This window comes from Alosa sapidissima, chromosome 18 (genome assembly GCF_018492685.1).
Source record: "Alosa sapidissima isolate fAloSap1 chromosome 18, fAloSap1.pri, whole genome shotgun sequence".
NCBI lineage: Eukaryota > Metazoa > Chordata > Actinopteri > Clupeiformes > Clupeidae > Alosa > Alosa sapidissima.
The window spans coordinates 7,627,702-7,771,880 of NC_055974.1; the positions used below are offsets into that span (position 1 = coordinate 7,627,702).

The 144,179-nt window shown below is 41.1% G+C and overlaps 6 protein-coding genes, 1 long non-coding RNA gene and 1 pseudogene across 8 annotated transcripts in view; 4 read left to right on the forward strand and 4 right to left on the reverse strand.

The window, feature by feature from the left end:
* Window positions 1-7,373: 7,373 nt before the first annotated feature.
* On the forward strand, window positions 7,374-8,445 carry LOC121689337. The gene is made up of 3 exons (XR_006024757.1): window positions 7,374-7,414; window positions 8,211-8,300; window positions 8,407-8,445. It is a non-coding gene; the product is annotated as an uncharacterized LOC121689337 (long non-coding RNA).
* Window positions 8,446-21,542: 13,097 nt separating this feature from the next.
* On the forward strand, window positions 21,543-23,946 carry LOC121689334 (selenoprotein Pa-like). Its single transcript, XM_042069060.1, has 4 exons — window positions 21,543-21,791; window positions 22,492-22,707; window positions 22,972-23,089; window positions 23,201-23,946. The coding sequence occupies exons 1-4, from the start codon at window positions 21,586-21,588 to the stop codon at window positions 23,642-23,644; spliced, it is 984 nt and encodes a 327-aa protein (XP_041924994.1). The 5' UTR covers window positions 21,543-21,585; the 3' UTR covers window positions 23,645-23,946.
* Window positions 23,947-40,250: 16,304 nt separating this feature from the next.
* On the forward strand, window positions 40,251-43,510 carry LOC121689336 (annotated as a pseudogene).
* Window positions 43,511-46,913: 3,403 nt separating this feature from the next.
* Window positions 46,914-82,362, reverse strand: ghra (growth hormone receptor a). The gene is made up of 9 exons (XM_042069797.1): window positions 82,053-82,362; window positions 73,894-74,025; window positions 62,447-62,582; window positions 60,836-61,008; window positions 56,877-57,055; window positions 53,752-53,902; window positions 53,179-53,269; window positions 51,295-51,364; window positions 46,914-50,846 (listed from the first exon to the last, which is right to left on the reverse strand). The coding sequence occupies exons 2-9, from the start codon at window positions 74,003-74,005 to the stop codon at window positions 49,713-49,715; spliced, it is 2,046 nt and encodes a 681-aa protein (XP_041925731.1). The 5' UTR covers window positions 74,006-74,025; window positions 82,053-82,362; the 3' UTR covers window positions 46,914-49,712.
* Window positions 82,363-108,659: 26,297 nt separating this feature from the next.
* Window positions 108,660-113,965, reverse strand: fbxo4 (F-box protein 4). Of its 2 annotated transcripts, none has more exons than XM_042069853.1 (8): window positions 113,688-113,965; window positions 113,311-113,546; window positions 112,805-113,025; window positions 111,070-111,145; window positions 110,679-110,851; window positions 110,147-110,334; window positions 109,709-109,797; window positions 108,660-109,165 (listed from the first exon to the last, which is right to left on the reverse strand). In XM_042069853.1, the coding sequence occupies exons 1-7, from the start codon at window positions 113,844-113,846 to the stop codon at window positions 109,714-109,716; spliced, it is 1,137 nt and encodes a 378-aa protein (XP_041925787.1). In that variant the 5' UTR covers window positions 113,847-113,965; the 3' UTR covers window positions 108,660-109,165; window positions 109,709-109,713. The 2 variants fall into 2 exon arrangements, with proteins under 2 accessions (XP_041925787.1, XP_041925788.1); XM_042069854.1 differs by having other exon boundaries at window positions 108,660-109,186.
* Window positions 113,966-118,704: 4,739 nt separating this feature from the next.
* c18h5orf51 (chromosome 18 C5orf51 homolog) lies at window positions 118,705-124,948 on the reverse strand. Its single transcript, XM_042070828.1, has 6 exons — window positions 124,793-124,948; window positions 123,759-123,868; window positions 121,257-121,403; window positions 120,644-120,775; window positions 120,246-120,360; window positions 118,705-119,577 (listed from the first exon to the last, which is right to left on the reverse strand). The coding sequence occupies exons 1-6, from the start codon at window positions 124,884-124,886 to the stop codon at window positions 119,342-119,344; spliced, it is 834 nt and encodes a 277-aa protein (XP_041926762.1). The 5' UTR covers window positions 124,887-124,948; the 3' UTR covers window positions 118,705-119,341.
* Window positions 124,949-128,410: 3,462 nt separating this feature from the next.
* Window positions 128,411-144,179, forward strand: part of oxct1a (3-oxoacid CoA transferase 1a) — a 39,541-nt gene continuing 23,772 nt past the window's right edge. The window contains exons 1-7 of the mRNA XM_042070327.1: window positions 128,411-128,623; window positions 129,623-129,731; window positions 129,840-129,930; window positions 132,562-132,697; window positions 132,962-133,111; window positions 134,296-134,402; window positions 138,224-138,284. Of these exons, the coding sequence (XP_041926261.1) occupies window positions 128,519-128,623; window positions 129,623-129,731; window positions 129,840-129,930; window positions 132,562-132,697; window positions 132,962-133,111; window positions 134,296-134,402; window positions 138,224-138,284 (759 nt within the window). The 5' untranslated portion in view covers window positions 128,411-128,518. The remainder of the gene's footprint in view (window positions 128,624-129,622; window positions 129,732-129,839; window positions 129,931-132,561; window positions 132,698-132,961; window positions 133,112-134,295; window positions 134,403-138,223; window positions 138,285-144,179) is intronic.
* Window positions 135,626-136,583, reverse strand: LOC121690024. Its single transcript, XM_042070329.1, has 2 exons — window positions 135,989-136,583; window positions 135,626-135,841 (listed from the first exon to the last, which is right to left on the reverse strand). The coding sequence occupies exons 1-2, from the start codon at window positions 136,503-136,505 to the stop codon at window positions 135,666-135,668; spliced, it is 693 nt and encodes a 230-aa protein (XP_041926263.1). The 5' UTR covers window positions 136,506-136,583; the 3' UTR covers window positions 135,626-135,665.

The following is a 144,179-nucleotide window of genomic DNA, read 5'->3' on the forward strand; positions in this document are numbered from 1 at the left end:
CAGAAATGACAGTGAAAATAATATAAATGCTGGGTTGTATAAGATAGCCTACCCAACAATTATGTAGGTTTAACCTAACAGTTTTGTTACGATAACCCAATGTTTGGGTTAGACTATCAACCCAACTCATTGGGTTGACCGAACAACCCAATTTTCGGGGCTATTATAACTCAGTGCTGGGCTCGACCACTATTTACCCAGTGGTTGGGTTGAAATTGGGTTGTTTTTAACCCAATGTTTTTTAGAGTGTATGGGGAGTTTTCATAGGGCATTTTACCAAATGCATGAACATACCTTGGCAAATAATGGTCTAAAGTACTCATGTTGTCATTCTATATTGATCTACTTTTGCACACAGCATGACAAGACCTAATGCTAGGACTCAAGTCATATCAAGTCAAGACCTAGAGGGCTGAAATGTGGTCAGTTCAAAGATGCTTGTTATCCGGTAGAAAAATAAAAGAATAATTTAGCCTTTGTAACTTTATGACAGTACATCACACAGTTATTCTAATTGTTTTCCAACAGTGTCTCAGCTTTCCAAAAGAGAGCAGACGTTTGATTATTGGCTAAAGTATGTAGGAGCAATGCCCTCCTAAGTCAAAATGGGGCAAAAGCATAATTTATAATTGCTCAGATTTGCAAAAGAAATGATTTGACAAATGGCACTGACAATTCAATAATGGGCCTTTTCACCACCTCTGAGCATCCACTAACCTGGACCTTTTAGGGGGCTTTCCTCTCAGGGTGAATGAGAGGATGCTTAATTGCTTTTTACCCGACATTTTTGAATACAGATGCAATGATTAATGCATCCATGGCCAGGATATAATTATATAATATGACGTGATTTTAAAAGTGACCTATAACAATAGGCTATGCAATACACTTTAATTTGTTTAGTGCGGTAGAGTTCCGGTATGAGCGGTGCCTAGTGAGGTCGCACTTTCTTGAGCTCCTCGTCAGAACTGTACATTTTGTATATATTAGCTATATTAAGATGAATCAATATTAACTACGGTATACCATCTCATTCTACAATACGTCTATCTCGGTTACACCACGGTATTTCCACTTTTTTGCGTCAGATACATATACTTTTTCCTCTAACGATGGCTTCATCCCAGCAAAAACGGTCTGCTGCGCTAAGTGCTAAGGCTAGAAATGGCGCCAATGCTAACAACGACCAGGAGATCAGCAGCAGCGACTCATCAAACGCCACTATTCTACAGGCGATTCAGTGTCTTAAGGACGATTTGCTTAAGAAAATGGATGAGAACACTAAGATGCAGTCCTTGGAGCTGAAGCGGGAAATTACCCTGCTGCGAGAGGAGCTAAAAGGTAGCATTGAACAAGTTAGCAGTCGGACCAGGGCACTGGAGGACGCAGTGGAGAGTATGCACACAGCGTGCAATAACCACTCCGAAGCCATCTGTAAACTACATGACGAGGTTCAGCAGTTGAAACGGGACATTAAAACACTGACGGATAAAAACGAAGATCTGGAGGCTAGGTCAAGGAGGTGCAATCTCCGCATCACCGGGGTGAAGGAGAAGCGGGAGTCGGGGAAAGCACCGTCGGAGTTCATGGCAGGGTTACTACGTGACACGCTGGGTCTAGAGAACTGCCCAACGCTTGACAGGTCTCATCGGACTTTGCGTGAGCGCCCTGGAGATGACCAACCACCTCGAGCGTTTGTGATTAAATGCCACTACTACCAGGAAAAGGAGGCTATCCTACGCAGAGCAGCCAAGGCTAAGGAGGATGGTTTCTCTCAAATTTTCCATTCTAAATTTCAGGCTAAATGTAGAGGGGCCGCTATATTGATACGCAGACAGGTGCAGTTTGTTCAGTCTAATATTATTGCTGATCCATGTGGGAGATATGTCGTTGTGCAGGGCCTTTTATACAATATACCAGTGGTGTTGGCATGTGTCTATGCCCCTAATTGGGACGATGCTGATTTTAAAAAAAAATTCTTTGCGGTACTGCCCGACTTAAATTCCCACCGTTTAATCTTGTCAGGGGATTGGAACTGTGTTCTGCATAGCTCTCTTGATCGTTCGGCTGCCCCCTCTAGGTCACTGTCAAACTCTGCCAGAGTTATCAACTCTTTCATAGAGAATTATGGGATCGTGGACCCATGGCGATTTAAAAACCCTACAACTAAACAGTTTTCTTTTTTCTCCTCTGCGCATCAATCTTACTCTAGAATAGATTACTTTCTGCTCGACAAAAATCTACTCTCTATCTTGAAATCCACTGTATATGAGAGTATAGTAATTTCAGACCACAGTCCAGTGGTGTTGCAGCTTTGCTTTCATGACCATGTACCCCCGAACAGAGCTTGGCGGTTTAACCAGCGTTTTCTATCTGACGAAAATTTTATTCACTTAGTCTCGACAAACATTGATGTTTTCCTGAAAACTAACATGCCGTCTGAGACAAGCGTAGGGACCGTATGGGAGGCTATGAAAGCTTACCTGCGAGGCCAAATTATATCATACACTGCCAGTGCCAACAGGGATAGAGCAAAACGCATGACTGAACTAGCAAACTCTATTTGTGATATCGATCAGAGAAATGCAGCTGTGCCATCTGCTGACCTCTACAAGGAGCGTATCACGCTACAGACAGAATTTGATTCTTTAGCATCTGCACACATTCAGGATCTTTATCAGAGGTCGCGTATGACCCATTATGAGCATGGCGAACGTGCCAGTAAGCTACTCTGCCACCAATTGCGGCAATCTGCAGCAGATAGCCTAATAGCTGAAATCACCACATCAAATGGGAACACCACTTCTGACCAGATAGCTATTAACAACCAATTTCAGAAATTTTATGAAGATTTATACTCTTCAGAAACCCCCAATGATTCTTGCACGACTAGTTTCTTTCAGTCTCTCGAACTTCCAACACTGAGCTCAACAGAGGCGTCGTCTTTAGATGGGGACATATCTGAGATTGAAATCAATCAGGCAATCATGTTGATGAAAAGTGGCAAGGCCCCTGGGCCTGACGGCTTCCCTATAGAATTTTATAAAAAATTCTCAAAACAACTTTCACCAATACTATGCAAGGTTTTTGCTGAGGCCCTTCAGCGAGGCTCGTTGCCCCCCACTATGTCTCAGGCGGTAATATCGGTCCTCTTGAAAAATGGTAGGGATGCTACTATGTGTGACTCATATAGGCCTGTCAGCTTGGTATGCTGCGACAACAAAATTCTTGCTAAGGTTCTAGCTTCGCGTCTAGAGGTTGTACTCCATAAAATTATTCACCCTGATCAAACAGGTTTTATAAGAGGGAGACAATCTTTTGGAAATCTTCGCAGCCTTTATAACATCATCTATTCAAACTCGGGGCCCACACCGGAGGTTGTTGTTTCACTTGATGCACACAAAGCATTTGACCGTATTGAATTTGATTATCTATTCACTGCGCTTAGTGAATTTGGCTTCAGCCCTGGCTTTGTCTCCTGGATAAAGGTCCTCTACTCCGCACCACAAGCAGCAGTCCGTACTAACGGCATTATCTCTAAATATTTTCCCTTGCAGAGGGGCACAAGACAAGGTTGTCCTTTATCCCCCCTCTTGTTTGATTTAGCCATAGAACCGCTGGCGGTAGCTCTCCGAGAAAGGGGTGATCTTGTAGGTATTGAGCGTGGAGGTATTGTTCACAAACTGTCCCTGTATGCGGACGATATGATTTTGTACTGTTCAGATCCCCTCACTTCTATCCCTGTGGCTCTGGATATAATTAATTCATTTGGCAGGGTGTCTGGCTATAAAATTAATTTAACCAAAAGCTTACTCTTCCCAATTAATACTAGTGCCACCAGGCTCACTCTCACACAACTGCCTTTCAAAGTGGCTACTGACTCTTTTACGTATCTAGGTGTGTGTGTGACGAGAGAGTATGCAGACTTATTTAAAAAGAATTTCAGACCAGCCCTGGAGAGGTCTAAAGACGATCTTAAGCGCTGGGAATCTCTCCCTATATCATTGGCAGGAAGAATTAACTCCATAAAGATGGTTATCATGCCAAGGCTATTATATTATTTTAACACAATCCCTACTTTTATACCAAAGTCTTTTTTTAAGGAATTAGATAAACATATTAGCACATTTATCTGGAACAAGAAAATTCCACGTATCCGTAGATCATTCCTAGAAAAATCTAAATCAGAAGGGGGTCTTGCATTACCTAATTTTCTGCATTACTACTGGGCTGCCAATATCCATAAAGTCGCATTCTGGATGTCCTCCTTCGGAGATGGAGTTGGGCCTGACTGGTGTGATATGGAACGACAAGCATGTGGGCCAGTAGATCCCACTGCACTACTCTGCTCTCCAATGCCACTCAGTAGGAAATGGTATTCAAACAATCCGGTCGTCAGCAACTCCCTTCGAATATGGACACAGTTTAGAGTTCATTTTGGCTACAAGCATACCATCTCATTAATCCCTATAGCCCGTAACCCTCCTTTCAAACCTGCCCCTTCTTGATTCTGCATTTAACCTCTGGTCTCAGAAACGGCTGAAATGCATCGCCGACCTTTTCCATGATGGAGTATTTGCCTCCTTTGTCTACCTAGTTAGAGAATATGGCATACCAAACACACACTAGTTAGAGAATATGGCATACCAAACACACACTTTTTTAGATACTTGCAAATTCGTGACTTTGCGCGAAAACATTTTCCATCCTTCCCTTCAGCGCCACCAAGTGGCCCTGCACATAACTGCATCTCTCTCAATCCTTTTCTACCAGGGTGTGTCTCCAAACTATATTCTATAATTCAAGGTATTCATGCCCCCCCCTCTTAATCATGTTAAGAATGCATGGGAAGCAGAACTACAGTCAGACATCTCAGATGAAACATGGCAGAAAGCAATCTTCAATCTGTGTGAGACATGGCTTACTTCAATTCAAAGTTTTACACCGTTTACATTTCTGCGGAAGCAAACTCGCCAGGATATACCCGGGCACAGACCCCACCTGCCAAAGATGCTTCAACGCCCCTGCCACTTTATCCCATATGTTTTTCTTATGCCAATCAATTGCCCCCTTTTGGTCTTCAATATTTAATACATTGTCCCAGATGTGTGGCCAGGACATGTCACCAAATCCTATGGCCGCCATTTTTGGTGTTGTCCCGGAAGAGTTACAGTCCCTTCCTCCCCTCCTCCCTCCTCCCTTCCTCCCTTCTTCCCCTCCTCCCTTCCTCCCCTCCTCCCTTCCTCCCCTCCTCCCTTCCCAAACAGCCAGTCACAAGCTGTGGCCTTTGCATTGCTTCTTGCCCTCCGGCTCCTCCTTCTGAAGTGGAAGGACAGAATCCCACATGGCCAGTGGGTTAGGGATGTCATGGCACACCTTAAACTAGAGGAGCTCAGATGCAGTATTAGAGGCTCTTCTCAGAAATACTACAGGCTATGGCAGCCCTTCTTAGACTACTTCCATAACTCCTTCCCCTCAGTCAGTCTCATGAATTAAAAGCCTTCCTCTCCCCTCCCCTCCTTCCCATCAACCTATTTGTTTTATTTTTGTATTATTATTATTTTTGTATTTTTTATTTAATTCTGTGTGTCTCTCTGTCTCTCTCTCCTCTTCCATTCTCATTTCTTCATTATTATTATAATTTATTTTATTTTTGGTGGTTCTCTACATGTCTGTATTGTCACTTTGTCTTATTTCATGTGTGTGTAAGTTTGTGGCATTTCTGATACATTGATTTTGCTGGAATGTATTTTCATTCATGTTTACGCTTTTACTATGTCAATGTATATGCAATTGATTGTGTGAAACTCAATAAAAATAATTAAATATAATTTGTTTAGTGCTAATAAAATGATTAAAGGAAAATTCCGGTTTTTAGCACTTTAAGGCCCTTTTCTGGTTTGTTTTGGATGAACTAGAGTGGTGGACACTGACATTTTGTTACTTTTCTTACTAGTTTTGAATCGCCTTTGACTTCTCAGGGTGGCTGGCAATGGGCATACTGTAGTAGGCTACTCAAACATGTCCTAAAACAATCCTTAAAAATTAAATTGCGCACAGGGGTGAATCGAGATCGCGATTTTATAACGATTTATCGTGCAGGCCCCTACGAACTCTGCAACTGGAAGGACTGGATGAAACGTGTTTAAAACGTGTTTTGTAAATACCCCTCTGAAATTGAAAACATAGCTGGTGTTGTTGTTGGTAGTGTTGTTGTTGTTGTGAGTGTTGTTGAGAATTAGGGCAGATGCACATTGTTGTTGTTGTGAGTGTTGTTGTTGTTGTGAGTGTTGAGAATTGGGGCAGATGCACATTGTTGTTGTTGTTGTGTTGTGAGTGTTGCTGTTGTTAGTGGTGGTGTTGTAAGTGGTGTTGTTGGTGTTGTTGTGAGTGTTCAGAATTGGGGCAGATGCACATTGCATTTTGTGAGTGTTGTTGTGAGTGTTGTTGTGAGTGGTTGTGTTGTTGTTGTGAGTGGTGTGGATGTGAGTGTTGTTGTTGTGAGTGTTGTTGTTTTGGCAGTTATTTTGAATTTAGGACAGGGTCTGTGCAATCCTAAGTTAGAATTCCTAAGTAAGGAAATTCTTGAGTTGGTTCTATAATGGGCAAATTCCTATCTTCAGTTAAGATAGGATTTTTTCCCTATATGCAGTGAGGGAACATGTTTCTGTAATGCCTGAGATAATATATTTCAGAGTTAGGAAGTAATGAGGCCCCAGGACCAGATGTACAGCACCTCAGGCAACCTGAGGAAATGGTCCGCCAACTGCTACCTGTTTGTTCTCTCTCTTCTCTTCTCTCTCTCTCTCTCTCTCTCTGTGCTTGTGACAGGTACCTGGGGCCTGTACTACGAAGGGAGCTTAACCTACCCAGATGTAACCCAGGGTTATTTTGTTAAACCGGGGTTGACAAAACCTGGTTATCTTAAGTGGTGTTAATCGGTACTATGACGCTGATTATGAAGTTGATTTGTTGAGCAGGGGTTAACCTCATTGGAGTTTGTGCGCGTTCACATAAAAGGGGTGGGCAGGGCCGGCCCGAGGCATAAGCGAACTAAGCGGCTGCTTGGGGCCCCCTGGCCAATCGAGTTTCTTTCTCTTTTTTTACATAATAAATAACACAAACAAGTGACATCAATGAATGAATAAACGAAACAATTAATAATTCAAAACAAGACAATTCTGATTTCATGATCAATATGCCTGCCTACCTCTACTGTGTCTGCCAGCCTTTGAGTCACGCGCATAAACTAGACACCTCGGGTGCATAGACAATTCGTGCAGACACTGCATCAAGTTCAAAAATCGGAAGAGATGGTAATGTTAAGAAAAGTCACAAAAAAGGACGTATCCCTCTGGTGCCGAAAACAGAAAGAAGAAAATGACAGAGGAGGAGAAAAACGAGCAAGATACAGGTATGTTTGCATGATTATTTACAGTATGTTTTGTGCTTGAGGTAGCTAGCTAGCTGACATGATCTAATATAAGCCATCACCAGAGCTAAATCCCTGCCATCAACAGAGAAATGTCTCCCATTAATATATATTTATCTAGGTGTATTTCAGATGTCAAGGATATTGGGATTGTTTTGGATGTTCAATCAAGCATGTACCCTAGCCATAGGTGGGCTTATGTTGTAAATTAAAGTTAGCTAGCTGACTGAAGTGGACATTAGCACTACAGTAGCTACATGAAAACGGAGCTGAAGGCAAATTTACCAGAGGGATTGTTTCTGATTTCGCACCTGAAAGTGTTGATAGTTTATTACTGTTCTATAATATGTGACATAGTGGTAAGTCTGATAGCAACAGCCCTGGAAGCCCAGGCTCCCAGTCCCAACCCACTGACTAGCGCGACTCTGGGCATCGGTAACGTTCCAGCTTCATAGGCAAAGATGGAACAGTACGTGCGCTCTGCTCTAAGATCTTTGGTGAGAGATGGTAGTGTTTGAGAAAATATACCATGTTGGGTGGGGAGACTTCTGTGATGGAAATAAACTTACATTTGATTAAGATAGTGGCAAGTGACGTAGCGGTGCTACCCTAATATTTAGGCTGCAGTAGATCACCATGTTAAGCGTTACTTTTGATTATGCCTCATTTGCCAATAGAATATGAATTGTTACATGTGGAATTGCTTGTTGATGAGTGTAAGTAATGATAGCAAAATAAACTCATTCTGCTCGATCAAATATGCACTTTTTTTTTTCAGAGACACTGTTGAAGTACTTTGGAGCACATCTCTACCACTACTTAACTCTACCTCATCAAGTGTCTGCCTCCATGGCTGATGACACAGAAGGTGAGGTTTTCTTGATGGCAAATGGTTACATAGCCTGTTAATATGACATGACACATTTAACATAGTTTTTGTTTTATTTATTTATGTATTTATTTAATCATTGCAGGTTCATCCACTGCAGAGCTGCAGATACCTGAAAGCCAGGAACGAAGTAGGAATAAGTATCTATTCTTTGGGACATTTTATTTTTGTCATTATTATTAATGTTTGTCTATTTTGGTTTTATTTTGTAGTTGAAGATTGATCATTTAATGCACATTTGCGGATTTGTTCTGCAAATCTGTTGAAAAACAAGTCATTAAACGGATGTACTTGTTTACAACAAATACAAATGCTGTTGTATTTTGTTATTTGTCAATTCAACTTCAGTAAACCACCCTTAGTGCTTCACTTTGAATATGAATGTTTCAAATAAATCTGTGATTTTAGTACCCTCTAAGATTAAAAGGTGACAGGGTTGGTGTAAATAACAACTAATACATTGGTTTACCAAGCACATGGGGCCAGAAGTGTAGAGCGGAGCCCCAAAACATTTTTGGCATGTCAGCAAGGATGGATTACTGAATGAGCCTACCGAGTCCTTATGCATCTGTGTCCAGGGGGACAGTAGTTCATAATCAGTCACTGTATTAATACATAACCTCACTGTATTAATTTATAATATGACATTATAGTGTGAAGTTGTCAATTATCGCCAAGCACAGGTGACTCTGCGTTGTGGGAGGGGGCCCCCAAATCAAATTCTGCTTAGGGCCCCCAAAAGGCTCGGGCCGGCACTGAGTGTGCGTGTGGGTAGGTGGGGGCAGTGTGCTGTAAGTATGTAGAGGATGTGTGTTGGAGAAGATCCTGAAGACAATGTGCTGTGTATGTAGGGAGGGGGGGGGGGGGGGCAGTATGCAGCAAGTAGAGGAGGCTTACTGTAGCAAGCAGTGTGCTGTATGTATGTGAGGTGATGACAGTGATGATGTAAGTGTGTGTGTTTTTTGTGTGTGTGTTGGGGATGGGGGTGGGGGGGGGGGGCAGAAAGGCTAGGCAATCAAGGACATGGGTAGATGGAGGAGAAATCAAAAATAATAAATAAAAAGTTCTATGGAGATGTGCAAAAGTTGGAGAAAGTCAGATATGTGTGTGTGTGTGTGTGTGTGTGTTTTGACGTGTGATGAAATAAGAAAATAATAAAAGGTCTAGCATAGGGTGAGGGATGTAAAAGTGCTAAAAGTCTTGTAGGTGTGTGTGTGTGTGTGGGGGGGGGGTCATGAGTGCTGAGGAGTGAATGAGTGCAAAGTCAATATAGTGTGAGTTCAGAGTTGGGAAATGTTTGAGAGTGCTGAAGAGTGAATGTGTGCAAAGTCAGTATAGTGTGAGTTCAGAGTTCGGATGGCCTGGGGATAAAAACTTCTCCTGAGTCTCTCAGTTCTGGCTTTGTGACTACATAGGCGTCTTCTTGATTTCAGCGGTAGGAATAATCCATTGTTAGGATGAGAAGAGTCCTTCAGAATCTTTTGGGCTCTTAGGAGTACTCTTCTGGAATAGATATCTTGTAGAGCAGGGAGTTGAGTTCTTATAGTACGTTCAGCTGAGCGCACTACTCTCTGCAGAGTACTACAATCTCTAACTGTGGAGTTCCCATACCAGGTGATGATGCTACCAATTAGAACACTCTCAACCGCTGAAGTGTAGAAGGCCTTCATGATGGATGTAGAAACTTTGAATTTCCTTAGCTGACGAAGGAAGTAGAGTCGTTGTCTGGACATCTTCAGAACATATTGAGTGTTAACAGTCCATGTTAGGTCTTCAGTAATGTGGACACCAAGGTATTTAAAACTTGTGACTCTCTCTACAGGTTGCCCGCTGATCATTAGTGGGGTGTAACTGTAGTTCTGCTGCTGCCTTCTGTAATCCACTACCATTTCCTTGGTTTTATTGATATTCAGTGTCAAGCTGTTAGATTGACACCACTGTGCCACCTCATCAACCTGATCCAAGCATATGATGCGTTATAAGCTCCAACTCGAAGGCAAAGCACCTAAGTAAACCATATATTTTCTGAGAGCATATCACTTGTAGATGTAAGGTAACATGCATTAGGACATATCCCACCTTCCTGCAAACTTTGGCGGACATAAATCTATACATGGTTCTATTTTGTATATTGGCGAACGAAAGGCCCATATGATGTGGTTTAAGCTCCAACTCAAGGGCAAAGCAATTTCACCTAAGTAAACCATATATTTTCTGAGAGCATATTACTTGTAGATGTAAGTCAACATACATTAGGACATATCCCACCTTCCTGCAAACTTAGGCGGACATAAATCTGTACATGGTTCTATTTTGTATATTGGCGAACGAAAGGCCCCTATGATGTGGTTTAAGCTCCAACTCGAGGGCAAAGCAATTTCACCTAAGTAAACCATATATTTTCTGAGAGCATATCACTTGTAGATGTAAGTCAACATACATTAGGACATATCCCACCTTCCTGCAAACTTAGGCGGACATAAATCTGTACATGGTTCTATTTTGTATATTGGCGAACGAAAGGCCCATATGATGTGTTTTAAGCTTCAACTCGAGGGCAAAGCAATTTCACCTAAGTAAACCATATATTTTCTGAGAGTATGTCACTTGTAGATGTAAGTCAACATACATTAGGACATATCCCACCTTCCTGCAAACTTAGGCGGACATAAATCTGTACATGGTTCTGATCAACACGCATCTCAAGATGGCAGATGGAGACAGCAGCAGAGTGGCGGAATTCAAATCTTAAGTGCGCAATTTGTTGGGTAAACGGATGAAGGTAATCTATGGTCATTAATTAATTAAACTCTTAATTGACATCTCATTTGAGCTATATATATTAACAGATTATGGGGTGAATAACTTATCACTGACACATTGTCACAGTGTAAGTATAAGTATATATACTCTTTTGATCCCGTGAGGGAAATTTGGTCTCTGCATTTATCCCAATCCGTGAATTAGTGAAACACACTCAGCACACAGTGAACACACAGTGAGGTGGAGCACACACTAATCCCGACGCAAGGTGCCTTGCTCAAGGGCACTTCAGGTGTTCCTACTGGTCGGGGTTCAAACCGGCAACCCTCCGGTTACAAGTCCGAAGTGCTAACCAGTAGGCCACGGCTGCCCCAGAAGGACATGTTTCTGAAGGATCCCTTACCACTCCTTGATTCCAGTCCCACAGAATGGTGGAAAGTCAATGAAGGAAGATTTCTGAGGCTGGTAAATGTGGCACAACGATATCTGTGCATACCGGGCACGTCTGTCCCATCTGAACGTGTATTCTCAGCAGCTGGCCTCACTGTAAACAGGCTGTGCACACGACTTACTCCTGACCATGTTAATATGCTTATTTTCTTGAACAAAAATATAGGAGTCTAGGTCAGGAGCCTATTCAAAACACATTGTGACAGGAATGTTTTTGTTTCAGGAGAGGTAGCCTATACAGTATCTTCATTTGACTGTTCTAAGGGACACCTTTTAATTTTACTGTCACCTCAGGGATGATTTAAGTTGGGTTCAGTTCTATATTTGAAGTTTCCAGGGCTAGTAATCTTACTGTTACCTTTCTCAGACCAAGGGGGATTATAAGTGTTGCTGCTAATGTTTCAAGTTTTTCATATAAGTAGTTTACCAGATTATTATATGTAGGCTTAATATAGTGTAGTCTAAGCCTACCCATTTGTTTATTTTCTATTTAAAATTCATTTTATGCTGCTTAATGTTTTACATGCAACAGGTGAGCCAGTGCACAATTATTTTTTTTAGGTATTTTAATTTTCTGTGCATAATTTATTTTGTTAAAATACTAATGCCATTATCTGTACCATATCCCAACTGGTACAATAAAACATCAATTGAGCAATATAACATGCATTTTTATTCAGTAGGCTATATTAGTTAAATATAAGTTAAGTATAATGTTAAAGACACTATTGATACCGTGAGAAATTTACATTCTCAGGGGAAAAGCCACTAATCAGTTAATTGTTAATCGATCGATAAGGTCAATCAATGAATGATTAATGAATTAATCAATATTTTGCATCCCTAATTACAACATATTCCACCTTCCTGCAAACTTTGGAGGGCATACATCTATACATGGTTCTATTTTGTATGTAAATCTAGGCCTAATATGAAAATATGAGGATAGATAATCTTAAAAAGCCTAAATGATATATTTTTGGAATTCTTGTAGTGTGTTTAAGATGTAATAAGTTATATTCCACCTTTCTGTGTGCTTGAGAATATCATATGCCATGAGATTTGGAGATTACTATTCAAATGGGCTACAACCCAATATGTGTCCCTGGCATTGTTCATTGTGTTGTACAATCTAAACTCACTGAAATCACCTAATTACCAGGTTTTTCACCAGGTACTTCGCAGGTTTTTAGTGCATTGTTATAGACTACTAATGGTCCCCATGTAGGATAGGCTATGCAGTAAATAAATAGACACATATATGAAACAAATAAATTGCCTATTAAGCAATTGAGAAAAATGACCCCTTTTAGTAGGCCCTCTGAGAATCAAAATTCTCAAGGTTCATGCTCATCTCATAATAATTAAATGCTTGTATTTGTATGACAACAGTAGCCTATAACGTTAGTCCTTATCATTATTAGCCTGTGGAGTCGCTGACTTTAGTTGTCGTTTTGTTTTGTTTGGCGATGCCAGTGTTGGTGTATACGATTCATAAACGCCTCTTCAGGAGATTCAGTCTCTCGTCTTTAGGGGTTACAGAGTTAAACAAAAGTATTAAATTAATATAAATCATAGCAAAACCCCGACTGTTACCTGTATTCTCCGCCATCTTTAACCTGTGTAAACAAGCGTAAGGGACAGCAATAGTTTCCGGATTGCCAGCCAATGGGAGCAACCAGTGCTAACGACCAATCATATACATTTGGGGTTCTATCCCGTAGCTTCGGCATGTTTCTTTTCTCACTAATTAGCTATCTGGTTGAAACATTTCATCGATCTCTTTTTTTACACCCATTGGCCTGTAGATGGTGGTGTTGAGCAGAGAGTTGCTGGTTCGAGCCCAACTCCTCTTGACCCTGTCGAAGTGTTCTTGAACAAGAGTACATGTAGAGTTTTCAGGAGTAGGGGATTTTGAGAAATTTTGAATTTCTTTTTTTTTCTTAGAGAGAAAAGGCTCTGACACACACACACACACACACATATAAATACCCACACACACAAAGATTCAAATTCTTTGCAAGTTCAAACTTGAAATTTGATATAGTGCTAGTGAATAGTTTTTTCAATTTTATAATAAGTACAACCCCAAATCAGAAAAAGTCTTGTTAACCCATATTTAGCAGCAAAAAGGACACAGACAACATATCAAATGTTGACTATTTCATGGAAACTATATGATCATTTTGGATTTCATGCCAGCAACATGTTTCAAAAAAAGTTGGGACAGGGAATGTTTACCACTGTGCTGTGTCACCTCTTCATTTAACAAAATTCTGTAAATGTTTAGGAACTGAGAAAACCATTTGCTAGAGTTTTGAGAATGAAATGTTGTCCCATTCCTATAGGATTTCAGTTGCTCAACGGTATGAGGTATTCTTAATCATGTTTTTCATTCCATAATGACACCATATTCTCAGCATTGTGGAGAAACCACCAAAGCATTTTGGAGAGAATGAATCTCAAGACAAATTTGACACAGTAAAAATGTGGGACAGCAGTTCATCTCATCTCAGCAGTTCATGTGATGATGTGGGGTTATTTTAATTCCAAAGGCCGAGGGAACTATACCCTGGACCCATGAAATAACTGGCCTTTAAAAATAAAAATCTGCCTGCTTCTATGGGAATTTAACGTAGGGGTTATGCTCCCTGTATTCTAAGGAAGGAACATTTATTTATTTGCGATACATTATTCATAGAAAATCGGTGTCCTTAAAGGCTGGATATTTCCTCATTTTCTTTACTTAAGACATTAAGATCAATTTCCAAAAGAGGATTTTTTTTATTCCTCTTTTTAGTCAACTTTAGCATGGGTTCATAAACTTATGAGCTCAACTGCAGCTGTAGATTGGGTTAGAATCGAGTGCCATGGTAACCCCTTATGGCCGTCACATTTGACAGGTTTGGCTAACTTGTTATCTGTGCAGCCAGCCTTGCTGCAACAGCTACTGCCGTTTTGTTTTACAGATGGAGAAAGGAGACAGCAGAGATCGCAACCAGGGGCGTTTCTAGACTTTCAGGACAACCTGGGCTTAGCCCGGCTGGACCGGATGTAAATGTAAAGATTTTTTTATATATACAGTACATAAAAGGTGTTATTATAGTAGACAACAGACTACATTAGACTGCCCAAATTATTTATTATGGAATTACTAGGTACATACACGTTTAAGTGTGAGGTTGCATGTACAGTAATGTATCATTAAGCAAATGTTCTGCACCTCCTTCTGTTGATCTCCCTTCTCTCCATCATCTAACTGCTCTTTTGTTGTTTGATCTATGCCAGAGACCTATCAAAAAGACAGTAAAATGTTTGATGTTAAAATGGGATTGCGCACACACACACACACACACACACACAGAGAGAGAGAGAGAGAGAGAGAGAGAGAGAGAGAGAGAAAACAGCTACCCTCTACAAAATCATGGAATCAGATCAGTGTGTGGCAAACCAACAAAAACATACTATACTACATTGCAGGATACAAAGAACTTTTGAGATTGCAATGTTCAGCTCTAATTACAAATGCTTTGCTTATGCATAGGGCATTTGCATACATTTCAGTGGATATTTAAACACATTCCCATTGAACATGTTCATTCCCATGAAACTTTTAATGCTGTTTTATGTTTATGTCATCAGCTTTGTAATCACTTTGATGGTTAAATGGCTCATTACAGGTGAATGAAAGCTGTCTCAGCCCCCTCTAGATATTTAATGGTTTATAGTTTGTCACTGTTAAAACATCTCCCTTACAAAAAAATCCTACATTTCAGGCCTACTGTCTATCAAAACTGCAATGTTTTGCTATAGTGTTAGAGAGTGTAACACCCTCGTCTGCTCCTCAAAACATCAGTACAAATGTTCAACAACGGGGGGGAAAGCATTTAGCCCTTCTGGCTAAATTTAGTTATTTAGAGCTGAGTGTAATAAATCCGCACTTTTTTTGTACACATCTGACTTCCGCTACAACACTGAGTCATGCCACATGCAGAAGTTTTCTGACGACACTGCAATTGTGGGGTGTATCAGGAACGGGCAGGAGGAGGAGTACAGGAGCCTGGTGGAGGACCTTGTGCAATGGTGCAAACTCAATCATCTCCAACTAAACACTTCAAAGACCAAGGGGATGGTGGTGGATTTCCGCAGGTCTAAGCCCACTCTGCTACCAGTCTCCATTGATGGGGTCAATGTCGAGGTGGTAAGCACCTACAAGTACCTGGGTCTCCACCTTGACAATAAACTGGACTGGTCCTGACGCACTTTACAAGAAAGGGCAGAGCAGGCTGTACTTCCTGAGGAGGCTGCGCTCCTTCAATGTGTGCAGCAAGCTCCTCAGGATGTTCTACCAGTCTGTTGTCCTCAGTGAGTCAGTGTCCTCTTGTCCTCTTTCTCAGTGAGAAAGCATCTCCGAGATGTTAGCCCACTTCCTGTTTTGCAGCTTCATCACCATATTTGATTGGCAGTCATGGGCCAATAAAGTAGAATTAGAAAAATCTGACAAGTATCGTTTGTGCGGCTCGGTCTGAAGATCATCTCCAACAAGTTCTGTGAAAATTGGATGAAATTTGTTTCCAGAGTTCTGGGAATTGGTGAGAGTGATGATGGGACAGTGTTGAATCAATGTGCCAAATTTCATAACTTTAGACCCAGCGGTTCAATTTTCGGCCAGATTTTGACCTGTTGGTGGCGCTAGATGGCTGGGTTTAGAGGTCCGTAAATGAGTGTGAGTGGTCAGTGGAGTGTCCCGAAACTTTCTGCCAAAAAATCGGCACTTTTTAGCCAGGCGTTCTATGGGCTGCCATAGACTCCAATGGCAGAAGTGTAAAAATAGGAAAAGCTAGTAACTCAATGGGTGCCTTCGCTGCTTGGCCCCCAAAAACAGTATCCACATAGTGGGTGAATAATCAATCAGGTGCCCTTGCAATGACTGAAGCAGGGACTGGCCAAAAAGATTCATCTAAGTTTAGAGATTAATATTATGAAAGAATTTTGAGTCTAGGTCAATCTGGTAAGGAGAAATTAGCATAATTAACTTTTTTTTCCAATAGCGCCACCTTTGGGTGCAGTACCCCAAATTTTGGGTTATGGGTAGAGGGGGGTACTGGTAACCATGCCTGAAAATTTGAAGAGTTTTGGAGTTACGGTTTAGGCTGCAGTATGACTTTTACAGAATTTTGGCCAAAAATTAACGGTACAGAAACAATAGGGGTCCTGTAGCTACGCTGCTCGGACCCCTAATAAACAAAAACGATAAACTATCTTATGGGCAAAAAGAGTATAGCACCATTTAGATTTGAACAGCTTATTCCAGAATCCAGTGCCACTGCTGGCCATGTCGGTGCCCTCAGCCAGTTGCTTTTTCAGATGATTATGATGTCGCACAGTTTGTGATGCGCATGGTGTGAGCATTAGAAACTTTCCTTCTTTCTTTATATATATATGTATATTTATTATCGTATTTTTTTATTTTTTTATTAGGCTATTGATGGAATTGGCATTGTTGTTTATTATTGCTATTCTCCTTAATGTAGTCTTACCAACTTTTTAATTAGTTTACTGTTAAATGTAACTTTGTATTGTTGTTATTTTTTCACACTGTGAAATTCCAGGTCATGGCCGTCGTTGCCCCTTTTGTTGGCCGTGATGCCCCTTTGAAAATCGAAGGTTCACAGGCCACTGTGGCCTTGGTGCCCCCTTCTTTCAATATTCTGCTTTGCGTCAGACTAATAGCGTCTTTTATTTAGCTTATGGCCTATCAAAATAATCTTAGCATTCACAGGCAAATGAATTTAGTATTTTATGCAGTGGAGAAAATGACAGCACACGCCCAGCTAACAATTTATGGTTCCCATATGGTTTTAGTTAAGTCTTTGGTTGCAGAACGTTCCTGAATGTTCCCTGAAGGTTAGGGTGCGTCCAAATTCACCCATTCTTCTCTGTTGAACTACTCGCAAAGTAGCCTACTCATCACACAGGCATCACATCACACGAAAGAGCTTTTTCTCAGCTTTTAAACAATGTTAGCAGCTAGTTGTTGTGGTACATGGTTGGTGAGAAAAGTAATTTTAAATGTAATCATATTATTCTACATACAGTTCTGTGTGAATCTCCCTACCCATTCACCTCGGTGGAATACTTCATGAACACTTCACTCAACACATGACAAACCACATAAACAGCAGACCTTACCGAATACAAAGGTGTAAAGCAGTCCCCTGTACAATTAGCCATTTCAGAGTAATCCGGTTTCGACATGCATGTCTCCAACTTTGGGCTTTAAGTTTCACAATTGTTATGTTCAATACATAATTTCATAACAGGCCAAATACAAAATAAATGTTAAAAATATTGCCTAGATATCTGTAAATATTAAAATCAGAGAACAGCTGACTAAGAGTTTGTCAATGCAGCCTTAATGATCACAAAATGCTAAGCATGCATGTAGACTATTTCAGTTTCTTAAAGCTGCTGTGCTTAAATGGTTCAATACATGATTTCATAACAGGCCAAATAGAAAATAATTTATAAAATAATGTTAAATATAAATCTGTAAATATTAAAATCAGATGATTTACAGTTCTATGTAATATGTCGTATTTCATGTTTTTGTAATGTTTCATACAGTGATGCAGGTCTACTGCTGTTAATAGGCTATAAACAACTTTGATCATTTTTATATAGCCTATAGTTAACTTTGGCCTTGGTGCCCTGACGTGTGGCCTTTGTGCCCCACGCGAAATATGCTCATCTGAAGTCCAAGTGGCCTTGCCCCTAAAATTATGAAAATCAAAGCCTGGACCATAACCATAACCATAAAGGACAATAAAATACTAAGCAACAACGCCTTTACAGTTTATGACTGTATCTCTATATATGGCTGCATTTGGGAAATAAAGCCGATGTGTAAGCAACTCTAACTATAGCCCAAACTGGTGCTAGTGTAATCCAGGCCTGGGAACTTCTTCTTTTGATTATCAGTTTCCCATCCAAAGAGCATCTCAAACATACAGCTTTGACTCAAGAAAACGCTCCTCTTCAAACTTTTTGTGGTACTCTGGAATTCATTCTCTTCCTTCAGTTTAGTTTTTTGACTGTCAAATCAAAGTTTCAAGTTTGTGTTTACTCGTCAATGTGTGTGTGTGTGTGTGTGTGTGTGCGTGTGTGTGTTTGTGCCTTTTCTCTCATCAATTGAATAAAAACTATTCTAAAGACGAACTATTCTATTTGCGTGTGTGTGTGTGTGTGTGTGTGTGTGTGAGAGAGAGAGAGAGAGAGAGAGAGAGAGAGAGAGAGAGAGAGAGAGAGAGAGAGAGAGAGAGAGCGTGCGGCAGGCTTGTGTCTGCATGTATGTGCAAGTATGTGTGGGCCATTGCAAAATGAGGAGAGGTAAACTCACAATATAATAATCAGCAAGTTTGTAGGTTTTGCTGATCGGGGCCCAGGTATATACATTCCAAAGAGTCAGTTACAGCGTCCTCTACAGGAACGGAATTTCATAAAATGTGTTGTGTATCCAGAGAATGTGGCCGTGATGCAGTATGCCAAGTTTGAAGCTCCACGACCACATCACAAGATACTGGCACAGACATATCTTGAAATAAGGAAATGTGTTTATTGAGTTCGTTTTGTGCTCTATATGCAAAAAACACACACTAAAAGGTGACAAGAGGCTATGGTGTGCGTGGTGTGATTTATTTAACCCCTGATAATGTCATAGACAGCACACATGGACAAACCTCTGCACACTACAGTAAAGCAACATGTTTTATATGATATAATTCTGTATGGGCATGCAGGACACATAAAGGGCATCTAAATTCAGCTCTGTTCCCAACAGCCACTGAGTGGTTTGCTCATTATTTTTCGAAATCACTTCTTCTTGTCCAACTAACATGAACTGACATTCAGTCTTCCTCTTACTATGCAGTTGGCACCATGCCTGATATATTAGTGTAAGCTGGTTGGCTGAGTTTATTAGTGCAACAAACAAAAAAAATAGAAAAACAATTACTCAGCTCTGAAAATAAAACAATAACTCAGCTCTGAACAGAATCGCTGAGAAAAGAATCTTTCTTTTTTGTTTGGATATGCACTGTCTATCGGCACAGTCACTGGCAAATATCCACATCCTTTTGCAAGTAATTACTCAGTCATAGTGAGTGATTCTGGCGAAATGTTGTGGATATTTGATTGTAACAGCCAATCAGCTCAACTGCTAGGACTGTGTACATACTGTATATAGGCCTAGCAAATACACAAGGGAAAGCTTTGCTGTGAGGAACAATTTTATGCATTTGACAAGTAGAGTAGAATTGTCATTGCTCAACTAGGACTATGGTATTCTCTTCCCCCAACAGAAACCAGTGTTCTCTAGTGAAATATTAACTCTTGCTCAATTTACAGCACGTAACACAAATCAGGCCAGACTGCATGACATGGCATGTTCCTCTGAGCAAAGGCACTAACTGTAAAAACTGACGGGACTCTTCCTTGTTGCAATATAATAGTTAAGTGTTCCCACTGTTATTGTGCTGATGTCAATCAATTTATGGTATGAGCTATCTGTAACTGTCGGTCACTGTGTCTTTGGAGGTCAAATGCAGTCTAATCAGGTTAGAACATCACCCTGTTAAATTAGATGGGGATCATTTGGTCATGCGTTTTTGTAATAAATTCATTTTATGCCTGAAATTAGAGGGTTAAATGTATAGCCAATTTCTCATATTTGCTTAATCATAATTTCGGCAAAATGCTTAAAATGGGACTTAATATTTCTACATATTTCTGAATGTTGCTGTTAACATCAGCAATTGTAACTTTCCCTGCTGTTTGAGAAAATGCTGCAAAGAAAGAGACTGCAAAGAAAGAAGTGCTGATGCAGGAGAAAATCTCAGGAGATAGCCTACCCATCTCCCTGCATGACTTTCTTATCAGTACAGGCTCTTACAAACAGCTGATCCTTGTGTGGTTTTCTCTGTGGTGTGTCTGCATGTAAACAAATAAATATGTATCACAGGTTGCAACTTTTTTTTCTGGCAAACTTTTTCCTGTTTTAATATTCTGTCATCTGATACAGTTCAGAATGAATTCAGCCATAAAAAAAAAAAAGCAAGAAAATGACTCCACGTTGACCTTTGTCCCCGTTTCAGAGGAGAAAAACAACTTGAGTATAAATAGGGGGTGCTGCAGGGGAGTGGAATGTTTTTGAGGAGTTGTGTGCGAGAGATCAGGACTGGAGACCTGACTGTTGGACACAGTAAGTCAGTACAGCGTTCTTGTGTTCTGCTTTTCCTGTCCTTTTTGCTAGTCACAGTTCAGCACAGATGTTAGCATGAAGAAGATTAGATTAACTGTGACAAATGCTGGATTGACGGGGAAAAAACGACATAATTTAGTTTTAAGACTTGGATTTTGTTTGATCTGTCTGCATGTGTGCATGCCTGAGAAATATTATTTGGGTGTTTTCAGGAAGTTTGCTCATCGAAAGAAGCTGTGTACATCTAACAACAATAAATAAAAGAGTTTATTTTTTCCAACATTTTTTTTTATTTTATGGTTTTCCCTAAATAAGTAGATAGATAGATATAGATTATGGCAAAAATTATTATCATTCTGACCAATTTTGTGTATCGGAGCAGTTTTGTGCACATCTAAAGTCTGATTAGAATGATGACTGTTGAATGATGCCTGTGCCAAGACAAACTACGCACTTATCTATGTGCATGTTCCTGCATGCCATTATGTTGCACAATCCCTTTCCTAAATCAAAACCATTTCATTTGTTGTTTACAAATTTTAGCACATTCAAATGCCAAACTGTTTCACCATTTCTAGTTCGTAGAGATGTGTTTGTAGAGATCAAGTATTGTTTTGCCTTCCTGCATGCTAAAATTATGCTGCAACCCTGCCCTAATCCCCACCACCCCCTCCCCACCTTCCTGTCTGTTTTTGTGTGTGTGTATGTGTGTGTGTGTGTGTGTGTGTGTGTGTGTGTGTGTGTGTGTGTGTGTGTGTCCATCCAGGAGCACGACCAGAGAGAGCGGAGGCCATGTGGAAGGGGCTGGTCCTGGCACTGTCTCTCTGCCTGCTCCCTGGGAGCGGCGGAGAGACAGGCAGCTCAGGGGGCACCCGCTGCAAGCCGGCGCCTCGCTGGACGATCGGGGAGCTGGAGCCCATGAAGGAGTCCATGGGCAGGGTGACGGTGGTGGCGCTCTTTCAGGCCAGCTGATCTTTCTGCCTTGTGCAGGCGTCCAAGTATGTACTCATCAATTCACTCTACACAGTGGGCCCTAATTTGAAAGGTGGCAAAAGTGCAACGTCTTAAGTCTAACTAAAAGCTAATCTAATAGCTAAGCAAAATCTATTTGCTAATTTAAGACCACAGGCAAAATCTATTTGCTAATTTAAGACCACAGGCAAAATCTAATGAGTCAGCTCAGTGTTCTCACATGCCACATCATGAAAGCTATGTTTACTGCACGAGGACTTTGCCTTGTTTTAAATAATGGCGCAGTATGTGTAAAAGCCAACCGTGTGGGTATTTGGTCTTAATGCCCCATGTGTAAAAGCCAACCGTGCGGGTATTTGGTCTTAAAGCTGCAGTTGGCAAGATTTTTTTGATCATATTCACTGAAACCGACACTATACTCTGACAGAACAACATAAATCAGCCGGTTTTAGAAAAAAACCCGCACTTCCACCTCCACCTAGAGCCTGTTATTTGTTTTGCAAAAATCTACAACTCCCGGTTCTTCGAGTCCAATCAGAGCAGGGCTGTGTGAGATCTGACTGTCAATCACAGTCTGGTGCAGTCTGGTGCGCACTGACGAGCACAAACTCGATGAGAGGGTGCTCGGTGGTTGTGGGGGAGGGGCATGAGAGTTATTCAAAAGTCCCCTCAATCTGTCAGATTTGCCAACTGCAGCTTTAATGCCCCATGTGTTTGCTTGGGCAGATTGGACGGGCTGCGCCTGAAGCTGGAGGAGCAGGGCCTGAGGAACATCTCCTACATGGTGGTGAATGACAAGGCAGAGCATGCACGCAGACTGCACAACAAGCTGGCGGAGCAGCTACCGGAACACATCCCCCTTTATGGCCAAAGTCCGTACGACCGGCAAGACGTTTGGAAGCTCCTAAATGGGGAAAAGGATGACTTCTTGATCTATGACAGGTTAGAACCATTTTGTTTTCAGATGTGCTTTTCATTGTGTGTGTGTGTGTGTGTGTGTGTGTGTGTGTGTGCGTGTGCGTGTGTGTGTATGTTTGTTGCTGTTTATTGCACACGGTGAGAATCAATGGGTAGTCAATTGCCAGATATACCTGTAAACTATTAATGGAAAGTACACTACAATATCTTACAATATCTAATGTTAACTTGAGTCTTTGCATGCAATATTTCATGTAATACTAATTTTGTTGTCTATTCTTCCTACAGATGTGGACTTCTTACACACCACGTATCCCTTCCATATTCTATACTGTCAACACCATACATTGAGCACGCAATAAGACAGACATACTGCAATTCGACCTGTGGAAAATGTTATTTGGAGGTAGATCCTGATGGTCGATTTTCAATTAATCTGTTAAATTGTTTATTAAATGGCTTCCAAGAATCAACAAACAAATATGTCATGCTTATAGGTTATTTCTCGTCTTTGCAGAGTGAAGCAACACTAGACGAATGTGACCCTAGTTACAACCACAGTGTACCCAACAATGATCATGGCGCAGACCATGGCAGCCATCATGGTCACGGTCACAACCATGGCATAGACCACGGCAGCCATCATGGTCACAGTCACAACCATGGCGCAGACCACGGCAGCCATCAAGGCCAAGGTCACACTCACGGTGAGCGTGGTGTAGCCCAGCGGCAGGAGCAGGTGCACCAGCACGACACCGTGGGCCAGCGGCGGCAACAGCACGTGCACCAGCTCCTCCAGCAGCGGGTGCAGCAGCACCAGCACCAGCACCCCCACCTCCTCCAGCAGGGTCAGGCTCAGGCTCAGGTCCCCATGGATCTGGGCCTGGAACAGGGGTTGGGTCAGGCTCAGGTCAGGCATGTTAGGGAGGTCAGGCAGGAGGAGGACCACAGACAGCCGTGAGCACAGAAGGTGCCCCGCTGAAAGTCCAAGCACAGCTGAGAGTGGTCCAACGCTCTGCAGGGCCCCTCCAGCTGATGCTGACACTGACGGCAGCTGCTGGACGCCGGCAACGGCGAGGGCCGCTGACACTGAAAAGAGGCTCTCCCGGCCTCCTGACAGTGACAGCTCGGCCTGGGGGCAGTGGGCGACCACCAGGCGGTCAAGGAGAACTGACAGTGACGCCGGGCGCCCCCCGCTGCCTGACAGCAGCAGCCCAGGTGAGCCTGAACCGAGACGGGCCCCTCCACCACCACCTGATTGTGACAGGGGGAGATCTAAGCAGACCGCCACACGGCTCTGTGACTGTCTCTCACTGGCGCTCAGTTTTAACATCTTTTGGAGGTGCTCCTCACGGCAGGTTCAGAAGGCTGGTACTATCTTACCAGGTAGTATTACCCAGACTATGAGGCCAACATCAGACCATATTGTGTCCTTTAAATGAAGGTTTTAAACCAATTCGGCAGTAACATAGCTTCCCTGTAATTTAGTTAAGATATAACTAGTGATTATTTCTTATATGTGGAAATATGGAAATTGGAATATGGATATGGTATATGGAAATTGGAATTCCCTATAAAGTACAATCAGGATATGGTCACATGCCATTTACATTTAAAAGGAAGTGGTAGCTAGCGACTTCATTTTAATGTAAGACTCAAAACCACCATCAAGCATTTAAAGATAAGCAGCCTTTGTTGCATTTAACCTCACAAGTAGTATAAATACAGAACTACATTTTTGAGTACACAAGGGTCTGGTGTTTCCCTCAGTCCTGGCTTTACAGAGGTATTATGTAGATATCATTTCACCCCCAAAATGCCCTTTGTTGCCATTATGAAGTCAGGTGCAGAAACTATGCTCTAGTGGTGCCTGTCCGATGCTATGCAATATAGAGTGGGGGAGAGGCGAGATCTCACATAAGACCTTCAGATCCAACTAAATAAAAGAGATGTGTTCAAATTAAAGTTAGTTGAATTCAGTTATCGGTGAGATGGAGATTAAATTTCGTGTTTTGATTGTAGGCTGAAGGGATGGGTTTTTTGCTAGTGCAAATGACTTACACTGATGGACCAAAGGAACAGCTATGTAGTAGCAATATCTAACAAGGCGAATAATTCATTATTATGTAGAACTTCACTTAAAAAGCACTATGTTAAATGCTACATTGCACATACAAATTTCACAAATGTCACATTTTTATCCTTTTTCGAGTGATACAGTATATATGCAGACAATTGCTCACAGAAAGCACAACATTTTACAAACATGTAAAACTACAAAAAATACCCCAGTTTAAGTTTATAAGTAAGATGGAAAATGAGAGATGAAAAGGTTACCTGAAATGCAGGACAGGATCTTGTTCAGATGGACACATGTTGCATACTCTATGATGGTCTCCAGAAAAGACTTCTCTGGAGTACCTGATGCCTTGTATGGAAAATGTGAGAATGATGAATGTGGGAGTGTGACTGAAATGATGAAATGATGGACTGTGAAATAAAAACTTGACAGCAGAAATAAAATGAACTGGAATCAACTGACTCTTTGTCTTTTGTAAGAATACCCTTACAAAAAAACAACTCCATGTCCAAAATATTGAATTTCTGCAGTAAATTGCAGTCAAATGCAGTACTATACTTCAATGTAGTTTTTTCATGTCCAAATATTACATTTCCTGCATATGAACTACAAATAATTCCTCCAAAACTACAGTTTTGATACTTGAAGTAGTACAGATTGTTAGGCAAGGCTTTTGGCTACATGAAATATGAGACAGACCTCACATGCACTGAATTTGTAGGGTGGGTGAATGACATAGTCCCATGGGCGTAGATTTAGGGTGGGACGCTAAGGACTAGTCCTAATCAATATTTTAAGATGACAGAAAAGTCAAAGTCAAAGTCAAAGTCAGCTTTATTGTCAATTTCTTCACATGTTCCAGACATACAAAGAGATCGAAATTACGTTTCTCACTATCCCACGGTGAAGACAAGACATATTTTACCAATTTAAGTCCACAGACAAACATAACATTCAAGTAAACAAAAAAGTAAGTAAATAAGAGGGCACATATAATAATGAAAAAAAAATAAGAGCAGCAAAATTTGGTTGAAATTGTGCATAGACAGTCAATAAAATACTAGTGCAAAGTCAGGCCAATAAAAGGCTTGTGTAGTTCTGTTTGACCTAAGTAAGAAAGAAAGTGACATAGTGGTGCAAGTTATGTAAGAGCAGCAGATGTGTTGTGTTTTCAGGACAACAACAACAAGTTGTAAAGTGTACAAGTGTGCAAGTGTGCAAGTGGAGTAGTGCACGCGGCCATTGTGGGTCCAATGTCCAGGATGTTATGTAGCTGAGGGTGGAGGGGGGAGAGGAGGGAGAGAGTTCAGCATCCTTACAGCTTGGTGTATGAAGCTGTTGGTGAGTCTGGTAGTGCGGGAGCGCAGGCTTCTGTACCTCTTCCCAGAGGGCAGTAGATCGAACAGATTGTGAGCGGGGTGACTTGCATCACTCACAATTTTGGTCGCCTTGCGGGTGAGGTGGGTGGTGTAAATGTCCTTCAGGGAGGGGAGTGAAGCACCAATAATCCTTCCAGCTGTGTTCACTATGCGCTGCAGGGCTTTCCTGTTGTATTCAGTGCAGCTTCCGCCCCACACAGCGATACAGCTGGAGAGGATGCTCTCAATGGTGCCTCGGTAGAATGTGGTCATGATGGCTGGTGGAGCACTTGCTCGCCTGAGTTTCCGCAGGAAGTACAGGCGGCGCTGAGCTCTCTTCGCCAGTGATGCAGTGTTGGTGGTCCAGGAGAGGTCTTCGCTGATGTGCACCCCCAGGAATTTGGTGCTGCTCGCTCTCTCCACCACAGCACCGTCGATGGTCAGTGGCAGGTGTTGGGTGTGACCTCTCCGGAAGTCAACAACAATCTCTTTGGTCTTGCTGACGTTCAGCAGGAGGTTGTTGTCCCTGCACCACGTGGTCAGATGGTCGACCTCCAACCTGTATTGGGTCTCGTCGCCCTTGGTGATGAGACCCACCAGAGTTGTGTCGTCAGCAAATTTCACTATGTGATTGTTGCTGTAGGTTGCAGTGCAGTCATGCGTCAGCAGGGTGAAGAGCAGCGGACTGAGCACGCAGCCTTGGGGGGCCCCTGTGCTCAGTGTGATGCTGCTTGAGGTATTGTTGCCAACACGTACTACTTGAGGCCTCTGACAGAGGAAGTCCAGTAGCCAGTTGCAGAGGTAGGTGCTGAGTCCCAGTTTGTCAAGTTTGCTGATGAGTTGTTGTGGTATTATGGTGTTGAATGCAGAACTGAAGTCTATAAACAGCAATCTCACATATGAGTCTCTTTTTTCCAGGTGGGTGAGGGCTGGGTGGAGGGCAGAGCAGATTGCATCCTCTGTAGACCGCTTGTCTCGGTATGCAAACTGGAAGGGGTCCAGGGTGGGGGGGAGAATGGATTTGATATGTGACATGACAAGCCGCTCAAAGCACTTCATGATGATGGGTGTCAGTGCCACAGGGCGGTAGTCATTGAAGCAGGATGGAGCAGTTTTCTTCGGCACAGGTATGATGGTGGCAGCTTTGAAACATGATGGGACGATGGCTTGCTTCAGGGAAGTGTTAAAAATGTCTGTGAAGACATCCTTAAGCTCCCCTGCGCAGTCCTTCAGCGCACGACCTGGAATGTTGTCTGGACCTGTTGCCTTACGGGTGTTGATAGCAGCAAGTGTCCTCTGCAGCAAGAACTGTCCCCACCAATATTTTAGCGAACTTATTTGTGCTGCTGATCATTCCGACAGCCAGCACAACAGTACAAAAAACGTTGTCATATGATTTGCTGAAAAACAGAGGGGGAGGGGGAAGGGTTATCTGACATGCACGCTACAGTAGGCCTACACGCACGGAAAGTGTCAAAAGGCTATTGTACTTGTTTGCACCGGCAGTCAAGCGAGCGGGTGTGTTAATGACAACGGTAAGTTAGGGCTGTCTGCCAATACATAGCCTATCCCAAAAAAGGCCAGAGTAAAACATTGTGATATTCCCTTTGCCCTTCAGCATGTACATCTTTGCCCCTTTTTGTGGTTTGTAGATCAGCTTTGCCACCCCAAAATAGGAAGCTTTTTCATTGCAGTTTAGGCAAAATAATTAGCCATACAAACTGGCAACTGGTGACCAGGCTTTCAAATGCGTATTTTACTGTGTAAAATAGCATTAGCTGTTAGGATATTACCCATGATATTGTCACAGCTAAGCTAGCTTCTGTAATCTTTCAACCATGTCATGTTGAATAAGGGTGTGCCGCACGGACAGTCACATAAGTCACCATCACTGACTGTTGGACTGTTGCAAACAATGGATCCGAGACATTTTCCTGTTCCTATATTCTGTTTATGTAGGCTAATGTATTTGTGAATGTAGCCTGCACAATGCAAAGAAATAAAAGATAAACTGGTGCATTTCCATACTCATAAATGAGCATTGCGAGACACTTATCTCTTCTATGATCTCATCCCAGAAAGATTTCCTTTGACTTGTTAGTTTTTTTAACATTTATTTTATCTAATGACATAGCAAACATGCTGAATTGAATCCACATATCCCTAACTATTTTTCAGCATTCACGTTCCTCTTAAAGTGACAGGCACTCAATTAGATTTACACACCAAATGTGATGATATAGACAAGTGTAGTCTAATAATTTAAATATCAATATGATGTAATCAAATTACTAAATATGTTTAGCTATTAGTAATCATGTAGATCATAAAATACTATAAATAATTATCAATATAAATTTATAGTTTATATGAATTCCAAAATATGAAAAAGAAACCTATGACAACCATCACTTTCTATGTGTGTGTGTGTGTGTGTGGAGGGTCAATCAAATTCTATGATTACCACTGATGTGAATGATCTCACAAATCACACAAATCAAATTTTAATCTTTAATCTTCACTTGCTATTGGTATTGAAACAATAATGTTGGTATCGTGATAACAGGAGTTGTGGATGTGTCCCTACCAAAGCTGAGACCAAACCTACGCCCTTGGGTTTGACTTCATGCTTATTCAGAGCATTTGAGCATTTAGTGCTCTCCCCAATCCCAGACGTTCACATTGCATGTTTGTTTGTAATGGATGCAAAACAGCCTATAATGCTAAATGTCTATGGGGGGACGATTGAAACACCTATTTCATTTGTACCGACCAGGCAGTAAACCCCATTTATTATGACCGCCGTGCAGCGAAGCGGCGGTCATATAGGTTTAGTCAGATTTTTTTTTTCTTTTTTTTCTTTTTCGCATGCCCAAATTTCCGTCAATGATTCCCGGGACACTGAAAGACCGGGGTACACGGAACTTGGTGGGCATGTAACCCCACATGGATAGCATGGAACCATCGTTTTTCGTTTTGATCTGTAGCCCCCCCGCTGGACTGGACCCCCGAAAGGAGGGTAGGGCAGACACAGTTTTCTGTGAATATCTCGAAAACCGTAGGGTTTAGGAGGACCATTTTTTTTTTCGTATGTTGATCTCAAGGGGCCATGTCAACCCATTCCATAACCACTCATTTCATGTATAGCGCCACCTAGTTAAACACAAAAAAGTAAAAATGAGGTGTTGTAATTGAAGGTATCTGTGACCTAACATAGTCAAAACTGCACGAAATTGGAATTGTAGGATCATTATGACACCCTCTGTATGCACGCCAAGTTTTGTGGAATTACGTTCATGGGGGGCCACACAATAAATTAATTTATGTTACTATACACCAACTGGCCTGTAGGTGGCCGGAGACAGTTTTCTGTGAATATCTCAATAACCGTAGGGCCTAGGAGGTCCACCTTTTTTATGTATGTTGGTCTTAAGGGGGCATGTCAACCCATCCCATTACCACTTATTTCATGTATAGCGCCACCTAGTTAAAAATTAAAAAGCAAAAAATTAGGTGTTTTCATCACAATATCTCTGGCTGACAAGGTCAAAACTGCACGAAATTAAAAGTGTAGGATCATTATGACACCCTCCGAATGCATGCCAAGTTTTGTGTACTTTCGTTCATGGGGGGCCTTACAATAAAATCATTTATGTGTACATTTAGTGACGTACACCAACAAGGATTCCCGGGACACTGAAAGACCGGGGTACACAAAACTTGGTGGGCATGTACCCCCACATGGATAGCATGGAACCATCATTCTTCGTTTTGATCTGTAGCCCCCCCGCTGGACTGGACCCCCGAAAGGAGGGTAGGGCAGACACAGTTCTCTGTGAATATCTTGAGAACTGTAGGGCCTAGGATGACCAATTTTTTCCGTATGTTTGCCTCCAGGGGTCATGTTAACCCATTCCATGTGCACACATGTGCATAAACAGATACACACGCACACACATACATTTACAGTAATCATACGTATGACACATACTCACACAGTAGACATATGTACGCATGCATGCACATGCACAAACACACATACGCAGGCAAACACACAAGCACGCACATACACACACACACACACACACCCACACACATAAACATAAATTTGTACACGCACACATGCACATAATTCAAGAATTTTTCCCGTCATCTACTCCCTGAATTTTTGGTCATTGATACCCGGGACACCGAACCACCGGGGTACATGAAATTTGGTGGGTATGTAGCCCCACTAGACTTTTACGGAAAAATTTCATTTCGTCCCCGGGGACCACCACCAACCCCCCCCGAACCGCAAAAAAAAAAATCAGTTTTTTCTAAATAACTACCTGAACCGTGGCACTGAGGATGAAGAATCTTTTATGGTATGTTGGTCTCAAGGGCCCACATCAACCTGGCTCATAATCACTCATTTGTGATTTGCACCCCCACCCCCCGGTAAAAAATGAAAATGCAATATTATTCTGCTTTAATTGCCCCTATCTTCAGTTAAGATGTTCAGAACTGCACCAAATTTTATGTGTATGATTGACCTGGCATTCTCTGGGGATATGCCAAGTTTCGTAGAATTTCATCCATGGGGGGTCTAAAAAAATTAGGTTATGTGTACATTTAGTGACTGTACACTCATTGGCCTGTAAATGGCGGTGCACACATATACACATGCACACACACAGGCACCCACATACTATCGGTATTAGAACGGCCGATACATAATTACAAATTCAGTAGGATTAAAAGAAAGCCAAAATAAATATTCATCATCATCATCATGGCTGCATTTTCAGTATTGGCGATAAGTAGTCGTTTGTCCACTAGATGGCGCATCGTTGCAGTGAGACGTAATTTTGTTGAAAGTTAAAAGTGGGTTGGAAAAAACAATGGACGCTTCCTACAAGGACTGTAATTTACCGCAGCGGACATCTAATAAGGATAGGACGATGTTCACATGAAGTGTAATTCCCATTTCTTCTTGAAGCCGAAATAAATCTGAGGATGTTTATCGGACATGCTTGGTTTTTACTGCAGGTACGTTAATCTTGTAATATCAATAAGGACCTAGGTAATGTTACCATTAGCATTAGTTGAGTGATGGAGGCATTTGATTGATTGCATTTGTAGAAAACTATAAATGCGGTTATACCAAGCAAATTGATAGCAGCACTGTTTGTATCTTTCGACTGTCATTTATTGCACGTGCTACGAAATCATTCTGTGCAATGGAAGATTTACTAACGTTACACCGGTCTGATACAGTTTTGCCTATACATGCGTGAGACTGAGACGCCTGTTTATTTTGTTTTAAGTGCATGCAGGGTGTGAGAGGGGAATCGATGTGCTTTGATTACAGCTTGGTAGTTGTAGTCTTGTGAAATTAAAAAGCACGTGTGGGTGAAGTATCCAAACAATGACACCTTCATTTCATTATGGCTGCTTTAGCAACACACCTTAAGCTACTGTGTAGTGGGTCCCATCTAGAAGTGGCTACTTCATTCGCGCTTTCCTTGACTCATGGAGCTGCTTGAATGTTATTACAATTTTTCGCCACGATATGGCAGTTTAAGTCCGCTTGATACTGTAAGGCGTAAGCCATTGGTTTCCCAAGGATATTTTATTTGTGTCGCCAGCATAGCCTATTGACAATTTATGTTGTAAATAGGCCTACCTTATAATCCTACCTGTAGCTTAGGGAAGCTAACAGCTTTCTATTAGGATCTAGTTTGTTAGTTACCGTTTTGTCATAACTCCCTGATGCATTTTTGCATTTAGAATAGCCAGAGCGTGTATATCTCAATCGGAAAATTAAACAATATCGGGTGCCTATGGACTAGGCTGGGTGAACCCAGCCTGATCTGCCCGCTATTTATTTTTTGATTTCTTAAAAGATTGAGCTTGGTCTGATGAAAGCCAGACTAGCCATGGACCTCAGTTACACAATGCAAGGGAACATGAATCAGCCTATATTTGCACGAACAATAACAGACAAAAGCTCTTCAACTTTGGCCCGTTAAAATGTGTATGAACAGTCTAGCGACGCATTTCATCAAGGCCCATTTGGACATGTCAGTTATTTGCACCACTGGTTAGATGTAAAACAGCATTTCGTTTCAGACTAGGCTACTGTTACTTAATTTGTGCATTAACAATAACGTTTCAGACTACTGTTACTTAATTTGTGCATTGACAATAAAGTATTACATGAACTAAAGATGACTAAAATCTTATGTAGAAGAAGAAACATTCACAAAAAATCCATCCATCCAAAAATGACCTTTGTTTTTGATAGCTGTTGAAAACGGCATGGAACTGACAGAGATGTTTTTGTTTATAAATACACAAACAATAAATAAATAAATAAATAACATTATGCTGATACCTTTTGCTTTTCCCAAATACAATGTAGCCTACAGGTGTAAGTGACCTTTCATCAATCCAGTTGCAATGGATGAACTGTGATTAACTGCCCTACTTGTGATTGTTTAGAGATTTTAAAGGTTTTATAACAATGCTACATCTTCTTTGGCTATTCTACAATCTATTCACCTTTTCAGCACCAGTAGGCTACTTTCTGTGCAGCCGCACACACACACTCAGGCATGCCAAACAAGCATACACAAAAGTTTCAAGAGTGGGGGATGGAGTAAAATATGGAGACAAATTGAAGTGTGATTTATTTTCGCGGAACGGATGTACAGGACTGAGCGGCGGTCATATTTTGTACCGCTATGCGGTACATCTAGTTATATAAGTCAATGCACACGTATCTGTGTTTATACTATATTTTATGCAGGCGAGACATGGAAAAGCAGTTTTAGAAAGATTGGAGACTGACGGCCTGTGGGTCATGAAGGGCACTTATTTGGATGTGTGGTGGCTTTAACCACATAAAAACAGAGTGAAATAACATTTTGTACTATAGAAACATTATATAATTCGAAACATGCATTATTCTAGCTATATTAATGGCATAGTGCTATTTCCATAACCGCGAAATACGCGCATCACCATGACGGCAATGAGTTGTTAACAGACATGAACCAAGACATATAGCCCAGCAGAAATCTATCTAAAATAACACATACTTGAAGTACCATTCATGGTATGTTGTCAAATATTGAAGTTGTGGGAAGTTTACATAATTTAAGCTGCATGTTTCATTCGTCCCCCATGCTGTTTCATTCGTCCCAGCCAGGAGGGAAGAATGAAACATAACGCACGTTCGACTTCTCCTTAAATAACTCTTGAACGATTTTGTTCAGAGCTGTAAATGCAACTGTATTTGACAGAGGACAGATGTAGGTTGCTAGTGACAAAATATTAACTTTCAGTGTTTTACAATGTCTTTGTAAATTACGTTTCATTAAAAAGTGTTTCATTTGTCCCGGTTCTCCATCAGCCTCGGCGTTGCTCCTGACCGTCCATCTATCTCGGCACAGGTCCTCGGGTCAGCGCACCTCTGCGACGCGACATTTTACAAAAGATAGAAGCAGAGAGGGTTAAAGCGGATCTTTAATAGAAGTGCCCGAGATATGATTTTATCAGCGCGCGGCATATGCAAATAATAACAAAGAAATGGAACAGTGATGGGTGTGTGGGTAGAAGGCATGAGGGGGGGGGGGGGGGGGGGGGGGGAATTGCTATTTCGTGGCCACAACTTATTATTATTTAATTTTTTTTCCCCATGACATATCCGGGGCTCCGTACTTCTATGACTTTCTTTGACTTGTTAGTTTTTTTAACATTTATTTTATCTAATGACATAGCAAACATGCTGAATTGAATCCACATATCCTTGCACTTGCGAAACTATTTTTCAGCATTCACGTTCCTCTTAAAGTGACAGGCACTCAATTAGATTTAGACACCAAATGTGATGATATAGACAAGTGTAGCCTAATAATTTAAATATCAATATGATGTAATCAAATTACTAAATATGTTTAGCTATTAGTAATCATGTAGATCATAAAATAATATAAATAACTATCAGTATTTTACTTCGCCCTTGTCTACAAACCACAAAAAGGGGCAAAGATGTACATGCTGAAGGGCAAAGGGAATATCACAATGTTTTACTCTGGTTCAGCTTCAGTCATTGCAAGCGCACCTGATTGATTATTCACCCACTATGTGGATACTGTTTTTTAGAATTGATTTGATTAAGTTTTATTTAGTATAATTTGTATTTTGTATATTTAGTATATTCTTTATCTTCTACAGTCCTTATTGCTTAGTTGTGTTTTTTTATATTATATACTTTTAATTACTTCTTTTGCTGTTATTGAATGTGTGTGGGTGTTGTCTGTATGCTACTGTGACCTTGAATTGATCAATAAAGTATATCTATCTATCTATCTTTTTTATGGCTGTGTCAAGGTTGTAACAAAGGTACATGTCGCTGTTAAGTTAAATTATTGACAAACTATAACATATTTTTTAAATTCTGTTTCAACTTTCATGGAGTAGGCATGTACGACTCTGTTCTGGTCAAATTTCACATCTCTCAAGTCTATCGTCTTTGTGTAAATCGAGTTTGAATTGGAAAAATAAAAAAGTGTTACAATTGTGCCGGTTCTCCCCCCTATAATGCTTGCTTAGCCTACTAGCAAGGCTCAAAATTGCACCACACAAAATTGGAAATATTGAAGTTGGTAGAGTTCAGGCAGAAAATACGGATTACCTATTGAATGGTGGGTGAATTTCGCCACTTCATTTGTCAGTGAATGGTAGATATTCACATTTCAAAAAGTTAATTTTGACTCCTGCTTAGTGTTTACTAATGATAGCTTGCTAGCCAGCTAGCGATCAGATAACAACACTAATAGCTGGCCTTTATGGAGTTGGTCGGACAGGACTAAGCTTATATTTCAGTTTGCAAACATGAATTCTTACCCTTTGCCTTTTGTTTGAAAAAGCCGAACAGTTTCAATTGTTTTTTTGCTGGCCATGTCACGTCTGCTTTCTCAACGTACTGCAACCTATGACGCTAAACCACCCAGTGAGTTGACAGCAGTAACGTTACTTGAGAGCACAGATCCACTGATCTCAGACCAGACCGCGAAGCAAAGCGACCCTCTGCCGCTCTCCACCCACCCCCAGCCCAGCCCCGCCCCGCCCCGCCCGTTCTGCTTCTCCTTGTCAGAGTTTAGTGTTTGGGATTTCTTGTTCTAACACGCTACGAGGGATAGAATGCACGACGAAATAAAAAAGTTATATAAAAAAATGTTGGCTACTCGGGCTGAGCTCAATTTACCCCGGGCTGAAGCTAGTGACTAAAAGCTACTAGCTACTAAAATCGGCTGGCAACGCCCCTGATCGTAACACAGATGGAATGGAGGTGGCCACTCAGGCTGGATAGGACCCAGCAGAGCGGGGGATTCCAGGTAGTTTGGGAAACGGCCATAACCCGGATGGAAGAGGGCGAGGTCATCCCTATGTTCCCAATATTCAGGCAGGGCCCTATGTTCCCAAGGCCCTATGTTCAGGCAGGGCCCTATGTTCCCAAGGTCCTATGTTCAGGCAGAGCCCTATGTTCCCAAGGTCCTATGTTCAGGCAGGGCCCTATGTTCCCAAGGCCCTATGTTCAGGCAGGGCCCTATGTTCCCCAGATTTACATGTTGGATAATGGGGACATGAAAAAGGCTCCTATGTTCCCAGTGTCTCTCAACAGAGCCAATGCCAGGGTTTACTTAGCTCTTCAGCCAACAACATTATGAATGTTAGTAATTCCCTTGGGTCTGCATAAATGCTGACTTATGGAAAGGACACAGAAAGGGTGCGAGTGAGCGCTCATGCTCTTCACAGTTTCACTGTGCTAAGCCCTCACAAAGTTAGTGGGAACGCGCATCAGCATAGGACCCTGGGAACATAAGACCCCGGGAACATAGGACCCTGGGAACATAGGACCTCAGGAACATACAGTAGGACCTTGGGAACATAGGACCCTGGGAACATAGGACCTTGGGAACATAGGACCCTGGGAACATAGGACACTTGGAACGTAGGAATGCTCCCGGAGAGGGCTGAGGCCAGGATCCCGTTGGGGTGGTTAACGGCTGAGGCTGAAACCCAGGCTCAATGCAGACAAATGAATCTGGCATCCAGCTGCATATGCAGTATTTTAGACATGAACAAAATGCATTGCAAATATATTGCACTATATAATGCACTATTTTGGACATGAAACTGCATGTCTGCATTGTACTTCAGAAAAAATGTGGTGTAACTGCAGTTTTTTGTCCAATAACTGTAGTGAGAAAGTGCCCAAACAACATCCACCTGTCATTTTGCCTATGCATCATTGCTCAGAAAGTAGCTCTGTGTTTCACCCCCTTAAGAGTTGTGACTTCAAGTCACATCCTGAGCTGCTCCACTCTCCCAGGACTGCACTGTTGATAAAGGTGTCAAAAATGAAACATATTGTGTGTGTAAGATAAATGAGGTGTGTTCAAGATAACTGAGGAAAGAGTAATCTCAAAAACAATAAACAAAAACAATAATCTTATGGGCAAAAAGAGTATAGCACCATTTAGATTTTAACTGCTTATTCCAGAATCCAATGCCACTGCTGGCCATGTCGGTGCCCTCAGCCAGTTGCTTTTTCAGATGATTATGATGTCGCACAGTTTGTGATGCGCATGGTGTGAGCATTAGACACTTTCCTTCTTTCTTTATATATATATATATATATATATATATATATATATATATATATATATATATATATATATATATATATATATATATATATATATATATATATATATATTTACTATAGTATTTATTTATTTTCATTAGGCTATTGATGGAATTGGCATTGTTGTTTATTATTGCTATTCTCTTAATGTAGTCTTACGAACTTTTATGCAGTGGAGAAAATGACAGCGCACGCCCAGCTAACAATTTATGATTCCCATATGGTTTTAGTTAAGTCTTTGGTTGCGGAACGTTCCTGAACGTTCCCTGAAGGTTAGGGTGCGTCCAAATTCACCCATTCTTCTCTGTTGAACTACTCGCAAAGTAGCCTACTCATCACACAGGCATCACATCACACAAAAGAGCTTTTTCTCAGCTTTTAAACAATGTCAGCAGCTAGTTGTTGTGGTACATGGTTGGTGAGAAAAGTAATTTTAAATTTAATCATATTATTCTACATACAGTTCTGTGTGAATCTCCCTACCCATTCACCTCGGTGGAATACTTCATGAACACTTCACTCAACACATGACAAACCACATAAACAGCAGACCTTACCGAATACAAAGGTGTAAAGCAGTCCCCTGTACAATTAGCCATTTCAGAGTAATCCAGTTTTGACATGCATGTCTCCAACTTTGGGCTTTAAGTTTCACAATTGTTATGTTCAATACATAATTTCATAACAGGCCAAATACAAAATAAATGTTACAAATATTGCCTAGATATCTGTAAATATTAAAATCAGAGAACAGCTGACTAAGAGTTTGTCAATGCAGCCTTAATGATCACAAAATGCTAAGCATGCATGTAGACTATTTCAGTTTCTTAAAGCTGCTGTGCTTAAATGGTTCAATACATGATTTCATAACAGGCCAAATAGAAAATAAATGTTAAATATAAATCTGTAAATATTAAAATCAGATGATTTACAGTTCTATGTAATATGTCGTGTTTCATGTTTTTGTAATGTTTCATACAGTGATGCAGGTCTACTGCTGTTAATAGGCTATAAACAACTTTGATCATTTTTATATAGCCTACTGTATAGTTAACTTTGGCTTCCAAGTCCAAGTGGCCTTGCCCCTAAAATTATGAAAATCAAAGCCTGGACCATAACCATAACCATAAAGGACAATAAAATACTAAGGAACAACACCTTTACAGTTTACTGTATCTCTATATATGGCTGCATTTGGGGAATAAAGCTGATGTGTAAGCAACTCTAACTATAGCCCAAACTGGTGCTAGTGTAATCCAGGCCTGGGAACTTCTTCTTTTGATTATCAGTTTCCCATCCAAAGAGCATCTCAAACCAGCTCAAACATACAGCTTTGACTCAAGAAAGCGCTCCTCTTCAAACTTTTTGTGGTGATACTCTGGAATTCATTCTCTTCCTTCAGTTTATTTTTTTGACTGTCAAATCAAAGTTTCAAGTTTGTGTTTACTCGTCAATGTGTGTGTGTGTGTGTGTGTGTGTGTGTGTGTGTGTGTGTGTGTGTGTGCGTGTGTGTGTGAGAGAGAGAGAGAGAGTGAGAGAGAGAAAGAGAGAGAGCGTGCGGCAGGCTTGTGTCTGCATGTATGTGCAAGTATGTCTGGGCCATTGCAAAATGAGGAGAGGTAAACTCACAATATAATAATCAGCAAGTTTGTAAGTTTTGCTGATCGGGCCCAGGTATATACATTCCAAAGAGTCAGTTACAGCGTCCTCTACAGGAACGGAATTTCATAAAATGTGTTGTGTATCCAGAGAATGTGGCCGTGATGCAGTATGCCAAGTTTGAAGCTCCACGACCACATCACAAGATACTGGCACAGACATATCTTGAAATAAGGAAATGTGTTTATTGAGTTCGTTTTGTGCTCTATATGCAAAAAACACACACTAAAAGGTGACAAGAGGCTATGGTGTGCGTGGTGTGATTTATTTAACCCCTGATAATGTCATAGACAGCACACATGGACAAACCTCTGCACACTACAGTAAAGCAACATGTTTTATATGATATAATTCTGTATGGGCATGCAGGACACATAAAGGGCATCTAAATTCAGCTCTGTTCCCAACAGCCACTGAGTGGTTTGCTCATTATTTTTCCAAATCACTTCTTCTTGTCCAACTAACATGAACTGACATTCAGTCTTCCTCTTACTATGCAGTTGGCACCATGCCTGATATATTAGTGTAAGCTGGTGGCTGAGTTTATTAGTGCAACAAATGTTGTGGATATTTGATTGTAACAGCCAATCAGCTCAACTGCTAGGACTGTGTACATACTGTATATAGGCCCAGCAAATACACAAGGGAAAGCTTTGCTGTGAGGAACAATTTTATGCATTTGACAAGTAGAGTAGAATTGTCATTTGACTTTTTTAAAACAGAATCGTCTTGCTCAACTAGGACTATGGTATTCTCTTCCCCCAACAGAACCCAGTGTTCTCTAGTGAAATATTAACTCTTGCTCAATTTACAGCATGTAACACAAATTAGGTCAGACTGCATGACATGGCATGTTCCTCTGAGCAAAGGCACTAACTGTTAAAACTGATGGGACTCTTCCTTGTTGCTATATAATAGTTAAGTGTTCCCACTGTTATTGTGCTGATGTCAATCAATTTATGGTATGAGCTATCTGTAACTGTCGGTCACTGTGTCCTTGGAGGTCAAATGCAGTCTAATCAGGTTAGAACATCACCCTGTTAAATTAGATGGGGATCATTTGGTCATGCGTTTTTGTAATAAATTCATTTAATGCCTGAAATTAGAGGGTTAAATGTATAGCCAATTTCTCATATTTGCTTAATCATAATTTCGGCAAAATGCTTAAAATGGGACTTAATATTTCTACATATTTCTGAATGTTGCTGTTAACATCAGCAATTGTAACTTTCCCTGCTGTTTGAGAAAATGCTGAGACTGCAAAGAAAGAAGTGCTGATGCAGGAGAAAATCTCAGGAGATAGCCTACCCATCTCCCTGCATGACTTTCTTATCAGTACAGGCTCTTACAAACAGCTGATCCTTGTGTGGTTTTCTCTGTGGTGTGTGTGACTTTGTATGACTGCAAAAGTGAACTCTTACATGCATGGAAGGCACCCATCTCTAATCAAATCCCATGAACAAACAGGATCGGAATACAATGTCTGCATGTGATGTCTGCACAGATTAGCACAGGGAAATTAAACGGAAAAGAGACAGAAAGTTGGTTTGTCTTACAATTGGGAATGAAATTACAAATAAATATGTATCACAGGTTGCAACTTTTTTTTCTGGCAAACTTTTTCCTGTTTTAATATTCTGTCATCTGTTACAGTTCAGGATGAATTCAGCCGTAAAAAAAAAAAAAAAGCAAGAAAATGTCTCCAGGTTGACCTTTGTCCCCGTTTCAGAGGAGAAAAACAACTGGAGTATAAATAGGGGGTGCTGCAGGGGAGTGGAATGTTTTTGAGGAGTTGTGTGGGAGAGATCAGGACTGGAGACCTGACTGTTTGACACAGTAAGTCAGTACAGCGTTCTTGTGTTCTGCTTTTCCTGTCCTTTTTGCTGGTCACAGTTCAGCACAGATGTTAGCATGAAGAAGATTAGATTAGGACAAATGCTGGATTGAGGGGGAAAAAACGACATAATTTAGTTTTAAGACTTGGATTTTGTTTGATCTGTCTGCATGTGTGCATGCCTGAGAAATATTATTTGGGTGTTTTCAGGAAGTTTGCTCATCGAAAGAAGCTGTGTACATCTAACAGCAATAAATAAAAGAGTTTATTTTTTCCAAATATTTTTTTTTTATTTTATGGTTTTACCTAAAAAATAAGTAGATAGATAGATATAGATTATGGCAAAAATTATTATCATTCTGACCAATTTTGTGTATCAGAGCAGTTTTGTGCACATCTAAAGTCTGATTAGAATGATGACTGTTGAATGATGCCTGTGCCAAGACAAACTACGCACTTATCTATGTGCATGTTCCTGCATGCCATTATGTTGCACAATCCCTTTCCTAAATCAAAACCATTTCATTTGTTGTTTACAAATTTTAGCACATTCAAATGCCAAACTGTTTCACCATTTCTAGTTCGTAGAGATGTGTTTGTAGAGATCAAGTATTGTTTTGCCTTCCTGCATGCTAAAATTATGCTGCAACCCTGCCCTAATCCCCACCACCCCCTCCCCACCTTCCTGTCTGTGTGTGTGTGTGTGTGTGTGTGTGTGTGTGTGTGTGTGTGTGTGTGTGTGTGTGTCCATCCAGGAGCACGACCAGAGAGAGTGGAGGCCATGTGGAAGGGGCTGGTCCTGGCACTGTCTCTCTGCCTGCTCCCTGGAAGCGGCGGAGAGACAGGCAGCTCAGGGGGCACCCGCTGCAAGCCGGCGCCTCGCTGGACGATCGGGGAGCTGGAGCCCATGAAGGAGTCCATGGGCAGGGTGACGGTGGTGGCGCTCTTTCAGGCCAGCTGATCTTTCTGCCTTGTGCAGGCGTCCAAGTATGTACTCATCAACTCACTCTACACAGTGGGCCCTAATTTGAAAGGTGGCAAAAGTGCAACGTCTTAAGTCTAACTAAAAGCTAATCTAATAGCTAAGCAAAATCTATTTGCTAATTTAAGACCACAGGCAAAATCTATTTACTAATTTAAGACCACAGGCAAAATCTAATGAGTCAGCTCAGTGCTCTCACATGCCACATCATGAAAGCTATGTTTACTGCACGAGGACTTTGCCTTGTTTTAAATAATGGCGCAGTATGTGTAAAAGCCAACCGTGTGGGTATTTGGTCTTAATGCCCCATGTGTAAAAGCCAACCGTGCGGGTATTTGGTCTTAAAGCTGCAGTTGGCAAGATTTTTTTGATCATATTCACTGAAACCGACACTATACTCTGACAGAACAACATAAATCAGCCGGTTTTAGAAAAAAACCTGCACTTCCACCTCCACCTAGAGCCTGTTATTTGTTTTGCAAAAATCTACAACTCCCGGTTCTTCGAGTCCAATCAGAGCAGGGCTGTGTGAGATCTGACTGTCAATCACAGTCTGGTGCAGTCTGGTGCGCACTGACGAGCACGAACTCGATGAGAGGGTGCTCGGTGGTAGTGGGGGAGGGGCATGAGAGTTATTCAAAAGTCCCCTCAATCTGTCAGATTTGCCAACTGCAGCTTTAATGCCCCATGTGTTTGCTTGGGCAGATTGGACGGGCTGCGCCTGAAGCTGGAGGAGCAGGGCCTGAGGAACATCTCCTACATGGTGGTGAATGACAAGGCAGAGCATGCACGCAGACTGCACAACAAGCTGGCGGAGCAGCTACCGGAACACATCCCCCTTTATGGCCAAAGTCCGTACGACCGGCAAGACGTTTGGAAGCTCCTAAATGGGGAAAAGGATGACTTCTTGATCTATGACAGGTTAGAACCACTTTGTTTTCAGATGTGCTTTTCATTGTGTGTGTGTGTGTGTGTGTGTGTGTGTGTGTGCGTGTGCGTGTGTGTGTATGTTTGTTGCTGTTTATTGCACACGGTGAGAATCAATGGGTAGTCAATTGCCAGATATACCTGTAAACTATTAATGGAAAGTACACTACAATATCTTACAATATCTAATGTTAACTTGAGTCTTTGCATGCAATATTTCATGTAATACTAATTTTGTTGTCTATTCTTCCTACAGATGTGGACTTCTTACACACCACGTATCCCTTCCATATTCTATACTGTCAACACCATACATTGAGCACGCAATAAGACAGACATACTGCAATTCGACCTGTGGAAAATGTTATTTGGAGGTAGATCCTGATGGTCGATTTTCAATTAATCTGTTAAATTGTTTATTAAATGGCTTCCAAGAATCAAGAAACAAATATGTCATGCTTATAGGTTATTTCTCGTCTTTGCAGAGTGAAGCAACACTAGACGAATGTGACCCTAGTTACAACCACAGTGTACCCAACAATGATCATGGCGCAGACCACGGCAGCCATCATGGTCACGGTCACAACCATGGCGTAGACCACGGCAGCCATCATGGTCACAGTCACAACCATGGCGCAGACCACGGCAGCCATCAAGGCCAAGGTCACACTCACGGTGAGCGTGGTGTAGCCCACGGGCATGACCACTCCCGCTGCCACGACCACGGTAAGCAGCAACAACAGCAGCAGCAGCGGCAGGAGCAGGTGCACCAGCACGACACCGTGGGCCAGCGGCGGCAACAGCACGTGCACCAGCTCTTCCAGCAGCGGGTGCAGCAGCACCAGCACCAGCACCCCCACCTCCTCCAGCAGGGTCAGGCTCAGGCTCAGGTCCCCATGGATCTGGGCCTGGAACAGGGGTTGGGTCAGGCTCAGGTCAGGCATGTTAGGGAGGTCAGGCAGGAGGAGGACCACAGACAGCCGTGAGCACAGAAGGTGCCCCGCTGAAAGTCCAAGCACAGCTGAGAGTGGTCCAACGCTCTGCAGGGCCCCTCCAGCTGATGCTGACACTGACGGCAGCTGCTGGACGCCGGCAACGGCGAGGGCCGCTGACACTGAAAAGAGGCTCTCCCGGCCTCCTGACAGTGACAGCTCGGCCTGGGGGCAGTGGGCGACCACCAGGCGGTCAAGGAGAACTGACAGTGACGCCGGGCGCCCCCCGCTGCCTGACAGCAGCAGCCCAGGTGAGCCTGAACCGAGACGGGCCCCTCCACCACCACCTGATTGTGACAGGGGGAGATCTAAGCAGACCGCCACACGGCTCTGTGACTGTCTCTCACTGGCGCTCAGTTTTAACATCTTTTGGAGGTGCTCCTCACGGCAGGTTCAGAAGGCTGGTACTATCTTACCAGGTAGTATTACCCAGACTATGAGGCCAACATCAGACCATATTGTGTCCTTTAAATGAAGGTTTTAAACCAATTCGGCAGTAACATAGCTTCCCTGTAATTTAGTTAAGATATAACTAGTGATTATTTCTTATATGTGGAAATATGGAAATTGGAATATGGATATGGTATATGGAAATTGGAATTCCCTATAAAGTACAATCAGGATATGGTCACATGCCATTTACATTTAAAAGGAAGTGGTAGCTAGCGACTTCATTTTAATGTAAGACTCAAAACCACCATCAAGCATTTAAAGATAAGCAGCCTTTGTTGCATTTAACCTCACAAGTAGTATAAATACAGAACTACATTTTTGAGTACACAAGGGTCTGGTGTTTCCCTCAGTCCTGGCTTTACAGAGGTATTATGTAGATATCATTTCACCCCCAAAATGCCCTTTGTTGCCATTATGAAGTCAGGTGCAGAAACTATGCTCTAGTGGTGCCTGTCCGATGCTATGCAATATAGAGTGGGGGAGAGGCGAGATCTCACATAAGACCTTCAGATCCAACTAAATAAAAGAGATGTGTTCAAATTAAAGTTAGTTGAATTCAGTTATCGGTGAGATGGAGATTAAATTTCGTGTTTTGATTGTAGGCTGAAGGGATGGGTTTTTTGCTAGTGCAAATGACTTACACTGATGGACCAAAGGAACAGCTATGTAGTAGCAATATCTAACAATAAGCAATATCTAAGGCGAATAATTCATTATTATGTAGAACATCACTTAAAAAGCACTATGTTAAATACTACATTGCACATACAAATTTCACAAATGTCACATTTTTATCCTTTTTCGAGTGATACAGTATATATGCAGACAATTGCTCACAGAAAGCACAACATTTTACAAACATGTAAAACTACAAAAAATACCCCAGTTTAAGTTTATAAGTAAGATGGAAAATGAGAGATGAAAAGGTTACCTGAAATGCAGGACAGGATCTTGTTCAGATGGACACATGTTGCATACTCTATGATGGTCTCCAGAAAAGACTTCTCTGGAGTACCTGATGCCTTGTATGGAAAATGTGAGAATGATGAATGTGGGAGTGTGACTGAAATGATTAAATGATGGACTGTGAAATAAAAACTTGACAGCAGAAATAAAATGAACTGGAATCAACTGACTCTTTGTCTTTTGTAAGAATACCCTTACAAAACAACTCCATGTCCAAAATATTGAATTTTCTGAAGTAAATTGCAGTCAAATGCAGTCAAATGCAGTATACTTCAATGTAGTTATTTCATGTCCAAATATTACATTTCCTGCATATGAACTACAAATAATTCCTCCAAAACTACAGTTTTGATACTTGATGTAGTAAAGATTGTTAGGCAAGGCTATTGGCTACATGAAATATGAGACAGACTTCACATGCACTGAATTTGTAGGGTGGGTGAATGACATAGTCCATACAAACTAGCACCTCTTAGTTCACACTGTAACTGTGACTTAGATAAGGTGGCTAAAAAGAGAATCCAGAATAATGAAAATCCAGTCAGAAAAAAACAGGGTAAGATATAGAAAATGCAGCTATAGGTCGCTTGATAGTATAGACTACAGTAAAACTTTTCACAGAGTGATACAGTCAGGTAGGCTTGATACAGTCAAGTAGGCTGATTTCCTGCATAATTGCTCTGGTTTACTGCATATGGACAACACACACACAAACAAAATCTAGATTAGGCCTAAGTAGCCAGGTGAGCATATATTGTTAAGTGCAAGATAGACTAAATGCTCAGACCATCTTGATGTGCCTGAGAGATGGGTGAAATGCTTTGAGGATAAACAACTACACATTGTGCTACTGGATCAGATGGAGATTATTAGGGTTGTTTTGATCATCCTCAGGTCCATACATGTGAGCTGGAATTATGTGTTATTGTCTTTCTGCCCTCCTAACACACAGTAGGCTACACTTATTTGGTAAAACTATCGTAAATCGTTACCGTTTGAGGCCTTGGCGGTGTTCTGAGAGGATGTCCGAGTAGGAACTGGCAATAAAATAGATGCTGAAAAAGCAAATAGTGTAGCCTACCGTATGAGAAGAAATGCTGTAGTTGCTGATGTACAGCAGCAGGTGGCGCTCAAAGGCTGCCTAATAATCTCCAACTTCCCCAATCAGTGCCCCTTAAATTGTTCCCAGGCGTTAGTTTATGTGTGAGCTAACATGGTCCCACAGGCTAGATAAAAGACAGCAAAACATTTCTGCCTTTAGTCTACAAAGACAGAAAATCCAGTTGATTTAAATAATAGGAATCTTCAAATGTGGACCTGTCATTATCATGCTTTAATTTAAAACAAAAGCCATGGCAATTATTTGGGCAAAAATAATAACCACTGGCAGGGGGAAAACAGTATGTACAGAAAGACCTTACACAATGATTGCATCATGAAAACTCCAAACCTTTGCTTTTTATCAAGTATCCAAAGCAACAAAAACATATCTGAATCATCATTTAGTTCACATGGGGGAAAAGGTCAACAAGCAAACCCGAGGCAATAAAAGGTGGTCAGGGTGGGCGGCTTGATGGGGAGTAATTGGCCCAAAGATTCAATACAGGCCAGCAGTGACTTATGGCCAATTACCTGCAATGTCCTTCCAGCACATCTGTGAGAGGCTGCCCCTCAGATTCAATCAACCCCACGCAGTGTTGCTAAGTACACAGGGTCTCCTAATTGCCCGATCTGCTTTCCGAGCCAGAGGGTCCTCCAAACGCCTCTGTACCCACTTAGCGAAAGCCCACAGATAACAGTCTGGCTGTGCTGCACACTTTATGGATCTGACACACTCTCAGCCCACTGACATCCCTGGGCTTATTTTTACTTGTTTAATGCACCACTCCCTACAAAACATCATGCCTTTTAAAGGCACACTTCACAATCACATGGCTGAACACTAAATAGACTGAGATGGACACTAGATGAGACTACCAATGGAAAACATATGCCTATTTCTTTTCTATTCATAAAGTACACGTATTTGAATATTAGCAATACAATGAAGTGTTAGTAGCGAACACCACTACCAAATGTTGCTTATCTATATTTTAAGATATGGCATAGATAAGATATGCTTATCAATATTTAAAAATATGACATATGGCTTTACCTGACAAAGTAAGCTGAAAGGATGTAAAATCCAACGTTTTTTTATTTTATTTTATTTAGTATGAAGGATTCGTGACTTACAAACATCTTACAAAACCTAAGCAGAAAGAAGAAGTGATGACCATGGAGGGTTATTCTAAACATGTTTATTCCAGACCATTTGCTGATGTAAAATATATTCATTATATAACTACATTTTTCATTGGCACATTCTTCCTTCAATATGACAGGTGACATATCACAGACGCTGGTACTCTTGCATCAAAAAGAGGAGTAAAACACTGAAGATAGGAAAGCTACAAATATATATTTTGTTTCAGGCTTTAAAAGCTGCTCCTGCGTCACAGTCTTTAAAGGTAAATGGCACGTAAATGACAAATGACTCAGGACTCTCCAAAATGCTGTTTAGAAAATATCGTAGTGTACTCTTATACATGACTGCAGTGGTCGGATGTTTACACTATATGGATACAATCACTATATTCCCATGTGTCCCTTCCACATGGCCAGTAAATCTGATCCTCTTCTAACATGTAAACAAGACTTAATTCTAAATGTTATTATTTCCTCTAGACATTTAGATATATATATATATATATATATATATTTTTTTTTTTTTTTCCTTCATATATTTTATGTACAGTAAAGGCATCTACACAACAGAGACGATAAACACAGGCAAGAGTGATATGAGCAGAAGTGCAGAAGTATACAGAAAGACACATCAAACGCACAGCCAGGCAAATAGTGCTCGGCTACGCATGAAATAATGATTCATTAAGACATCTGTTTTGACATTGACATGCTGGTTTGATCAGCAGTAAAAGCAGCAGTTCGTTTCAGGCTTGAAGTACACCAGTAAGGCAAGTTTGTTTAGCATGTAGTACATAGCATGGCACATTGCTCATCATGCTTGTGTTGTATATTTACAGCCATAAAATAATTCTACATGTACTGCCTATATTTGAATACAGGAGATAATAGAATGTAAACCCACAAACATTGTACCTAACCTTACTTCACTTACTTCCAATACTGTTATACTCTTGCTAGCTTATTTTTTGTGTGTACAAACTTCATATCTACAAACAACCTCTTCATTTTCAGCTATCTGCTAGCAGTTTTCCTTTTAGAAGAAAGTTTCACTTTTAGACTATAACCTAAACTCCATTTTTAGTTTGCATGTACAAATACACCACTAAACACAGTGCTGCATGTAACTGTGATCGGATCATATGTATAGCATTTGTATCTTTCCATTTATTGCATGCATTGGGTCTTTGTATTTGTGCACATATTGTAGCTTTATGTCAGATGCAACAGCACAGTTTTATCACGCACATCCAAGAATAATCCAGGTGCAGGATCGAAGATACGGTTACAAGACAAAGTGTCAGATGCAAGACACATTAAAAGAGCTCTCTCTCTCTCTCTCTCTCTCTCTCTCTTAGCATGGCGGGAAAAATATAATATTCATAAAACACAGGTAGAAAATAAATGTCAAACAAATCATATAAAACATAACACATTGGCACAACTTCCAGTTAGATCTTCCTTACAAGTATAGTGTAGGTTTATGCTAAACTTCCCATTTAAAAAACATTTCAGGACATGCTAATAATCATAGCTGTGTAATTGGAATAAGTATGTGTATGTTCACAGATAAACTGGCTTTGTATGCTACAAAAGGGGGCAAAGCAGATACAGTTGCATTTTTTTATATATATATAAAAATGTCACTCTTACCATTTTAGTTTTACAGTCCTAAAATCTGACCAAAGGGCAACTCTACTAATCGCTCTTTTGTATTTTCAAACACTAACTACTGCCATTTGCTCAAAAGTGCATCCACACAAATGATGTTTGTGCTTGCTCTGTGACAAAGTCCCAAATGTCAGTTTGCACAAAGGCCATAGCATTACCATGACATTCTCTTCCGATTAAGACACTAAGTTTCGGTATATAAAAACAATCATTTATGCATTATATGGTAATACTGAACATGAACATTTTTCACATGTTGAAAAATATGATTTGGATTTTCAATCCTCATAGCACATTAGTGTAACAAGGAACAGACATTCAATAGCAATGTAGCCATCAATTTCTTGCCAGACCATTAGCTTAATTAAGAAAACATGTTCATTTTGGCTTCCTCTTTGCAAACTCCATAGCTGTATTCCTTTATTTCTGAGAGGAACACCAATGTGCAATCGGCACTTGATGTATTTATGCATAAGGTCCTGTGTGGGGCATGTTTTTTGTTTGTATGTTCTCTATTGTGAAGTCCAGTTTCACAGATCCATCCCATAATGATGGGCGTAACTAGTGTTGTCAGATTCTCCATGTTGTTACCAGGCAGACTGAAACTCTGCTATCTATTACTATTGATGGACTGGATATGTGAATGAAATCCTCATTTATCTTCTAATTTTCATTGAGAGGCTGTGTCACCATCTCTTTGAATGACAAACCATCGATGCCCTTTGTGTCTACTAAAGGACACTTTGGCAATTTGTACGTTTGCCGTCCGTCTGGACTTTGCCATGTGTACCTGTGTTGGTGTGTACACTGTGTCTGCACGCACACTTTGCACTTTCTGGATTTAGTGGAACTGGGGTGTCGATTTTCCCAGGCATCAAATTTGACAGTCAAATATGTTTACCGACATGAGCCATGACTTGAGCACCACCATATCCCATTCAGCCAGACAAAACATCTACCTCTCTCTCTCTCTCTCTCTATCCCGTACTTTCCTCCAGCACTCGCTCCAAAATGACATTCCCGCAACTCTCCGAGACCTTTCATGTCACTGTCCCACCGATCTTTTGCGACTTTGGTTTGAAGCAATATTAAGGTAGATTGAGACTGCCTGCGGCCCAGTGTGTGGCTTCCTCCCCTCCCTTTCCCACGCACACCAGGAGCTCAGGGCATGAGGTTACCCAGCAGGTCTGGACTCAGGTAGCCCATGGGCATGACCGGCATGGCGGGGAGGTGTTTGCCGGAGTTCGGCGCGGGCTGTGGTTCGGAGGCGTTGAGCAGCAGGCTGTGTTGGGAGTCCACGTCCTGGACCACCGTGTAGTCGGACAAGGGGGCCATGGTCAGCACTGCTGGGTTGGTGTCGGGGAGCAGGTAGGGGCTCTGGTAGTCCCCGGGGGTGGATGGAGAGGCCGGACACGTGGTCGGGTCCCTCTGAGGCCCTCCGGCCGGTTCCTTGTCCAGAGGAGCAGGGGGTGGTGGAGGGTGTGGTGTGACCGTGTAGGAGCCAGGCGTCATCCCTGGCGGGGCTTCACCACTGACCTGCCAGGCGACGCACTCTGTGGCGTAACCGCCCTCTGGGTTGACCACCAGCAGCTGGAACTTGAGCACGTCCTCCTCGTCCTTCCTCTTCTTGGTCATCGTTTTCTCCTTGCCCTCTTCGATCCTCTCCCCGGCCTGCCCTTTCTCATTGGCCTTCTCGTCCTGGCTATTCTTCTTCTCCTCCTCCTTCTCTGACGTCGTGCTCTGCGTCAGGAGCGAGCCCGGTGAGAGCACCACGCCGCCCGCAGGGGTCACGTCGCTGACCTGGGCGTAGAAGTCCATGGTGGCCCAGTTCGGCCCGCAGCTGACCTGGGACTGCTGGTGGGTCTGCTGGGAGCCGGCTAAACTGCCCATGGCTGGGGTACCTGGGCCGGACGTGACGCCGGGGGTGGGGGAACCCGAACTGGTCATCACCTGAACCGGATCGTCTCCTCCACCGCAGCTACCCTCCCTGGCCTTGGTCGGGTCAGTTCGGGGGAGCAGGGCGGCCATCAGCACGGCCTCGGCGTCCATGGGCAGCTCAGGGTCGTAGCAGCTGGCTCGGCCCGAGTCGTCGTCCTTGAGGCTGAGCGTGTGCGACGAGCCCAGGCAGCCGCCGTGGCCAGCGTGACCGCCCAGCAGGTGCTGCGTGTCCGAGTTGCTGGCCTTGTCGTTGGGCTCGTCCACGTCCAGCTCGATGAACTCCACCCACGGCTCGTCGTAGAACTTGTACATGTGCTGGCTGCTCATGATGGAGTTGAGGTCGTCCAGTTTGCCTTTCTGCAGCAAGACGTGTCCATGATGGACGGCAGAAAGTGGACGTGGAGGTTTGTGAAAAGGGTTGGAATGAAAAGAGGGATGAGAGACAGAGAGAGGGAGAGAGAGAGAGAGAGAAAGGTCAATGGGAGAGAAGCATTCATTCCTTTATTCATTTCTGCTCCCAAATGCTGGTTCAGAGTGTCATTTTACTACAACTTCACTGCATAATTTCCATCTTAATACAGATATACGAACACAAACTGAACAGAAACATTCATTTTCAAATCACAGTCCACATTTGAAGAACTGGCTGTACCTTTTCTGCTCTATGTGTTTTATTTAGAAGCTAATTGATACAGTATGTGTAGATAATGGGTGCATAACTGACAGAGTTACCTCATCCAAACACATATCTACAATAGAGCCTGCAGACAAAAGATAGAGAAATAAGAGAAATAAGCTAATGTACCTTCAAAAGGTCAGAGTCAAGGCCTTTAATTTTAGGTGCTGGAACAGGAGGTAGCAAGATCACCATTAACCTGAGACACAGAAAAAAGGTGAGGTGAGTTTTCTTCAGACCCCGCAGGCATACAATCACACAGACATATTGTATGTCCAGTCTAAGGTAGCACAGACATACTATATGTCTAGTCTAAGGTAGCACAGACATACTGTATGTCCAGTCAAAAGTAGCACAGTCAAAGGTAGCACAGACATACTGTATGTCCAGTCAAAGGTAGCACAGTCAAAGGTAGCACAGACATACTGTATGTCCAGTCAAAGGTAGACTTTTAATCCATGATTTGGAAAACTGTTATTTGTATTTGAGTTCAAAAGCCAAACAAATGACACCCTGTAACTCACTATGGACCCTTTCAAGAGAGTTCCATTATCAGCATCATAGTTGACCCCACAAGACTTCCTTTTTAACATTCCATATGTTATCTTAATGCAGAGGAAGTAGATTGGGGCCCAAATAGAACGTTCAAGCATTGTTTTTGTTTTTATTGTTGAAAGGGTCTATATTAACAGTGAACAATAGGGGGGGGGGGGTTAAGTGTTATGTACATATAGCCAATAGTTCCTTTACTGGATGGGTGGAATACAAATAAATCTGGACTCAACCTCTGTTTTTGGTATCAGTCTCATCAACTTATAACCTGGGAATACCCATATGAACCATTAGCAAATTTGGGATTCGCTCTGCAAGTCCGCTTGGCCAAGAGGCCATTGACGGCCATTTCTAATGTCTCTAAAACACGGGCGCGCAAATACAATCGCTAATCTGGCATGGACGTGTATTTATTTGGAATTGAGTAAACAACTGCATTTAAAACCTTTGTTTACAAGATTGCTGCACTTCTGAAACAATTTGGTAAGAGTTTAATGCACTAATTTAAGTTTAATTTCACTACTAGTTACTCCCCTGCTGGAATGTGTCCATGAGTCCATGAGCCTTATCCAGACCCACTCTCATTCCAATTAAGAAGGTCTGCTTTCTAACCAGGCCCATCAATTTAGGTTATTACCAAAGATTCAAGAGTACCCTAAGGTCTTTGGTTATTACCAACTAATTAGTTTTGACCTGAGGGCAGCTTGTTTTGATTTCTTTCATTTGTCTTTCCAACCAATGCAAACTGTCACTCTGCAGTCAAATTGACACAAATGGCTAATTTGCACATTCCCTCTACTCCATTTGCTACTTCTCCTCACTCAAAAGAGTCAAATGCTCATTTAAAAAAAATGCTGCCTCCCATTCTGCTCTCTCTCTCTCCTCCATGTCAAGAATGAAGTGTGTTGTAAAACTCAACAGATAAAGCAGGTGTGAACATGTGAACGCAATGAAGATCCTAAGTGGGGCTCTGACAGAATATCCACACTCGTGGAATGCCTCTTGTCCAATCAGAAATGAAATTAAATGAAAGGATTTTACTGTTGTATAAAATTATATACTGCTGCATATCATTTTCAGCCAAGAGGAGGAAACAAGACAGGGCCATCTAGACAGATAACACAGAGTCAATTAAAATTAAGTGGAGGCATTATTGTTTGATGTCAAAGAGCACAACAGACTGTTGCATATGTTTGCATATAACACTGTTCCGATGTCTGTGAGAGCTCTTAGGCTCTAGAGTCCTAGCTACTCATTTACTTCACTTGAGTAGCAGTTAATTAACACAGAGGAGTGTACTGAGGATGGGAACACTGTTAGAGCAAGTGCTGTTTCAATACACCTTTCTGTATTAAAATGGTGAAACTATTTTTTTTTCCGAGAAGAAATATATTTCTCTACGCTATGATGTGCCGAGCCTTTTTTTCCACGACCCTCAGCACCCCTCTCCTGTGCTGTTACCTTTGCTGCTGAGTGAAGACGATGAGCATGAGCAGGATCACCATGCCGACCACGCCGAACACCATCACCAGTGTCATGGGGAAGGATGCATCTGCAGAGAACACACAGTACAGCATCGCCTCACTTAAAGCACTTCAGACAAACCAGTACCCCTTTTAATGCACACAACCCGACAAACAGGCACATCCCCCCTGCTCTCTCTCTCCCTCCCTCCCTCTCTCTCTCTCTCTCTCTCTCTCTCTCTCTCTCTCTCTCTCACTCTCTCTCTCTCTCTCTCTCTCTCTCTCTCTCTCTTACACACACACACACACACACACACACACACACACACACACACACGCAGACCAAAATGTACTGACATATACAGCTATTTTTAGTCTAATTGTACCACCCTGCTAGTAACTAACCTTGCTGACCACAGTTAAATGTTTGAGCTGTTTGAGTGGCTAATATAAAGATTATATTAAAAAACATCTTGCAAACAGCATATGACAAACAAATACAAATGCAAAAAGCAGTGTGTTAGCTTGCTCTAAGGGCAATAGTGATGGCACAGGTGACTCCAGCCTTTACCTTTACTAGGTATCTCATCGACGTGCACCGTTATGGTGTCACTGTACTCCCCGAATGCATAGGTCCGCATTTTGCAGCGCACGCGCACTTCATATGTCTTGTCGGTTTGTAAGGCGTAGATAGTCTGGTGGGTGCCACTCTCCTGGTCGAGCTGAGTGGACACAACACAAGACAAGACAAGACAAGACAAGATGTAAGCACACAAGTAAGACATTAACAATAAACAAAGACAAAGCCCATTTACAATCGCTTATTTGTCACAATTGCAACAGCTACAGGCATAGTCAGTGGTTCCAGCAGAACATTCATATTTGGCCTCAATGGCCAATCACATCACACCTGTCCCTTCTATACTACTCAAGCAACGTGTTGATTTACTGGTAATTGTTAGAGTTATGTGACTCATAGTCAGGAGGACCGTCTATGAATGAAGGATTATACCTTTTAACTGATTTAATCAACGATACTCCTATAACTAGATGTATACTATGTGTCAAAAAGCTGACTGGTCAAAGCCAATGAATGGGTATTTATACAGAAAACAAACAAGTCATTGAATTTATGCAGATATTAGAATGCTATTTTAAAGCCTAAAAAACACAGCACATACTAAATACATTTCCATTGGAACCGCTGTGCGCTGCTGTGACTTGCTGAACAAGATTTATTTATTGCCACGAGAAAGGTCAAGGTATCATCTGACCCCAGTAAACATCTTGAGACATGCTGATGTGTCATCCAGGGGAGCAGCTACCCATTTTTTGAAGGGTATGCAACAACAAATTGGTGTACCAGTGAGAATTGAGTGTGGATAATGCAATTTAGTGAGACAGTTAGAATCATATAGGCCTTTTAGCGTGATTTATTTTTGGGGGAAAAATGTGCTGGACTGGGCGGCGGTCATATTGGCGGTCATATTTTGTACCGTTCTGCGGTACATCTAGTTTAACTACTGTCGCATCCCTTGACATGCCATCTCATTTCCCCTTCCTTTTTCTATTTTTAGCCCCCGACAGCTTTTTTGCTTTATCCATCTTTTTCCACAGTTGAAAACTCACTAATCGAATCTTATGAGATAGGGCGCCTACTCTAGCCTGTTAGTGCTCTAAAATGTTATTTAACATTGAGGAAATGCAGAAATGATTTAGAAACATACAACAGTAGCTACATATAGAATATATCAAATATATTATTATTATTATTTTTACCATCGATTTGTCGCCCCGATGGTGCTGCGCCCCTATGTGCCACGTATAGCGCATACCCACTTTTTGCGCCACTGGTGTCATCGATGGTCATGGCACAAAAAACACAGCTAAGATACTGAGTGGGGTTTGCATATTGCACAAACTTTACAGCCTTGATGTGAAGGCAGAAGGCAGAAGGCAGATCTAGGCTGCTCAGATTGGGGGGGCAAATAGAAATTTGGGGTGGGCACAATGAATACCTGCCCCCCACACATATAGATACCCCCCCCCCCCCCCACACACACACACAACATTTACACTACGCAACAAAACCGCTCAGTTTCTACAAATGTCTTACTTTTTACCTTAAACCCCTTATTTAATAGCAAACATGACATATTACATAACTGTTAATCATATAACTGATTTTAATATTTACAGATATAGGCTATATTTAACATTTATTTTCTATGTGGCCTGTTATGAAATCATGTACAATTTAAGCACATTTCAGCTTTAAGAAACTCGAATAGTCTACATGCATGCTTAGCATTTTGTGATCATTAAGGCTACTTTGACAAACTCTTAGTCAGCTGATTTTAATATTTACAGATATCTAGGCGATATTTGTAACATTTATTTTGTATTTGCCCTGTTATGAAATTATGTATTGAACAATTTAAACACACTGTGAAACCTGAAGCCCAAAGTTGGAGACATGCATTTAGACATTGCTGCAAATGTAAAACCGGATTACTCTGGAATGGCTAACTTTACAGGGGAATGCTTTACACCTTTGTATTCGGTAAGGTCTGCTGTTTCTTCTGATATATAGTTTGTCATGTGTTCGGGAAAAATGTGTGAAGTTCCACCGAGACCGACGGCTGAATAGCCATAGGAGATGGGCGCAGAATGTAACATGAATAAATTAAAGTTACTTTTCTCGCGAACCGTTTACCACAACAACTTGCGGCTAACATCGTTTAAAAGCTGAGAAAAAGCTCTTTCGTGTGATGTGATGCATGTAATATCTGTGTGAAGAGTAGGCTATCGGGAGTAGGCTAGTTCAGCAAAGGGTGGATTTGGACGCACTTTCTTTCTTGCCGTGCACTGTCACATTCTCCACTGCGTATAGGCTAAATTAATTTGCGTTGTGAATGCTAAGCTTAATTTGACAGGCCATAGGCTAAATAAAAATCGCTAGTCGGATGCAAGACAGAATATAGAAAGAAAGGGACACCAAGGCCTCAGTGGCCTGTGAACCTCCGATTTTCAAAGGGACGCGGCCAACGCAAGGGGCAACGACGTGGCCACCGTAAAATTCCCACCGTGCTTATAACACAGTTAAGGAATGATGTTAACAAACTAACTGGCTAGATCACCTTAGAAAGCTAACGTGCATATTAGCTAAAAAGCAAGCCATATACAAAACGAGAATAATACAAACACTAACACTACAGTTAAAGGTTTTTATTTAAACCAGCAATAATCTATATTAAATCTAGTAGCCTATAACCTTTATGGAAATATAGCTAAGCCCTCTTTACTGAGGTATGAAACAGCAAGTGATGTACACAGTGTGGAATGGTAGGGAACGCTGCTGCTCCGATGTTTATACTATCCAACCAGCAAATCAGCACCCTCGAAATTCAGACGGGACAAATTAGAAAGGTGTGATTGGCAGATTCAACAGCTGTCAATTAAAATTGACCAATTAGGTGGGGCAGAAGAAATATTTGGGGGGGCATTGCCCCTCCCAGCCCTATTTTAGATCCGGCCATGTGTGAAGGACAATGAATAAGGAAAAAAAAACTCTTTTAGGTTGCTGAGCCCACGCTCCTCAAAAAAAAAAAAAAAAAGCCTTGTGTGTAGGTTCCTTTTTCTTGTCAAAGCGTGGGTGTAGCCTAGACAGTGGAGGTGTCTGAATTGCAGACTCACCGTTTCCCAGTGCGATGCGTTGACCTGACGGTACTGGACCTGGTAGACCAGGGTCATCCAGCCCACATCGATGGCCGCCGAGGGTGGCGGCTCCCAATGCACCATGATGTCAAAGTGGAGCCCTGAGCGACTGACGTTTAGCAGGGTCCAGTTCAGATGGACAGGGGCGTCCGGTTTCACTGGAGGAAAGGAGGAAAGGGAGAGAGACTGACTGAGAGAGAGAGATAATAGTAGCACTTTACAAATTGCTAATAAGTGAGGATTATCATGGCTTAATTGGTTGTACTGTAAATAGTTTTTAAACAAGAATCTACCATTTAATATGGTTAATATTAAGTCTGCAATAGATCTGCAAAAGAGCTGCCATATTCCTAAATTGGAGCCAGATTCAGTACAGTAAAATGCAGTAAAGAAAGTGTGTAAAAGTCTAGTGGGGCTACATGCCCACCAAGTTTCATAGCGGTGGTCATAACAATCGGCTCTACCTAGCTTGAGTTGCTGCAGCCAACAGCTAGAGCTGCCTGGTAGCTACAGTGAATACTGATACTGAATGTCATGGTGTTAGCAATGAAGCACTTGTTAATAAGCTTTATTTGCATAGCACCTTTCATACACAGAATGCAGCTCAAAGTGCCGTACATTTGGAACATGTAACACAATAATAGAGAAGAATCAGTCATTCCTCTTCGTTGCTGTGGCCGTTTATGGTCCAATCAGCAACGTATCAGAAATATAGAAAAGAACATGTAACACAAATATAGAAGAGTCAGTCATTCCTCTTCGTTGCTGTGAGAAGCTAAGGCCAACCCGCTCACCCTTGAATTAGGGTGGCCTCTGGGGCAACACCCTTTCAGCCTGACCATGAAATTAAAGAGCCACCTTTGTTGACATGGTTTTAAGATCTTAATCTCAACCATAGTTATGATACTCCTTCACAAACATTTATAATCAATTTAGACTCCTAAAACACACTTAAAAGCCCAAACACAAGTGCTCTTTGCAATGTCTTCGGAAAAGTTGGTCTTAATGATTACAGTGGCTTAACTTCACAGAGCTGAACAACTGCTACATTCATTCCACACGTTAAGTGGTTCAATGAGGTTAATGTGAGGAAATGAAATCGTTCAGGCTCGTCAATCGGGCCCTGGGTATCTCATGTCATTAGCCAAAATGTCTTTAGGAGCTATCAGCTAACACTGACAAAGCCTTTCAGGATGTACAAATGCATTATAAATGCAATGTCTTATTCACTCACTACTGTGTGTGTGTGTGTGTGTGTGTGTGTGTGTGCCTGTAGTGTTACGGTTTGAAACAAAAGAACTTCTGTCCTACAGTAATTGACAGTAATGCACATTCGTCAAGCCTTTTGGGATCTTTTTATCTGTTCATCACCCAAACAGACAATGTACTCTTTAGCTCTAAAATACCAATGAAAGCTGCTCCCACTCTCACTCCACTACCCCCCCCCCCCCCCCCCCCACCCCATTTTGATCTCCTACGCAAGGCTGTCATTGTTCATCTCTGTGAAATTTGACTGCACTGCCATTACCAATTGTCCATAGCTGATAATTCTATAGACACATTGGTACCTGTCTCATACTTCTCTTAGCATGTTACATAACACCATTAGGCCTACGACGATTACAGTTTTTTTCAGTCGCTAACAAGCGTTTGTCCAACCAGTTGTCACATTTTCAAAACTCTCGTTTGCACACGATATGCAGTCAGTGAACACATTTCCACAATGCTTACATTTTCTTAACAGACAAGCTATACCTCCCAACAAAACTATGGATTGTTTTTGCAGTATTTACGAATGTTAACACACAACATCCCACAATAGTAAAAACAATATTCCAAACCTTAGATACAGTATAAAAACCTCTGCTTCTGCAATGATATCAGTTCAAAAACAATATATCTCAGCTGATAATAAACAAACAATTCAATAATTTACACACAACTGATTTATGTTGGGTAAATTGGGCAAACCACAGCTGATTCCAGTCTGGCTTAGACTCAGTGGCAGGGGTTATTTTCTTCTATTACACTGACACAGTAAAATGAGGACTTTGAGGAGTAATGTTTTTAGAAACAGAAACAGAAACAGAAAAAGACAAACACTGTAATGTCTGGACAAGGAAGAATAAGAGCAAGGGACCCAGGGAGAAGAGCAGGCCCAGTAAGAGATGCAGTGAGAGGTGCAGGAGCAGTGAGAGGAGCAGGCCCAAGGCGAGGGCAAGGTAAAGGTGTAAGAATGCGTGGTGGTGGCATTCCATTTGGCTGCAAGAACTGTTGTCAGTGATGAAATTTGTGCCACTATCATTGACCATGTAATCAATGCGATGTTGATGGCCTATTATAACCCTGAAGAATGCAGAGATTTTTTTTGTCCCCTTTTTATCTGGGCTTTTTGCTGTTGTTTTTTTGTTCAGAATGCTTGTGTGTTTCATGGATATTTTGTTCACCGTAAGCATTGCAATACTGCAAAACTGTTTCTGTTCTATCATACTGTAAACAGTATTTCTACTGTAGTAAACAGTAAAGGGAAAAAAACTGATTTGCTTTTTACTGGAATGCTTTTGAATATGAACATAACATGTGGACATACAGTTCCCAACCATGACATTTAGTGTAAAAATTGCATGCAAATACCTGTAAAATTGCATGCAAATACCTGTAAAATGCCCAACCAAGACATTTAGTGTAAAAATTGCATGCAAATACCTGTAAAACTGAAACATAAAAGTCGATGCAGTTTTTGTAATGTCAACAATAGCCAGTATTTTGAAACCTGTTGTACTTTGATTGACTGCATGTACCTTGTGAAGTGAAGTTCTGTCTTTGACAGAATAATTTCATTTTGAGTCAGATTTCCAGTGTTTTGGTAAAGTTAGTGTGTGCAGAGAAAGATGTGTTAGTAGTATATTTAACAAAATGTGTTTTTGAGAAGAAAATTATCCATTTGGCCAGTTGTGTTTTGTAGGTGTGAGTCTGTGTTAAGAGTTTAGAAAAAGTATCTGAAGTATGGGTAAGCGCTTGTTAGCGATTGAAAAAAACTGTAAACTTTATGTGCACCAGTGAACCACATCTGCTGCTACCTGCGACCTCAGCACATGGAAGCTACAGTACTTCAGCAGAGATAGCTTTTAGTTTTTCCATTTCATCACCCAAGACTGAACAAGGTCTATCTGACTTTGAGAAAAATTTGACTGAAAATCCAGAATGAAATAACCATCGTTCTATGAAATAAATTGTCACATTATTTAACATGACACTATTTTATCAATTATATAATATTACCAGTATGCCCAAAATTATATTATCTAACATATTTTTACATATCTATGGACATGTAAGATAGATGTTACTAATTCTGATCCAATTACAGAACCACCATTGAAAGTGTTATCACTGGCAGTATAACAGCTTGGTATGGAAATAGCACTGAGCTAGACCGTAAAGCTCTGAAGAGAGTAGTAAGATCAGCTGAACGTACCACCAGAAGTGCCCTACCCAACCTACAGGAAATTTACCTAAGGAGATGTCAGTCGAGAACAAGGAAAATTATCAGGGATCCCAGTCACCCCAACAACTGCCTCTTCACTATCCTACGGTCTGGGAAACGTTACCGCTGCCTGAAGTCCAACACGGAGAGAATGCGGAAAAGTTTTTACCCCCAGGCTATCAGGATTCTAAATGAGGATTGTAGCAGGAGCACCATTACAGGAGCCTAAACACTTTGCACTTTGGACTTTCTCTCTTTATTCTTCTTCCTTTTCTATACATATATCCTTTGCACAGTCTTGGAGTCAGTGGAACAAGCATTTCACTGCATTTATAGGCTACCTGTATAATGTATGTGACAAATAAACATTTGATTTGATTTGATTTCTCAGGTGATAAAAATGTGTTGATTTGACAAAAACATAGAGTGGACAGTTAGTAGTCAGACCTACCGATGGTTTCGACCGTGAAGTGTATTTGGTCGTAGGTGATGTTCTGCTCCACGGAGCGCAGCTCCACGTAGTAGGCCACCCAGATATGGGTGTAGTTCTTGGGGAAGAGGCACTCATTCGGCCGGGTGGAAGAATACTGCGGACACTCCCTCCACTCAGGCTCTTTAGACGACCTGGGAACATGGATATAGACCCTTTCAACAATAAAAACAAAAACAATGCTTAAACGTTCTATTTGGGCCCCAATCTACTGTACTTCCTCTGCATTAAGATAACATATGGAATGTTAAAAAGGAAGTCTTGTGGGGCCAACTATGATGCTGATAATGGAACTCTCTTGAAAGGGTCCATACTGTAATCATTGTGGTTCTCAGTCAGCTTAGGCGTATATGGAATCAATTTAGCTGTAAGCTCTGTGTATCCCGAACACTACATCCAAATCCTGCAACACTATTTCGAAATCAAAAGTCTTAAGGCCAAACACTACATCAGAATGCTGTGCAGAGAGAGACAGAGAGGCAGAAAGTAGGGCTGCACAATGCATTGATGTTTAACAAAAATCGCATTTTGAACTAATACAATTAGCTATTAACTGCAATTAATCGTGCAGCTTGCAACTCTGCCCCAATGGTTTATCTTGTTACATGGTTTTTATATTCATGTCATCCTCAATGGTTGGCATACAGTGATGTCCACATAACTGACGTGCTGTGCTTCTTATGCACCAATCAGAAATGGCTCAAGTTAAAGTGAAATTTGGAATATTGAACTGAAGCTTGACTTTCAAAAATTATATCACAAGTCAAATCTCAATCGCAATATCTGTCTTAAAAATCACAATTAAATATTTACTCTAAATCGTGCAGAGAGAAAGAGAGAGAAAGAGAGGAGAGGGCAAGCACACTATATAAATTAGCAAAAAGGGATCTGTCCAAGGCACAGGCCAAACCCAAGACTGACCACCGCCCACTAAATGTATGCAATCTCTTTACTGCAGATTTACTATACAGGTATTGTACATTACAAGACGTGATTCCTATGTTTTTCCATATGGGCATTTACAGACTCGACTTAAAAGCGATTTACTAGTACTAAAACCAGGTTATCGACGAAGCTAGCAAAACCTGACACTACGCTTCACCCCCACTGTTGGTTAATAGCTGAGTAAATGTACACAGTGGTGTTTTTCCACACTGTGTGATATCCGAGGCTGGTAATTAGATTTCCTCCCGGGTGTGGAGAAGGACAGGGAGCATAAGCTCAGCTTATTAAGCAGCGAGAGGAGAGCCAGCACATCTGTCCAGGGGCTCCTTAAGCACTAGAGCCCCCCAGTTGTTGGCAATTATGAGCAGAGCAGGACAGACCTTACTCCTCCGCCCACATCTCAACGTGCCATCAGCACTGTTGACCACCGAATGCCTAATGCTTCATATAGTGGTGGCATAAAAAAAAAAACAGACTGCAAAACAAAAAAAAAAGAGACTTGTTTGTTTCAAAATGGCAGATGTTAAAACTCTCCTACTCTGTGCCGTTTCTTGTCCTGCTTTTTGACAGATTCTTCCGGCTTTCTATTAGTGTCTTTACAGATGTTGTGTTTTTTTGTTTTCTTACTGCTTTGGCATGGCGTAGAAGAGCCTGAGGGCGCCAGGCTCTGTGAGGTTCTGGAAGCTTCCGGCCGACCACCAGCACTTGAAAGTCTCCTGCTCCCGGGATAGACAGTCAGTTATATGGGGTCCATGCTTGGAGGCTATGAGAAACAGAGAGAGACAGGCAGAGAAAGAAACAGTCAGAGAGATAAAGAGATAGAACAATATGAATATGAATATCTCAGCCTCTTAAAGCTAAAGTAAGAACGTTTTAGATAGGATATGATAATGTGTAAACAGTGGCAATAGATTTGCTATAGCAACCACAGAACAGGAAATTGATTGGCCTCAATGAACAAAACCCAAACACAGCCACAAACAATTACGTCGAGACTGTGAGAAGTTGAAGCACTGATCAAGGGCAACCAAGTATGCCATTCCGCTAAGGCTTGCTTTGTACCAAGACAGAGACCGTCAAGGATTTCTGATTTTTTTTCTGAGCAGAATATACAGCCTTGAGAATTGCTTTACAGTCACACAGCCTCGGTCTCCTCATACGAGGCTCCAAAAGTTTATAGAAGAACAGTTGCAGGAGGATTTTTATTTTTTGCGGAGTCGAAAGGTCGAAAGGGTTTAGCTGAATTTATAGGTATTTGCGGCAGTTCATCTCTCCCGTGGCAGAGCGGATGCCTCTCCCTCTCCCTCCCGCTCTGCTTCTCCCGCACCCTCCCTCACCCTCACCCTGCCGACGCTCTGGGCCGGCCCACAAACATTTCCCAAGCACTTGGCTTTTTGCGCAACCATAAATAAGAGCCCGAGTGCGATTGATTCTGCCCCCCCCCGCCCCCCCAACCTCCAAACCCCCTTCTCCTTCATCCTCCTGCCTCCACCGCTCTCTTGCTGGCTAGGGGATAAATCACAAACACCCACCACCATCACCACCACAGCCAGCTCCAAACTCCTGCTGCAGCCTGCACAGATTTCACAGAGGAAGAGGTGCGCTACGCATTGGGATCTTTTATTTTTTTTACACACACACACACACACACACACACACACGCACGCACACACACACACACACACAGACACACACACACACACACACACACACACACACAAACACACACACACACACACAAACTCACTCACTCACTCACTCACTCACTCACTCACTCACTCACTCACTCTCACACACACACACACACACACACACACACACACACAAACACACACACACGCACACACACACACAAAAACACAAACACACACAAGCACCCCTCGAATTGATTGCTGACGTTCCACATATACTCCAGCCTAGTGGAGAGGATCGTAAAAAATATATACACATCCAATTAGCCTTTAAACGGAGTGTCTGCAGCAGTGGAAAAGCTATGCTCGCCTCTGCTCCGTGACAGAAAGATGGATTCACTCTCGACTGCTGAGCTGCAGAGCCCGGAACAATCTGTGACAAAAGAGTATGGGGAGCAGGTGAAGGCCTGTCATCTCCCACACAGCGTTTCCACGTGCACACACACACACACACACACACACACACACACACACACACACAGACACTCTCTCTCACACACACACACACAAACTCATACCACACACACACACCACACACACACATCCACACACACACACACACATACACACACTCAACACACACACACACACACACACACACACACACACACACACACACACACACACACACACACACACACACGCATACACACTCACAAAAACACACATGCATACACAAACACACACATACTGTATAGATGCTGTTTGACTGTAAGTTATGCACAAAGGCACACAAACACACACTCACACTCAGACGCACAGACTTTGCAAGGTCATCTACAAACTCCAGGGAAAGACCTACGCAGACACACAGACTTAACTCATTACCTGTTCTCACTTGAATGTTTTCATAACTACTCTCCCACACCTCCACAACCCCAAGGAATGTTTGAAATCCTTCTCGACATGCTCAGCGTTGGCTTCATGACCCCCTTCTGATTAAGCCATTTTTTTTACTTAATCTGATATATCACATGGCCATAAAACAATACTCAGGGCCACTTGGGAAGGATGGGAAAATAGGCTTGAACACATCTGTATCTGGTCTATTAAAAATACCCCACCAGTGCTACAGCAAAAGGAAAAGTCCTGACAGAAATAAAAACCCTGATAGAGGCATTTAAAACATTATTTACGAAATATGTTTGGAATAAGATGTAATAAGACGTAAGATTACTAAGGTGATGCTATCCATCCCCTGAATGTTTTGATGTAAATAAGCGCATTCCAACTACCGGTACTTTTCATGATAAGAGCTGTGAAGTCAAGAGGGTGGGCAAAAACACACTAAAGAAACGCATGATTGAAATAGTTTTGAAAGCACAGAGTGTTTCTGAAGTCATTAGTATTGAAGCCATACCATGTGCACAACAGAGGAGGCAATCCAGCTACACTGTGCTGACAGCACACTGCAGCTGTTCCCTGTTTATGTCTCGCTGGACACACCCACAGACAGACACAGCCTCCAATGGCTGACCGCCCTGCGGGCGCCAACAGATGTGCAGATGCAGGTCGTCACGTGAGACATTTGGGAGCTTGGCCACATGGTCAGTGCTGGCCGGTGACTCAGAAGTGAATGCTCCTTTCTCAAACCCACTGTCTAGGCACATTTCTAATGCAAACGCAGTCCCATAACATGTACACACTTTCAGCAAAACCCACAGACTCAGTCGGGGATTGTTTCTGTTCAGTCCAAGTTGCCGTAGAGAGAGAGAGAGGTAGAGAGAGAGAGAGAGAGAGGGAGAGAGACCCATTTATCATCTTGTTGCTTGGCAGCAGGGAGGAATAATGATGCTGCACTGGCACTTGATGTATTGGATCAATAGGGACCTGCAGTTTCGCCTTGCCAGGGTATATCCATAATACACAGGCTGACTTTAACAAGTGATTATTAGAGTGGACAATCTGAGATCCGTCCTGTCTAAACTCCTCCGCTGTGTCAGCGAGCTTAAGAGAGGGGTTGGTTATCAAGAGTGCAGCTGTATATTCATGAGTTTAGCCAGATCTAAGCATGAATTTAGCAGTCTACCACTTTCTGGTATTTTATAGTTGAGCTCATTAGTTACAGGTGAACTGAAAATGAACTGAGAAGTAATCAAGGGATATGCCAAAAAGCTGTTTTTTTCTGGGGTTGTTTACTTGCACAGACTGCACAGATTTCTTTCCCAAGGGCAAGCATCTATTAAATCTTACTAATGGTGATTCAGGTATTATTTATATTGCTGAAGCATCAACAAAAAAACTCAAACTCTCTTGCTCTCCGGAGAGCATAGCACAGTGGGCACTCTACCTCCCTTGGGTGTTTATCTCACTGCACAAATAAAAGCTAGTTAAGAGAAAGAGTTTGTAAAGGCAAGCCCACTCCCTGTATAGCAACACTGGCCATTAAAACATGGTAGTGGAAAACTGTCACTGGTGAATTGTCTTGGCATTGAACAGATCGGAGCAACTTAAAGGCCAGAGTAAACATCATTACAGCTCATTAGCTAATGACTTTCATTGCAGGGATAACCGAGTAGCCTGTTAACACAGACCCAAATGTCAACATCTCTGCCATCACTTTAGCATCACTCCCGCTAAAAAACATACTTGCAAACGTACACACATATATCTAAATCCACACTTGCTTTTCACTGATTGGCTTTTGCTTCATATACATTCTAACTCCATTGCTCAAGACTACTTTACATGACTGCATGCGCCCACACTCGGCATGGATCTGCATGGCTCTTCCAAGTCTTCCAACCTTTTCCAGCCAACCTCTTACTTGTGTAATCTTTTACATTTCTTAAAAACTGTAGCCATACGGCAGAGCACAGCCTGATCTGGCAAGAATTCCACCGAGACATCGTCCATCAGGGGACTTCATGAACTCACATTGCTTGACGATTACTCCACACAAACTCTAGTGCTCACCCAGACTCGTACATCACCCTCACGAGTTTGAGTTTTCATCATTAAGACTCACAGACATCTACATTATACTCCGAAACAAGAAGGCACTCTCTGTATTAAACATAGTTTTAAAAGTCTTTATTTTCATGGCTTGGCCATTTTAAACCTTTTAAAACGCTCTGACGCATTTCAGCATCAAGCTTTCATCAGGGAGTCAAAAACAAACAGCATACTGCATAGCCCAAGGAGTTGTGTGTTTTTTGTGTGTGTGTGTGTGTGTGTGTGTCTGTGTGTGTGAGTGAGTTACAGTTAAGATCGGAGATGTCAGGCGTTCTGCGAGCAGGTTTGAGGTGGTCACCCCCACTGGTGGGAGGTTGTGCGAAGGGTGTTTGGAGTGCATTACCCAGCTGGACGGGACAGTGTGTACAACCACGCCTGCCTGTCCGCCTGCGGGGACACAAGGCTCAGACGTCCAGCCTTTTTTCATTAACCCGCCAATTCCACTAAGAGAGCGAGCGAGGAGACAGAGAGGCACAACCCGTATGCATGCTGTTCGGATACACATGCATGTTGTGTTCCTTTTGTCAAGGCAGATTGTACATAATAACTTTAATAACATGAAATGCTTATAAATGCTCCACAGACATGTGTCTACAATGTTGAATGTAGAAAGCAGTGTTTGTCAAACCATTTCAGACCAAGGACCAATACAAAATAAAAACTCACAGATAACATAACTCCTTCTATATCACGAAAAAAATAAACAATAGGCCAATTTCAACAGTATGCTACACCAGGGGTTCCCAAACTTTTCCACGACAAGGCCCCCCAAATACCACTAGGTTCTGGCCAAGGACCCCCTTGATGTGTTATTAAACCCATCGACAATACTATGGCAAATGTAAAAATACATTAAGCTAATCCTAATAATTATTTTAGCCACAAGCACTTTGCGATGGAGCATACAGTGTGTAAATACTGTATTTGGAGCTTTCTGCTATATGAGAGCTATCACTTTTTCAAATGTATTTATTTGTTGCTTTTATTTTTCACTTCAACTTGCTGAGGCCCCCTAGGCACCCCCTCGCCGGACCCCACTATGAAAACCACTGAGCTACACAATACTCGCTGAACCATTTCCATCAAGCCTTTCCACCTTGCTTGTTGTGTTAGATGCTTCCTTTGAATTTATTTTAACTAACCCTGTCTTGACAGTTTGATGCTAGTTATGTTACTACTAAGCTAATCATATTCCATATTCTTTTTCAGTGTCACAAAACTGGACAATTAAATAGACAATTCAAATAATACTGTTTGGATTTGCATACACAACTCAAATACACACTCAAACCCTAGCTCTGGAGTTGTGCATAGGCAGTATAAGAAGCACCAATTTAAAATGATATTTTCCCACATCTGCGCGCGGACCACTAAGGATAGTTTGTGGACCAGACCACACTTAATCACACGTAATATTGTTGTAGAGAATGTGTTTAGAGAATGTGCCATATTGCGTTTACCAATTCTACTAACAATTAATCAATATAAAGACATCAACTTTTGTTTTCTGTCATTAATTTTGTTTTTTGTAACGTCACATGCTAAATTGAACAGTCACCCTTCTTCATTTTCTCAACAATGACCAAATGTGATGTTATGAAATCACTGTTCTGTTGTTTTGAATTAATGGGATGTTCACATTGGAGTATTACTGGAAGGGAAGAGTCCAAGGTCAAATGTCCTGGAATATCCCCACTGCATCTCTTGTCCAATCAGAAATGAATTAACAGAACATAACTGTTGTATAATGGGTTATATTCACAGAAGCCATAAACATTTGCCTTGAAACAAATTAACTTCTGTCCTACAGTAATTGACAGTAATGCACATTCGTCAAGCCTTTTGGGATCTTTTTATTTGTTCATCACCCAAACAGACAAAATACTCTTTAGCTCTAAAATACCAATGAAAGCTGCTCCCACTCTCACTCCACTACCCCCCCACCCCATTTTGATCTCCTACGCAAGGCTGTCATTGTTCATCTCTGTGAAATTTGACTGCACTGCCATTACCAATTGTCCATAGCTGATAATTCTATAGACACATTGGTACCTGTCTCATACTTCTCTTAGCATGTTACATAAGACCATTAGGCTTACGACGATTAAACTTTATGTGTACCAGTGAACCACATCTGCTGCAGATGAATACTAATGGCCCCAAGATCGACCCCTGGGGAACACCACAGGTCAAAGACGTTGGTGTTGAGGTACAGTTTCCAACTGGCAACAAAAGAAGCTCCTTTCTTGTAGATATGATTTTATTATTTAACTATGCCTGTAAATCCAACCCAGTGTTCTAGTCTGTGTAGTAAATATTGATCAACAGTGTCAAATGTGTTAGGTGTATTGTTGCTCCAATAGTTCATAGAAACCTCTCAGCTGTATTTGGATTCTGAATCAGATTTTCAATACTTATATGCAACCACAAACCTATTACTCCAGGGTGATGATTTCAGTTTTAGGGAAGTTAAGACAGGACAACATTATGGAGAGAAAGAAAAGGTGTTACACTCAGGTTTGTTGATCGCCGTTTGATAATTCCTCTGTGAAAACAACTCACTTGCCTGGCATTAGACCCAGGGCCAGGTCAAAACAATGTACACACACACACACACACACACACACACACACACACACACACACACACACACACACACACACACACACACACACACATCGAACCTGTAATGAGTTCAACAGCCGTTCCAGACCTCCTAGCAGGCTCTATTTTATGTTCCGACAAGAAGGAAATTAGAGATCATACACAGGCTTGTACATTGGCCAGTGACACTCAAATATAGAGTTACTCTATCTGGTCTCTCAATCAACAAAAACAACACGGTCCCCTCATACTCTATGAGTGCTAAGATATTCTGATGCCTCTCCACAGGACAGCACAAAAGCAAAATGTCTACTGAGCAGGACTCCAGTGACCAGAGTGGCTGTGTGAACATGGTTACTGGCCAGTGAGGTATGAAAATGATTTGAGCGCTGGCTGTTGATAGGTGAGGTAGTTGTTCATGTGAATCCAATCCACTTTCCAGGCACAGCACAGGGGGATTGTTGAAGGCACGAGGGGTGACTGGGTCAGGAACACTCGTTGAATTCTCAGAAACCTGGGGTGTTGAACGCACAAGTTGGCAAGTGACAGCAGCAGGTAAAAACGCGCCACCCTTGGAGCGCCACCCACCCCACTGCACCCCCGCCCCCCACCCCTGCTAACGCGCGCGGGCGCGAGGTATTTGGAGCATGACACTATGCCACAGGCCGGCGCCAGGACAGCTTGCCAGGTAACGCGCCTCACTGACATTTGGACCAGTGGAGTCAGAGCTCTGTCCCACTCTGTCCAGTTGCTGCTGCATGGGCGCACTGGGCTCACAGCTTGTGGATCTGGTCTAAGTGGGAGCGAACTGGGGCCAGGAGACACAGGCTGAATACAGACTGTGGGATTGTGGTGAAGGAGTCTGCGAGGGCTGTGTGTGGATTGGAAGCAGTTGAGCTGTTCCTGCACTACACAACGACCGGCCGACCAGGCACTTTCAACAGAATGTAAACAGGTGTTAAAAATAACTGCCTAACAAGCACACACATACACACATAGACACTTAAACACACACACACACACACACACACATACACTCAAACACTCAAACACTCAAGACACAAACATGCAGTTATACATACACACACACACACACACACACACACACACACACACACACACACACACACACACACACACACACACACTCAAACACTCAAACACTCAAACACTCAAGACACAAACATGCAGTTATACACACACACACACACACACACACACACATACATATACAAACAAATACACAAACACACAAGACACAAACACACACCCACACACACACAAATAAATACACACACACACACACACACACACACACACACACACACACACACACACACACACATACACACACACACACAAACAAACACACAAACACAAACAAATACATACACAGACACACACACATACACACACACACACACACAAACAAATACACAGTCATGCGGACATGTGCATACAGATAAATGGGTGCAACAATCTTAGCACATACATAATGTACAACATGTACTACACATGCTCAAAACACTTCAAAGCACACACACACACACACACACACACACACACAAACACACACACACACACACACAGAATGAAACCAAACACCAAGCCGGCCAAGTTGGCTCACGCTTATGAGCTAATACACACTCTCCCAGCAACCACTGTGCCCAAACTCGCAGGAGAGCCCCCCCCCCCCCCCCCCCCAGTAGACAACCCCCACTAAAGACAGTCCATCTTTGTCATTAACCAAAGCAGTGTCCACTGTTAATGACCGGCACAGCGAAGCCAGTCCTATTGGCTGCCATGGCTTACAATAGCACCAGTGGCTCCACAAGTGCAGAGAGAGGCATCCTCCTTAGCCTGAGGGGAGGCAACAAAACCTGCGCCCAATTTCACATAAGCCCATTACACTCAAAACCTCTTTGAAGTGCCACGGGTTGGACTGGCTAGATGGGCATCAACTAGAATTACAGTAAATGAGCTTTATGCATTCTTGAGCCTGTCCTAATGGTTATAATCTGGCGTAATCCCTTCATTATTCCAGTATTATTTGCGTTGTGTTCTATCGGTGCTAATGTGGGGCTAATTCCCAGGTTATCCCCTTCGAGGGGGCTCGGCCGCTGGGCATGGACTGGACTGAGGCGAGGCAGCGCGGGTGTCTTCCCTTTTGTTGGGGTGTATCGCTTTCAGAGAAGAGTGCTTAAATGAGAGGGAAGTGGTTCACGTTTTTTTTCCCTGTACTCTGCAGAGATTCAGGATGCGGCCTTGCCTGGAATTCCCACTAGTCAGACAAGTCATCACGCACAATGGTCCTAGAAACCATGCTGCCCCTGCTGTTGGTAAAGTCCAGAGAAAAGTACACTGCATGGCATTTAGCTACAACAACACCAAAAAAAAAGAAACATATGTCAACAAGCAACATTTCACATTACAAAATGTGACAAAATGTGGCTCCCCATCGAAAGAGGCCCTCCCATCTCCATCTGGAAATTTCAACTGGGTCGCAACTTACATAACACAGCCTGGACCTCTAAACTTATCTTGGGAGGCAAGAACCCTCCCACACCTCCCGCCTTGTGGGGGAATGGAGGGCAAAGCAGAGGGGAGGGGGTGCGGAGGCGCAGGCTGCCTCCATGTCGGCCTCTCCCTAATTTCGCCGAGGCCGCAGAGCATAAATAAACTCGGCTTGGGCTTTTTGAAGGGCTCCGCCTGTTGCTGCAAAGAGAGACGGGCCCGAGAGTGCAGCAGCGAAGCTCACAGAGAAAGACACTCCAGACATACGCCAGCGAGGGTCTGGGAAAGACGAGGTGGAGTGCAGATGGCCAAATGTTCCTGCCATGATCGCTGGATTTAAAACACAAACAATGCTCTCCGAGATAAACCGTGACAACGGTGAGAAAAAGTTCCATTCTTAAAGAGCTCTCCATTTAACAAAAGAGTTAAAATGTTACAAATGCAAAAATACATTAAAGAATGACCACATGTTTGGGGTCAGAGCAAATTTCAGCGTGCAAAAAAAATAGCTTTTAGAAAAAAAAAGCCAGCATGTTTGCTCAACTTATCAGCAGCTGTTCTTTGTGTACAGATGTTTCACGCTTGCTGCTCCTGGGTCAGTTCTCACATCAAGAAGGCACACACTGGCCTCTACTACTCAGCCAAGTGAGGCTTTAACAACCGTACATTACGCTTGATAATGGGAGAGTCAGGACCTGGAGACGCCGATGTGTCTAGATATCATGTTTACCCTGAATTATAGACAGGAAACGGTTTCACCTTGATTTTGGCATGGGATAAAGAAAGTTTTGTGTGTCTTTGAAGTGGCTATGTCATTTGTAGCCGCTACACGTAGTATGCATAAAGCCAAATCACTTAACAGCACCACTTAGTGCCCAGAGTAGCAGTCTAAATGAACTCTCTAGCTTGACAAAAATGTTGCCTTTCTAAATGTATTTGAAATAACCAATGCTATCGCATTTTCCTCTCTGTCTGGTAGAACTGTCAATCACAGCGCCCCTTTTAAGTCCACTTAAATCGTCATGGAATGTGTTTGATGAGTTATCCAGCAAATTACTTTTTATAGCATTTTTATGCGAATTAGGGTTTTGTGTTACTTTCGTGTTTCATGTCGATAGGGTTTTGTGTACCACATTCACTTAAGACTGATAGCACCATAGCTTCCAAGCCATCAATGACTTTTGTATGTGCTCAGTGTGATTGTGGTTCAGAGGTTAATGGGTATTCCCAGTAGTGCTTAACAACCAAAAACACAAATCGCTTCCACTGTGAAACTCCAACAATTTCCTCAAAAGTAAAGAGAACTGTTTGCTTTGAGTGCTGTCAACGACGCATCCATGTGAATGAACCAGTGGATCTTAGCCCCGGACTTTGCTTTATCAGTAAGCAAATTATTTACCGTTCGTATTATTATTGATTCGGACATTATTTGACCAGACAAAAGCAACATGGTCAGTTTGCATAGTGAGTTGACCTTCCTACTGAATGCCCTATGAACCACCTTTGACTTGAGCTCATTTTGCAACACTTCCATTAACATGGTTTCCTAAGAATTATGACATCCTCATTATGCGAACATGCATGGTGACATCACCACTGTATCAAAAGCGGTATAAAAAGAAAGAGCCCAATGTACAATAAGACATATAGTTATAATATATGTGCAATGTAATAAAGTGTATGTGTACAGAAAAGATACATACAGTATATCCATATTCTACCTATGTTGTTATTTCTCACAAAACTTTTCACTTCACTCACAATTACTCAACAATAGTGGTGGGACTATTGTATTCTAAGAAAAGTATTTAAAAAGATTTTGAGGTTGTCTTCAATAACATACTTCATCTATGAAGTATGTTATTGAAGACAACCTCAAAATCTTTTTAAATACTTTTCTTAGAATACAATAAAATATATATATATATATATATATATATACTGTATGTGTGTGTGTGTGTGTGTGTGTGTGTGTGTGTGTGTGTGTGTGTGTGTGTGTGTGTGTGTGTGTGTGTGTGTATGTGTGTAGCCTTAGCTCATGAAGCTTGAATATATTGTATTTGTTTACAATATCATTATTTATTGTTCAACATATATTACTATTTATTGTCTTACATTCTGTGTCAATAGAGATGTCTACAATGGAAATGATAACCTCCTCCAATGCTTGACTTTTGTAACCTACATTCATCCCATATGTAGAGCAAGTCTTTGGATGGACGACATTCTTGAGACATACAGTATGGCTGCTGTGTGTGGTATGTCTGCCAGCCTAGGAAGAAGAGTCACACAGAGGAGACGTCACAGTACCTTTGGTGGGGGAGTCAGAAGTCAGCGTCCTTCCCCAGCTGGGCGCCGCCGCCGAGGGACCAAGGCGGAGGAGGCTGAGCAGCAGGAGGAGCATCACGGAGGGGGCGTCCATGGTGTCAGGCCTCCCCGGATCTGAGGAGCACAGGAGCAGGATTCATTAGGAGAGAGAATGCTGGCCCATGTGACGTGACATTTCTCTGTGAAATACTGAGCCCATATACCCAACGCCAACCCCTCTGGAGGACACATACATGAGCCCCCACCCCTAAAACACACACACACACACACACACACACACACACACACACACACACACACCCTTCTCCACATAAGCCCCCCACCCCCACCAAAACTTTATCTGTGTGCACAAACTGTGACTGCCATTTATTTTCAGCAGTCCAGAGTGACACCCTATACAAGACTGTCCACAACTAACACCAAGACTCTTTGCTTACAATTCTACCGTCCGCGGCAGGCATGGAAATATCTACAACTTATGCCATTATAATTTTAAGAATATTTAAGGATATGATCACGTCCATATATTTATATTTTTCAAGCATATTGTTGTAATTATACCTAGTAATAGTAGATTATGAATGGAACCGAAATTCAAAACCCTATTTCCAAGAAAACTCACCGGCTAGTACCAACACAACACTTACAAAAAAGGCCATTCATAAGGACATTTTCTTCATTTGTACAGTATGTAGGTCACAACAACCAACATATCCCTGAACATTCTTTCAAAGCTGTCATGTGATGGTTAAATGCATACTTGACAAGCACAAGCAGTAGCACTTTCTTAGGAACACTTTCTTTGGTTCAAGTCTTGTCTTTGCTATTTCCTGGTCTTAATTTCCTATTTCCTGTCTCTCCATGGTCCCATCTGAAGAAATGCATTTAAACCCCTACAATAAATAAAAAAAATGAACCTATTAAATTGCCTACGCAGAGCTTTCTGTGTATGAAAATAGATTCAAAGAAATATGTCAGTCCCTCTAGCTTAAACTGAAGTTGTACTTTGCTCTACAAACAGTACGGAGAGCACTAACTAAGAATGTGCTGGTGTTTAAATACACTCCTGGAGCTGCAGGTCTAAGGATAGACCATATTTTGGATGCTTGGATGGATCCAGCGTACCTGTCCGTGTGCCTTTTCCATGCATCCTGTCTGCCCCTCCAACACCAGCTGCAACAATGGGGACACTGAAACACGGTGGCAGTCCATCGCCACAAAACGTGAGACCCCAAACAAGCACCTGCTATATCTAGCAAGGACAAACACTAAATATATCCTGTCTATCTTTAGACATTCTCAACCGGCACTAAGAGCTGTACTTTAGGTTTTGAAAAAGGCGCCATTATACAGAAAGGGATTCAGAAATCAAAGCTTAAGCGAGAAAAAAAGAAAACCTGTAAGATGACTCAGTTTTAAGTTTTGAGTTCCTTTTGTAGCCTACTGTTCCACATGATTGTGACATGAAAAGAGTAGGTAGTACAATAACAAGGGATACAAGTGGCAGACATGGGCAGTATTTCAATTATATGTATTTAAAATACGTATTTAATTACTTTAGCATATTTTGTAATTTGTATTTTGCAGGATTGGAAAAACTCAAACATAGTTTGTAACAAAATACTTTGAGGGATTGTATTTCAACTACTTAAATACTTCTCAAATAAGCCAAAATGTCATCACTCAATTAAATATACTACCCACTATAACCATGACAATAGGCAATGCTTATCATAAAGCCAAAGGCCAGAATCTTGGTGAATCTGGTTTTAAGAATAGGCTGGTGCCTGGAGATATCCTCTGGGCAATTCCCTATATTCAACTGTAAAGTTGACCTAAACATTTCATTACCTTTTTGGAAGAAAAGCATGAAATGTTTACCCATTATCCATTTTTCTTGCTGTGGTATGCCACATTGTGACCAACTTAAACGTGTTAGATCCAACTTTCTTCTATTACGATCCCCTCTGAACATGTGTAAAGTTGAAAAAAGTGAAAAGAAAAGTCAACTGTGGGAGCCAAAATGGTCAACTTTATCTCCCTTCTGTAAGGACAACATGGGGTGTAAACCCAATTTGTTTGTTTATGTCAATTTTTGTCACCCTGTAGACAACTTAAAGCCCATTAGAACCCCTTAGAACATGTCAGGAAGTTGAAAGAAATTAAAAAAGTAACTAGGAGCTTGAATTGTCAGGTGTGTTAAGTGCTACAAGACTAAAATTTGAAAACGATACAGATAAAATACTAAGGGAGAATATTAGGACCACGGCCTTTGACCCCATGACCTTGAGTACCTAATAGCTTATGTTCATTCTTACTGCAGGACAGTATTAAAAACTTGGATTTGACATGAGGATTTATGTAAGGAGTAACATCTGCTGAAGTGTCCTGATATGCAGAAATAACGGAGGAGACGGAGACTAAGACCTCCCGGAGTGGAATTCTCTCCCAAGTTAATTAATTCCGTATATTGGAACACCTTATAGGTTGTTATTCTGTTTATCCCCCATGTTGCCAGTAGGCATGCATTTATAGCACAACAAGGGAAATGTAGTTCAGTTTAAAAAGAGGCCGACCTGTTCAATTTGTTGTACTACTTTCATTGGTTACGGAAAATGATGGTGGGTAGTTTGCTTTGTTACAGTTGATTCCACTGTTGTGAAGCCTGCTTGTCAGTTCAATCATTGTTTACATTGATATGGTATGGTGATTACATTTTTTACCATCTACTTCATAGGTGCCCCAATGTACAGAATTAATAACCCCCTGCCAGCCAATCAAAAATACTATTTCTTGTCTCTTGGGGATACATTTTCAATAATATGCCTTGTTAGTATACCATGATTATTGTGTGGGTATTTCCAAATTACTAATTACTTGTATTTTAATTAAATACATTTTTCACATCAGTATTTTGTATTTTATTTTGTTACATTTCATGAGCCAGTATTTGTAATTTGTAACAAAATAGTTTTTGATGTATTTGTGCCCACCTCTGACAAGTGGCTATCAGGAATGTAAAAAGTTTAAAAAACTAAAATACAGATATGAATGTCCTTCTCTGGTGTCTTCCTATGGACCCTTTCAAGAGAGTTCCATTACCAGCATCATAGTTGGCCCCACAAGACTTCCTTTTTAACATTCCATATGTTATCTTAATGCAGAGGAAGTAGATTGGGGCCCAAATAAAACGTTCAAGCATTGTTTTTGTTTTTATTGTTGAAAGGGTCCATACAATGGCTTTCAGGGGTACAAAGATCCTCAATGTTCAACCAATGCCAAGGCCCTGTAAATGGAACTTGAAAATCCTTTGTTCTCTTCCACAATCCCTTAATGTTCTCCACCTGTCCAGTACAATCTACAAGGCTAACCTACAGAGCCCCTGTATTGATTGAGCCCTGACTCAATACCTGAATCTGTTTAAGGTCTCCTAAGCGGCAGTGGCTCAACCCTGTCAGTGTGTCCTTGAGCAAGACACTTAACCCAAGTGCTCCCGATGAACAGGTTGGCACCTTGCGTGGCAGCCTCCGCCATCAGTGTTTGAATGGGTGAACGTAAGGCAAGAGGCATGACAATGTAAAAGCACTTTGGGTGCTCGCAGGAGTCGAAAAAAATCGCTATAAACAGTAAATGCAGTCCATTTACCATTAACATTTCAAAAATGTCTCAACCAAAATCCGTTTGCACTGCCTGTAGGCTAGTGGTGAACTTGACAGTCTTGGCAGGCTAAACGGTAACATTTTTTGACCATTTTTCATTTTCTTTGCCTACCAGTTAGACTAACACTACATAAATGAAATTAACAGATTGAGAAATGACCATCACAATTTTGGTTTCAAAACAGTAGCACAGCATAGTCCTTATAAAGCGGCAATTAAGGTTTTTATTTGAAGCAGATCTTATCTTTGCAAAGCTACCAATGTGTGTGTGTGTGTGTGTTTGTGTGTGTGTGTGTGTTTTCAAAAACTACTCATTATCTGTACTGTTTGTATCCTCTTTAGTTTCCCCCTTCATGTCTATGGAATAGGTTCAATCTTGCAAAGCTACCACAAAAGGTAGCCTGTGTGGGTGTACATTTTCAAACATTCTGCTATCTAGCCTATGTTAACTCTAGCTATAGGCTACAGCATAAGGCCTTGTGGTTTCCTCCACCATGTCTGTGGGTGAGCAGGTTCAACAGCTGTCACAAACCAGACGTGAGCCCACTTAATCCCCTCTCTGTTCTCCTCACCGTGCACTTGACCCCACTCCGTTAGCCAGCAAAGCAGCCAGCAACATCTCCAGAATGCTCTGGCCATTCCTTACCACGCTATGACTTTATCAAGGAGACTTCACACCTAGGTGGTTATGCAAAGTTGTGTAACACAATAGACTAAGATCCATGAGAATGCATAATCAACTTTTTTTTTTGGTTAAGGTGTTGCTGGGCAGTGATCTTAAATCTGGTGAAGTAAGGGCTGTTTTGCCCCTTTGGACTACAGTGACGTTCATGAAGTAAATAACGCATAAGTGCATAATCAATTATGGTCGATGTCTTGGATCTAAGTCCCAAGTCCAAAACCAAGCATAATGGACAGGCTATTATCATTAATTCATAGGCCTGTCAAGCACTTTATTTGTAAATACTAAATTGTGTACAAGTGTAAAGACTGGGAAATTAAGTCGTGGAGTGATAACAGAATAGAGAGGCCATTTCTCAGCATAGCTAGTCTTAAAACAACATATTTTTTAAAAGTGACTAAACCTACTGCTCAAATAAATGACATATAGTGAATGAATGCTATGGTGAATAAATTATAGTGAATGAATGAATGCTATAAACAAATAAATGGCAACTGGAATTTCACTCTCCTTTCCTTTCATGTTTGATGACCAGAGGGTGAGATTCACCTTGTGCCAACTACCAGCTCTTTCATTTCCAGTTGTCCTTTCCTGTGCAGTTTTAAATGAGCATTAACAACCAGAAGAAGAAAAAAACTGCACAGCTGGGGGAGTTATCCTTACAAGTAACTCAGCCTTTTTGTTCACCATGTCTCACACTGCTCGATAAAAAAAAACCTCAAAGAAAGGAGGAGGAGGCTCCATGGTCCTTCCAACCAAGGGCCTCTCATTAGGGCAATTTGGCTGTTGTCATCAGGCCTGGGTCTGGAAATGGGGTGTCCCACGTGCAACCCTGCCAGCCGCCTCCCTCCCCCCTCTTCCTGTCGCATTAGGCTGACGCTGTTCAGAGCCTGTTCAGCCCCGTCCACCCCTGAGAGGGAGGCCAAAAGAAGGGGGCAGCAGCATGGCTAAAACATCCACACACACAGGGCATGTTTGTTTAAACTCCTCATTTTTTGAGGAGGGGGGGTTGGAGGTGGGGGGTGTGGAAACTCCCCTAGCCTCTGATTGGTCGACGGAAGATTTCCCGCTTTCGCTCCCTGGAAGGACAGAGGCTCTTTCTGCCCAGTTGTGCTGTTTGCAACAGTGGGAGAGAGAGAGGGAGAGAGAGAGAGAGAGAGCTGCAGACTTGCACAAGCCCTTTACGTTTCAAACAAACCATGTTGAAATGTCTTACTTCCACACTCCACTTCCACAATTCCATATAATACCACTGCTGCAGATTTCCAACTTGCCATCAGCAACACAGACATGACCTGACAGGTGATTTAAAGCACAAAATGCTGACTTTGCACACAAAGGCTGTGCAGAAAAAGTAAGTGTATTAGATGGAAAAATATATGCTGAAAATTTGTAAGGTGCCAACATGACACTACAAGACAAATGCAGAAACAAATGTGCTTGTAAAGTTTCTCTGTTTTCAGCATATGTTTTTCACTCTAATACACCTACTGTTTACCAAAAGCCAATGTGTTTACACATCACCCTAAACGACATACACACAAGCAACCTAAGAATAAGGTACTGGCGGCCATTTTATCCACCCTGGCCGCCTCCAGAAACAGCAACCAGAGCTGGCAGCGTTACCAAGACAGCTATCATCCACCTGGAACAGTCTATCAGCCTCCGTTGGCCTTGGAGGAATGGGCTGGGCCTTTCTGCTGGCTCGGGTGGCAGCCGGTGCCAGAAACTGAACTGGGGGGAGTGCGTGAGTGTGAGCATGAGCATTAGCATGAGCGGAGCTGCAGCCATCCCCTTTCCCAGAGACGCGTGCCAGAAGGAGTAGCTTGCTCTCCAACAGCACAGCCAGCATGGAGCCTGACAGCCCAGGCCAGCGTTGCACTGCATTGCATGGCTTTCACCCCCTTCCACGCGGGGTGTCTCTGAGGCGTTTTGTCAATTATACCGTCATTATTACCCTCACTGTTGCACCAGGCTGATAATTTTACACTGTCTCTGGGCAGTCCTGCTCTGACCTGCTCTGTCCTGTCCAGCACTGACGTGGGACGAGAACTGAAGTGACCACAGGGGAGTCACAGGGGGTTGCAACATGGACAGGGCGCAGCAGAGTGTGGACAGCAGTGCGAACATCAGAGACAAGACAGAAAGTTGTTATTGAGCTTATATCTTGTACAGAACTAAAAGAGGCACTGCAGGTGCTTTAGTCAGACATACTGTGACGAAGTCAGTCAGCCATGGAATGACAGGTAAATGGGGAAGAAAGAGCCATATTTAAAGATAATGATGCATGATTAGCTTAGTTCAATATGATATGATTCAAGGGTTGGAACATGATAAACTTGACTGGTCTGCCACTGGCAAAAAGAACTTTCTTGAGGGAGATTGCCAGGAGGAAGAAAGATGGAGAGAGAGCGAGAGAGAGATGATTGCTGAATCCTGTGAGCTTCATTGCTTTGTGATGGCACACTATCCCAGCCCCCGATCACCTCTCCTGCTCGCATTTCACTGGCAGAGTGGAAAACTCAGCTCAGCAAAACGGCCCTCAGAAAGCAGAAAGAAGATCTGGCCAAACTTCCACAAGCTTCTGCAGCACAAAGACTAACTCCTCCTTATGTGTGTGTGTGTGTGTGTGTGTGTATGTGTATGTGTGTGTGTGTGTGTGTGTGTGTGTGTGTGTGTGTGTGTGTGTGTTCTTTAGTGAAGGAGTGAGTGAGAAAAAGAGTGACACGTTGTGAAAGGGGGGATAAAAGAGAGGAGACTTGGAAGTGAATGGAAACAGATACCGTAAAAAAGAGAGAGAGAGAGATCAAACTGCTCTACTTATCCGCCTCTACTCTCCATGGAAAATTTCACAGTATCAAAGAGTGGAGAATCTTTTTTGTCAGATGATTATTTACTTTTTATGGTACAGATATGACATGGGTACAAGTAGATAACATCCATGGTGTAGGTTATTCCGAGGTTTCTCACATGTTCTGAGAAGCTGATAGCTTCTTACAGATGCTGGGCCAAATGCAAAATGAAAGACTGTTTTCTCAACAATGTGTGAAATGCCTTAAGCGATGGCCAATAATAACAATAATAATAACCTAATAATACCAATACACTTCTTCCAGCATTTAGTTAAAATATTTCTCTTTCAAATGTTATGGAATAGCAAAGTTCAAAATGGGATGCATATTAAGACACCCCACAACTCAATATCTCTCTACTATTGCTAAACTGTTTCAAAGTACTAGACCATCACTGCTATTCCCCGTTGGCTCATTCCAGTCGCCGGACACTGAAATTGCACAAGCGTCATGCATGTTGGGTGGAGGATGACCTTAGATGATAACATACGATTCAATGTCGTGAAATATATTCTAGGCTACATGTTGAGATTTTATTATTTTGCTGTCTCTCAAACTACCAACACTGAAAAGTAGGATAACCCAGGATATGATCTACTACACGGCCAAGCTCTAATGCAAATGTGAACTGAACACTTTGTTTTCAGAAACAAAAGTTCAACAAAAATATATTACAATAGGCAATGAACATAGTCTGCAGGGATTAGGCTACTACAGGAAAACAGACAGGCCTACACATATGTATTGAAACTATATATTTACATATAGATATAGCATTACAACTATATTTTGTAGTCAAACAAACATTGGGCCCCCTCAAAATGGTTGAAAAATGGGGGTACGCAAATCTAATTCTTCAGCACAGTGCCACGGAGCAAAAGCAGAAATGGTACATTTCCCGATAAAATAAGAATTTACACCGCATCCAACAATTTATGCCACACTCACCTTTCGCAGAGATATCAGCTACGAAGTAATCACTTTGTCACAGTTTCTACATCTGTCACTGGAGTCGGACTCAACACACGGACTGTGTTGCGGGGTCAGTCCTAGGAGATCCTTGTTTTAAAACGCAAAATGCTGCAGAATCAAGACTAACAGATGCTCACCGAAACATCGCCGTCTACACCTTGGCTTAACATTAGAAGGCGATTGTTAAAAAGAACTTCGACTGGCGTAAGCTACAGCTGTTTAGGCTTTGCGACTTTGAGGACGCTAGACCGCTAGATTTTCAGATTGTCTCTGCGTGTATAGGAGTTCACTTCTTTCACTGCATATGGGATTCAACGTGGCAGCGCCCTCCACTGATAGCAATCCGCAAATCTTTTCCAAAAATGTGTTGACACTCCTTGCCAAACTTAAAATGTGGTTTTCATTTAACATTTGGTCTGAAGTTGGGTGATACAGGCCTGTGCAAATGGCCTTCTGGTTGCATTTAGTTTCATATAAGGGATAGGCTATATCAAACGGCCAACCCATTTCTAATTTTCACACTTGGTTCACACTTGGTGTGAAAGGGCCTAACCTTCTTTCCGAATGTAGTCCTGCATATTACAGTAATAAGGGCTAAAATTCATAGGCTATAACAAATGCACAGATATGAGACTTATAAATATGGGCAATCAACCTAATAAAGGATCTCTTGAAAGCCTTTTAACATTTATGTAAGGGGTCTATACTAGTTGCTTATTTAAAAAAAAATCATAGCCTACCAATTATTTTTTAGGCTTTAAAAAGACTCACTGATGACTGAAGACAAAGTACAAAATCATTCATATCTACGTTGTGTTCGTTTCTGACTTTCAGCCCAGCACACACAGCTCCAAGGGTCAAATGGCGATGGTCAGGGAAAACTCGACAGTGGAGCCTGGGCTTCTGCAGATAACATTTGTCACATTGAGGCACTGCAAACTCTGAGATAATAGGGGGCCAATTCTGAAAAGGGCTTCCGTTAAGACTTTTGCTGACATGTTTTGGTACAAGCTGTCATCCTGTTAGTTAGAAGACACCCATAAGTATAGATATTAGGATGGTCAAGCTGATTTTTTTGTGTGTGACTTGTACAAGCAATTCAGGCCATTTTTTTTGCCAAAATTGCTTGTACAAGTCACACACACAACCACCCTAATATCTTACCTATGGGTGTCTTAACTAAAAACACACAAAACATGTCCGCAAAAGTCTTAATGGAAGCCCTTTTCAGAATTGGCCCCCTGACTATTAATCTGTTGTGTGATTATGTGATTCACTCCTTTATAAAGTTTTGTTCAGACTGTTGACACCTGCTGTGATCATCTTCTCTGGATCTGCTGCCTCATGCCAAATCACTCTGTGCTGACACAACAGTGCCCTTTGTGGTGTGATACTCTTGTGGTATTTATTGATGATTATTTTTTAATGATCATGCTTGTTGGATTATATTGCACATTTGCCCAAAATTACAGTAGGTAACATGGAAGAAAATGGAAGCACTTTGGGGAAAAAATCCGCTTTTACCACTTAGTGTTAAAATGGACAAAAAACATTTTCTAAGCTCACAACCTGGCTAGAACACATGTTGAAGGGTTAAATGTTAAAGGTATACTATGCAGGTTTGGGTATTGTAGGAGTGTACAGCTCCCTCTAGAGTCGGGATGTATTTATATGTTACTCTGCTATTGTAAATAGCAAACTTCTCGCGACTTATCCCCCCTGTACACAATGCAAATGCTTTTGTTGTGGAGGTGAAGGATTAACAGGCAAAAGATTAACTATCTCCAAAGAGCTATACAGTATCTACTGACAAGGTAATGTTTCACGATTCTCGCGAGGTTTGGCGGGGCGCCGCTCTTGAAAGTTGGCTTGGCTGCATGTTGCATGGCTTGTTTTCTCGGTAGAGACTCGTTACGTCTATGCTGTATAGCTATGCTAGGTGAACGATTACAAGTTCGTTTACCATCAAATTGGCTTCATAAAGGTGAAAATCTTGCATATTGTGCCTTTAATACTGGATAGGTTGTATGCTTGTACCAAAAAGTGTCCGACAAAGTTTTATTATCAGTTTTGGCCTCCTGACTATAAACTTAATTGCTCTTTAAAGGGACACCAGGCAAGCCTGATGCTTTTTCTCTACGAAGCTCCCCCTAGCGTCCGTACGTGTCGATACGTGTGCGAGCCCTCGCTCGGTCTGAAGCTCTTTTCCTTTTCTTTGCATCTTCTGTCAAGGATTTTCGCTGCTTCTTTGCTGGCTCTGCCATTATACACACGTTTGCAACAATCGCTAGCGTTTCGTTAGCCTGCCTCTGTGCTGGGGATGCAGGATGTAAACTGATCCTGCTTCTCGCAATGTCTGAGACTTTGTGAGACTGAAGGTCGGCGGGTCGGATACACCGAACTTGCAAGCGGGATATTCTTCCTACAGGCAGTAGGGGCGGGCGAGAGAGTCTTCATTCACCCTGTAATGAGTCATTTAACCATATACCGACATACGAAGATGATTAATTAACACAAAAACGTTGCCTGGTGTCCCTTTAAATCCATGACAAATGTAATGCACACACTGGACATCGGGGTCCGCTATTTTTCTTTCTGTATTCTGTATAACTGTACTAGAAATGTAGCCTGGAAAATCCAGACCCTGATAATCTAGAAAGATTAAGGGTCTGGCAAATAGCAATGTAATGGCCCAACTCGAGGGGCGGCAACAAGCATGCATTGAAAAATCTCACTGCACGCAATTGGATAACGCTAGACCATGTTTACTTTGAATGATTTCGGACTTCGACGCAATGGGATAACACTACGACCAATGTGTACTGTCCTCCAACGTTGCAGCGCTGTCTTCATCAGTTTAGCTGGTTCCCAGGAATGTTGGGGAAAAAGTAACGTGCATCATTGCTCTTTGCCAGAGTGTCTTGTAGAGACAATTCCATTGTGCTCTCGCGAGAACTCTGGATTTCCAGGGTACTAGAAATGTAGCTATGATGTTTTTCAATTCCATTGTAAATCTGTGTTTTAAATCACTGCAGTATGCTAATATCTTGGAAATAAGGTGACCTGTGTCCACTCCTACTGCTTCTACTCCATTACATCTATTTTCACTGATGGATGCTGCTGCAATCTTTCCACCTGACCTGGTGGGCAAACTGCGGCCCGTGTTGTGCGGCCACATGGAAAGTCGGAAAGAGTTTCAAAACCCAATGTGGCCCTTGTTTGCCCAGTCCTTACTTAAAGAAACCCTTGCTTGCTTACAATTGCTCATTCAACGGTTACTTACAATTTTAACTCTGCATGTTGAAGAATGAACCTAATGGACCTTGTGAACCAGCTGAAATAAAAATGAATGCCAGCAGAGTTTCCTGCGTCATTGCTCTGCTTATACCTGCATATAACCTTGAGCACTGAATTATGTGTTGTATGAATGCTTATGATGTCTGTGTGAATGAACCTGTTTGCTTCTGAATCTCTTCTCCTTTGGTGTCTGTCTGCCCCTCGTCCTCTCCTGTTCTAGCTAGGTCACCCTTCAGGGCTCACCACCTTCACATCAGCTACAGGTAGTGAGCAGCACACAGACACATGATACAGGTTCAGTCTGAAAAGTTACCACTTTATTCAATGAGCAACAGTTCAAGTATTGAGAGAAAGTGGAATAGAACATTATGTCCAATATTCCAATATGTGGTTTAATGTTCTGCATTATGTCCAATATTTCAATATGTGGTTTAATGTTCTGCATTTCTGCATTAGTGGGTCACTTTGATACTAAAAGTATGATTCCATGTAATGACTGTACGATATCTGTACTGTCCCTGTGTATATCTGTGTGTGACTTTATTTAGAGATAAGCGGGAATATTATGACTTTGCAGTGTTTTACTGTTCTGCATGGCTGCGTCAGTATCTGCTCCGGATTGCCAGGATGCCACTAATCAGGGTCTGATTCAGTGTAGTCCATGAGAGATGGGATGACCAACGCCATCTCCCGTCAGCCTGGAAGGATACTTAAACCCTAACTATTTCCTTGTCTATAGAGCAGCTGATGGATCTTTAGGTGAAGTCATGCTGTCTCTCCCTTGATGTGCATCATTGTAAATAAACTCTGTTCCTGATTTTTCATACTATTGGTCTGACTGGGTCTGTATTAAATCTATGGTATCAAAATTACCATCAGTTTATGGAGGTTCTACCGAGATATATAAGGCTTATATTGATCTATTCAATTAAGGATTGTTCTTTTTACCAAACTTACTGTGTGTGATCCCTCAGCCCGCTGGAAAGACGCGCTATCGGTAAGTAGTATGTTTTGTTCCTTTAAAGTGCTACAGTCCCTGGCTGGACAACAAGGGAGATTCAGTTGAGCAAGATTACTGTCCACGTTGGGTGGTACGCTACAGCAATGCTGGTCGGTCAGCTGTAAGCTATCAAGGCCCTTGACAGAATTGGGCATTTTGCCCCTGAAACAAGGAACAGATTGTGTGCGCACACGAAACCGGTCTAAGTCAACGAATCTCCTGAGAGTTACAGATGATTTGAGTACGGGTCTGGGCGAGAGATCACATTCACTGGGTTTGCTTAATTGGACAATCTGTCAAATTTTGAGACCAGTCACTTTAAGATAACCAATCAGGAACATGAGTCAGTTTTTGTCTCAACATGACAGTATGTCTATGTATATTTCTGACCTATGGGTTATATGTATGTGTTGCTTTGCAATTGTCTGCTAAAGGTACTCTCTGATACTAACATGTCTGAGTGTCAACCTGTCCCTGCTTGAACTACTATTTGGCATAGTTTGTTCGGAGCTGCAAAGCTATTTGAATCTAAGAAAACTTCCGCCTCATCTGCGCTGTTAAGGGAAAGTTAATTTACTTGGCAGCTTTGTCTGTCTATGGCAGCCACATATGGTCAGCAGCATTAGTTGGGCCAAATTAAGATAAAGGTGGGGACGCCTATTCAAAACATCCCAGTGCTGCTAACATTGTGTGTCAGCCAATCAAATATACCACAAAATAATTAGGAGAAAGAATGTGTCTAAAACTATAGGCTACATGTTATGTGTTGTATATGTTGCAACTAAAGACTGAGTCCATTTTGTCTTTGTCTTCTCTCCTGTCAGTCAACATGAGGCCTGAGTGAGAGTGTGTGTGTGTGTGTGTGTGTGTGTGTTGGCCAGCTGATATGCATGAAGGTCACATATCTGAAAGTGCTCATTGGTAGGGGAAGTTATTTGTGATGATCTAAAGTGTATATTTACACGGTTAGCCTCAAATTACATTGATTTAATCAATGAGTAAAATGTCAGAGTAGCAACCTCCTACATCATCCTCCAGTGTTTTATATACATTTTGATATCTGATATTTCCACCTAGGAATATCTGTTTTAACTAAATTTATTGAAGCTTTGCAGAGAAAATGAAATGCTGTGTGCTGTGCTATAAAGAGTGTTGGATGCCTGGACCAAAGCATCAAGGCCATCCTTGCTCTCCCCAATCCTCTACAAGTCACAGGAGCACATATGCGAGATGATGGGTATGTTAATTACTGTATATCAGATTACATATTCCAGTTTTGGTTTAGATTTTCCAGTTGTAAATTTAATGAAGGCCCCATAGAAAGTATGACCATTTTGCTTAAATACAGGCTAATTGTTTCTCCAAGCTTCCTGCTCCCCATGTTAATAGAACCTGACCCAAGTCATCCTGTTCCACGTGTAGGCCGCAAACACTGGAAGTCATGCGGACGCTATGTTCCTGCTTCAAGGTAGACACAGATGTGTTTTGACTGTTGATTGGCTAGGTGTGTAGGCCTTGAGCCCTGCCAGGTCCTGCTTTGAGTGAGGCCACCATACACTATGGTGAGCGACTGGCTGAATGGGCGACAGTGGAAGACATACAGGTTCTGAGGGCAGAGAAGGTTCTGGATAAATGAGGGGCACAAGTGGCAGAACTTGTAGCTTGGACATTATGTATTAAGCATTGCTCCACAATCTCATGCTTCTGGCAGTGACAACACTGACAAGAGTTGAATCATATCGGTTAAATTCATACATGGGGGCCAGTTTAGCAAAGTTGTAATCTTACCAACAGCAGTGAATTTATCAAATTGTTGATATTCTGACGCACTTAGCTCTAGGACACAGTGTTATAGGCGACAACATTTTAGCTAAGGGAATAATCTTGCAGCCTTGCTGCAGATCATAAGGGGGAGTCTGATTAAGAGTAGTCCGATAACATAGACAGCTAGCTCTTGCAGTGTATCAAGTTATGATTAAAAATAGCTTTTTCTTTCATGGAGGATGAGAGGTTGTTGATGTTGACTTCACTACACTGAACTAATAGGTTCATATGTTTATTAACAACACCACTGCAGTTGTTATATTGGTATTATTATTTTTTTCTCTTCATTGACAGGGAAAAGGTTTTACAACTGTTTTACAGCTATGCAAACCAGTGTCAAGATGATAATGTGGTATGATGACATACATACTCAACCATATTGTTTACAATTATTTTGTATACAGCAATGCAATAAAATAAAATAAAATACAACTTTCATTTGTTTCAGATGTTCAGAATAAAGTGCTAACCAAATTCTTTAAAACATTCCTTTAGGCCTGCTTTAAACAATGTGGAAAAAGGTTAAGATAATTTAGCTTTGCTGTATGATAAACAATTCTTGATATGAGGCACACACAAAAAAAAAGTATCCATGAAGATCATGATCATGTGAATTTATATTTCATTGCTAATTACTAATTTGGTGACTGATCATAGCAGTATTGCAATTGAAATCATTTTAATAATGTTAGCTGAAACTTAGGAAGTACTACTGGGGCCTTGGGCCCAGATATGTATATCTCTGTGTTTTGTTTCAGGTGCAATCAGTGATTAAAAAGGGGGAGCCTTACAGACTCTACTTTTTTCCCCCTTTGTCTATTGTTTCTTTTTCCCCTTGAACTGTTTGGTTATTGTTGTTATCACTGGTACTCTGTGGTCTGTAAACTTTTCTTCACACCTTGTGAGAAATCAAGACAGTCAGGGCCACTTTTATACATGTAACCATGTTGTGTCATTTGATTCATTTCCTTTATTGGGTTCTATTTGAGAATTGTTGAGAGACATTTTTTATGTGTTTTGGTTTATATTCAGCTTTGCCTAAGTATTATAAGTATTATACACATGGTAAAGAGACACAATTATTGCAATACTTTCAGTTAATTATAGGCTCATCCTGATTCAATCAGAATGTGTGCTATTGTTTGGTGTCAAAGACTTTAAGTCTTTTAAAGGGGGACTTGAGAGTATTGGATTCAGACCTTATTATTTTTATATACATGTGATTTATGTCCTGATGCCTCTAAATTGGTTGATAATCTGAAAAGGTGGTACACCAATGGGATTAACCTAACCTGATATAGAAATTATATAGAGTTTCTGGATAGTTTAGGGGGATAGACCAAATATATTCTTTTTGGATCACTAGCTCTTGTTGTGATTATTGTTACAATTTCCCTTTTAGATTTATTTGGTTGTTATTGTACACCAATCATGTGTATCTATTTTTCATGACTTATGAAGAAATCAGTTAAATCTAGTCATGTACCTGCTTATTTGGATCTGACTAACTTTAATGAAACAAGTGTATAATCATTTATATTTTGTGCATTTTTCAGTGGCAGTATTTGATGAAATGTTCCAGCCATAAAGGCTGAAAAAGGGGGACTGAGAGAAAGTGGAATAGAACATTATGTCCAATATTCCAATATGTGGTTTAATGTTCTGCATTATGTCCAATATTTCAATATGTGGTTTAATGTTCTGCATTTCTCATTAGTGGGTCACTTTGATACTAAAAGTATGATTCTATGTAATGACTGTATGATATCTGTACTGTCCCTGTGTATATCTGTGTGTGACTTTATTTAGAGATAAGCGGGAATATTATGACTTTGCAGTGTTTTACTGTTCTGCATGGCTGCGTCAGTATCTGCTCCGGATTGCCAGGATGCCACTAATCAGGGTCTGATTCAGTGTAGTCCATGTGAGATGGGATGACCAACGCCATCTCCCGTCAGCCTGGAAGGATACTTAAACCCTAACTATTTCCTTGTCTATAGAGCAGCTGATGGATCTTTAGGTGAAGTCATGCTGTCTCTCCCTTGATGTGCATCATTGTAAATAAACTCTGTTCCTGATTTTTCATACTATTGGTCTGACTGGGTCTCTATTAAATCTATGGTATCAAAATTACGATCAGTATGCTTCATTGACTCTGCCAAAGTCAGAAAAAACAGATTCAATTTAACACTTAGAATAATCCAAATAGACCCCCAAGTCCCAGGCTTAAACATCTCTACTAACCTGTCAATTTATTTTAGTCCAATCAAGTCCATACCTATTATGAGGAGCTTTTTACATATTTCAGTGATTTTTTATAAAAAAATAAAAAAAAAACTTCCAATTTTCAAAATGGCATCATCACAACATGACAATATAAGAAAACACCTTACAAGCTTCAACAGAAAGTAATATGTTTGCAAGAACTGAAAACATTTGAAACCACTTCACACTCTGAATTCACTCGAGATAAAAACAAACCACGTGTTATGTCATCAGAACGACACCACTTTTTGAATATAAATAGCCCATTACCGTTCCTCATTGCACCTGTCAGTAGTGATATGAATATGAGCTACTTCAGTTCATCTTATTAATGCCACAGAACACATGAACACTGACCTGTAGGAAAAATGTAGATCTACTGAGAGGATGGGGAGGTTCACACACTCGAAGACAATAATTAGAGATACCCACAGACAACAATGTTTTTGTTTGCAGAAGGGTATCCGGTACCATTTGGTCGTGGAGGCATGGACTCATGTTTTGACGGGTCAGTGGATATAGTGACAGAAAGGAAAAACATCCAATGTGTCTCTAATGTCTCTCTGAACGGGGACCGGTAGGTAGACAAAGCAAGGGCAACATCAAACTAATTGGACGCAACAAACAGTGCAGCCGTAGTCAACGGCGTACATCCACACATTATATAACTGTCAGTTTTACTGATGTGTATTGTCCCTCAGAACAGTCTGCATAAGTAGCACGTTGGCCCACAATTCAGAAAAAGTTGGGACATTGTGTAGAATGTGAATAAAAACAGAATGTAATAATCTGCAAATTTCTTAAACTCATATTTAGTTGCAAAACAGACACAGACAACATATCAAATATTCATGGAACAATTTCATGGAAAATATATGTTAATTTTGAATTTGATACCAGCAACATGTTTCAAAAAAAGTTGGGACGGGGTTAACAAAATGCTGGAAAAGTTGTATAATGATGAAGAAAACAAAAGGAGGAATGTTTCACAACTAATTAGGGTAAGTGGCAACACAATTTGGTATGAAAAAGAGCATCCCAGAGAGGCAGGGTCTCTTAGAAGTAAAGGGGTATTCATTACTGATGAAACATTTGATAATGTAATTTTACTGCTTCTTAACATGAAATAATGAAGTATTTGGGGAGTTCATCATCTACAGGACATAATATTATTAAGACATTCAGAGAATCCAGAAAAATCTTTGCAAACAAGGGAAAGAGCTGAAAAACCAAATTGGATGGCTGTGGTCTTTTGGACCTCAGATGGCACTGCATCAAAACCAGACCTGTTTCCAGATCTGTCATTGTATGGGCTCAGGAAAACCTCTGATAACCATTGTCTACTCTGTGTGCACAGTTTGATACTCTATTCAAAATTTTATTAAGACATGATACAGAAAATACTGGGTCTGAGCTTGTTTAAAATGAACTCAGGCACCATGGAAAAATGGCCTGTGGTTAAACCTGTGGTTATGTCTTTTCCAGAGAAAATCTTCAATATATCAGGAAAACCATACCAAAATGAATTCTGCACATATTTAAACAATATTTCTCCATAGATCAAGAGTCCAGGTGCTAAAATGGCCTGTCTGCAGTCCAGATTTGTCAAATTATGTGCATCATGGAATGAAAAACATTACTAAGGCTATATTTAGACGGAAACGATCTGAAGAGAAAATGCAAAAGTAGCAGACTTTTGCGATTTTACCTTTTAGACGGTAACACAACAGTGGAGCGTTTTTAAGATTTCCACTCTGGAGGGTGGTTTCTCTTTTTTGCGTTTTTAAGTCCCAAAAACGCTGTCGGCGTCTAAACAAAACAAATCTGATAAAATATTTTGTTGTTTTCACCCATGTTGTTGTGTAAACAGGGCATAAGAATACCCCATACTGTTGAGCAACTGAAATCATATATCGGGGAGTAATGGGACAACATTTCATTCTCAAAACTCTAGCAACTGGTCTCCTCGGTTCCTAAACATTTACAGAATTTTCTTAAATGAAGAGGTGAAACAGCACAGTGGTAAAAAATCCCTGTCCCAACTTTATTTCAAACATGTTGCTGGCATTAAATTAAAAATGAACATGTATTTTCCATGAAATAGTACAAATTTGATATGTAGTCCTTTTTTGCTGCTAAATATGGGTTTACGAGACTTGTACATTATCACATTCTGTTTTTATTTGCATTTTACACAACGTCCCAACTTTTTCTGATTTGGAGTTGTAGATTGCATTTGTAGCGTACTCCTTTTCTGTGTTATGAAAGGGATAGTAATTTTGTATGTTAAATCACTGTAACGATCACATTACTACTTATACAAATATGAATTTTACAGACTGTGGATAATGCATGGGTTACATTGACAATCTGTATGCTTATAAACAGTTTTTAAACCACAACACATTTGTTTCACAGTCCCTTGAGCCAAGTAGCAACAGAACAAAAGTTATATTTTTTTATAACGTTGTACATTTTGCTCTGGTGCGTAGGCAAACAATGGCCAACTTCGTCAGAGAACCGATCTATTCATGCACCTGAGTCTGCCATGTGCCCTTCAACTTAGATGAGTTAAAGGAGTTAAAAATTTAGTGAATCCTGTAGAGAAACTTTTGGCATTGATGCAAAGCATGCCCAGTCTAAAATCTATTCAGTGTGGTCCTTGAAGCTTCTTAAAGCTGCGTAATTCATTTGGAGTTTATGCCTCCTGTTTGGAGAGTAGCAGCCAGATGCAATTGAATTAAGGCCACAGCACAGACAAACTCACACACAATGCAGACGCTGTAATCAGTTTTTATACACCCCTCAAGCTGCCTGATAATGATTGTATAAGTCACCATTTAATCCCCATTGAAGACAGGGCTATGAAGGTGGCAACAAAGACTGGGTCTGTTGGGCCTTCATGCTGAAAGCAACCACAAATAAACAGTCAGAAATACTTTCAGAAATGATAAGCACTTTCTACAGACATAAAGTTAAATGCAAATGCTTTTGTTGTGGAGGTGAAGGATTAAGAACAGGCAAAAACTATCTCCAAAGAGCTATATCTACTGACAAGGTAATGTTTTAGATTCTTGTGAGTTTTGGCGGGGCGCCACTCTTGGAAGTTGCATGGCTGATTTTCTCGGTAGGGACTCGCTACATCTATGCTGTATAGCTATGCTAGGTGAACGATTTGAAGTTTGTTTACCATCAAATTGGCTTCATAAAGGTGAAAATCTTGCATAGTGTGCCTTTAAAGATGCAGTCTATGTTCTGGACAAAGATTGTTGATATCGTTGATATGTGCGTTGGATCAGATTCACGGACCCCATCTTTACCAATAAATGTCTGTGTCCCTCTCAGACAAGAGACAATGCCGGGCTTCATATATTCAATTTTAATTCAATTTCTATTGTGCCATTAACAATAAACATGGCCTCAAGAGCTACAGCGGGGGAAATAAGTATTGAAAGTGTCAAAAATCTGTGCAAATTAATATTAGTTAGTACATATTGATGAGCTAAAGGTTTTTTGTGACAAAGGTGTCATATAAGAAACATTTCATGATGGGTAAAAGCAAAGAGCGCTCCCATTATTGTTGCAAAACATATTAATTGTATTGGTTACAGATGCATTTCAATAAGCAGCATTGGGGCCATTATTTGCAAGTGGAAGAAACATCACTCCATCATCAATCGGCCATGCACAGGATCTCCTCGCAAGATTTCTGACCAGGGAGACAGAAGGATTGTCAGAAGAGTAGCCCAAGAGCCAAGAACCACTTGGAGAAAGCTCCAGAAAGACTTGGAGGCAGCAGGTACAATTGTTACAGAGAAAATCATAGGTCACTCCACCGCCATGGCCTCTATGCACGCTCACCCTGCATGGTATTGGCAGACTTCATACAGTTGAAGGAATGATGAATGGAGTAATTTTTTTCCGGGAGAATCTTGCCATTCACCAGGATGATGAGGATGAGACGAAGCTAGACCTTCCAGCAGGACAATGATCCAAAGCATACAGCAAAGGAAACTCTCAATTGGTTTCAGAAAGAAGAAATCAAGGCCCTGACTTAAATCCAATTGAGCAGTTCTGGAAGTTACATAAAGATCAGGATTCACAAGAGGGACCCCTGGAATCTTCAAGATTTAAAGACTATCTGTTTAAAAGAGTGGGCCAAAATCACACCTGAATACGGCGGGTGATTAGTTTTATCATATAAGAAATGTCTTGAAGCTGTCATTACAAATAAAGGCTTTTTCCACAAAGTATTTAAGAAATTTCAGTAGGTGCTCAATACTTTTTTCCTGTGTCATTCCACTTTATTACACATAAATCTTTTTTTTTAAATGGGTGGATTACCTGAGTTAATACTAATATCTGGTGAAAACGTCACTGGAAGTATACTTACTGAAGAAAAATGTTGACGCGTTCAATACTCCCACGCTGTATATCCCCTAGAGGAAGCACAGGAGACCTCTCCTTTCACCTAAATATGTATTTTTTTTTAAACTGTTAGAAGACTGCCTTGTGCAACTACTCACATGCACTCACCTTTTACTTGTCATTTTACGTGTAATTTTGTTGTTGGGTATGTCTACAGTATGTCTTGTGTATCTATGTGTCCTGATCAAAGGGAAGATTTTAACAGACATTGGTACAGACCATCAATCACCCCTCTAAGTTGGTTTAGCCCGAGTCCTGATTGGATAATTGGCTGGCCTACTTAGACAGGCTCATTTCACACACAAGAGCGTCTTGTGAGAGAGTCTAAGGAGAGGTGCTGTGTGAGAAGTCTGGACAATACAGAGTTTAGAACTGTGACTGCTATTGCTTAAGAAACCGGTTGGTTAATTTTGTTTTGTTTTGTCGTCAAGCCTTTTTGTTTGCACCGTTTTCACACTGTAAATAAATCTGCACTCTCCACCAAAATCCACGTTTGCTTGCTGTGTCTTCACCCAATCATCACTTCACCTCAGTGAGTCCTAGCCGCTCATCCTGCGTGTGGGTACGGACCGCAAGGACCGTATTTTTCACAGATCCCTTTTCAACAAGAAGAAACCTTGAGCAGAACCCAACTCCGAGCCAGAGAGTCCAGCCTGCTAGAGGGTGAGCAAAAGAGATGGAGGCGGAGATAAGGGAAGGAAGTGAGAAAGAAAAGCAACAGGAAGACGACTCAATTCCTAACAAGCAAGTGCCTCAGACAGATGGCATATTGGCACGCATGGGGTAGTTACGCAGGCGTACTGCACTTTTTAATTTGGCAGACACTTTTATCCAAAGTGACTTCCACTTATCACAAGGGCCAGTCTCCTCAGACAAACTCAGGGGTTAGGTGCTTTGCTCAAGGGCACTGTGGTGGTGGTTGGAAACTGAGCCCACAATTGTTTGCCTACTGCATGCTAGCCCAGCTCTTCAGCCACTATGCTACCACATGCAACAGGCTAAAGGCCCGTACACACCGAGTCCCATTTTTCGGACGAAATATTCGCACGAAATTACGCAGCCTATTCGGTCTGTACACACCGAGGACGAAATTCATTGCGATTAAAAACATTTTTGCACTGTTATTTCGTATCGTATCTGGTGTGTACGGGCCTTTACACACAGACTGCAGAGTTTCCCAGTATGGGGTCTCAACAGTGGGCTTTTGACAGAATGTCCAGAACACCTACTGTATGCTCTGTGTTGCCCAGATATCTGCTAAAGTTAGCATGCAAAACAGCTAGCACCATCTCAGCCATCTCTCTCTTCATGCCACTGGGCACCATACTGCATGTGGTAATCTCATATATATATATATATATATATATATAGCAAGTGGATTGAAGAGTGCCTTGTGACTGAGTTTAAGAAAACTCAATGCAGAACTACAGAACTCCACACAGACTCCACTGAGGCCAGAGCAGGGTCCTCATCCCTCCCCATTAAAAAGACATATCTCACCACAAATCCTCTGGCCTCTTCTTGAGCGGTCAGGGCGGGGGGGGGGCTGCAGTCCTGTCATCATAAGCTTGCCCCAGGGTCTTCTCGGTGGCGGTGGTGCTGTAGTGTGGTTGTATCAGCATGGGAGTGGGGAGGAAGATCCAGGACCGACGTACTGCAATTGAGAACCCTGTAAAATACAAAGGTCTTAAATAGAGCAATCATTCTGATTTGATGAATGAGCTATGATTTAGAAATTCACACTGTGGTTCACAATTTAATTGGTCAGTAAGCACATGTTTATGTAATATTATGTCAACGTTACTTATGATACAAGATGCCCTTTCACGGTGGACACCATTCTGTCTGTCTGAGGAGGCCATGTTGAGGGTAAAGGAGGTTACGGTGTGTGAGTGTGGACAGGATGAGATGGAGCCTGATGCAATGATTATCACACAGGACTTGTGAAGCAAAAACAAATTAATGTTCACCATGGCAACGGATTAACACTCCAAGCAGTTAATTCAATTTTCAATTATCCACAAAAATAGACAAATGCATTGCTTCACCTAGAGCTTTCTCTAGCAGTAGTTACAACAGTTCAAGCTTAAACAGTAGTGGTACAGTAACTTCAAATGAAATTATTTAAAAAGTAAACAAGGAGGCAATCCTGTGTGAAAAATGAAAAAGCCTTTATTAAACACATTTTTTATTCCTTTTCTTTACACTTACAAAGGTGAAACACTTAGGTGTCTCCAAGATCAACCACAACAGATCCCTAGGTTGTTGTTAGACTGGAGTTTCCTTTTAAGAGACGTGTTAGGAACAGATGCTAGTACACATGGGTTTCTGCTCCCTTGCTAGCACACGCACCCCCTATACCGAGGTGCTGCAAGTAGGGAGTTCGAGCCCAGGAAGATGTAAGACTGGGCCACACCGTTTGTCCAACCAGTTGTCACATTTTCAAAACTATACAGTTAGCACAGCATCGGTCTTTTGTGGCCATACCATTCACACATTTCATGTCGTTTTTTTACACGATATGCAGTCAGTGAAAACATTTCCACAATGCTTACATTTTCTTAACAGACAAGCTATACCTCCCAACAAAATTATGGATTGTTTTTGCAGTATTTAATGTTAACACACAACATCCCACAATAGCAAAAACAATATTCCAAATAGATACAGTATAAAAACCTCTGCTTCTGAAATTATATCAGTTCAAAAACAATATATCTCAGCTGATAATAAACAAACAATTGAATAATTGACACACAATTGATTTATGTTGGGTAAATTGGGCCAACCACAGCTGATTCCAGTCTGGCTTAGACTCAGTGGCAGGGGTTATTTTTGTTCTATTACATTGACACGTATACAGTAAAAGGAGGACTTTGAGGAGTGATGTTTTTAGAAACAGAAACAGATAAAAAGGTAAAAAAGGTGCTAGATTAACAAGTAACTCAATAAAAAGTAAAGAAAAATTCACACACTCAAGTCTTTGCAAACAAGTTTTTTTACTCTATGTGCAAGCTTTCGGTCAGATGCCCTTCTTCAGGCAGAGTAAAAACACATTAAGTGAAACAGTGCATGAGGTTACATATAATCATTGATTCATGACACCTGTGTAAGTTTCAGTGCATTCTAGGAATTGTAGTCTTTTACAGAATCATGACATCCAAAAAAGCATCATGGGAAATGCAGTCCATAGATAGATGATGAAGCTTATCTAAAAACAGGAAACAAGAAACAAATCAATGCAATGTGCACATCAGACTTCAGCCGTCATAAAAACAAAGCATAAAAATCATTTCAAAGTATGGATCCAAAAAAGCTCTCGTTGGCAGAGCTTTCTGTCAACATCACCCCCTCTATGTAAAAATACTTGCTCTATACCTTGGAATCTAAGGGAGGAAATAGGATGTGAACAATCATTAAAATGGCAAGCGACTGGATAATTTTCATCTCTCCGTCTAATTGAACTTTTGTGTTCACTTATTCTTTGTTTAAGTGGACGGGTAGTTTTACCAATGTACATTTTATCGCATGGACATTTTAACAAATAAATTACATTTTTTGTATTACATGTAATAACTCCCTTGATTTTAAATGTCTTTCCAGTTAGAGGATGTTTAAATGAATTTGTTTTCTCTGAATTATGACATTGGGCTCAATTCCCGCAGGGATAGTTTCCAGGTTTGACTGGGGCTAGTAGTGCCTGTTTAGGGGGAGGCAAAATAGAGGCTTTAACAAGTTTGTTGCGTAGGTTAGGGCCTCTTTTATGAACAAAAAGAGGTGGATCCTGAAAGTTTTTGGACAGGGCTGGATCTGTGGCTAAAATGTGCTAATGTTTTTGAATGTTTTTTTTAATGATGTGAGCCTGAGGAGTATAGGTAGTGATACAAGAAACTGAAAAGTGCCTTTCCTTTTTGATACTTTTTTTCAAAAGGTCAGCTCTAGACTTAGAGAGTGCAACATCATACTGTACGCTTCATCAACACACTGAGCTGTATAGCCTCTTTCTAGGAAGCGCTGTTTCATTTCTACTGCTTTCTCTTTAAAATCTTCATCAGAGTAGCATAGTCGGCGCAACCTGTAAAATTTACTTTTTGGTAGGCCATTTTTTAAGGCTCTGGGGTGGGCACTCGTAGCTAAAAGTAAGGTATTGCGGTCAGTTTCTTTTTTATACAGTGTAGTAGTAAGGCTACCATTACTTAGCTCAATCCACATGTCTAGAAAAGAAACTCTTAATGAGTCATATTCCAAAGTAAACTTCAAATCAGAATTACAACCATTCAAAAATGAAACAAATGCCCCTAATTCTTCGCTTGTACTTTGAAATAGGCAAAAAACATCATCTAGGTATCTGTACCATTTGAGGATTTTTTCACTATAAGGGTTGATATCTGGATTATAGACAAATTTCTGCTCGAAAAATCCAACATACAGATTTGCATAGTCTGGGGCAAATGTAGAGCCCATAGATGTTCTCTTCAGTTGTAGGTAGAATTCCCCTATGAATGAAAAATATTTTAACTGAAGGACTAGGGAGGCCAATTCAATAATAAATGAACTTGGAGGGAGGTCTGTACGATCTTGAAGATAAAAACCCAAGGCATCTAGTCCCCTTTCATGGGATATATTTGTATATAGGCTTTCCACATCCAATGTTACTAATAAGATGTCTGCAGGTAACTCCTAATAATCATGATGAACATTGCTTTTTGAATTGTAAACACCCTGTGACCCCTATGTTTTACATGCTTCCAAAAATTCATAAAAGCCTGGTTAATCCAAAGGGAAGACCTATTGTGGCTAGCAATGACTCTCTGTTAGAACCCGTGTCCAATTTTGTTGATTATTACATCAAGCCATATGTCAGCAAACTTCCTTCTTATGTTAAGGATTCTACTGGTGTTATCAATAAAATCTCAGAAATAAGTGAGTTACCTGCAGACATCATGAACATGAACATGAGAATACATGCCTAATAGCTAACGCTACGTTTTTGTAGCTATCATTGCAAAGTTATTAACCACTATTCTGAGTGTTTGATTCATGGGCTTCGCATGAATTCTGTCTCAAAGTGTTAGGACAAGGAGAGTTTCATTCAGATAAATTGGTTACATTTTCTACTCTATTCACTCAAGCTTAATACGATTTAAAAAATAATAATAAATGGTTTTACAGTTGCCAGACGACATGCTGAATACAAGCATGGATTTTGTGAAACATGTTTGTGTTTCACCTACAGACTGGGATGGCGCAGGAGCTGGTGACTTCAACCCACAGTCTTCAGAACCACCAGTCACCAAGCATAGCTGCTCCTAATGGTATGATGCTATTTCCTATTGCCACTATAGTGAGCATATTTTGTCATTCATTTTAGAAACGCCAGGTTGACAGTGGGTTATGAAAGTTAATAACAATTAAGTTACTCAAACTTGTTTCATTTTGTTCTCTCCAGTCATTTCCCATTCTAGAGCAGATGGTTCTGTGCAACCTCTCCTAAACTGGTATTCCGCAAGATGCAGCACGGAAATAGGAAGAGGCCACTCAATGACTTCTGATACAAAGACTTCAAATGGTAGGAATATTCCATCTTTAGTGTTTTGCTACCCCTTCCGTAGTTTTTTCGCTTTCAAATGACCCATCGTCAGTCTTCAAAGCAGAATCAGGCTTTTCTAACTGGAAGCAAGACGGTGGCTTCAAAGACCATTCCAAATCAGACCATTGTAAAAATAGTTGTTGAAAAAATTGTGTAAATATTATGTAGTTGTTGCTCACATGCTGTGTGTGTGTGTACTGTGCATGTGTGTGTGTTTGTTTTAATGTACACAAACTGGCAGTGAAAGTGGTTTCTCTTTTCAACAAAAGGGGAAAGACTTGTTTTAAAACTTGTTTTAAAACTTGAAAAGACAAAAAAGTCCAGGGTGCTCAGGAAGTTCCAATCAGAAATTTAAAGGTGCTCTTTGGGTTCGGGAATCCAATAGTAAATAGAAAAAAGGGGGTCCAAGGCACTCTTCTTCAAAAATATAAAAAGCTTTATTTAACTAGCTAATTCATCATAGAAAGTTTAAAAACATAAGGAGAAGCAACCCACGCGTAGCGGCACAAGCTGCCTTCTTCAGGGTGTGTTTCACAGACAAACAATTTCCCCTTTTGTAGGCTAATTGGAAACACCTGAGTGATATGGTGAATTACCACATGAAACATGCCAGAACAGTCCACTAGGTGGCTGGCTATAAATGTTCACATACAAAAAAGACAAAAAAAACAATCCAATTGACAACACAAAAGAGAGCTTGAAAGAACTGTTGCTCAGAGCTAAGGACATTGGGTGGATTTCAAAACAGGACATAGTTTCCTTTTATGTCAACATCCGAGAATACCCACCTTCTATATGCTCCCTAAGGTTCATAAGTCCCTTGTATCTCCTCCTGGCAGACCTATCATATCATCCAATGGATCTCTTACAGAGCCAGCTTCGCAATTCATAGACTTTCACATTAAGCCGCTGACTCAACAGCTTCCTTCCTTCATACAAGATACTACTCATGTGTTGAAGGTTTTAAGTGATTTGAATGTCCCAGACAACTGTTTTTTAGTCACGTTAGATGTGGAGTCTCTTTACACTAATATTGCTCATGACGATGGACTGAAAGCCCTACAGCATTTTCTGAAGAATAGGCCTACAGACTCTTTGCCTCCCTCTGAATTTATTATCCAGCTCACCGAATGGACATTAAAAAACAATGTTTTCCTTTTCCAAGACCTTTTGTACATTCAGGTTCGGGGTACAGCAATGGGTGCGTGCTTTGCCCCTAACTATGCTAACCTGTTTTTAGGTTTATGGGAGAGGGATTTTGTCTATTCAAACGAATACAGTGACAAGATAAAATGGTGGGGGAGGTATATTGATGATATTTTTTTGATATGGGGTGGTTCTTATGAAGAACTGTTGCTGTTTTATGATCATCTGAACAACAATAACAGGAATGTAAAATTGTGCATGGAATATTCCAAAACTACTATCAATTTTTTAGATTTAACCATTTCTAGTGGTAATGATGGTAAGCTCCATACTACTGTACATGTATATCGTAAAACTACAGATAGGAACACCACGTTGAAAGCAGATAGCTTCCATCCAAATTGGCTTAAAAATAATATACCTTTTGGCCAGTTCCAACGTCTTAGACGAATTTGTGATACTGATAACGAATATGAAGTGCAAGCTAAGATAATGTCTAACCGATTTTCACAAAGGGGCTACCACACAGAAACTATACAAAATGCCTATAGGAAAGCTCAGTCCATTCCTAGATCAGAGCTACTCCAGAAAAGGCGGTCCTCTGAAGAAAATACAGCTCTTTAGCTAATCCTATAAAAAGGATAATACACTCAAATTGGAATCTCATCGAGAGTGACCTGGTACTCAGAGAAGTGTTTTCTGCACCACCAGTAATCAGCTTTAGGAGGGCTCCCACACTACGTGATAGGCTAGTACCAAGTCATTTCCCTGCTAAAAAACAGGTTACTTGGCTTCATAGACAGTTAAAAGGTACCTACAGATGTGGATCTTGCAATCATTGTTCCAACATTAAAGAATGCAAACAATTCTGTGATTTCAAGACAAACAAGACGCATAATATAAAAACATTCATTAATTGCAATACTACGTTTGTGGTATATAGGCTATCATGCAAATGTGGATGCTTTTACATTGGTCGAACCAAGAGATGCCTTAAAGACAGAGTATGTGAGCACAAAAACGCCATTAGAAAAGCTCATTTGGATTACCCTATGGCAAAACACTTCCAAAATGTGCACAACTGCAACCCAGAAGGCCTTATGGTAGAGGGTTTAGAAACTATTAAAAAGAACATTCGGGGTGGTGACCGATTAAAATTACTTTTATAAAGAGAAACATTCTACATATACAATCTACAGGCCACAGTTTACCCTGGGTTGAATGAAGAAATAGATTTCAGTCCTTTTTTGTGATCATCTTTTCTCTGTATGTATTTGCTTAGGCTTAACTGGTAATAGTCTTTCTCTATACCTTGTACTCTCTCTGGAGGCTTATATTTACGATGTATAGCCACCTAGTGGATTATTTTTTGTCTTTTTTGTATGTGAACATTTATAGCCAGCCACCTAGTGGACTGTTCTGGCATGTTTCATGTGGTAATTCACCATATAACTCAGGTGTTTCCAATTAGCCTACAAAAGGGGAAATTGTTTGTCTGTGAAGCACACCCTGAAGAAGGCAGCTTGTGCCGTTACGCGTGGGTTGCTTCTCCTTATGTTTTTAAACTTTCTATGATGAATTAGCCAGTTAAATGAAGCTTTTTATATTTTTGAAGAAGAGTGCCTTGGACCCCCCTTTTTTCTATTGTTTTAAAACTTGTTTAATTGAACGAAAAATGTGTGTATTATGATGTATGATTTCTGTTTAAAATATCAATGTATTTCCACTGAAGTGTCTGTTATATTTTCAGATTTATATTGTGTTTTCAATGCACACTATAAATAAATGGGGAGATTGTTAAGAATTGTATTGGCTTTTTTGTTTTTTAGCATTTAGCATTCAAGTATTTGAACAAGGTAACACTGGTGAAATGTATGCACCTTACTGCTGTGGTGTAGTCTAGTTAGCTGTAGTGGGTATACTGTGATCAACCCCAAATATTAATACCTATCCTTGTCTGTTTTAAGTGGGTATACTGAGATGGTGATGCTTTTTAAGTGGGTATACCAGAGACTTCTAATGAGGAGACACAGCACTCAAAAAATCCTCCATAGAAATGCATAGGGGCTAGTTTGTAACGCTGTCTACACATATCCCACCCCTTCCTCGGCAAAACATCGACATGTGAATACATTGAGCCAATCATGTGGTGTGATGTGAATACATTGAGACAATCATATGGTGTGTTGTGAACTTGCCGCTGGAGCAAGATTGGTGTCGTGAAGCCTTGCGCACGCACATTTCTGCAGAATAGGATGCCCGATGAGTGCCCAAAAAGCGTTTCAATATGGCCGTTGAGTGGAGGGACTTGCCTAAAAGGACTTTGGGTATACTGCGTATAGTCCTGCATATCACGTAGACTACGTGCCTCTGCCTTACTGAACAAGGGATGTTCTGTGTATGGATGTTGACCGGTTCTTGGCCCCTCAGTGTATGATGTGGCCCCTTTGTGGCCCCTGTCTCAGAAAAATCCTAGAACCGCCACTGGCCACAGATCCAGCCCTGTCCAAAAACTTTCAGTATCCACCTCTTTTTGTTCATAAAAGAGGCCCTAACCTACGCAACAAACTTGTTAAAGCCTCTATTTTGCCTCCCCCTAAACAGGCACTACTAGCCCCAGTCAAACCTAGGAACTATCCCTGCGGGAATTGTGCCCAATGTCATAATTCAGAGAAAACTAATTAATTTAAACATCCTCTAACTGGAAAGACATTTAAAATCAAGGGAGTTATTACATGTAATACAAAAAATTTAATTTATTTGTTAAAATGTACATTGGTAAAACTACCCGTCCACTTAAACAAAGAATAAGTGAACACAAAAGTTCAATTAGACGGAGAGATGAAAATTATCCAGTCGCTTGCCATTTTAATGATTGTTCACATCCTATTTCATCCCTTAGATTCCAAGGTATAGAGCAAGTATTTTTACATAGAGGGGGTGATGTTGACAGAAAGCTCTGCCAACGAGAGCTTTTTTGGATCCATACTTTGGAGACATTACAACCTTTGGGTCTAAATGAGGATTTTGATATGAGTGTATTCCTATAAACAATGAAATGTTTTTTATGCTTTGTTTTTATGACGGCTGAAGTCTGATGTGCACATTGCATTGATTTGTTTCTTGTTTCCTGTTTTTAGATAAGCTTCATCGTCTATCTATGGACTGCATTTCCCATGATGCTTTTTTGGATGTCATGACTCTGTAAAAGACTACAATTCCGAGAATGCACTGAAACTTACACAGGTGTCATGAATCAATGATTATATGTAACCTCATGCACTGTTTCACTTAATGTGTTTTTACTCTGCCTGAAGAAGGTCATCTGACCGAAAGCTTGCACATAGAGTAAAAAAACTTGTTTGCAAAGACTTGAGTGTGCGGATTTTTCTTTACTTTTCATTGAGAAACAGAAACAGAAAAAGACAAACACTGTAATGTCTGGATGAGGAAGAGTAAGAGCAAGGGGCCCAGGGAGAAGAGCAGGCCCAGTGAGAGATGCAGTGAGAGATGCAGGAGCAGTGAGAGGTGCAGGGCCAGGGAAAAGAGCAGGCCCAAGGAGAGGGCAAGGTAGAGGTGTAAGAATGTGTGGTGGAGGCATTTCATCACTTGCAAAGGTTGCAAGTGATGAAATTCGTGCCACTATCATTGACCATGTAATCAGTGCGATGTTGATGAAAACATGTGGCCTAACCCTGAAGATCCTGAAGATCGCAGAGATTAGATACAGTAATTTTGTGCTTTTTTTAGTCCCCCCCCCCCCCCTTTTTATCTTCAGAATGCTCTTGTGTGTTTCATGGATATTTTGTTGTTCAATGTAAGCAATACTGTAAAACTTTTTCTGTTCTATCATACTGTAAACAGTATTTCTACTGTACCTCCTGTAGTAAACAGTAAAGGAAAAAATAAACTGATTTGCTTTTTACTGGAATGATTTTGAATGTGAACATAATATGTGGACATACAGTTCCCAACCAAGACATTTAGTGTAAAAATTGCATGCAAATACCTGTACTGAAACATAAAAGTCTATGCAGTTTTTGTAATGTCAACAATAGCCAGTATTTTGAAACCTGGTTTACTTTGATTGAATGCATGTACCTTGTGAAGTGAAAACAAGTGTCATTCTTTGACAGAATAATTTCATTTTGAGTCAGATTTCCAGTGTTTTGGTAAAGTTAGTGTGTGCAGAGAAATATGTGTTAGTAATATATTTAACAAAATGTGTTTTTGAGAAAAAAAATTATCCATTTGGCCAATTGTGTTTTCTAAGTGTGAGTCTGTGTTAAGAGTTTAGAAAAGGGTACTTATGGGTAAGCGCTTGTTAGCGATTGAAAAAAACTGTAATGTTCCATAGCATAGCTCACCCCTTCAAAAAAATACATAACATCTAATCAGTAAAATGACCACCTGGAGAGGATAATGGACCATGGAACATAAGATAAACAGGAGCGTGGTGTGTCTGTGTGTGTGTGTGAGGGGTGAGGTGGGGGTGTTGATGGTGGAGATGAGCCTGCTAGAGTCATTTGATGGTGGAAGTGTTGCAGGGGTTAGATGCGTGCATCAGCATGGGTCATCGGGGAGAGAGAGACATGCCTGGAATCTGGAGATGATGGAAGTGTGTTTGGCCATCCCGTAAAACACAAATTGTGTGTGTGCGTGTGTGTGTGTGAGAAAGAGAGAGAGAGAGAGAGAGATTTAGTGAGGCTTGATATGCATCACGCAGATATGTGTTCCTGTTGTGTGGGCCTCTGCATGTGCATCATAATAAGGGTGACTCAAGGAATACAAATCAGGAATTTAAAGAGCAATTAAACAGCACAACATGGGTGGAGAAGGAGAACAAGGAGACCAAGATAATGGAGTGGAGGAAGCTTCTGTGCATACATGTTCATGATAAGAAGAAAAAAGAGAGAGAATGTATAAGCTTCCACAAAGTACACACACAAGTCTCATATTTGTGACGGTCCCTCTAATGACTCTAATTTAAAAACTATAATACGAAGTGCTCTGCACAAAAAATTTGCACTGCCATTCAAGAGAAAAGCAACTGCAGATTTGTTTAGCCTGGTAAAACAATATCCCAGTAAGTCAACAAGTGAGCTCCACAAAAACACACAGTCAGCTAAGGAGCCTCGACACCCAGACACAGAGTAATGCACATGGATTTGTGTTTATTAGTCTCCTGCATTCCTGAGTCTTTTTTATGCCTTATAGGGCTTTCTAGCAAAGGACACAAAGAAGGCACATGAAAACAACATGTGCACAGATCCATACCCACTCCCACATGTGTGTTGCATGTGTGGGGAAATGCATCTCTGAATGCATGCCTGGTTTTTCTCAGGACAGTAACACTTTTTACATGATCAGGAATTTTACATGATCAGCTTGATCTGCAGTTTGACATTATGAAATGTTTTGCTGCTATTTTTTTTCTCCTTTGGCATTTAGACACACACACACACACACACAGTGAGAGAGAGAGAGAGAGAGATGTGCCTGTGTGTATAAATTCAATAACCCCACCCGAGTACACATGCTCAAGAAGATGGTTAACTGACCTCATATTCCAAATTTTTGCAAAACCAAACCATCTCTGTGCTAAGACACGGTCATGAGAGCAATCCATGAGCAAGCACACATCCAAGAGCATGATGGATCTGGAAAGAATCTGTGGACAACAGGCTGCCTCCAAGTATCTTTGGCCATCCCATAAATCATTCAGTCTGAAAGAATCCATGCGCACCCACCAAATATGCATAAGACACCAGGATCCCATAAATTCCAGCCATTTTGTTTTTGTTTTTTTTCAGTACATTTCTGTTTGTTTAGTAGTTGTTCTATAATTATTGTTCAAATTATCATTTGCCATCCTTTCCTTTTTAATTATCCTTGCATAAGACTATAGGCAGTAGGGATGCACATTGACATACACTTTGTTCACAGATGTAGCAAAAAGAAAGAAACGGTGGCTTGGCTAACAAATCATACAGATGTAATGCATGGGATCCTATGGAGCCACATTGTTTACTGGGGCCAGGATGTTCAGAAACAAAAATACATTTCCACTGCCTGCCAAGGTCCACACATGTCCAAATACACTGGATTTTCACAGAGAGAAATCAGCCATTTTTATCACCCTGGTGGGATTTAATGCATCCAAATTGCACCAATTTCCATTTTATGTTTTGAATTTGCTACATCATGATTACCACCATTTTGAGTCTCCTGGGCAGGTGAGTGAATTCACTGTACCAGTGACATTCTGGTGACCAGTTCTCCATGTGAGGTGTGTGCGCCAAAACACAAAGAATAACACTTGTTTTCACTTCAAGGTACATGCAGTCAATCAAAGTACACCAGGTTTCAAAATACTGGCTATTGTTGATATTACAAAAACTGCATAGACTTTTAGGTTTCAGTTGTACAGGTCTTTGCATGCAAAACATGCTATCCACCGTTTTTACACTAAATTTCTTGGTTGGGAACTGTATGTCCACATGTAATGTTCACATTCAAAAGCATTCCAGTAAAAAGCAAATCAGTTTTTTTCCCTTTACTGTTTACTACAGGAGGTACAGTAGAAATACTGTTTTACAGTATTGCTTACAGTAAACAAAATATCTGTGAAACACACAAGAGCATTCTGAACAAACAACAACAGCAAAAAGCCCAGATAAAAGGGGGGGGGGGGGGGGGCTAAAAAAAGCACAAAATTACTGAATCTAATCTCTGCGATCTTCAGAGTTAGGCCACATGTTTTCATCAACATCACATCTGATATTATCCAAGGCAATGCACCTGGGATAAAACCATTTGGTAGCAGAGGTTTTTATACTGTATCTAAGGTTTGGGATACTGTGTTTGCTATTGTGGGATGTTGTGTGTTAACATTTGTAAATACTACAAAAACAATCCATAGTTTTGTTGGGAGGTATAGCTTGTCTGTTAAGAAAATGTAAGCATTGTGGAAATGTGTTCACTGACTGCATATTGTGTGAAAATGACATTAAATGTGTGAATGGTATGGCCACAAAAGACAGATGCTGTGCTAATTGTGTTTAGAGTTTTGAAAATGTGAGAACTGGTTAGACAAACGCTTGTTAGCTGAAAAAACTGTAACCAAGAAAAACACCATTTTATATAACAAGCAACACAACCCAAGATAAACACTTCAGAAAATTCATGAGCAAAAGAAAAACCTAAGAAAACAATTGACATGTCAAGAATGACTTTATAGTCTCAAACTGACTAAAAAATAAAAGGGTGAGTTTGTGTGAAGTAATGTGAAATTGTAAAATGGACGAATGGCAATAGCATCCTTCTGGTCAAACTAATCCAAAAAATACACATGTGCTGAATGCAAAAAGGCAGTAGTGTGACCCAGCCGTGGCATTTTACTTAAAAGGTTTACATTAGCAGCTTGGACTGGATCAGCAGAAAAACACAAATGGAAAGCATATTAACACATCAACAGATTTCACAGCCAACAACCGCAGATACTGGACTGTGCTGCCCCCTGGTGGCTGAAGTGTGATCCTACAGAAAAAATAGTCATCACTGTTCATTTTATTATTCTGAACAGGACAAACTCATTTGGTTTAACTACATCATGCTTAGTCAATACCTTCCTACTTAAACAGTAAAGTATCTACACATCTAGCAAAGGGGTAAAATAGACTAGAGCAGCAAGTATGAACACATATATGTAAATAACCATACGACTAATATGGTATCCCTCTACCTCCTATGTAAAAATAAATACGGGTCCTCAAATGATATGTATAAGTCAGATATTAACATAAAACATTTTCCACAGCATATGAAGTGGACTGGTGGTTGGTATACACATATTATGCTGTAACCAAGACAACAGCTGAGTCACTGAATATCCATTGATGTTGTTGCCATAAATTTAAAACCAGGAACAACTATTTAGTGTTCACAAAAGACCTGCATGTTGTATCATTAATCATGTGATGTGCAGGTCTACAGGGTCTAAATGTCAAAACATAACTTTGAGTAACTCATCGTCAATGTCTTAATCATCGTTTTACTGCAGTTTTATACATGGGGTCTCACCAGGGCTAGAGTCTTATTCCAGAATGTCTGAGTAGCCACAGGATGCCATCCAGAAGGCCTGATAATGTCTCTGCAACTGTGTCCTGTACCTGAGAGGAAAAAAAAAATGTTCTCAAAATAAAAAATCCATTAGGGCAAAAATGTCATCACATACCGTATGTTCCTGTGCTAGTGGATATGCCAGTCAAGCAAAACAAGCGTGTTACTCCAATTTGAAACCTTGACATACATTTTTTTGTTTTTTCTTAATGATTTTACTTTACTAATTATTAAAACTCCATAACATCTTAATTTTGTCAATTTGTTTTCAAAATGGGAGTCTCTCTATGCTAAAATTATATGCACACTATATCTGACTGCTGCATTGTAGTTCTTAAAACATCAACAGTCCTGAACATAGTCCTTGGACAAACACATGGAAGAGTAAGATCTCCTCACCATCCAGGGGTTTGGCAGGAGATTGAGCTTCAGCCACTGGGCTGCTTTTAGGCAGGGGACACGAGGACACTCGGGGCCCTCGTGGGCCGTGCAGGACAACACCAGGAGGGGCCGCGAGGAAGGGCCCCACACGGGCTCCAACATGGCCCTGATCTGGGCAAACTCCCTCTCCTTCGCTTCGTCAGACTCTTATGCACACAAAAACACACACACACACACACACACACACACACACACACACACACACACACACACACACAGACACACACAAAAAGAACATTGTGTAATCATCCACATGTAATGCATGACTTGTAACACAAAAGCAGAATTGTAAAAGTGGAAGTATGGCGTAACTGAGAGTACATCATGTGTGTCAGGTTTATGAGATGCAAAGAATGACACACACCTGCTGGTGTTCACACCCAGGTGTCTGTTTTGACTCTAAAGAGATTAAGATCTCATGGCACAAAAACAAAATCCTCTATAATCACACACATAGCATAACATTAGTGTGTTGCGGCCTCCGTCATACCTTTTCCTCGTTCTGCATTTGTCACAAAGATGAATCCATCAACAGCTCGGCACACTTCCTGCACGTTGGGAGCGAGGTGGAACGTTGGCCTCCCAGAATCCTCATCCTCCCTCTGGGTAAACAATCTACTGTGAACATCCACATTCTCCAGCCGAGCTCGCTCTCTCTCTGTCCTGTAAAGAAGACCATTATCAGAGATACAACCCACAGGAAGGTACCAATCCCCTATAAAATATGGATCCCTCCCTTCCTCCGTCCTCCTCTTGCTTTCCACCTTTCCCTTTTGTAGATTTACTCAAATGTTACTGTAGATTGTATTCAAATGTTATTCATATGTTATTATTATGTCAGTATCATGCAGGAGTCAACCATCAAATCAACAACCTCTCACCTGTTAGTTGAATAAAGTGTCAATATGTTGAACTTGTGCTGGTCACTGTACATAAAACTAATTCCTGATCCAATGCCTGAATAGAAATCATGAAAAGTTTCTGTAAAGTCTCTCATCAATGTCAAATCTAAAATCATCTGTTCAGTTTGTCAGTTTGTTATTCCACATTTACAATGGGCACAATGGCCCATTGTAAATACTGGGTGACACACTCATAAATAGAAATAACCAATAGAAAATACAGTATTTTGTGCTGGCGGGTCATTCCACGTCAGTTCAACCAGGGCCCACGCACTTAGGTCTCAAAAAATTCTGAAAAAATTACCAGGTGTACCTATGTTACCCAGGAGACACACTGTAAAATTACTCTTATGTAAGATCAATACTTTCCATGATACAGCCAGTTTTACAGGGGGAGGGGGTGTCGATTTTGTCCAGCCTCGTTTTTTTGTCAAAGTTCACAAGCCCACAGCGCAAGAACTAAACCATGTAGGAGGCTCAAATTTTGCATGGTGGTACATAAATAGAAATAGTATGTAGCAAAATCGTCACGTTTGGTCTGGATAATCCTGCATGGTCATAGCTGTCCCTCAAAGTTGATACAAGTTTTATTGGAGTTTTTGGCTGGGCTCTGTTTAAGCCTTCAGAAGACATATTTGTACTCAACATAGGCTCTTGATTTATTTTCCTTACTGAGATAAGTAGAAACACTCTCACAAAAAGCAATGAACAGAAAATAAATCCCTTCAGGGTCTGAACAGCAGACCTCACAAGTCTGAAAAATAATTTTGGTTCTCATTTTCAGAGCACCCAAACACCTTGTGGGAATATACAAAGATTTTTTAAATATGTTTTTTCTTATTCTCAATGATCCCTTCTTTTTGAAAACACCAATTTGACTTGTCTTATTCAAATCTTTCTTTTTTATTTTCCACCCTGAACATGGGCAAAATGCCCCATTGACATCAATATGTTTTATATAGAGTCACCACACTGCCACCTGTGGTTGTATAGAGTAACCTGTGGTAGCTCTATACAAAACATATTGATGTCAATGGTGCATTTTGCCCATGTTCAGGGTGGAAAGTGAAAAAGAAAGATTTGCATAAGACAAGTCAAATTGGTATTTTTAAAAAGAAAAGATGAGAATAAAGAAAAAAATTGAGAATAAAGAAAAATATATTAAAAAAAACTTTTTATATTCCCACAAGGTGTTTAGGTGCTCTGAAAATGAGAAAATGAGATTTTTTAGACTTCTAAGGTCTGCTGTTCAGACCCTGAAGGAATTTATTTTCTGTTCATTGTTTTTTGTGAGAGTGTTTCTACTTATCTCAGTAAGGAAAATAAATCAAGAGCCTATGTTGAGTACAAATATGTCTTCTGAAGGCTTAAACAGAGTCCAGCCAAAAACTCCAATAAAATTTGTATCAACTTTGAGGGACAGCTATGACCATGCAGGATTATCCAGACCAAACGTGACGATTTTGCTACATACTATTCCTATTTATGTACCACCATGCAAAATTTGAGCCTCCTACATGGTTTAGTTCTTGCACTGTGGGCTTGTGAACTTTGACAAAAAAAAGAGGCTGGACAAAATCGACACCACCTCCCCCTGTACACCTGGTAATTTTTTCAGAATTTTTTGAGACCTAAGTGCGTGGGCCCTGGTTGAATTGACGTGGAATGACCCTGGCACTTCTGTGCAGACATGGCAAGACAAAGACATACTGACCATTTATCTGTCTATGGGTTACGCCCGTGACTGGTAGGATGTTTGGGGAATTCAGCATGGTTGTCACTAAAGACACCTCTAGTTTCTCCAGCCCGGGTCCAAACATGGCAAAGCGTGGTTCCGCCGTCACCACCATGGACTTCAGGAAGGATGTCACTGCCTCATAGGCTGGCCTTGACTGATGCCACAGGCCGCGGCATGCTGGACAAGCCTTGAGGTAACTGTGCAAAAGGAGAACAGTTGTTTAAGGGTCAATGAGGACAAGAGCCAAATCAACTTGCCAATGCTATACATATTTATGGGAGATGCGGTGTGTTTGTTTTGAAAAATACACACGTGCATGCAGTGTGTTTGTTTCTGTAAACACACATGCACAACCAAATACGACTGAACACTTGAACAAGACATTTTTAAGACGTCTATGTGTAAATGTGTAAAATGTCCTTGCCTTGCTCATCAACTCATCAACTAATGAACATAATCATGACTGGACATTAGTGACTTACTCTGCCATAAAATCTCGGCTTTCTGACTCAGAGCTCTCTGACAGAGCTCTCTCTAGACTCTCCATGTCAGGCATTGAAAGGTGATCAATTGATGACCAAAGAGGCATATCTCGCAACAAGAAATATTTCCAAAGAGAAGGGTCTTGAATCAGTGCTCGCCAATACCGACTGGTGCCTCCCAGTCTGCACAGATCTTGCGGAGACAGGAATGTAATGATGAGGAACTGCATTTCCACCTAAAAGACAACAGTGTTGTTATTCTCCTGACAACAAAGTTACAAGAGTCAAACACAGTTAAAATTAAGTTTAAATGTCGCTCTTGTTGATAGAAATGTAACGCTGAGATACAATGGTAAAAAAAACACGTTTATATTTACCGGCAAGGTGTCAAACCCGCTCAAACCCCCTCCTCCTCCAGTACCGTCAGTAGCAACATAAGGTTCGTTCTTGGAACGCTTCACTCCAAAGAGTCTGTCTTTAATATTTCTGAAGTGCCCTATGACCAGAGATTCATTTCTAAGATTTATTGTTGCCATGAGAGGTAGCTGTCATCCAACAAACTGAGAGCCAGAGTTACGAGAAATTAAGCGGAACTCAAATCAAAATCTTACGCTAACAGTGAAAAGTTCCACGTCTTCGTCAAACTAGCACTGCATTGTGGTTAATGTAGTCGTGCTGGTCATGATGATAATCTCTTCGAGGGTAGCATTGCTCCGCAAGAACTACGCACAAAACCTTCAGAAAAAATAAATGATGATGCAAATTTAAGAAGATTCGGTACATTTCTTATGATTTTTCTTAACTTTCCTCTGCTTCTTCCTAAGGCAAAGGAAGAAATGAGATTCTTGAAAACAAAGTTTTAGTATATTTTCAAAATGTAGCCTAGGCCTACAGAAGCTTAGGCCTATTGCTGCCACACTAAAATAAATAAAAAGGCTCAGTATTTAATTAAAAGTTTCTTGTTATAACAATATCTTTTTCATGTTTTAACAAGATATTTATCACGTTATTACATGAAATTATCACGTTATTTCACGATACTGATATTTTCACGTTAACGTGAAAATATGTTATTTCAAGATATCACGTTATTCAAGATAATGAAACTAAACGAAACGAGAGGCAAGAATAGGATATGCTCGTTTACACGACTCAATCAAATTCTATTTTAAGCTCGCAATACATTCTCGTTATTGAACACGGTGGAGGATATTTGATATAGCCTATGCAAACACCCAAGCATTGTCCAGAATAGTCTGCACCTGTGTGCAGTAGGCTAGCGGAGTGCCGGGAGAGTCGGGAGGATTCCCGGTGGGGCCGGGCTGATTACTGTAGTGTGATCTCAAAAAGCGCATGCTATTGCTGATTGAATATTTTCTTTGCTGTGCTCTCCAGCAGCCTGCATTGTGCGCCTGCAGCGATCACTTCTCACTCCCCGCGTCCCTTCCCCACAGCCTTAGAAATGACAGCGATGACCTGACATGCAGGCTACCGAGCCAGAGCTCTCTATATAGGGCCTAGGCCTACATTCACCCACATTGCGTGAAGATTCGCATATCAAAGCTTTTATCAAAATCCCTTTTTATCAAAGCCCCTTCTCCCTCTTGCGTCAAGTTAGCGAAAGTTTTATGTATCGTGTTGAAGAAGATAAAGCAGAACTATCAGGCTGTGTGAGCCATATAGCCTAGTCTATGGTGTGAGTAGGCTATCCTTCACAGAACCTCTCTATCCGCCTCCTTTTCAGCAGCTCTCTGCCGATACACACATATCCCTCTTCGCTGCTCCTCAGTCAGCTGGGAATTGACCACACACACACATGAACAAAAACAAACACTCATCAAGCAGCACTGTGTAATAGCAGTCAGGGTGCAAGTTCATAGACACAACTAGTTATATATATTTCACTAACGTGAAAATATCATTATCATGAAATAACGTGATAATTTCATGTAATAACGTCATACATATCTTGTTAAAACGTAAGAAAGATATTGTTAGGCCTATAACAAGAAACTTTTCACGTAATTACATAATACTGAGCCTTTTTATTTATTTTAGTGTGGCAGCAATCCGCTTCCGTAGCCTACTATAGGCCTATTCTTTTCTTCGCAACTTCAATTTCAACTTCAAAAGCCTTTTCTGACTTTTTTTTAATAGCCTATCATTTTGGGCTACATTAAAATTACATATTTTACAGGACTTTGTTGTATGCTTATCTCATCTCACAGTCATAAATTTAAGTGGATTAAAATTGTAGATCAGTAGGCTAACCCATCAGTTAAGTTTGAACCGTTCTCATCAAAGATTCTAGAGCGGAGCATCTTTGGTTCTCATCACGTTAAACCAGCGAAGCGTAAACAAAACTATTTTTTGTGTTCTGTATGGCCTGCTAACTATCTAATATATTTAAGTAGTTGGGTTTTATAACTGCAACTCAACACAGTTGGGTGTTATGGACAAGTGTCTGACCACTCGCTGTAGAACTAGGCTATATTAGGATATATAGCTCATTCTGAATGCAGCAGCCTATGCCATACCTTTGAACACCTTTGCCTTCTCGTTTTTGCGCTGTCAAAAGATGCTATTAAATCCACTAGAAGCTAGCTATATACTAAACCAAGGAAGACACCAGGGTTAGCTAACGTATCTTCTAATTTCAACCTCTCAAATAGTTTTTTTAAAAATTTTTTTTTAACAGAAACTCAATACGGTTAACATGTGCAACAATATAGCCTACTCGCCATTTCTGCATCTTGAAATTAAACGATAGGCTTACTGGCGGATTAATTTGCGCAGTTCTAGAATGACCATGGGGCAGACTACTTTACGACCATACAGGTTGCAATCCTTATTGAAGCCGCCAGGGTTTTATTCGATGAATATATTGAGGAATGGGATCGTCGAGGTCCCCTGCCCCAACATTGCATGACACATTAAACTCAAAGAGAATCGCCACCAGCATCCAAAAGTTGATGTCAATAGACCAAAAATAGTTGGAAAGCCTACAGAAACTATAGATAATTAATGTGACAATCATATTATTAAAAGTAGACTTGGAGCAATAATTTACTGAGGAACTATTTTTTGTGGAGGATGCTTCATAGTTCGCTGCCCCACCTGCCCATATGGACCACACGCTCCTTAAAACTGTTACAGGGAATTGTTTTTGTGCCTGTGTGTGTGTGTGTGTGTGTGTGTGTGTGTGTGTGTGTTTCGTAGCAGGTGAGGTGATTTCAACACTGTTTACACGGACAGCATACTACATTCTACAGAAATATCACTTTTTCTGTCCCGACAATCCAAAATAGAATGGATTCAATGACATACTTGAGTCTAGCCTGACTAACAACATATTTTTTATTCCCTATAGCAGCCATTTTGTAAAATGCAGTTTTTCCATGAAATTGACAACTTGACGAAGACATAAAGGCTAACACCACTGACTCATAGTAATTACATGTAAACTTGTACTGGTATGTTGATTGAGTTATCCCTTACAGCAAATTACTTCAGTAATAATGTGGTTTTAAGTTTAAATAATGATAAAACATTTTTTTTTTTAAATTATATATATATATATATATATATATATATATATATATATATATATATATATATATATATATACATACATACATACACGTATATATTTGTTTTGACAATGACCCATTAATAGCCTATAACCCTACTAAATTTAGAACAGGGCATGCCCGTTCCAAGAACTTGTTTGGGACCAATCAAGTTGGACCAGAGAGGGTTAAAGCGGTTCACATGACTAATTAAATTATTCATATCGTGTCCTAAAGAATGATTCATTGGTATCATACATGATTATAGACAATAATACTGTGAACACAATTATGTTTATCTGTTCTTATTGCTTATTAAGAGAGAAAGTTTATTTAGTGATGTAAGGTGACACTCCCACTTATGCAGACCGGAACTGTCCCGTTTTGCTCCCATAGTAACGAATTACGTTGCTCTATCTTGCTAGTAATCAAGGATCTTTGGTTGGACCATTTAAAATTCATTATAGTCATTGGACCATTTGAAATTTAATGAATAACTGTTCTCCCAGTAGATTAATGATAAGGGAAGAAAGATCGCTCCAAAAGACTGGCCTTAACTAAAAAGATAGCCCAATTCAGTTACAGACTTTGTCAGGGCAGCAGCTTGGGTGAGTCTATAGCCGTCCATAGTGCACAGGTCAAATGTCAACTTCTGTCACTACTCATTTGTTCAGGCATTTCTTGTGGTGCTGAACCAGCTGTCTTCCACTGACATCCTGCAACATTTCCTCACAACGTCCCTTGTTTTTATGGTTATGGGATTTGCCAGACGCTTTTGTCCAAAGCGACATACAACTAACAACAATACAATATTACTGTTAAATTTAACAGTAAACAGTTTTAAAAATAGACAGCCAAATCATGTTGACATGAGGCATGTTGCCATTCCAAAGTTATTCAATCATTGGTGCTATATCAATTTTGTCCAATCCAATCTGACCACATTTCAGCCTTTTGTCTTCTGACCTCTGTCGGGAGGAAGTGAATATTGTTTCGACACAGTAATGACATACTGCCACTCTGTGGCGAGCCTGTTAAGTCTGCATGGACACTAAAAATGCCTGGCATTACTATGCTGTGGCTATTTGAAGGAGGGTCTTGTGAAGCCTACTAAGTAGCACAAATTGTCCCTGAGCTATTGCCAAGAGCAACTAGCAGGGCTGTTACCAAAGAACTATACCCTTATCATGTTTGCGCACTGGTTGTATGGCGTTAGTACACAACTGACGCCAGCTCTGATCCTAAGTAGAAGATGTATGCCTCAGTTTTCTGAAAGCGAACAGCCATAGAAGCCATGCAAACAAATATAAAGGTTTTTGAGGTTGCCTTCTTTGTCCTACCAGAACAAATTCTAACCAGCTGGGGTTCTGGAACCTCTGCTGCCTATGGGAGTCTGCATCACAGCACATCAGACAGTGTACTAAAAGCAGAGGTACACTTCCCAGTCAAAGTAAAAACGTTGTTGGCTTATGATTCAAAAAGCTTTTGGGAAAATGTTTCAAGGGCTATAAGCTGGTATAGACAAAGACCATGTGTCATTTCACACAAAGAATGCATGTTAATGCAAATGGGCAGCCAATGCCACATGAAGGGCCTGAGTATTGACACATAAAATTAAATGTAATGAGAGGAGTGTGTCAGTATAAGCCTCACTGACTCTGAATGAACTTTGTTAAAATTCTGTCCATATTTTCAGCAGACAACATACAAATTATACTTTGATCACAGTTTTGTAAACGTATATTAAAACTTCTTTAGTCAACGATGAAACTGACAAAGATGGAAAGACAGTATGTGCAGTTGAAGAAAAAAAACTAACACCTGATATTTTTTAACCCAAAATTTATTTTGATGAGAACATTAAAAAATGAAATGCACTTTTGAAAGAATACCAACACAGTACAGTTCTCCATTTAGAAATGTACTATCAAAATATCAAAACTCTCATCTGTTCACAACGCATCTTGCCAAAAGTGAAGAAAGGTGTACTTTTTACATTTAAGCAAAAGTGATATAAAGATGGCATAACAAAAAATGCTTGCATTTGAAAGAGTACTGAATATGTAGAATTAACATATCTGTGGTATGTGTACCTTCTGTCATATATAAATGTAATTAATTAAAATTAAAATAAATAAATAAAAACAAGCAAAAAATAATAAATACAAAACTACGGTTGTGTGATGTTTCTCTCCCAGAAAGGTTATCGCTTTTGTGATTGTTTAGATTTATCTCTTTTATATTGTACTTTTCTTTCTTTTTTTAAAAAAATTTAACCACATTCTTAGAGAAAAGAAATGTCCAGCCAGATGTCTGGAATCTGGAAGGTAAGTGCTTCTCTTTTTTTTCTTTTTTCTTTTTTTTCAAGGTTTTAGAGTATATTTTTTTAAGGGACCCCAGGTCATTCCCATGTTCCCCAACACTCACACAACAGTCTCTCAGACCCCTCAATCTGCCACGGTTTATTGTAAAATGCTAAGGATCTCCTTGGCGTTCTCGGTGTTCCACCCTTGTCCATGGAGCGGGCCCTCGCATGCAGACACGTATTTGTGCAGGATCTGCGTGCCGATGTCCCGGAAATGCAGCCGCTCCTCCTTGCGCTCCATTGAGTCCACATTGCAGTCCTCGTACTTGACCGCCCAGAAACACATCTCCCCAATATACATCATGGTCAGCAAATGTGTGTCTGAAAAGATGCCTGTACAAAAAAAACAACAGCAAACTAATTTGAAGCATCAACAAAATGACAACAGGGAATTGCACTTCTGGAGATGTTAGAAATATTACTTTTTTTCCATTGCAAATGCATATTCAGGTAAAAAGGGAAAAACATGCTAATACAGAAAATATCCAATACTCTGGACTGGCTATAACCAAACAAGTATCCACTGAGACTACTGCTGCAAATATAGATTATCCTCTCTGTCCAAAATGCAACAACAATAATTATATTTTATATTAATATATATATATATATATATATATAGCATGCTAAATTACTAGCCACAGTCTGACAGAGGTGTCATAATACCAGTTCCGGCCATGGGAGGCAGTATGCGGGCAACATAACCGCCAGCCAAACTGCAATACACGAATAACTCGCACGGCTTGTGGGCGTACTTGAACCAAAGAGTATACACCTGTCGGGCTGAGGCTAGTAATTTAGCATGCTAATTCAGGTTGATATCTCGGCAGCACTATACCTTGTCATTTTTTTTTATGACATCACCGTTTTTTCTTCTCATTCTTTTGATGCGTGTAGCTAATTTTTTTGGATATTTTTACCTCAATTCTTACACATGGCACCTTTATCTGATTAATACAAGTAAATATAATGTATAATGTAAAAGGATAATAAAAAAGTACCTTCAGACAGAAAGTTTGCTGTCGTGGAGTCATGGAAAACTACACCATCGTTTAATTTGACGGAATTCCGTACTTGCAACATCCTCATAAGGTATCGGACACCTTCTTGGAGACACTAAAACATGAAGATATAAGTTATGTTTCTGTCTGTAAAGTATTATTCAGAATATAATTCCTGTAAGATGAACTGGCTTTCATGTGCTGACAAATGAAGTGTTTCAGTAGCACTCAGTCTCACTTCTAAAATATCACACAGCCATGACACATGTAACACAAAAAAGCATTAGACTAGTAACATTTAAGTATGAGCGGTGCTATTTTTGTGAGGGTGTTACTAAACAATGACTTGTGATAAGGAGATGACCGTACACTGGACAGGTAGGTGTTCATGCACCAACCTTGAGGAAGGTGGCCTTGTTCTGCTTGATCCACTGCTTCCTCTGGTGCAGGGTGTGACAGTACATGTAAAGCAACGCCCCACGCCTCCAGTACAGGCACTCAAGCAGCTCCAGACCCAGCACAGACTGCACCTGAGTCAGGGAGGGGAGGGGAGGAGGGGAGGGGAGGAGGGGGGGCAGACCACCAACCATTAAGAAAGTACATTAAGGACTTCATTTATATGAGTAAATATTTGCAAAGCGCTGCCTCAAGTGAACCACATCAAGTTTGGCTGGTTGTTTTCCAGGTCAGTTTTTACTGGTGTTATACTATAGAATCATGTATATTAAACCATTAGTGTTGTTGATATTGTTGCTTCTGCTATTGTTTATTATCTAGACCAGGGTAATAGTGTTAACTACTTTGAAAAAAAAAGCAGCTGGAAATTGGGAGAAAAAAATGAATTGTTGGAAAACTAAGTTTGACGAAGTCTATTGAGTAGTCCCTGAGTTGTTCATGGCCTGCAGCATCTACACTGAGGCTAGCCTCTCCTGAGTCAATCCAGCAGAAGGACTGGCAGGCAGGCAGGCAGGTGACAGGTGTGGTGGTGACAGGTGTGGTAATGGCCATTACCTCCTGCGCCGGCGCCAGTCTGCCAGACAGCACCTCCGGCTCGGTCAAGTCCTGCAACAGCTCCTGGATCTTGAAGGGGGAGCATTCCTCTGGGAACTCCTGGTCCACCAGCTTATTCTCCTCATAGAATGTGATATCGAGAATCACCTGCATGGACGGGGACGAGCCAAAACAATCAAAACATGAAGACTGCATGCTTAGCTTCACTTACAGAACTTTGCATTGTGTGAAACATAAATGAAGGGAGTAGGTGGGTGTGATGTGTCTGATAATTAATACTTTAAAAAACATGGACAAGACACCGCTGCCCAACATTACACATTAATTACATGTGCAGTCTGTGACCCTAACCCCCTACAAACTTCTGTAAAAATCAGCTAACTGCTTCACACAGTCCTCTAGCTGCCTGTTCAGAACACCTTCTGGTACTTTTCCTTCAGCTTTTTTAGAGCTAGTCTGTGGTATACTTGGCCAGGTGCAAAAACATGACCAATAGGCCTATTACATGACAGAGAGAAGAACAGCCAAAAACATTGTACTGATGCACTAATCCAGAACCCCTGTAACGGTACATGACCCAACTACTGCATTTGTGAATTAAGTAGAAAACAAAAAAAGTGTCCCAGTATAGACCAAACCACCAGACAAGCTTATGCAATCCCGGAGTTAGATTGCAGGGATGGTGGCAGGTGGCCTCCTACAGCACCCTCAACTAGCTTCACTGAAACCTCCAGAGGGACTGTGGGTCTCGTGGTCAACAACGGAAAAAAATCAGGATGCCGCCCGCCCCCCCCCCAATCGAAATGCAAAAGAGCTGCTATGCTACAAGAATCATTTTCTACGGACTGCTGTCGGTGCATTCCCTCTATATTATGGCAAAACATGTTCAGCCAGATTGGTACAACTGCAGCCACAGTCTACACAGAAAGTGCTTCTCACACACAGACTCAGAGTATCCACAGTAGCCTAAACAGAAATATTCAGATTCATCCAGGACCAACCATATTTGGTTAAATCTCTCCACCATTTTAAGTCCTTTCTGATGGCTTCACTATTCTTTCACACAAACATACGGGTATTTGTGGGCATTTTTGCGAGGTAACCAGGTACGCCATGTTTTTAGAGGTGCAAACAAACGCTGCATTGCCATGGAGATCACATAGTAAGGAGCTGGCTCAATGGTTATCAATGTATTTTGTTGTGTTTAGCTGTATAATGAAAGCACAGCTTTTATAGCCATCCATGTGTCTTTCCTTCTGGCTCTTTGGCTATGAATTTGGTAACTATACCGGACTATTTGACGTCTTTAGAACACTAAACAGATGGAGGTGTCAAATGTTGAGTTTCTCCATTCTAGATTTTTTGACGTTAATTACTCCTATGATGTATTGCTATTGTCTATCTATCCAAAGTAAAATACCTGTTTCGACGTTAACTGATGGTCAAATCAACCAAAACTCCAATTGTTTGCACCTCCAAGTGGTGTGTGACGTAGTTCTGTGACGCGAGTTTGTGTGAAAGAATTGACTGTGTGTGCACTGCTGGCCGGCCATGCTTTTTACAGTCGTTGGCAGAGACGCTCATCCTACTTGAGGACCCAGGTGGGAGTGATTAACTCAGTGATTGATTCCTGTGGGAGTGCCCACTGGGAGTTGGGCACAGAGCCGGGAACTTGTGTTAAAGCAAAGGCATCAAGGCAGTGGTGATGATGATGGAGGATAACTTCCCATCAATAAATTAACTTCAAGTATGGAACAATAAGGGCTTTTCTTTGTTCCCCAAGTATGGATCAGTGAAAAGTAAACTGCATGGCTCTGGTGTTCAAGCAATCATATGGCAGTGCCTGGTAAAAGTTAAACAGACACTGAATATACTTTTCATTGCTTGATAGTACATCTTAGTGCATTCATCCTCCATTGAGACTGAAACTACAGGTCATTAGACAAAGCAGGCTATTGACACAGCAGCCCATGATGCTGGCTGGCTCAGCACTCATCTCTGGCATGACAACTTTGTAAAATAGATTACATTACATATGTTCATGCATATTCCTTCACAGCTTGAGGGATTGTTTTTTTTTTACTGTTAGCCTACATTTCATGAAATCTCAAGCTAACATGCCAGCTCCTTATGGCAAACAATAGAGCACAACGTTTTACTTTTTACAGAAAAAAATACTTATTTTGATTCTGCACCACTGACAATTTCCCCTTTCACACATTACTTGAGTATGCCTGATGTAATGCCACGATTCCTATGCACAACAATGCTTTGAAGCCTTATCCGTGCCTTGGTAACACATGCAGAAGCAGTTTTAGAAGACTAGACCTGAAACGCTATACACAGTAAAAGAAATAGAAGGGTTGAAGTCAATACAGCTCCTATCACAAGACCGTCACAAGACTTAAGATCTATTTGCAAAACTATCCCATTACTGATCTCATTCTGACAGCTAGGGAAAAAACACTAACATTAAATATTGTATTAAATCAGCTCAAATACCTGCGTGTAATCCTGCAGCAATTTAGGGAGACTGCCACTCTCCCCCCCTTGTCTGTAATAGTTTTTCAACTTGTCTAGAATGGCTGATGCATTCTGTAAATAGTCATCATCTAGGGAAAAATAGATTTTGTTAATTGTTTACGTCCATATTATGTCCATATATGAGAGTGTCAATGGCATGGTTTAACTAAACAATCTACGACACGAGTTAAAAAAAAAAAAGCCTATTCATTCACAAGAAACTGGGGTTACATAACGTCACATTCTGACATTCAACAAGTCTGCCTTGCACAAGCCATTCGCCAATTAATCCTCGCAGTACCGAGACGAGGTGGCAAGGCAGCAAAAGAATTCCCTTCGAAGTTTGTATGCATGTTGTTTATCAGAAGACAGCAAACACCAGCTGCCTTGTACTGATTTAAGTTACCTACTTTGTAGATTAAACAAAATGCCTTGCTATCAAAGAAACTAACATAGCAGCAAGCTTAGAGGCCAGGGGCCATATTTAGTCAAGCACGGTCATAAGGTATTAGCACTACTAACAAAATTAACACTATCGGCCACTAATATCCGCCCCTTTAAATATGATACCATCAGGTTACCGTTATTTTGACTAAACACGGTGTGTTAGCTAAGAATGACTAGCATAGCAACACTCGCTATGAACTGTTTATGATGACGTTCCACATACTAGCGTTAACGTTAGGTAGCGGGCATGCTAATTTATATTTGACGTATCATTATCTTGAATAGTAAATATAATTTCCAGTGACGTACAATCAAATGGTACTTAACCATGACACAGACCACAAACGTGGGAGTAACGTTAGCAAATCACACAACTCAAATGGTATGGCCAAGTTAGCTACACAGCTAGCTAGCTAGCTAAACAACAACAGCAGCAGTAAAAGTGCGCTAGCTAGATAGCTAGCCAACAACGGGGCTTCAATGATGACAGCAAAATCGTATCGTTGAAGTCAAGTGAAATGTAAGTCCTGAAATAACGACCAACAATTCCATAAATGTGGAATTACCTGGCTTTTCTATCCTTAGAGTGGCACACTTGTTGTCCAACTCAAAAATCCTTCTTTCTAGCTCAAAACCCTGTCGCCTGTAGTCGTCGGCCATGACTGGAAACGACAGTCACGTGATGACTTATTATTCACGTGCTTTGGCAAAGCAAGACTTGTTCAAGAGGTCCATAAACAGACCGGCTCAGAGGGCGCTGCATCTACACTACACTGTGTGCAGCGTAGTTACACTCTCTTTGGCCGTTTACAGAGAAATTAAGCCAGTTATTTGAGCAATTAGTGAACTGTTTCAGTATCCTAACTGAAAACTGGGCCAAAATCTATCCATCTGCATTAGGCCTATGCCTAAAATAAATCAGTTGGGGTGTCCAAACTTTGTTTAGGTCTTGTACAAAACCCTGAATGACAACTCTTTTTCTTATTTGCATTTCCTTTTAGGCCTACTGCCTAACCTGTGATTTTGCTTGTAAAGAAATGATTCAGCTGATCCACTAGTTTTTGGCCTAGGCCTAACATTAGATTATGTAGCCTACATTAACTCCTGGATTAACCCCATGTTTACTAAAAACTGTTAGAAATACACTGAATTATACCAAATTAAAACACTGACTCATCAAATTTTTGGAACGAGACCACGGGCCAAAACTGCTTAAGGGCCACATTTGGCCCTGGAGCCAGACGTTGGACATGTCTGGCCTGATTATTGAGGTAAGTCATGTCAAAATGACAGCAGGTTGAGTGGGACACTTAAAATGAACCTTTCCATTTTACTGAAGTGTCACCCTACATTTTGTTCACAACCCACTTGCATTAAACAGATAGGCCAACAATACATTCTAAGTTATTTAGGTTGTTTAAAAAGCTATTTACTTTAAAAGTATCCCACTCCCTCCTAATTCACTTATAATTCACTTCATCCTAGCTACAGTAAACAGGCTGACCATTCCCTGCCAAATTCAGACCAAATGCTCAGTTGGGTTAAAAATATGCAGCTGGCTCTATGAAAGACTGAATGTGATCTCTATTTTATGATAATAACGGAACTTTTGTAGTGAAGCCTTCTCAACAAACAGATTTTTAAAGGGGAACTTGGCAACTATTTCAACGTAATAAACCCGTTTAGAAATCATTTGGATGGTTAAATGACCTGTTCCGGTGAAAATGGTGACTTTTTCCGCTGCCCCTAGCGTCCCCAGGCGGAAAACCAACCTTGCAACCAAAGATTGTTAAGGCGGAGCAAGATGTTTCATCAGGAGCCACTTCCGGGAACCCGGATCGCACGAGGGGGGGGTCAAAATCCCCCTTTATGCAGAGCAGAGGCAGCGACTGCTCCATTGAAGTCTATGGGCATAGCTCAGAATTTCACCACATATGCTAAGGTCTTGGTTCTATAGAGTTAGGAATGTGAATTTCGGGCACGTTTTCATGATCCTCAAACCCTTCTGAACATTTCAGGTACATTTGTAGCATTTTTGAGCATTCCAGTCTGGAGAAAATCAACCTTATATCAGGTGTGCGCCGGTTATTTATGCAGCTGCTGTTGGCCGGTTGCAACGTACGCTCGTCAATACGTCATCGACACGCCTCTTTATGCAGACAGGATTCGATCCCCATTTCGCGCCCATAGACATGAACTACGACGAAGTATCTTGCTCCGCCTTAACAATCTTTGTTGCAACATTGAGACTACCGTCCCGGAAAGAGAAGTGAGAAACAAGAAACTCGTTTTAAATCGTGTTTCTTACCTTGTAACATCCACATTGTCTGCCGAACTTATGCTAACCGTTTTGCTAGCTTGTAAACAAATCCATGTGCTTTATCGTTACCTTTTCCCACAGTTTTGAAATAGCATAATGCACAATTTCTCCAGCAGAGGGGGAAATCCTGCCAAGTTTCCCTTTAACAGATTAATGTTCAACTCTACAAAGAACCTGCAGAAAAGGCAGGCAAGTTAATTAAGGCAATAAAGTAAGATAGGTCATAAAGGGTTGCCCCTGTCTATCAGAATGACAATTTTTCATTATCAACAAAAGTGTATAGATAGAAAGATGGAGTCCTCATCCCAAAGGAAATGTTGGACAGTTATTATGAACTAGAAATTCAGTTTTATGGAATTACCAGTGCATGAAAATGTAAAATATATGAAGTAAAATATTATATCAAAATATCAACTGAGTAAAAACAGATAATGCAGAGATAGTTACAATGGTGTTGCTAGGGTGCATATGATGGTTACTATGCTAAATATAGTGGTTGCTATGCTAGTTGCTAGGGTAATCATGTTGGTTATGGTGGTTGCTAGGTTGTTTCTAGTGTAATGAAGATGGTTGCTAGGGTGTTGCTAGGATACATATGTTGGTTGCTATGGTGGTTGCCAGGTTGACATTATAATAGTGGGTGCTAGGTTGTTGCTAGTGTAATTAAGATGGTTGCTAGGGTGTTGCTAGGGTGCATAGGTTGGTTGCTATGGTGGTTGCTAGGTTGACATTATAGTGGTGGTTGCTAGGTTGTTGCGAGGGTAATTAAGATGGTTTCTATGGTGTTGCTAGGGTACATATGGTGGTTCCTATGCCAAAAAAGCAGTTGCTAGGGTAATCATGTTGGTTGCTACGGTATGGTAGTTGCTAGGTTGACATGGTTTAATGGATGTTGATAGACAGATAGTTTAATGAATGGTGATAGACACATAGTTTAATGGATGTTGTTAGACAGATAGTTTAAAGGATGAATGAATGGTTTGAAGTGGATGGATGACGAGAGGAGAGTTGGATGGAAGGTGCCTTGTATTCAGAGAGAGACAAAAGAGAAATGGAGCCTAGTTGAACAGATGGCAGTTGTAACAGGTGCAAATCAGTACTTACTTTAATGTTACTGTTTCTGAACTACAATGGTACTGTTACCACACTGCACATACATACATATCTGTCTATACAGCTCATACTGAATATCCATATCCTGCTTCTCTTATAATATATTACTATTCTTATAATGTTACTGCTATACATTGCACATATCTGTACATGTTGTTCATATATTGCTCATACTACATAGCCATATTTATTCTGCTCTTATAAGGTACATGTTGTTCATACATTGCTCGTACTATATAGTCATATTTATTCTGCTCTGATAACTGCTAATACACTGCACATATTTAATTTATATTTCTCTAAACCACCTTCTGTAAACCAACTGCATACTACTGTCTACACTGCACTATATTTATTTTCCTGTCCTGTCTATACTTTGTAAATCACATTGCACTTTTCTGCTTTTTTGCACTTCTGGTTAGACGCAAACTGCATTTCGTTGGCTTTGTACTTGTAATCTGCACAATGAAAATAAAATTTAATCTAATCTAATATACTTTCATGAAATTGACCCATGGAATTGGTTCCATCATGCTCTACCTAGTTAAACTACAGGAAGACTCAAACCAAGCATACAAAATGTAATTTAAACTCTTCTGTCTTGTGGTGAGCTGCCTTGATCCCTAAAAGGGCGTCACAAATGCAGCACCTAAAGAGTTAAATTATAAGTAGCTGGTCGAGCCCATGTCACTCCCATGGTATTCGTCTTGATGGGAGTTGCTTGATGGCGCCTTAGGCCCCTCCTCCTTCTACACTTGCTAGAGAGAGCAGAGACACCAGTGCATGCTGATAGACAGGAGACAGATATACCATTTCCAGAAACTACCCCATCACAACAAAAGCGGTGCACTTTTTAAACATGGCGGCCCTCAAAGTGCTATCCCGAGCTGAGAGAATAGTCTTCAGAAATGTATCAGGTGCCTGTAGACTGAACGTTAATCTTGCAACCCATTCCAATCTGAAGGTCAGTATTGTGTCGCGAATTTTTCAAGCTATGATCTACGACAGACAGATGATTAGTGCTAGGTTATCCTCAATTTGAAGTGCACGAGGCGAGAGGTTCTTTAAAAGTCAACGCTCACATTTACGTTGCGCAAATAAAACCGATCACCTGCTAGTAGAGATAACACTTGCACTGTAATTGTCACATTCGCATTGTAATTTGCAAGGTAAATTTGTTTAGGCAAAATTGCTCATTTGTAAATTAATTTAACCTCATGCTAGCTGTGCAGGAACGTCATCATCCAAGGGCAGACTCCTAAACTGAAAGAGACAATTCCCTAGAGACCAACCGTTTGAAAATGTGGACACTGTGTTATGTATCAAGTTGTTGCAGGTGTTTCATTGCAGTCTTTGCACATTAACGTTGTATAATCACTCAAATTACATAACATACTCTATTGTTCCTAGATGATGTCATCCTAGATAACGGTCTTTCATTCGAGAAAGATAGAAAGAAATGATGGCTTTGTCTCTTATGACTGCTGAAAGACAAGCAGCAAATCCGTTTGTGTTATGTGGCTCATACAATGAATGGCAGCTTGTATTACTGATTACTGAGATACTCGCATTAATTTACCTACTCGAGGTAACCTACTATCATAGTAGTAGGCCCCAGTGGTGTGGTAGTTAGCTGTAGTGGGTATAGGCCTACTGTGATCAACCCCAAATGAATACGTATCCTTGCCTATTTTAAGTGGGTATACTGAGATGGTGATGCTTTTTAAGTGGGTATACTGTGTATCACGTAGACTACACCATTGGTAGGCCCCACTATGTGTGTGTTCAGTGATTAGGCAGAGTTGGAGCAGATTTCTCTGAACACTCTGTCAGTGTGCATTGATATCCTTGGTCAATGGCCTCCTCTCCTTGCTGGAGCTTTACACAGTTCAGTTAAATGCTAAGGTGAATTGCAGACACAGTTGCTTGGAGTAAACACTTACAGCTGATTTGTCCCACACAGGCCTGCTGCTGTTACTTTTCCACTTCTAACCACAGAGAATCCCAGTTCTACTCTAATGCCTTAGAAGCAGTGAAGGACATTCCGGATGGATCCACGCTCCTTGTTGGTGGTAAGCCAATTTGCCCACTTCTGTCTTTTCAAGTGTGTATGCAAAGTGTTTACAAAGAATGTAAAATATGATATAAAACCACCACCACCACTAACTATTTCTCCTCAGGGTTCGGGCTGTGTGGAATCCCTGAGAATCTAATCAACAGTCTGCTGAAGACGGGCGTCAAAGGTCTCACGGCTGTGAGCAACAATGCCGGGTAGGTTTAGATCTGTGTCCCTGCAGGTTGCACTTGTACATGTGAACGTGAAAGGACTGAAACCTGATCTACTGTACTATGAATGACACCGTACATAACACAGCATGCGTAACACCACCTCTCAGCTATAATGACACAGTAGTACACAGAGTTATTTTTATCTCTAAATGTAACTAATAAAGCATGTTTTATTTCAAGCATCCAGTAAGTTTAGCAATATAATTGCCAAGTCTTTCACCCCTTGATTATTTTCCTTAAACAAGGACAAAGCGGTGTTGTGAGTAGGTGGTTTCAGACTAACTTCTCATTTTTTCTGTTTGGTCACTTGCCCTTGATGTGCAGTATGCACTATTATTACTTCCCCTGTATCTTGTGCCTGCATGAGATTCTATGCCCAAACCACCCCTTAGCTGTGTCTATTGGAAAGAATTTGTCATGTGAAGCTGGTTTATAAATAGGGCGAGCTGTGTTGGCGTCACGCCAGGTCTCGCCCCCTTCTCATCGCGTCAGAGGACACTGTCCCCCATGCATCTTTTGTTGCCTGCCTGTATGTCATGTGTTTTGTTTTCAGTTTAGGTAGTGATCAGGGAGACAGGGTTGTTACTTTTGGATGTCTTTATCAGTTTGTGTTTGATTGCAAGTGATATTTCTTTTACTGGGGTCACTGAACTCCTTCCTCTGTGTGGCAGACTTACAAGGTTTTGGGATAGTTATGTAACATTTAATTTTAGTGTGGAAAGAACTCAGTGACCCCCTCAACAGACCTGTATTATCTGTTTGATGAAATCTTCTGGAGTCATGTCTCAAGCGTAGATTTGGAGAATTGCTTCTGTCCCAAGGTTGACTAAATATTTATATCACTAGGTCAACTGCTGAAGCCAATCACAGCTGACAGAGGCATTAGTGGTTGTATTTATAGTTCTACTGTTTCCATACATTGCTTGTCTGACTGGCTCATAAGGTTATTTTCATCTTTATGTTAATTGGCAGCATACAAGTTATTTCCTTTCATAATCATGCCAATATAGACAATCATGTCCTGATTTTACATTGACAAGTACTGTTGAAAATAGTCTGAAGACACTGCTAAACCATGTGTTTTTTTCCTTCTTCAATTTTGAGAGGCACACTAAAAGAGGGCAGTTAGTTCTTGCTTTCACTCGAACTCTTATAGCACCGTGCACTCGCATATGTTTGAAAAGGACCTTGTTCCCAGACTCCCAGAAGGAGTCTTTTTGTTGAAACTGTAATCTGAAACCAGCCCCTGAGCCACACTGCAGAATAATTCATAGCTAACTCAGTAGGGAATGACATCCACTGAGAGCTACAGCCAGCTGCTGAAACTGTTGAATTTATGTGTTGTACTGTACAATGGATATTTGTACTTACTAATATTATCCACATATTTTTTTTTAGCAAATAGAAATGGAGGGCTTTCCTTTCAAATCATGCTTGTGCCCAATAAGTGTGTGAGGTTCAACTGTTTCTTAAGCATTTGAGTTTTCTTGGCCTCCTTCTTTTTCATTGAAGAAAGGCTACAATTAGGGATGCCAAATCAGATTAGTCTGATCAGAGGAGCAAACTAGACCGTAGCCTTTGAGAAATAAAAATGTTTCTATGCTTCTAATTAGGATAGAATGGGACCACACTAGGTGAATTGTGTGTCTGATATATAGATACAATTGAGTGCAAAGATTGACTTGCCACCCACTGCTACTGTATAGTTGATAAGTAACTCTATTTCGCTCAGATGGCTCCATTTGTTAATGACTTACTGCGTTAGTGCCGGTTGATTGCTTGCCTGTCATTCTCCTTGTGGGTTAAGTTTGTATAGGCTCTTCTGAAGGAGACACTTAGAGATGGTGACACTAAAACCCTTGACCTCATAGACGAAAGAGAGGGAAACAATAGGAGTTTGGCGTTTTGAATTTCAGTCTCGATTGTTTTGTTTTGGTTAGTTAAGTTCTGTTTTGTTTTGAGCAGCTGTGAGTGAGTTGAGGGAGTCCTTATGTGACCTTGGATTCCTCTGGAGCCTCTTGGCAGTCTGGCTGTGGTTGCTGAGATACTGGAAGAATGGAGAAAGGGGATGGGGGGGGGGTAGGTAGGTAGGAAGGGAGGGGGGTGGTGGTTGCATAAAATGTAAGACTGACCAACTCGTAACTCATCATGCTACTCATAAAGCAGTATAGAAATTGCAGACGACTCCTGTGTATACTGGTATACGCACTTCAGTCATAAGGTGTACAAATTATTGCCCAGTAAATTCTGTTATACAGTGTGGACTATTTTATGTAAGACTCCTGAGCTTTGAGATTGTATTTGAACCACTGCAAGTCTCTCCTCTCGCATCAGTAAGTGAAATCCAGGTGCCGTTATTTGCCAGAACCAATCCTTATGACGCTTATAACCCTTATATAATCCTCATGACCTCAGCTGTACACAAAAAAATGTATTATCTATGAGTTTTGTATGTTAAATGTATATTTGATGTATGTTTAATTCCTCACACAGGAAGGTATCTGTATGAAATTTGTAATGGTGAAACTACATGGAAAACCATGTGGTTGTGGCAGGAGAACTGAAGACTGCCAGTTGACTGACTGCCTGTGTGCTTGTGCATTTTCCATGCAGGGTGGATGATTTTGGCTTGGGGCTGCTATTGCAAACCAAGCAGATCAAACGTATGATCTCCTCCTATGTCGGAGAGAATGTTGAGTTCGAGAGGCAGTACCTGTCCGGGGAGCTGGAGGTGGAGCTAACGCCACAGGTGCAAATTCCTCTCGCCTCATCTTCCACACAAACACCCTTTGCATGCACACCATAAACCCACCCTAACCATTCAGCTTTTCCCTAAGCAGTAAAATTATACAATTTGAACAACTAATATAGCAGTGCACCATTTCATCTTTATGCCATGTCCTTGTTTGCCATTATAAAAGTTGCTTTGTGCCAGTCCTGTGTGCCCAGATCCATCTCTGTGAATGCAGTTAATTTATCCTCTGCCTTCTCACCACTTTCATTTCCTCTGCAGGGCACCCTTGCCGAGAGGATCCGAGCAGGAGGTGCAGGCATCCCAGCATTCTTCACTGCGACCGGATATGGCACGCTCATTCAGGAAGGTGGTTCCCCCATCAAGTACAGCAAAGACGGCTCCATCTCCATCGCCAGTGAGAAGCGAGAGGTAATCACTCGGCTCTTATCAAGTCACGCCACAACATTAACTGTCTCCAGTGGGCTTCATGGCCAGAGCCACGTCTGATGTTTTTCATGCCCAGTGAATACACAGAATAGAGTAACCATGAGACAGTGGCACATACCTTTGTACTTTCTTGGACTTAACAGCACCAAACAAATCTAATTTAAAAGACACCTTTGATGAATTGTGATTATGCTATCTGTTTTTTTTATTGTTTTGCAGTTGTTCTACATGTGTCTCGCACATAAAGGAAACTGTAAAGTGCATGCTGGCTAGTGGATATCTTTCCATGATGCCGTGGAGGTTTAGAGTGTGTATCACACTAACAACATCATTGTGTTAATGATGTTGTTAGTGTGATATGTTAAGTATAAGTATATATACTTTTTTGATCCCGTGAGGGAAATTTGGTCTCTGCATTTAACCCAATCAGTGAATTAGTGAAACACAAACAGCACACAGTGAAGTGAAGCACACACTAATCCCGGCGCAGTGAGCTGCCTGCTTCAATGGCGGTGCTCGGGGAGCAGTGAGGGGTTAGGTGCCTTGCTCAAGGGCACTTCAGCCGCGGCCCACTGGTCGGGGCTCGAACCGGCAACCCTCCGGTTACAAGTCCAGAGTGCTAACCAGTGGGCTACGGCTGACCCGTATAACAGTTATATAACTGTTAACAGGCCGTCTGTTTTATCAACAGTGAATGATTTATTACATGTCCAAATAGAGTAATGCTGTCAATCTACGCTGTTCACCCTTTAGGCTGTACAACTCCTGAAAAATAGTTACCCAAAAACTTGTTTCAGGAAATCTGCTGTAAATCACAGAATGCTTTAATGAGACTATCTTGTGAAGGACACTTAGATAGGCTGGAACATGGCCTTGAAAACCAAAATGGAGCTGTTGGAGCTGTCAAAGTATCTTGCCTGAATCTTGTTGAGCTTAGTTGATACTGACTTTGTACTCAAACTTGGCCTGAAAACAGTAGCCCACTAATACTGCAACAAACTCAAAAAACAAAATGGAGCATATCATGCCTGAATTTTGTTGGGCTTAGTTGATACTGACTTATATAGTATAGCATATAGTATAGAAGCTAGATGGAAATAGTAGCAAACTATTACTGTTTCAAATTCACCTCCCCGTTCTCTTTTCTCCTGTCTGTGTGACCTCAGGTCCGTGAATTCAATGGCAGACATTACATAATGGAGAAATCCATCACAGGGGACTACGCACTGGTTAAAGCTTGGAAAGCCGACCGCGCTGGCAACGTTATCTTCAGGTACTGCCCTATTTCTTTAGCTTTCCCTGTCAGATTACTGCGGACCAATTACAGACCATTGGTGAAGGCAGGTGTTTACATTACAACACTGCCAATATTTACATACCAAGTCTGGGTCGTTTCACACTGTTCATGTTATCACCTCGTGATATTTCCATAATAGAAAGCATTTGAAAGGCAGTCTTTTTTGTCAACCAAGGTGACTGCAGAGAAACCTCATGCAGAGAAATGAGAAGCAGTCTAGCAGCTATTTCCTCTACTGAATGATGTATTACAATTCACTCCAGGTACCCTAATTTAAACGCCAGATAAAGTGCAAAGTCTATAACAACCTTAATTCATTTAATGTGAGACATTGCCAGCTTTGCACATTGGTCTAAAGTGCTTTCCCCCCCAATTCCTTTTCATAAAATGTATATGGAACATCTAGGTTGATGAATATTGGTCCTGCACTGTATTGCCATAGACCAGGGCTGAGCAAACTTTTTGGCTCGAGGGCCACGTTGGGCTTTGAAAATTGGCAGAAAATTGGCGTCTCTATCGCAGGAAAAAAATAGCGAGCAGCCTGATAACCAAATGAAATGCTCGGCGGGTCGGATTAAAGTGCTTGGCGGGCCGCAGTTTGTCCTAACCTGACTCTCGCCAGATGAATTTCGTTCCACCTAGCTCCACTCATCCATCTGGGATCGATCCATTGGAGTGGTGCTTCAGAAGGCTGGGCCTTATTAAAAAATCCTTGCATAAGATTGGAAAAGCCACTTGTCAGTAATCTATTGACGTGCTACTTCTACCACTCAAATCGAAGCCAACCTGTGACGCTGAGAACAGTCTCACAGTCGCTTCTACGCTATGTCACATCTATGAAACTCCCGCCCTGCGTCCTGATTGGCTCTACCATACAATCTCGTGCCGAAATCACTCTAAACGGAACCGATCCCAGATGGATGTGAGTGGAGCTAGGCGGAACGAAATTCATCTGGCGAGAGTCAGGTTAAGTTTGTCCATCACCTGCCATAAACTCTTAGTTGGATTTTTATTCTCCTCACTGTTTTTGAGGCATTCCAGTGTTGCTTTAGCCTTCTGCCTTGGGCAATTCCTCTACTGGTGGGCAGAACGTCCCCCAAGCCAAACTGAAAACAGGTTTTCTTTTTTGTCCCTTTTCATTGTCCCTTCAATTCTAGAAGGTTCCCAAGTTCCCACAGAAATATCCCCACACAATGATCTGACTTCTGGTATTGGTTTTATTGATGGTTTTGTCAACCTTCACAAGGTCAGCCGTCTGCTGCTGTTCCTTGCCACTCGAAACCTCTTCATGGGGATAGAGCCGTTGTGGTTCCCTCTGGCACCCCAGAAATGAGCTTCCCACTCGGCCTTCTTTCCATCTCCAGCCTCTGGCCTCAACACGCTCACCTTTTCTCCTTCTTTCAATCCTTCTGAAGCTTAACAGGAGGGGGGGGGGGACACTTCATTAAAATTCAATGCTAAACAATTTTGATGTTTTAAATGTGAGCTCACTTTTGACACAGCTTAGTTTTGACTTGACAACTACTACTTATAACCAATGTGAGCTGATGTCCTCTACTCACCCAGAGTGCCAAGCTCAACTTTTACACCTTCTTCCCTCAACCGTTCAGTGATCACAAGCTCTTTTCTGTCGGCGCTGTTCATTTCAACTTGATCCAAAAGGTTTTTCATCACGAGCTGTATATCAGCTTCTCTCTGTTCATTTATCTCTGATTCTTCTAATTGTTTGTCCAAGTATGTGTCTAGGTCATTAAGAACAATTACAACGTCTTCAGGGATCTCCATGGGCAGAGTTAATCCCTCTGCTCTCTCCCTTGCCCTCTTGTCCAGTCTGATTCTGCCATGTTCAACCAGCTTCAGTTCCCTTATCAGGAGCTTTTGAAGTTCCTTTTTGGTCTTCTTTTTGGGATTCTTTTTATTTTCATCCATGTCCATGTCAACATTAACCCCCAAAGCTTCCAGTTCTCTCTTTAGTTCCTCCAGTTTGTATTTTTTGACACGTTTCTTAATTGTTGTATCCGAACCGTGCTCATCCTGCCGTGCTGCCAGGCAGCAGGCCAAAAACCAACAGAACCACATTAAAATCAGACTGCCAGAAATTAAAATCCAAACATCAAATTACCACAATATCTGAAACCAGCCAACTTCTACACCAACTCAAGAAATAGTGAACAAGAAATCCAGTTTACCCTGCACTATGTTCTATGACATCATGATGTTGCCTAGCCACCTTTATGACCCTAAACGGAATGGTTTGATACATGACTATTGTTACCAGTTAAATGCATCATTCAATGGAATCTTTGGAATCTATTGTCTCTCTTGACTCTTTTGATAATGTATCCTCATGTCATATCCCTAGGCAAGGGAAGACCGGTTTATGTCACCTTTCTTACTGATTGCATTCATACATATAAATAAATTAAATGAATAATTCAAATTTGAATAAAAAATGTGGGAGGATGATACATTACCATCTGAACCTTACTGGAACGGCTAGTTAAAAGTCATTATGTTTGTGTTATGTTTGTTAGAGAAAGTTGGTAGATATTAATCAACCCCTATAACACCCACATGCAAACTTTTCAGTCTGCAGAAACCATTACATGTTAAGTGGACCTAACACAAGAAAATGGAAAACCAACAACTAATAGCCAACAACTTTATTTATTATTTAAAATATCTTTTTTAAATGTGAAAATGGTCTAGTCAAGTCAAGTCACTTTTATTTATACAGCGTTTTTATATGCACAGAGTGCAACCCAAAGTGCTCCACACATAAGGCATTGACGCACAAGACAAAAGATGCCGGAGCGGCGTAGTTGCCAGCGTACCTGTGACACCAAGACAATTTCAACAATAAGCTCAAATAAACAACAACAAAAATAAATAAATAAACAAAAAATAATAAATCATTGGCATTGCGCATTGGTGACTCTCCTGGTATTGTGATGAATTTCGAGGGAGTTGAATACTTTTGCAACCCACTGCATCGTGTGGCATGCAGGAACATTGGGCTGACTCATCAGGGTTTGTGATTAAGGTCTTGCCCATGGTGTTCAATTAACAAATTGATTTTGCCTAGTTATAAATGCAATAGATTTTGCACTTTGTCGTCCATAATTCACATTAGGGTCCCAGTTGTTAATCGGTGATTTAGAAAGATATTTAGTGAAAGAGATTTAGTGAGGAGTTTCAGTTGAGCGAGACCGTATACAACAGTTTCACACATTTTGATGCATGTTTCTTATAGGCAACCAATGCTGTACATCTTCAAATTAGGGTTGTGAGAAAATGTTGATATACTGTAGTCTAGCGATAACCGTGTCAGGTGTGCTGTTATTGCTGATTGTAAGAGTTGGCATGCCTTTTACACTGTTGGATTGCTATTTTCTGCCAAAACTTGCTGCTTTAAGTGGTGTTGGTGAAATTCATTTTGAAGAAATGTTATGGTCAGCATTGCATAAAACAGGAAGGAATTACTGTATATAGAACAATTGATCATCATTCGCCACATAATTGAAGTCTGTCTCAGTTTGATATTTCTCACATGTTCTGACTGATTAATCATCTTTCATGACGAGGTTGACTTAAGTACACTGCAGAGCCTACAGGAGCTGTATCATTTCTTACCACAAGGGTGCAACAGTTGCTCTTCAGTAAATATTATGATACAGAGCAGCCCAGCAGCAGAGTAGCAAAATATGTCTTGAGATTTATGCAGTATGGAAAATGCCTGTGATGTCTTTCTTGTGTTGTGATGTCAATGTCTTTGTTTTATCTCCTCCTTTTTTCAGAAAAACGGCAAGAAATTTCAATCAGCCCATGTGCAAGGCAGCCAAAACCACAATCGTAGAGGTAGGAGAGATCTGTTGATGTCCAACTCTACCTATGCACAGTTGCACAGTACATAAGTTGTTGCATGAGGGAAAACCAGGGTTTAGGTGAATTTATCATCAGTCTCATTCTCGTCATTCCACATGGGGAAAGCGGCACCAGGAAACAGATTGATGACCCTTCCCTTCCCTTTAGTGTTTCATCAGGTCCTTCCTCTGATCCTAATGCGTTTTTCCCCCAGTAGCTTTTTAGACTACATTTGTAACGTTACTTTCCTGGAAGAGTGCAGATCTTATATGTGACCATAAAACCAAGCTATGAGCAATGTAGTCACATCAAGACCCAAAGACTGAGAAAGTGCATCACGTTACTTTCCTGGAAGAGTGCAGATCTTATATGTGACCATAAAACCAAGCTATGAGCAATGTAGTCACATCAAGACCCAAAGACTGAGAAAGTGCATCTGTAGTAGAACATGAGTCTTTATTCGTACATGTTGCTTCATGTTTTATTTTTCTTCATTCTAGGTCTATTTTAGAAGACTGTTGGCAAATGTAATTATTTGTTATAATTAGCATAAACTCTATTAAAACTAGACCCCTGAGCTGAATTCCCTGGTTTTAAGGTAATTACAGGTAATTTAAGCTGAAAATGTGCAATAGAGAGGTCAGACTTTGAATAATTTATAGGCTCTAATTTTTGCCTAAAGCATCCCAAGACTTCAAATTTTAGGTTGTGCGAACGAGTCAGTCTTCCTATCGTTCGCCACAAATTAATTCTGTGAAGTGTTATGGGGCTCTTTTCATTCCTGCCCAACGCTCCTTTGAAACATTTGTCTGCGTATCAAAAGTTCTTTCATCCCAGCTTGTATTTAAACGCTGTGAGAGCATACAAAAGACCCATCAAAAGAGATTTTCAGCGTAGCCGAATAAGCTCAATTTAAGAGCAAGCCTGCCCCATGCTAGTCTCTCTTTCACTGTGGCCAGGTTTATTTAGGTAATTTGGTTGACCGGTGACTGATAAGTTCCATGCCACATCTTCTTGTAGGGTCAGTCATAAAGTAATCAGTTTGTACCCACAGAAGTCATACCCAGAAGCTTCCCTGTCTAGTGAACGTGCCTGTTATCTGTTACACTCTATCTATATTGGGGGCTGTATAACCATTTGTTGCTCTTAAGGCCCATTTGGTGCTTCATTGTGTCCATTAAAGTAGCTGAAGATAACTTTATCTCGATGGCCATCTGTTTCAGTGTGTTCATATGTGGAATGGTTTCATAACCCGAAGCCAGTGTATGTTTTCCAGTTCTTCTTGTATTCACGTAACAAGCTGTCTGAACCATGACCCATGACATCTTTACTGTACTGAATGTGACTAATCAGTTGTGAAGGGTTTAAACCATATAGGGGGATACACACACACACACACACACACACACACACACACACACACACACACACACACACACACACACACGCACACACACGCAAACTCGTCTCAATTAAGTTTGTCCCCTTAAGCATTTGGGGTGCTATCTTAGAGGAACACGTTGTTTCTCAGCGCATGTTAATTATGTCAGCTTTGATTTCCATGGTTCATGCCTACATTCATGCACTTTAGTTAATCAGACTAAAGTAATATGTCATAGGTATCATAATCCAACCCTCTGATCGGGGGCAGACTGTTTAGCAGTGTTTGACTGCAGGCCCCCAGTCAGAAAGACCATCTGTAATAGCTTCCTTAATAGCTTCTTCTGAAGTGTTTTACTAATACATGGTCACCCCTGCTTGTTCTTCCTGCTTTCAATCATTTAGCAAAATGCGTTTTACTTTTGTTGTGCACTTAAGGCTTTGTTGCGCAACTCAAGGCAGTTTTATGGTTTGGGCCTACTACAGTCACAGTGCATCAACAGATAGAGTTAGATGTAATTCAAGAGTCCTTGTGCTGGATTATCTTTATCCTTGTCTTTGATATGAAGAAGCCATCCCTAACAAGCGCAGTGACAGTCCCATAGGCCATGCTGTTTGATCTAGAGGTTATTGCCTTTGCGAACAGAAGTGATTCGGTATGCTTTTAAGAATACGCTAAAAAGAATAGTGTGAGGACTCCTGCCGAGTTGCCAGGCAACGTTAAAATCCACACTACAGCCCTGTTAGCAGTTAGCTATTATCCTGTTATCTTCAGGTAACGATGAAAGGCTCTGAGCATCATAGCAGAGATTTATTCAAAGGCTCTGAGCATCATAGCAGAGATTTATTCAAAGTGTGTGTGTGTGTGTGTGTGGGTGGGTGGTTGTGATAATCAAGGTGCAATAGATCACCTCATCTTTCTGTGATTGTGGAGATGGCAGGTAACTTAAATGAAATAGGTTTGTCAGGCCACAGACTAATCACAGACTAATTGGATCATGCTGAATCTGTCCTCAGAGATGTCACCCAACACCTGCTCTGGATTCACAGCTGACTTCTGACGGTCACAGATTATTTGCCCCTAACGTACAGTGCTGATGTTATGCTTATACACTAGCTTGGCTTCACATCTCTAACTAACTTCCATTCTCAAACAGATTTATCAATGCTAGCTCTGCAATCAAAGGCCATGATTCACCATTACTGTGCACAGGCAATAGTGACCATGAACTGAGATGATTTGAGTAGAGAGACTGAGAAAGCAGATAGTTTAGGGTCACACACACACACACACACACACACACACACACACACACACTCGTACTCTGCATATACACACAGACACAGACAAAAGTGTCCTACATAATTCAATGTGCCCATCACATCCTGAAGGTTAATACGTTTTGACGAGACCCCCAGAACTCCCGTCAAAAAAGCACATAGACCAAAAAAATGCATCTTTGAAATTCCTCTAGGCATTTTGCCGTCCTATTCCTTGTGTCCTTTCATCAACTGGACTGACTTCAAGTGGTTTTTGTTTTTTATGACTGAAATAATTGTAGAAAGGAAACCACATTATGGTCATATCTGACTTTTCATACCTCTGGTTCTCAGAAAAAGCTCTTGCTTACAGCTTGGCAGCAGAAGGCTACTCTGAAGCTGAAAGCACTCTCACATCCACTCTATACCACAGTGGAAACGTAATGTCTATAACTGCTCAATTCTGTTAAAATATGTAATGCAAAGATAATAAATAAGGCATGGCATACAACTAAGGCATATTTTATTACACTGTTGAATTGCTTTCTGCAGTCAGAATTGCCTATGTTCATTCTTCACTGCAGTACTTGACTACTGTATACTGTAAACTGCATCTTGGCAGTTTTTGACCTGCATGAAATTGGATAGGCTACTGACAGGGGAATGGGATTGGATGGATCTCAATGTTTTAAAGATGTGCCCCTGTTTGTTGTAGTTAGTAGGTTGGGCTTCACTCCCATCAAACCACCAATCAAACCCTGCAGTGCCCAGCTAATCACCTGTAGCAAATGCTGGTAACCATGGAAATGCAGACTGAAAGATAAGGGATGATTTAGTTTCCTCCCTCTCCCTCTCTCTCTCTCTCTCTCTCTCTCTCTCTCTCTCTCTCTCTCTCTCTCTCTGGAGAATATTGAAATATGTGGAGCAGACACCTGCTGAGAGAATCATGCTGCCTCGTACTGTTGGTGCTGTGCGATGGCGGGAGCCACGAAAATTGGACAGCAAATTGTAGGGTGATGAGTGTTATTCCTTCAGCACTGGTAATTTCATTCCCTTTCTTTTTTGTCATCGTCCCGATAACTTGGACAGCCGCGGCGAGTGCTGGCTTGGCAGGGTGGTGATTTTCTGCACTGGGTTGTTTACAGATGAAGAAGCATTTGGTGCTGTTAATGCCGGGGAGGATTAGGCAAATTACCCTCAACTGGATGAGACAGTTTGGTCACCACAGCACAGCATGGTACTCTTCATAGACCCTTTCAAGAGAGTTCCATTATCAGCATCATAGTTGACCCCACAAGGCTTCCGTTTTAACATTCCATATGTTATCTTAATACAGAGGAAATAGATTGGGAACCAAATAGAACGTTCAAGCATTGTTTTTGTTTTTATTGTTGAAAGGGTCTATATGACCATCCGAATATACACAGTAAGGCCCTGGATGTCTGATTCTTTTGACAGAGACGATAGCAATCATCACCATATCCTGCTGTTCCCCATTGGATTGATTAACGTTGTTGCGTATAGCTCTAGTTATACTGTACACCATAATTTTGTATGAATCAGGTATGGCAGAGCAGCACTAGATCACATGTGGAATAAGCAACTTTATCTTTATGCCAGACTTGGAAGAAGTAATAACATACAGCACCACTATCATTTGCGCCCCTCTCCTGAGAGGCAAACCGACAGCCCAAACGTCACTGAAAATGACATGGAGTCAGTGTAAGGACTGGTGAGGGGGGGTGGGTAAATCCCCTGAGTTAGCAGACCCTGCCACACAGTAGAGGTAATGGGGGAGCTGGCATGCCGATATGCACCACTGACGGTGTCAGATTTAGTTGGCGTGGCTCCAGAACTCTCAACGAAACCACAAAGCCCACTAACTCTGTTTGCAGAGTGGAGCTCAGGCAGGATGCTCCTGAAATAGATTGCAATTAGGCTGGGCTTTTTTATATTGAGTGAGTGAGACATAATGTTGGTTTAAAACGTTGTGGGGGCGAAATGTCATCGGGAAAAACGGTGCCCATTTCTTTTACTTGTCTAAGATAAATTGGTGGTAGTTGTCTCATTCTGTTTGCAGCATTTTATTTTCCTGAAAGGGATGTTTTCTTTTCATGACAGTCAATGAGCGCCGATTGCAGTCTCCAAGTGGGTGTGGTGATTCATGACTGAAGTGCTCTGTCAAATCTATTAAAACGATAAAGCATTAAGTGGAAGCCCCCTCATTTATGCAGGCCACCAGCTCAATTGCCATGCCTGTGTTTTCATTGCCAATTGCCATTTGCTTAGTCACAGGAGTAGGCTGTTTTTTTTTTGTTGTTTTTTTTTTTTTTGTAACAAAATATTCAAGAGTAAAAAACAATGTTTTCAAATAGTGACACTTGAAATCCCAAAAAAGAAGATATTGTGATGCATATTGTATGTTCACAAAACAATTGAAGGTAAAACCTTTTCTTTCACAGTGGTCAGTGATTAACTCCACAGTCTCCACCATTTATGTCCGAGAGAGAGAGAGAGAGAGAGAGAGAGAGAGAGAGATTTATATATATAAAAATAATACTAATACTACATATCTAACTATGTAGTATTAAACATCACCAGTGCAGTGAATGCCATCGGTTAATATCTTGAACATCTGTAGTGCACCTCTACTTAACATCTACTATACTGATTTGTTCTCACATAAGCTCAACACATTTAACAGAGGACAGATGTTTGGCAGTTACGCTGCTCAGATGGAACAGCTTTCACGTAATTGTCACCTGATTGCACCACTGAGATTATTTGATCTGGAGATTTGCAGATTGTGGATTAGCTAAAAAAAATAAATAATAGAAATAAAGCTTTAATGTGGCTAGTCTCTGTTTCCTTTTACTTTTCTGTTCTGCAGGATGTACCCCCCCCCCCCCCCCCCCCCCCAAAAGTAGATGTTGGAGCCATCCAAAACTATTGCTGAGAAAATACCCTGTTAGGCTTTTCTGGCATTTGTCCGTACAACCACTCTGTAATAGCCCAGGCTACTGTCCCATGCCGCTTCCAGGCTCCTGCTGGAAATCACCAGGGTTTAGGGGCTGCCTGTCTGGGCGTGCTTCTAAGCCTCCTTAATGGCTGCTTTTTGGCCTCTGTGGCTCAGTGCGATAGCCAGGCTCTATGAATCACACTGACACCAGAAGCCTTGGAAATAAATGCTTTGTCATCACTAATGCCCAGCAGTGTGTCGTCTCCCTCTGCTGAAGTAACCCTATGACA

Coding starts and splice junctions, on each gene's coding strand:
- fbxo4 (XM_042069853.1), bottom strand. CDS start 113,846: ATGGCAACAATAAATCTTAGAAATGAATCTCTGGTCATAGGGCACTTC. Junction 113,547..113,687: donor GCGGGTTTGACACCTTGCCG/GTAAATATAAAC, acceptor GTTGTCTTTTAG/GTGGAAATGCAGTTCCTCAT. Junction 113,026..113,310: donor AGCCGAGATTTTATGGCAGA/GTAAGTCACTAA, acceptor CCTTTTGCACAG/TTACCTCAAGGCTTGTCCAG.
- ghra (XM_042069797.1), bottom strand. CDS start 74,005: ATGGACGCCCCCTCCGTGATGCTCCTCCTGCTGCTCAGCCTCCTCCGC. Junction 57,056..60,835: donor CTTCACGGTCGAAACCATCG/GTAGGTCTGACT, acceptor CCTTTCCTCCAG/TGAAACCGGACGCCCCTGTC. Junction 53,270..53,751: donor CGATGAGATACCTAGTAAAG/GTAAAGGCTGGA, acceptor TGTTCTCTGCAG/ATGCATCCTTCCCCATGACA.
- LOC121690024 (XM_042070329.1), bottom strand. CDS start 136,505: ATGTGGTTCTGTTGGTTTTTGGCCTGCTGCCTGGCAGCACGGCAGGAT. Junction 135,842..135,988: donor AGTTGAGCTTGGCACTCTGG/GTGAGTAGAGGA, acceptor CCTCCTGTTAAG/CTTCAGAAGGATTGAAAGAA.
- c18h5orf51 (XM_042070828.1), bottom strand. CDS start 124,886: ATGGCCGACGACTACAGGCGACAGGGTTTTGAGCTAGAAAGAAGGATT. Junction 121,404..123,758: donor TGCTGCAGGATTACACGCAG/GTATTTGAGCTG, acceptor CCGTCCATGCAG/GTGATTCTCGATATCACATT. Junction 120,361..120,643: donor ACAAGGCCACCTTCCTCAAG/GTTGGTGCATGA, acceptor TTCATGTTTTAG/TGTCTCCAAGAAGGTGTCCG.